The 121896-nt window shown below is 44.4% G+C and overlaps 1 protein-coding gene and 1 long non-coding RNA gene across 4 annotated transcripts; one reads left to right on the forward strand and one right to left on the reverse strand.

The window, feature by feature from the left end:
* Nucleotides 1-49785: 49785 nt before the first annotated feature.
* On the forward strand, nt 49786-91043 carry TMEM33 (transmembrane protein 33). Of its 3 annotated transcripts, none has more exons than XM_073583419.1 (8): nt 49786-49927; nt 70976-71031; nt 79188-79282; nt 81647-81834; nt 83271-83338; nt 84783-84916; nt 87630-87713; nt 90242-91043. In XM_073583419.1, exons 2-8 carry the CDS (start codon nt 70987-70989, stop codon nt 90369-90371), a joined length of 744 nt encoding a protein of 247 aa, XP_073439520.1. In that variant the 5' UTR covers nt 49786-49927; nt 70976-70986; the 3' UTR covers nt 90372-91043. The 3 variants fall into 3 exon arrangements, with proteins under 3 accessions (XP_073439520.1, XP_073439521.1, XP_073439519.1); XM_073583420.1 differs by having other exon boundaries at nt 49885-49908; XM_073583418.1 differs by lacking the exon at nt 49786-49927 and adding an exon at nt 50001-50063.
* Nucleotides 91044-109098: 18055 nt separating this feature from the next.
* On the reverse strand, nt 109099-121602 carry LOC141096823 (uncharacterized). Its single transcript, XR_012233779.1, has 2 exons — nt 121465-121602; nt 109099-110439 (listed from the first exon to the last, which is right to left on the reverse strand). It is a non-coding gene; the product is annotated as an uncharacterized lncRNA (long non-coding RNA).
* Between the last annotated feature and the right edge of the window lie 294 nt (nt 121603-121896).

Raw genomic sequence — 121896 nt, forward strand, 5'->3', positions numbered from 1 at the left:
AACACATCAAGTTGAAGAACTGACTGTTCACTTGCTACCTAAGGCTATGTGCACACGTACTTTTGAGAGCTGCGGATTTGTAAAAAAACGCAGGTACATCCGCAGGTCAAAAGTCCTGCGGTTTAGCCCTGCGGTTTCACACCTCATAATGGATAAGGTGTGAAACCGCAGCGGATTCCTCACAAAGAATTGACATGCTGCAGATTGTTTCCCGCAGCAAATCCGAGCGGAAAAATCTGCAGCATGTGCACGGAGTTTTTTGTTTTACCATTGAAAACAATGGTATTGTAAACGCAGCAGAAACTGCTGCGGACCCGCAGGGCCAGAAACACTGCGGATCCGCAGCAGAATCCGCACCGTGTGCACATAGCCTAATATATTTCACTACCCTTGTTCTGGTTTTAACAACATAATAATTGTTACCACTTCATTTTTTAGCGATGGGTGAGCATTATGTCAAGACTGACTTTTTGCCATCTGATCAAAACCAGCATGAAGGATTATCCTAGCTATTACATGGCTCTGCAGATTGTTGGCCAAATTTCTATTTTTTAGCCCTGAAACATTCCCACTGATTTCCTCAATGCCACCAATGGAAACCATAAAGGCACCTATAAGAACTGCCATGAATGTGAGTATCCATGTATGGTCCTATAGAAATCAACCTATTATTGCTGCCACCCTGCATTACTACAGTCCTTAATGGCAAGTCTTCCTACCAATGTAACAATACTGAAAGTGAAGGTGCACCTCTGTATAAGTAATAACCAGATCTGGTTCTGGAGATGTCATTAAATTTTATTTTAAGATGCATTATATTCACTGAAAAGTATGAGAAACTTTTCGCAACTAATGGAGGACATGGGTGGTTTACAAGGGGATCATATGAAATATTTTCCTCTGAAAACAATGAGTTGTAGTCATGAGATGTAGCCAAGGAATGACCTTCATGTCACTGAGTAGAATAGGGATTTGGCGCTGGACACTAACAAAATGTATCCTGTTTTGTAACATTATGTGGACAAAGTGCCAAACCAGTATTAAAGAGGTCAAAGGGAAATGCCTCAGGTTTGCAGTTATTTTCTTCGTCTGACAGCCATCAGTCACTTAAGTACAGCATGGTCATGACTAAGAGTTTTTTAATGTGGTCCCAGAGGAGGAATAAAGCATCTTGTGTGGTAGGACTGTAGTAGCAATGCCTCTATTGTTATGTGTAGACACTGACGTGACACATTCTCGTCCGGGGCTCCAGGATGATAGTCGTGTCCTGTTGTCTTATTTTTATGTGATAGCAAGTCATCTTTTCAAGTCAGTAGTGAGTAGATATTTTCATCCATTTAAAATTGAAATAATAAAAAAAATCCTTTGTAATTACAAGTTTAATTTGTACAATATTTGATTTGCCTAGTTCCAAAGATGCCGTATTACCAAAAGATGGTGATCTGATTAGTGTTCTAATATTTATATGTAAAACTCAAGGTATAATAGAAAGTCCCAAAGTTTTTCACTATTACAATTATACAGGAAGTCAAATAGCCTTTCTCGAAATATTTTTGGAGTGTGGGAAAGCAAAGCACTGACAAACTGCCTCCATGATTGTACTGGATGGGGTCAAACCGAGACGTGTTCTCACCACAGAAACATTATACAGTCATCTGAAGCTTTACCCACTTTTTTAATTGGAAGTTACATCATTTTTGCCTAATCAGGACCAGTAACTGCAGAACAGTCCATAAATGTCTGACAGAAGCATGACTCGAAAGCGGTGCCATGGCTTCTGTCAAAGGCTGCTTGATTTTTTTGGAACTCCCATATAAGAAACTAAGGGGCCACTTCTTTATTCACAGCAGCCACAACATGGCGGTAAGGGAACCCAGAGATGGGACCCAAACCTATCAATCATTCATATTCTGTGGCTGATATTAAATTGTCCCTTGGAGTAAAGAGGTGCACCTCTTCTGAACTTTGAGATATTCCTCTTTTAGCCTCCAAAATGAGCTTGACAAATGACCTTTACGCTTCACCTTGCTGATAAGTTATAACATTTTTCGAAAGTACTGACTGTGTCAGAGTTAGTTGATACTCTCCTCTTTACCAAAGTGATTGGTAAAATGCAGTAATCAATTTACTAAAACATTTCTAGGAAAAATAAAAGAACAGTGGAATAACCCAGACCTTTACAGGGGTTGTCCGGTCAAATAATATTGATGTCCAATCTCTAACAGACGTCCTATATATCGGATCAGTAGAGGTCAAAAACACCAGGCTCCACCACTAATCGGTTGTAAAATAGTAACATAGTTAGCAAAGCTGAAAAAATACATTTGTCCATCCATTTCTGCCTATATTCCATCAGAATAAATCCCCAGATCTACGTCCTTCTAAAGAACCTAATAACTGTAAGACACAATATTGTTACGCTCCAAAAAGACGTCCAGGCCTCTCTTGAACCCATCACCTCCACAGGCAAGGAATTCCAGATTCTCACTGCCCTAACAGTAAAGAATCCTCTTCTATGTTGGTGGAAAAACCTTCTCTCCTCCAGACTCATAGAATGCCCCCTTGTGACCGTCACCTTCCTTGGTATAAACAGATCCTCGGAGAGATATTTGTATTGTCCCCTTATACAGTATTCTAATACATGGTTATTAGATCACCCCTCAGTTGTCTTTTTTCTAGATTAAATGATCCTAGTTTTGCTAATCTCTCTGGGTATTGTAGTTCTCCCATGCCCTTTATTAGTTTTGTTGCCCTCCTTTGTACTCGGTCTAGTTCCATTATATCCTTCCTGAGCATTGGTGCCCAAAACTGTACACAGTACTCCATGTGCGGTCTAACCAGGGATTTGTACAGAGACAGTATAATGCTCTCATTGTGTGTATCCAGACCTCTTTTAATGCACTCCATGATCCTGTTTGTGCTGGCAGCCGCTGTCTGGCACTGGCTGCTCCAGGTAAGTTTATCATTAACTAGGATCCCCAAGTCCTTCTCCATGTCAGATTTATCCAGTGGTTTCCTGTTCAGTGTGTAGTGGTGATATTGATTCCTTCTTCCCATGTGTAACCTTGCAACCGCATCTGCCACCTTTCGGCCCAAGTTTCCAACATATCCAGATCGATCAGTAGCAGAATACTATTTTCTCTTGTAGTGACTGCTTTACATAGTTTTGTATCATATGCAAATATTGATATTTTACTGTGTAAACCTTCTACCAGTTGTTACAGGCTCCAGCCTATTCAGAGAACTAACAGCTGATGTACGATACCCGGCAGTGCGTGTGGGTCGCCCTCCCAGGGCTGTGGGGTACTCGGTATCGGGCCGGTGTCAGGGGAATGTATCACAGCAGCGGTGACCCGGTCCGTGGCCCTGGGCTCCCAAGTAATGGGGGAATGTAGTTAATGGAATGGAATAGTTTGTGACGCCACCTGTGGTGCTCGGCAAGGGAGATGTTAAGCCGACGCTGAAGACAGATCCGCTGGGACTGAAGGTATGGTGCAGCAAAGATGTAATAGCTCCCCACAGGTGAAGCTATAGTCCCAGGGCAGTGTAGATGTGGTTGGCACGGGGATGTAGCAGTGCCGGAAAGGTAGGCAGCAGACAAGACACAGCGGGGTGCAATTTCTGTACCTTTACTTGATAACTGCAGTCCAGGGTCCTGATTACAGATGGTATTGGAGCAGGCTAGCCTGGAAGCACCTCAGGGATTCTCTCTCAGCAGACAGGCTGTGCAGTCTCCTTCCTAGCGCTCGTTTGAATGAAGTACTCCAAGTACTAAGTTACTCTGAAGTTCCTCCTGTCAGATGTTCCCAAGAACCTTACTTGCACGGCAGACAGCTGTAGCCTCTCTCGGGGACTCCTCTCTTGAGTCCTGGCTCTCTATCCAAGCTGCTGTTGTGCCTCAAGTCTTAGACGGGAGTAGGGCATTTACAGCCTCCTACCCCTCTGGTATCTGCTGTAGGACCATTACTATCTGTACAACTGTAGAGACCAGGCTCCAGTTCATGCGTTCTCACTGCGAGGGAGCTCTCCTTTCCTAGCTCAACCTCCAGCTTCTCTCTACACGTCTGCACACTTCACCCTCCGCAGACTAACTGACCACTCCTTCCTCTTGGTCCTCAGAGAGCACTCCTCCCTTTAATCCCGGTTCAGAGTTCCCCCTGCTGGTCTGGAGTGGAACTGTTGCATGTACTGTATGGATTGACTGAGAGAGACCCATCATTGCCTCCAAGCCTGGCATTACCCTCCCCTGGAGGAAGGCAAAGCCACTGTGGCGGCCATACTCCTGGGGGCGCCACAGGTGCATAACATGGAATGGGGCTGTGCAGTTCGATATTCACGTCCGGTCGCCACCCGATTTTGTAACAGCTGATAGAGTGAGTGACAGCTGTTGGACCCCCACCAATTAAAATAGTTTGTCTCATGTTTTTTTCGGGAACACACCACTCCTTCTGCTCCCGGGAGCAGTACATATCTGATGATTGGACGTTTGACAAGCAGCATGGTCGCTCGGAGTGCTAAGTCTGAACTGAGCGCTCTCCTAGCTTTGCCTCTGCAGCATCGGAGAAGTGCGTGGGCACAATAGCTGGCTGAATCCTATGCTTTAGAGCCTGTGAGCAGCATGCTCTCCTCGCCTAGGTAACAGGCCATTCTGAGACTAGAAGGTGGCTGGTAACCTTGGTAATGAGCTGTACACAATAGAATTAAATTCCCTCTGTTCTTGAGATCAAGCGCTTTGCAGTTTTACCGATGAAAATGAGCCAAACCCTTTAAGAAATGACACTCCAAATGGTTTTATTTTAGGTGAATCAAATATTTAGTAAAACAGACAGATCAGGACATTTTTAGGACATTTTTATATAAAGAACAGCAGCAACAATCTGTGAAGGTAATCAATGCCGGAGTTTATTATTTTACACTGCAGAACAGCACATCAAGTAATACTCTGCAATAGTAAAAAAAAAAAATATCACCTTACTCAATCAAAAGTTATTGGAAACTGGAAGCAATTGGTAAATTCTACATGGAAACTCATCAAAGATCTGGAGGTGGACTCTACTGATTGCAAATGTATCTACGTCTATAGTCGCAACTGGTTGGGGAAAATGAAAACATAATATAGTTATGACTAGATGGTGGCCCGATTCTATCGCATCGGGTATTCTAGAGTCTCTGTTATAATAAAAAATAGTGATATACTCACCTCCCGATGGCCCCCGGACCCATTCTCTCCTCTCCATGCTCCCGTCATCTTCCGGTCCCAGTAATGCTTAGCGCGAAACACCGCTGATGATGTTGTGCTCTCGCGAGAGTGACGTCATCTCCGGCCCTTCTCGCTAAGCATTACTGGGACCGGAAGATGCCGGGAGCGTGGTGAAAGGAGGGACAGAGTCCGGGGGTCGTCGGAAGGTGAGTATATAACTATTTTTTATTTTAACAGAGACTCCAGAATACCCGATGCGATAGAATCGGGCCACCATCTACTGTACTATACTCCTGTTACACCCAGAGCTGCTGTCACTGTACTGCTGTTATCTAATATATTGTACTCCAGTTAATCCCAGAGCTGCAGTCACTGTTCTGCTTTTACCTAATGTATTGTAGTCCAGTTACACCGAGAACTGCAGTCACCGTTCTGCTCTTACCTAATGTATTATACTCCTGTTACAGCCAGAGCTGCAGTCACTGTTCAGATCTTACCAAATGTGTTGTACTCAAGTTACACCCAGAGCTGCAGTCACTGTTCTTCTGTTACCTAATGTATTGTACTCCAGTTACACCCAGAGCTTCTGTTATCTAATGTATTGTACTTCAGTTAATCCCAGAGCTGCAGTCACTGTTCTGCTTTTACCTAATGTACTATAGTCCAGTTACACCCAGAGCTGCAGTCACTGTTCTGCTGTTACCTAATGTATTGTGCTCCAGTTACACCCAGATCTGCAGTCACTGTTCTGCTGTTACCTAATGTACTCCTGTTACACCCAGAGCTGCAGTCACTGTTCTGCTGTTACCTAATGTACTCCTGTTACACCCAGAGCTTCAGTCACTGTTCTGCTGTTACCTAATGTAGTGTACTCCAGTTACACCCAGATCTGCTGTCACTGTTCTGCTGTTATCTAATGTATTGTACTCCAGTTACTCCCAGAGCTGCAGTCACTGTTCTGCTGTTACCTAATGTAGTGTACTCCAGTTACACCCAGAGCTGTAGTCACCATTCTGCTTTTACCTAATGTAGTGTACTCCAGTTACACCCATATCTGCAGTCACTGTTCTGCTGTTATCTAATGTATTGTAGTCCAGATACTCCCAGAGCTGCAGTCACTGTTCTGCTTTTACCTAATATATTGTAGTCCAGTTACACCCAGATCTGCAGTCACTTTTCTGCTCTTACCTAATGTATTGTACTCCAGTTACAGCCAGAGCTGCAGTCACTGTTTAGATCTTACCTAATGTATTGTACTCAAGTTACACCCAGAGCTGCTATCACTGTTCTGCTGTTATCTAATGTATTGTACTCCAGTTAATCCCAGATCTACAGTCACTGATCTGCTTTTACCTAATGTATTGTAGTCCAGTTACACTCAGAGCTGCAGTCACTGTTCTGCTGTTAACTAATGTATTGTACTCCAGTTACACCCAGATCTACAGTCACTGTTCTGCTGTTAACTAATGTACTCCTGTTACACCCAGAGCTGCAGTCACTGTTCTGCTGTTACCTAATGTAGTGTACTCCAGTTACACCCAGATCTGCAGTCACTGTTCTGCTGTTATCTAATGTATTGTACTCCAGTTACTCCCAGAGCTGCAGTCACTGTTCTGCTGTTACCTAATGTACTCCTGTTACACCCAGAGCTGCAGTCACTGTTCTACTGTTACCTAATGTAGTGTACTCCAGTTACACCCAGAGCTGCATTCACTTTTCTGCTGTCACCTAATGTATTGTACTCAAGTTACACCCAGAGCTGCAGTCACTGTTCAGATCTTACCAAATGTATTGTACTCAAGTTACACCCAGAGCTGCTATCACTGTTCTGCTGTTATCTAATGTATTGTACTCCAGTTAATCCCAGATCTGCAGTCACTTTTCTGCTTTTACCTAATGTATTGTATTCCAGTTACACCCAGAGTTGCAGTCACTGTTCTGCTGTTACCTAATGTATTGTACTCCAGTTACACCCAGATCTACAGTCACTGTTCTGCTGTTACCTAATGTACTCCAGTTACACCCAGATCTGCAGTCACTGTTCTGCTGTTATCTAATGTATTGTACTCCAGTTATTCCCAGAGCTGCAGTCACTTTTCTGCTGTTACCTAATGTACTCCTGTTACACCCAGAACTGCAGTCACTGTTCTACTGTTACCTAATGTAGTGTACTCCAGTTACACCCAGGTCTGCAGTCACTGTTCTGCTGTTATCTAATGTATTGTAGTCCAGTTACACCCAGAGCTGCAGTCACCGTTCTACTCTTACCTAATGTATTATACTCCTGTTACAGCCAGAGCTGCAGTCACTGTTCAGATCTTACCAAATGTATTGTACTCAAGTTACACCCAGAGCTGCTATCACTGTTCTGCTGTTATCTAATGTATTGTACTCCAGTTAATCCCAGATCTGCAGTCACTTTTCTGCTTTTACCTAATGTATTGTATTCCAGTTACACCCAGAGCTGCAGTCACTGTTCTGCTGTTACCTAATGTATTGTACTCCAGTTACACCCAGATCTGCAGTCACTGTTCTGCTGTTATCTAATGTATTGTACTCCAGTTATTCCCAGAGCTGCAGTCACTGTTCTGCTGTTACCTAATGTACTCCTGTTACACCCAGAACTGCAGTCACTATTCTACTGTTACCTAATGTATTGTAGTCCAGTTACACCCAGAGCTGCAGTCACCGTTCTACTCTTACCTAATGTATTATACTCCTGTTACAGCCAGAGCTGCAGTCACTGTTCAGATCTTACCTAATGTATTGTACTCCAGTTACACCCAGAGCTGCAGTCACTGTTCTACTGTTACCTAATTACCTAATGTATTGTACTCCAGAATATGTACAGGACTGTGCCTGTGTAATGAGCAACGCAGCAATGATGCCTTTAACGGCTGTAATGTGCCTGTACAATAAGCAATGCGGCCGTGTTGCCACGATGACTAAGCAACTGTCGCTGATTGGTCGCGGCCAATCAGCGAGGTGGGATTTCCATTACAGACAGACAGACAGAATTAGACAATTATATAGTAGATGGCTTGTGTCAGTACTATAGAAGTACTGTATGAGGACGGCACAAAGATCTAGTAGGGCAGTCTTATTACATGTCTTAGTCACTGTATTGTATGGGTCCATGATTTCTGTCCCAAAAAATGAAAACGAAAAAACAGCAAATGACAACTGTGACTCTAGGTAATAATGAGCAGCAATCCCTTAATATATGACATATTAATGTCATGGGTTGAGACCAGAAGCAGGTGCTGACTACTAGAGCATAAGGTGGCTGACAATGAGCCGGTCAAAGGTTAGAGCCAAGAAAAAAGCAAACATAAATTCAAAGAATAGAGGAGTGCAGTACCAAGGAAGGAGAATGTAAGCAGGTCAGGAGGCAGCATGAAAGGGCCTTGGATTAGTTAGTTATACATTACCATCAACGGGTTCTCCCGAACTGAGATCAGATGACAATTGCATTACAAGCTGTAAAACGCAGCGTTTGTGCGATTTCGCACGGCCGTTATATAATAGCGGACCCATATTACGCTTGTAATACTCACACCTGCCCTGATGCTACTGAATCTATGATGATGTAGAAAAGATAAAGGACCAGTAATGGCCTTGTGTGAGTTGTCATCCAGCTTTCACACAAAGATCTATAGGTGATGGCTCAATAAAACATGTAGTAATATGATGGACAAGGGCGGCTTAAAGGGGTTCTCCAGCCACATAATAATTTGCTATAATGTGTGTGAGATGCAAACTTGGTTACATTTGCTAATATACTCTAATTACGGCAGCAACTTTAGTGTAAATACAGCACTGGTCCACTACGCCTGCCCCCTTTTCCATCTCTGCATCAACCATAGCAGAAAAGTGGCTGGGTTAGTTAATGAACTGAGTCAGACAGGCAGCCCCCTTTATAGGGAATCAGACAGCAAGTTTTTTCTACCTCATACCGAACATTTGGCAGTGGTGATTAGAAAGAACCCCAGTGTGCACGGTCTATGGGTAGACCGCGCTCATTATAAGGTCTCTCTTTATGCTGACGACCTCCTGCTGTACGTATCCCAGTCACACATTACTCTCCCGTCGTTGATGGCCAAGTTTCAAAAATATGGCGCAGTCAGCAATTTAAAAATTAATTTTCATAAAACTGAAGCCCTTAACATTTCCATGAGACAGGCAGAACTTGTGAGGACCATGGGGAATTTCCCCTTTCATTGGAGGTCGGGAGCTATCCAATATCTGGGTGTTCAAATTCCCACCGACATGACTGATCTTTATAAACTAAACTATTTGCCCCTCCTAGAGTCGACTCTAAAACGTTTGAGAGAATACGGACGAAAGAATATCTCATGGTTTGGCAGATTGAATTCATTTAAGATGGACGTTCTTCCCAGGTTTTTATACTTGTTCCAGGCGGTCCCGATTGTACCACCGAAGGCATTCTTCCAGACCATTAGGTCTGCATTGACCCGTTTTATCTGGCAGACCTCTAAGCCCCGTCTGAAATATACCATTCTGACTACCCCGAAGTCCAGAGGTGGAGCGGCCCTCCCTGACCTAGAACTCTACCATCAGGCCTCCATGCTTGTACATCTATTCGACTGGCAATTCGGCCACCGTTCCAAGCAATGGGTGCAGCTGAAACAGACATGAGAGCAGAACCGAGCTTACTACAGAGATAAGGGAGCAGAAAGGAGCTTACTACAGGGATAAGGGAGCAGAACTGAGCTTACTGCAAAGATAAGGGAGCAGAACCAAGCTTACTACAGAGACAAGGGAGCATAACGGAGCTTTCTACAGAGATAAGGGAGCAGAACCAAGCTTACTACAGAGATAATGGAGCAGAACTGAGTTTACTCCAGAGATATGGGAGCAGAACCGATCTTACTACAGAGATAAGGGAGCAGAACGGAGCTTACTACAGATCTATGGGAGCAGAACCGAGCTTACTACAGAAATAAGGGAGCAGAACAGAGCTTACTACAGAGATAAGGGAGCAGAGCCGAGCTTACTACAGAGATAAGGGAGCAGAGCCGAGGCTTACTACAGAGATAAGGGAGCAGAACTGAGCTTACTACATAGATATGGGAGCAGAATCGAGTTTACTACAGAGATAATGGAGAGAACCGAGCTTACTATGTCTACTACATAGATACGGGAACAGAACCAAGCTTACGGCATGCATATGGTACAAGAATCTAGATTACTACATCATTACAGTACCAGAACCAAGCTTACTGCTTAGATATGGTACCATAACTGAGCTTACTTATAAACATACATATACAGTATCTCTAGAAACACTGACAAGTAAAAACACAGTACAGCAGGGACATTGCTAGGGTTCTAAAAGTTTAGGGGTCCAAGCCTCAAAGTGCATGTCTCCCTATGTAACCCCCTATAGCCATTTAAAAGAGCATCTATAGATATATAATTACAGTATACCACTGTTGCTAACCAAAAACATACAACGCAGCCCCCAATACACAATATGGTGGCCCCCAAAGTCCTTTATTATACATTGAGGACTTCATAGCTCCCCATATAGTAAAATGGCTACTATATTCAATGTGTTGTCCCCCACTGCCCCCTGTATATAGTATCATTGTCCCCACTGCCCCTATATATGGCCACAATTTTCACCACATATATAGTATGATTCTCCAAATATATATAGTAGGATGGCCCCAGTTCATCCATATATATAGTAGGATGGTCCCAGTTCTCCCCATATAAGTAACAACTGACTGAAACAATGAGAACTAGTCTGAATAGGTGCCTGCCAAAAAACGACATATATCAAAATACGAAAAATGGTTGCAAAATGGCTTTTGAAATTTAGGAAAAATACACATGAGATGCTTAGTACAAAATTTGGCCAAATAATGTGAGCCCATCCACAGTCATCAAGGTAATCTCATGAATCGGATGGATCCCTGATCTAACTGCCCAGTGTGAACACTTACTTACAGCTAATCTCTGAATGTATGGGTGATTATAAACACCTCTCTTTGTAAAGCCTACATTTATTGGTTGGTTGGAACCTGATGTGATCAGATGTAATTAAAATCACCGCATGGTCTCGCGTCTCAATACCCGGCACTGTCGCCGGCACTAGGTACGAGAGTGTATGGCTGCATGTATGTCTATGCAGCTGAGCGCTCCGGTCCTGAGTGCCAGCGGCAGTGCCGGGTATTGAGACGCAAGGCTAGTGAGAGTTTCTCGCAAGCGTGACCCGGCCTAAGGCTGGAGTCACACTAACCTGCGCAAAAAACGGTCAGTATTTTACATGCGTAATACGGATGACAGACCCCTAAATAGTGCTCCGTATGTCATCCGTAATCAAGGTGTGGTCGCGTATTTTGCGCATGTCAGCATCCGTATGTAATCCGTATGGCATCCGTATGGTGAGATTTTCTCGCAGGCTTGCAAAATGGACATATAACGGAGCCCTATGACAGTTTTAATAAAGAAATGAAAAAATAGATATAGACACATAGAATGCATATATATATATGTATTCTATGTGTCTATATCTATTCTTTCGTTTCTTTATTAAACCTGTCAGTGTGAGTTTACTGTATAGCGCACTGAATTGCCGGCTTTGCTAAAAGACACCGAGTGCGTATTTCTCGCAAGTCACATGTGTGGTCCGTGTGTAATCCGTATTTTTAGCGCACCCATAGACTTGCATTGGCGTATTACGGCCGTAGTACGCTGACAATCGCAGCATGCTGCGAGTGGCATGGAGCGTAGGATACGGATGAGAAATATACGGCTGGTGCGAGGGACCCCATAGAGAAACATTGGTCCGTGTCTAATGCTTGCTTTTAGCGCCTCTCACTCTCCCGTATTCCTCGCCAGTGTGACCCCGGCCTAACAGAAAAACTCACTGAAACAACAAGAACTAGTCTGAATAGGTGCACTCCGCCCTTCACCATGCAGTGATTTAAATTACATCTGATCACATTAGGTTCCGACCAACCCATAAATGTAGGCTTTACCAAGGGAGGTGTTTATATTCACCCATACATTCAGAGATTAGCCATAGGTCAGGACCCATCCGATTCATGAGATTACCTTGAAGATGCTGGATGGGCCCACATTTTTTAGCCAAATTTTATGGTAAGCGTCTCATGTGTATTTCTCCCTATATATAAACAGTATATATATATATAACGTGATGGCCCCAAATCTCCCCATATATATAGTATAATGGCCTCAGTTCCCCCACTTATAGTATGATGGCCTTATTTCTCCCATATATATAGTATAATGGCACCAGTTCCTGCCCGGGCATAGTAACTAACTACGGTTAGTTATAACAAATTATAATGATTATATATATATATATATATATATATATATATATAAATATATATATAAAGCTGAGTGTAGAGCCCCGCCCAATCCGCATAGCCACAGCAAGAGCTACTGGACTACTACCCCTAATATCATATCGTTCCGTCAGCCAGAGCCACCGGACTACTACCACTAATATCCCACATCATCCCGTCAGCCAGAGCCACTGGACTACTACTCCTAATATCCCACATCATCCCATCAGTCAGAGCCACCGGACAACTACCACTAATATCCCACATCATCCCATCAGCCTGGGGTCAGAACCAGAGCGCTGAGTGGAATGGTCCTAACTTTCATACCAGGGATCCCTTTAAGAGAGGCCTGGCATCAGAACCAGAGTGCTGAGTGGATTTGCCCTGACTTCCATACCAATGATCCCTTTAATAGAAGCCTGAGGTGAGAATCAGAGCGCTGAGGGATTTACCCTAACTTCCATACTGGAGATCCCTTTAAGAGAGGCCTGGGGTCAGTACCAAAGTGCAGAGTGGATTTGCCCTCACTTCCGTACCGAGGATCCCTTTAAGAGTCGACTTGGGTCAGAACCAGAGCGCTGAGTGGATTTGCCCTAACTTCCATACCGGGGATCCCTTTAAGAGAGCCTGGGGTCAGTACCAGAGCATTTGAAGGCAATTGCCCCGACTTCCATACCGGGGATCCCTTTAAGAGAGGCCTGGTGTCAGAGTTAAAACGCTGGGTGGATTTGCCCTGACTTCCATACCGGAGATCCCTTTAAGAAAGGCCTGGGGTCAGTACCAAAGTGCAGAGTGGATTTGCCCTAAATTCCATACCAATGATCCCTTTAAGAGACCCTGGGGTAAGTACCAAAGCGCTGGATGGTTTGCTCTGACTTCCATATCAATGATCCCTTTTAAGAGGGAAGATGTGCCTACGGGATGCAGGATGTGTGATGGGGATATAGGCACGGGAGGGGGGATTCATTTCTGTCATGTGCTCTCTGCTCCTTTCAGGGGGGCAGAAAATGGCTGGGAGCTTATGTTCCCAGGGATGCTATATTTCTCCCACCATGTCAGTGTCTGCTGAAGTGTTGTCAAGTGGGAAAACTATTGGTCATAGCAACCAATCACAGCTCACCTACTTTTAACCAGCTCTGGTGAAATGAGAGATGCTTAGTGATTGTTTGCAAGGAAAACTGTTGCTCATAGCAACCAATCACAGCTCAGCTTCTTTTGATCAGCTCTGGTGAAATGAAAGATGCTTTGTGATTGGTTGGTGATACACACACACATTCATTTTTATATATAGAGATGATGCCCCCAGTTCTCCCCATATATAGTATAATGGCCCCAATTCTCTTACATATTTATAGTATGATGGCCCTAGGTCTCCCATATATAAAGCATGATGGCCCCAGTTCCTCCATATATACACATTATAGTAGGATTGACCTAGTTCTCCCCATATATATGGCATGATGGTCCCAGTTCCCCAATATATATATAAGTATGATGGCCCTAGCCCCCCTATATACACTATGATGGCCCCAGCCCCCATATACAGTATGATGGCTCCAGTTCCTCCATATACAGTATGATGTCCCCAGCCCCCACATATGCAGTATGATGGCCCCAGTTCCGCCCAAATATAAAGTATGATGGCCCCAGCCCCCATATATACAGTATGATGGCCCCAGTTCCCCCCATATATACAATATGATGGTCCCAGTTCCCCCAATATATAAAGTATGAAGACCACCGCCCCCTATATACAGTATAATGGCCCCAGTCCCCCATATATGAAGCATGTTGGCCCCAGCCCCCATATATTCAGTATGATGGCCCCAGTTCCCCCCATATATAAAGTATGATGGCCCCAGTCCCTATATATACAGTATGATGGCCCCAGTTCCCCTCCATATATATAGTAGGTTGGCCCCAGCCCCCATATATACAGTATGATGGCCCCAATTTCCCCCATATATAAAGTATGATGGCCACAGCCCCCATACATACAATATGATGGTCCCAGTTCCCCCAATATATAAAGTATGATGACCACCGCCCCCTATATACAGTATAATGGCCCCAGTCCCCCATATATGAAGCAGGATGGCCCCAGCCCCCATATATACAGTATGATGGCCCCAGTTCCCCCCATATATAAAGTATGATGGCCCCAGTCCCTATATATACAGTATGATGGCCCCAGTTCCCCTCCATATATATAGTAGGTTGGCCCCAGCCCCCATATATACAGTATGATGGCCCCAATTTCCCCCATATATAAAGTATGATGGCCCCAGTTTCCCTTCATATATATAGTAGGATGGCCCCACAGCCTGTTCATATAAAAAATAATGAAGTTTATACTCACCTCATCCTGATTCCCGGCCTGTAGAGCGGTGAGACAATGACATCATCGCGCCCCCTGCATGAGCACACTGAGGTCTCACAAGCCGCGGTCTCCAACTTATGAGACAGACTGATGCGCGTTGCCGTACTACTGCCGGCCGCATCACAGCACAGCAGACATGGCCGTGTGCAGTTTGCTGTGCGCATCCATCAGTCGGCCGGCCCTTCACAGCTGCTGGGGTAGCGGCCCGGGGGGCATTTGCCTCCCTGCCGCCTGGGCCAGCCAGTTCGGGTTCTTTCACTGGTCCACCCATCCCTAGTCCTGAATTTCCTATGTGTGCCAAGTCCTCGCTTTCCATGTGCCTGCTTGCCTGCTACTCTAACGCCCGGGGTCCGTGTGCCCACCTGGACCTGAGGCTTAGTGGATTCAACTTATTAAGTGAGCCTAACAACTAAATTTAATGAGTGTACTTTGGCTACACAGTGAACCAAAATATTTATGTGGCTGAGCTGCGATAAGAGACACAGATAATGAAAACTGTTGAACCTTAAGCAGCCAAGTTTTTCTGACCTTAAAGAGTTTGTCCACTACTTTAGCATTGATGACCTATCTATAGGAGAGGTCATCAATGTGTGATTGGTCGGGGTCCGACATCCGGCACCTCAGCTATTCAGCTGTTATCAGGTACTCTATTGATTTGAATAGGAGGCGGATGTGTCGTACCCTGTGGCAGCCACTGCCAGAAGATGGAGTAGCTCCACAAGTATTTGCAGCCGCCAACACAGATAAGAGCTGATTGTCAGGGATGCCGGGTGTCGGACTCCAACCGATCCTACATTGATGACCTGTCCTAGGGATAGGTTAGCAATACTAAAGTAATGGCAATCTTTTTAATTTATTTAAATGGTCAATGTCATTTCAGTAAACTATGCATAGATAGTGAAAAAACAGTCCAGCTCACCGCTTAAAGACATCCCAGGAGTTGGAGCACCGAACCGCCATGTCTTGGCGTGAAAATTCCAATAGAAAGATAGTCCAGCTCAACGACAAATTGAGATAAAATTCTTTATTCACTCAGATTCCAATAGAGGATAAAATATCAGCAAGTATGAAGCAGAGGGTTGCGTTATCTATGCGTTTTGGGTGACGCAGCACCCTTAGTCATGATGACCTCCCCTCCCACCAACTCACTGCGGTATTATCACACAAGCGAGAAATACATGGCTGAGTCTCGCATGTTAATACCCGGCACTGCCGCCGGCACTCAGGAGCAGAGGATGCGGCAGCATGTATCGCTATGCAGCCACACGCTCCAATCCGAGTGCCGGCAGCAGTGTGGGGTATTAACATGCGAGACTCAGCCATGTATTTCTCGCATGTGTGATCCCGGCCTTAGATTACAATTGGCTCTTGATGTCTATGTGGGAAGGAAAAGGAAAAGCAAAATGACAGACACATTGGACAGGGCTGCTGCTTTCTGCCAATTGTTTTACCTCACTCAAATGCTGGATTCACAGCTACACTGCTCAGTGCTGCAGTATATTGTTCTCCATGCAGCTGCTACTTTTGGGGTTGTGAAACCTGGATATAGGAAACCAGAAAGCCCACGTCTGTGTACTGTATATGGGAAATATAATTTCAGCTGGTCTCCATGCACGGGTTCAAGAACAAATAATATTAAAGATAGAGCCTTCAGAGGGGAAAACTGGTTAAAATACAAGGAGGCTCAACCAGATATCCGTGAATCACGTACGTATTCTATCCATGATTTTCACAGATATAACGTGTACCCATTGGGGCTCACTCACTCAGCAAGTAGCCAGCATACAAGTGCTATCCAATGTTTCATCAGATAGCACTTGCTCCAATGCTATATTATGGAGTTTTATTTTATCATGCAGAGTTGGTATTAGAAAAAAGTCGTCCGATATACGCCGACTCACAGAATAATAATATATAGTGGCCAGAAATAGTGTTATGTACACGCGCAACAGTTAAAAAAAAAAACGTCACTGGAAACGACAGGTACATTTTTTGAGTACAATTTCTGCACCATTTCTTCAGCTTTTGGCAGGAAATACGCAGCTGAAACAAACGCGCGATTTTTCCCTGCATTTTTGACTGATTTCAGTGACGTCAGTGATGAAAAACACAGAGAATTGATATGCTGCAGATTATTTTCTGCACCAAGTACTCAACATGTTCACGACCCTTCAGGTTCTCATTCACTTTATAGGCATCAGGATTGCTTCAGGTTTATCTAGAAAATTTTGAAGGAAAAAATGCACCAAAGCACACCAAATCTGCAAAGGCCTTAAAGGGAATCTGTCAGCAAGTTTTTGCTATGTAATCTGAAGACAACATGAGGTAGGGATTGAAACACAGATTTCAGGATCTTATCATTGCTTAGACAAAGGAGTGGGAACATACTAGTCCCACACGCATCTGGATCGCCCGCCAGGGCAGTGGAGATACTCGGTACCGGGCCGCTTCTTAAAGGGGAAGTGTCACAGCAGCAGTGACCCAGTCCGTGGCCCTGGGCATCCAATAAAAGTGATAGTGAAAAAGGGATAATAAAGTTTGTTATAAAGTGTTCGTGGCGCCACCTGTGGTATTCGGTCAGGGGACCGACGATGCTATGCAGGTCCTCTGGGATGGTGACAAGGCATCAGAGATGGTTGAACTCTCCCATGAAGAGCTGTATCCCAGGGCAGTTTGGATGTAGATGTTAAGGGTGAGGATGGTGAATGTGGTGCAGGGCAGGTGATGCAGTAATGATTCAGAAGACTTCACAATTTTAAAGTATTATCATAGGGGCAATTTAAGTAACCAATTCACAGCAAAAACCCTTACAGTTGTCATAAAATCCAAAAAACATTATTACAAAATATATTTATTTTAAAATTCACCCTTAGATATTATTACTATTGCATCCCACCACCACCAACAGATTGATAACCATAGGGAGGTGCCTATCCCTACACTGACCTACTTGACCCTGCCTAGCATGCGAAGGTTAGCACCCTATGACCTGCGCAGTGATATGACATTCATATTCCATAACAAGTTAGCACAGAAACTGAAGCAGATAATACTCCAGGCCAGTTTTACAACTCAACACATTTACCCTTTTCCAAGGATCATCAGGAGTAGGATGTAACCATAGAGCACTTAGCTTGTATGAAGCAAGGAAGATGGAGAATGATAGCCAGGGACAATCCCCCCTCTCTCTGGTATGATGCTGGCTCTCTCCCTAATGTCAGATTTAGGGAGGTTAGAAGACAGCAGGAGCAGAAGAAGTTCACTTTTTGACAGGTTGAGTTTCAGATAGAGAGAGGACATGATGTTGGAGACTGCGGACAGTCACTGGCGTTCTGTAGTACAGCGGGGGGGAAGGTCGGGGAATGACATGTATAGTTGTGTGTCATCAGCATAGATGGTACTGAAAGCCAAATCTGTGGATGGTCTGTCCAATTGGGGCCGTGTAGAGAGAGAAGAGAAGGGGGCCAAGGACTGAGCCCTGAGGTACCCCAACAGCGAGCGGAAGAGGAGATGATGTGGAGCCAGAGAACAAAACACTGAAGGAGTGGTCAGAAAGATAGGAAGAGAACTAGGAGAGAGCAGTGTCCTTAATGCCTAGTGACTGTAGGAGATGGTGGTCAACAGTGTCGAAAGCTGCAGAAAGGTCGAGAAGAATGAGAAGAGAGTAGTCATCGTTACATTTTGCTGTCAGAAGGTCATTGATAACTTTGAGTGCAGTTTCAGTCGAATGTAGGGGGTGGAAGCCGGACTGTGAAGGGTCTAGGAGGGAGTGAGTGGAGAGGTAACGGGTAAGGCGGGAGTAGACTAGGTGCTCCAAAAGTTTAGAGATGAAGGGAAGATTGGAGACTGTTTGAAGGAGGATGGGTAAATACCCGAGGAGAGGGAGAGATTAAAGATTGTAGTTAGGTGAGAACCTTGCCCGACCGGGGGTTAACACATATGTACGGGCACAATGGATGTTCCAGTGGTCCTTTGTGAAGGCCCAACCCACCAGGTCTCAGGCATATGACATGCTGCAGCTAGTAAAAAAAATGACTTCAGGCTAAGACCTTAACCCCTTCCCAGATGGTAGAGCTGGTGATGGTCGATCAGCTGGTGAGAACTCTGCCAGCCGCTATCCTGTGTTGGGTGGACCAAGGGAATCCAGGCACCCTAGACCAGGTGGTAAGTCTGATAGAGTGGTATTTGGCCCCTTAGTACCTCATACGGGACTCTGCTCCAGTGCAGTTAGTATGCCGGGCCCTGCCAGACCAGGAACCTGAGAAAGAGCCATGACCCTCTGCTGGGGCAAATCAGGACTGAGCCCATACTGAGGGGGTACCCTGGAGGGAGAGTGACAAGAGACTCGGTCCCGCAGTCCAGTCATGCCGCAGCTATTAGGTGTTGGCGGTGCCAAGGGCCAGGGCTTGTCGCTGTCAACTGCCCCCTGACAACCGAACCCGTAGACTGCGGGTTTGCTCGCCATATGTTGATGTACACCTAGACCGTTTTCACCGCAGGGCCGTTTATCCCAGCAGGTGAACCACGTCTGTGCGCATCAATGGACAATAGGCCGAGGCCCTCCTGGACTCAGGGAAAATAGCGACACTTGTGCATGGGGCATTAATCTTGGGCTTAGAAGCCACTTGGAAAAAAGTGGGTGTTGTATGTATGCATGGTGAACTCCACGAGTATCCAACAGTGGAGGTTACATTTTTTAGTTCATGTGGAGAGATTAAATGTATGATGGGAGTAGTGAAGAACCTTTCTTACGTGGCTGTCCTGGGAAGAGATTTGTCCCTCTTCTGCTGTCTGTGGAAAAATAATATTAACCCTCCTTGGGCAAATATTTTTCTTGGTGCAGAGCTCAAAGATCCTGACACAGAGACTCCTGCAGTAGGGGTCACCCCCATAGGGAATAAGTGTGAACCCGATCGGTTTCCCCTAGAAGTGATGGCAGGAGAGTTCGAGGAGACCCCGACAATTCAAACTTTTGGGATAGCCCAGCTACAGGCTCCCACACTGACCTGGGCATGGGAAAGAGTAATCGTGGTAAAAGGGGTGGCTCAGTAACCAGGTACAGAGACAATGTTCCCACGCATGGCGGTCAACCAGAATTTACTCTATAGGGTTGATAAAATCAGGGACGAGGATGTAGAACAGCTGGTAGTCCCCCAATCCCACTGTCAGGCGGTGCTTGAAATGGCTCACAACCACATGCTAGAGGGGCTCTTGGGGGCTTAAAAAAAACACAGGAATGCATATTACAGCGGGTTTTTTTGCCCTGGGGTCCTCGCCGAGGTGCAGAGGTTCGTTCTGTGAGACGTGTTCTGAGTGCCACCAACTGACCTAACCCATCGCAAACTACCAGAGTCAGTTAGTACCTCTACCCATTATAGAGGTACTTTTTGAGTGGAAAGTAAGTAATAAAAATGCCTTAAAACATTCTCTCTCTCATTATTCTGGCATTTGGCGAATATTAATAATTATGGAAATCCTAATTGACCAAAAACGGGAAAGGTTCATTCTGATTTCTTGTCTGATATTGAGAAAAACATGCAGATGTGTCTTTTATATAGTGTATGTAAACCTCAAGTTTCAACTGTACAGCCCATAAATTGCCACGATGCTGTGCCATATGTTTTGCTATATGTTTTTTAATTATTTACGATTGAATCGGTCATGAATATGATGTGGGGAATTCCCCTTTAATTTGAATAGTGGCAATATATTCCGCAGTGCTTGTTCATAATAAAGATGGTTGGATCCTGGACATACTTCAGCTTGCAATAATCATTACATTTTCACTGAACTTAGTACCATTGTGATATTCAAGCTCCTCCAGAAATTGAAACTTTGGTTTATCATTTAGCCTGTGAAGACTTTTAATGAATACAATACTCAGTGATGTGTTTTACTGAAAGAGTAGATTGGCGAAATGTGAACTGACAGTGCAATAAATGATGGCTACACTTACAGATGTCTATGGAGTATCTGCACCACACTTAAAAAGGTTTCCATTGCCCTGATAAATACAACATTAGATTGAAGAAGACAACTAAATAATGAGAAAATACATTACTGCGGCGGGTAATAAGATCTATCTACAGCCATTTAACGGCTATTGACAAGGCACCAAGTGGGCCTGAGTAACAGGAAGACCAAATCGCAATTACAATACTTGATTGTGAGACATCCAGTAAAGACATCTCCTGTACCAGAATGATATTGGAATCGCAGAGAAATGTAATCATTTCTCGGGAGAGTTATTTTCTGAAATCTATGTCTCAGCAGCTCTCTGTGTACACGGCTTTGCTTCACACACCATAATCTTATAGTATTGATATACGTTCGCAGCAAAATCTGGAGTAACTGAATCAATTCGGGAAAGATGCAGGCAGTCTGTTTCTACTAGTTTAGGTAATAACTGTGCTAGAAGGATGTTTCCAGAGAAATTGGATGGAAAGGTTTTCTAATAAGCAAAGCAAACCTCTCTGAGCCATACATTTAGGGACCACTTTCGTAAAGGGAAAAAAGTTTATGTAAAGGGAAAAAAAAAGAATATAAAATGAAAAAAAACTCAGTTGTTCAAAATGACAGAAGTGATGAGTGAACGTTATCGGATAAGGTGCTATCTGAGCATGCTCAGGTGCTAACTGAGTGATTTCGGAGTGCTCGAATACTAAGTTTGAGTCCCCTCGCCTGCATGTGTTGTGAATGTCGATCAACCACGAGACATGCCGCCGTGGGAACTTGAACATATTTTGTGAGCACGCCGAAGTCACTTGGTTAGCACCCGAGCATGTTCGGATAACACCTTATGAGAAGAAATTGGTGGTGTGATGGTTGAGGGTAAGCCTATTGCTTACCAGAGATATTAGCGCCTATTAGGCAGTGACAACCGTTATGCGACCATAGTTCGCTCGGTGCCCCTGCTATATTGCAACGTTATACAAGCACCAAGCGAACTACAGTCACGTGATGTCTGTCACAGCCTGATGGGTGCCAACTGGATCCGGAGTGTGGAATATTTATGCAACGCACATACTGCCTCTGAAAAACATTGTCCTAGATTCATCTTGTCATTTTTTACACCAGTTTTGATTACGTTTGTGCTTAAGATGCGTTAAAGTCACCAAGAGTCTTGCACATCCTAATGAATTTAGTGCAGCTTTCAGCTCCTGTGTGCCACCGCCAGTTAATGTTACTCCAGAGAGGGCCTGGTTTATATCTCTCATTATTTACCCCACTTTTGTGGCATAAATTATGATTACTTTTCAGGTGCGCTTGGCCATTCTCTGTCCCAAGTTGCACCCATTTTTCAAAAAGTTGGCGGTGCTGGCCAGGACTGGCATAAAGATGACAAAAGTCACAAAATTTGGCAACATTTAAAGCAGTTTTACACTAGAAAACTGGCGAAACTGCTTGATAAATCAGGACTGTTAACTTAATAAATGTAATTTGACATGATCACCTTGACCATGCAGAAATATTCCACCGACCTATTCCACTTTCTGGATCCAGTTGGTGCCTATTACCAGGTCATATCTCTGTCAAGATGGACTGTCCTATTGTACATTAATTTAATACTAAAGCTGTGTGGCCCTATTTTTCTTTTTTTTGTAGTACATATTGGGGTGGGGCCCCTTCCAGGGCTCATCACCCTTATCCACCCATCCTTCCCACCCAAAGGTTTTAATTGCGAGCTATGCCTGGTCTACTTTTCACTTCCCATTCAGAGGACGCTGGATTGGCACATGGAGAGGTAGGACATTAGTGATAGGGTCCAGCCATATTTAGGTTCACCTTGACATGGTTGGAGGTTTTTGTGCATCTCTGAATTTGTAGTGTGGATGTGTAGAATTGTGTCTACAAGTTATATGTCATACTGTCCGGCAAGAGAGTGGAGAAGACCACACATAATTCATTGCAGGAGGACATGATGAGCTTTTCTCACTAATCATCATTTTTCAAGACAACGGCCTTTATTTGTCTGATAACATAGCGCTGTACCCCGCGGTTATACATAAACAATGCGGGAAATAAATGGCACTTCTCTACATAGAAGGGTCCTATTGTAAAAATTGTCTTCATCAATCATTTGTTAATGATTTACAAACATGATTATGGCCTCAGGTTCAACTGGCTGATGCATTCACGTACGGATGCTGGATGGTTTACTATTGATGGATACTATGGACGTATCTGAGTGCACGGAATATTCTATCATTTAACCAATACAAAATCCAATACAGTTACAATTTCTTGCTTTAAAAGAAGAAAAAACTAAAGAGGTTTTCTAGAACTGGGGGGGGGGTACTTGGAACAGACAAGAAAAGGCTATTTGTCATGTAGTTACAGTCGTGCAACAGGTCCTTGTAGAAGATATGGCATGACATAAAATATCAGATGTGAGGACATACTGTAGATATACATCACTGCGATTCACAGCAACCAGATGACTTGCACAGATGTGTTTCTTTGGACAAGAGTATTCATTTTTATTCTTATAACTTCTTTTGTTATTCCTTAAAGGGAATCTGTCACCCCCTGGGACGTTTTTACCTATTAGTATACAGGTAATAGAATGGTTAAAAGAGTCCTGCCTGTATGCCCATATCTGCGGTCTTGATGTGCAGAAATCATCTTTTATTATGTTACGTTCATGAATTCTTCCAGGCTTTGGGGTGTGCAGTGTCTGGAAGAAAACTCAGCCTCCGGTCTTCATTTGAATACCCCCATCCTTCCATCCGCATCACAGTACCCTGTGACGTGTAATGGTGACCCCGGCTGCGCTCTGCAATCACGCGATTATACTTATCTTTTCCACCCTGCTATGGGAATTGGCATCATTGAGCTTCTGCGCAGGCGAGTCACTGCGACTCACCGGTGCCTACGCAGAAGAACAATTACCCACATTTTTTGGAAAGGTACACACAAAGGAAATAAACGTGTATAACAATACATGTGTAATTCAATAATTTTTTGGGAGAAGTCCTTCCTTTTCTGGAACAATTTCAAGGATGCCAACACTTTCAGCCATGATTGTATATGACCATTCTTCTGGAATTTTCAGAACATATTTCACCTTTTGTAATGCAGTGAAAGAAATCCACAGTAAATCCACAGCTCAATCTGCTACAAAATGCACATATAACATGAAATGTATTCACTCTGCCTATTTTTCAGTGATTTCATCTATACCGTATTTTTAACCTCTTGAATTACTGCATTGAGTGGGATTTTTTTTAAAACTCTATTAGAAAACACAAGTCAAAAAAATTATAACCAGCAACCCACTCATATAATCCCACTCATGGGACACAAGGACGATTTAGCATCAGGACCGACATTACCTTCACTACTGATGTAACCAGAGCACAGCTTAATTAAGGCTCCAAAGGATTTCAAGACTCTGGAGACCACGGAGCTGAAATCATAGCGCAGAACTCCAGTGACCATGAAATCACCAGCTACTATAGTATACAAGTGCCGAATAATATCCGAAAACCTGGCAATTCCACAAAACAACGAGGATATTTTGCAGTTTGTGTTCTTGGCAGGTACATGGAGGGTTATCATTGCTTTTTGGCTGCCTCATTAAGTAGAACAGTCAGCTCTTTTATATCAAGGGAACCAAAATATCCAGAGATGATCTCCTATCAGCACCGGATACTCGCCAACATCTCTCCAGTGACCGATTCTCTTTAACCCCTTAACAATCATATTCTTGTATTTTTACTGCAGTGTAGTTACCGTGTATATTCAGGTCATATCTTATTAAGGATCTATGCACACTACGCTGAATATTTCCTTCAATAGAAGGCTATGACAAATGACAGTATACTTTTTGGAGTGTCCCATTGTACTGAAAAGCACAATCTTCGGCGCTTTTCTGTAGAGTAGAAGAAAAGGTATAACAGTCCATTAGAAATTATCACAGCACTCTTTTACCCTCCGAAAAGTGTAGCCCATTGGATACTTTAGAGGAGTATGTCTGGTGTAGGGCTCATGCCCAGTATGCACAGGTTCTAAGACACAAACTGTTGAGGGCAGGGGTGGGCAATTAATTTTCACAAGGGGCCACGAGAGACCATGACTGTTCTGGAGGGCCAACTCAACAGGCCAAACTTAATTCTGCTCATTATTATTGTAAAATAATTTGTATCATTTAATATTGAGCAGAATTAAGCATCTTGACTCGCTGCTACTGCTAATACAAGTTACAGTAGGACTTATTGTAACCTGCAGTCTTATGCCTGCTTCACACTTCCGTTTTTTGTCGTCAGTCAAAATCCGCCAATTTTAGAAAAAAAAATGGATCCGCCAAAAAAGGTGTGGATCCGTTTTTTCCCCCCATAGACTTACATTAGTGGCGGATCTTGACTGACGGCCGTCCGTCCCACTCGTTTTTTGACGGATCCGCCAAGATTTCAGCAGCTCCCGGGCGGATGAGACGGACAATGCAACGTTTTTTTGCCTTGACGGTCCGCTATTTTTAAGTGCGCATGACGGTCCGCTATTTTTAAGTGTGCATGCCCGGAAGCTTTACTCCGGGAGACACGAAAAATTCATTATCTCTCTCTCTCCTTTTTACCCAGGCTGCGGTTTCTTTAAAATGCAGACTTCGGCGGATCCGTCAAAACAAACAACGGTCCAGTGGCACCCATTGGTGTCTCAACGGACACGGATCCGTTCTCCGCCTTTTTCACGGATTGCAACTGACAGCAAAAACGTAAGTGTGAAACAGGCCTTACATGTAGCAGTGCATCAAATACAGTGGGGAAAAAGTATTTAGTCAGCCACCAATTGTGCAAGTTCTCCCACTTAAAAAGATGAGAGGCCTGTAATAGACAACATAGGTAGACCACAACTATGAGAGACAAAATGAGAAAACAAATCCAGAAAATCACCTTGTCTGATTTGGCAAGATTTATTTTGCAAATTATGGTGGAAAATAAGTATTTGGTCACCTAAAAACATGCTAGATTTTTGGCTCTCACAGACCTGTAACTTCTTTAAGAGGCTCCTCTGTCCTACACTCATTACCTGTAGTAATGGCACCTGTTTTAACTTATCAGAATAAAAGACACCTGTCCACAACCTCACACTCCAAACTCCACTATGATGAAGACCAAAGAGCTGTTGAAGGACACCAGAAACAAAATTGTAGCCCTGCACCAGGCTGGGAAGACTGAAGCTGCAACAGGCAAGCAGCTTGATGTGATAAAATCAACTGTGGGAGCACTAATAAGAAAATGGAAGACATACAAAACCACTGATAATCTCCCTCGATCTGGGGTTCCACACAAGATTTCACCCTGTGGAGTCAAAATGATCACAAGAACGGTGAGTAAACATCTCAGAACCACATGGGGGAACTAGTGAATGACCTGCATAGAGCTGGGACCACCGTAACAAAGGCTCCCATCAGTAACACACTACACCGTCAGGGACAGAGATCCTGCAGTGCCAGACGTGTCCCCCTGCTTAAGCCAGTACATGTCTGGGCCCGTCTGAAGTTTGCTAGAGAGCATTTGGATTATCCAGAAGAGTATTCAGAGAATGTCATATGGTCTGATGAAGCCAAAGTAGAACTGTTTGGTAGAAAAAAATCTCGTCATGTTTGGAGGAGACAGAATGCTGAGTTGCATCCAAAATATTCAGAATTGACAGTCCTCAGTGGTTGATACCTTTTAATGGCTAACTGAAAAGCTGGTAACAAATTGCACGCTTTCGAGACTACTCAGGTCTCTTGGCATTGACTAATGCAAAATCTGAAGAATCACATATTTATGCATAACACAGCACAGAAATAATGCAATAGATAAGACAAGTGACGTGAAGTAGAACTATCATTACGAGTGATAGACAAGTTTGGCCATATGTATTGGAACAGTTCTTAGATGGAGTGTGAATGTTTTATTGTCCTCTGATTGGGGTCTGGTTCTGTGTTGTGATACCCCCACAAGGTCTTAAGAGCAAATTCCTGAACTGATGTAAAAAGACACATTCATTCCTGCACTTGTTGTGGTGGCAAGCACAGCAGTCAGACGTTTTTTGTACTGTAATTGATGATGAGGTTTGCGCTCATCAGGAGTAATTTTGGTCTACTCCTGTTTGTCATGATCCACACCAGGTTTTTTCTGTCTCTCCTTTTCCCAGTCTGGTCATTCAGGGGGTTAACTTTTCTCTGCCTCGTTCTGGTGTCAGTTCCGCTATATCTCTGCACTGCTTCCTGCAGGCAGTGTCAGTTATATTTCCTGCCTAGGGCTTGTGTAGCTGACTCTGGAGAACCCCTGGTTTGTCCTGCTGCGCTTAGCTGACTTTGCTTTTATCTGTGTTTTCCATCCCTGCCTGTCTCGTCTCTGTGTGTCCTTGTGTGTTTGGATTGCCCGGTACCCGACCCTGCTTTGCCTCTGACCTGCTCCTGCCTTTTGCTTCTGGAATTTCTGCGTCTGACCTTTTTGGCGTTCCCTTGACTCCGTGTTTGGTTTTTCCCTTGGTACTGCGCTACTGTCTGGTTTCGACCCGGCTTGTTTGATTATTCTGCTGCCACCTGGTGGTAGCATCGCTGCAGTGCTGTTAGTCTCCTCTGTGCAGTATTTCAGCCTTCCCTCCACAATGTTGCCATCTTGTGTTCAATATCGGTTGAGGGTGCTCCAGGAGTTCCACGATTCTGCTCTCAGTGGGCACCCTGGAATCTCAGCCACCTGGAGAACTATTGCTAAACTGTTTTGGTGGTCCTCCATGTCTTCAGACATCGCCGTGTTTGTGTCTGCTTGTGATACGTGTGCCCGTGCTAAAAGCTCCCAAAACCGTCCGGCTAGGGAATTGGTGCCATTGCCAATTCTGGATAGACCTTGGACTCATTTGTCCATGGATTTTATCACTGAGCTCCCACCTTCCAATAGCAAAACTGTGGTCTTGGTAGTGGTTGACATATTTAGCAAACAGGCGCATTATGTTTATAGAACATGTTGTGCGGTTGCATGGCGTGCCTCTGAAGTTGGTGTCTGATAGAGGGGTGCAGTTTGTGTCCAAATTTTGGAGGACATTTTGTAAATGATTGGGTATTAGCTTGACCTTCTCCTCGGCCTAACATCCGGAAACCAACAGTCAGACGGAGAGGACCAATCAGTCAATGGAACAGATTTTGCGGTGTCTTGCCACATCTCAGCAGGATGATTGGTGTTCCTCGTTGCCCGTAGCTGAGTTTGCATTTAATAATCGAGTTAATCAGTCCACTGGCACGTCTCCATTTTTTTGTAACTATGGTTTTCACCCCCATTTTGGTGAATTTTCCAGGCTAGATTTGGGGTGTCCAGGGGCTGATTCGGCGGTTCAACGGCTGGGGGATGTGTGGAGGGAGGTCAAGAATAACATTGGGGTGGCTGAGGGCAAACAAACATTTTGCTGATAAGCGACAATCTGTAGGACCTATATTTCTGGTAGGAGAGAAAGTGTGGTTGTCTACCAAGAACATACGTCTGAAACTTTCTTCTGTTAAGCTGGGTGGCTAAGCCACTCCATGACCTTAATGTGCTTCTTTTTGAGCCATTCCTTTGTCTTGGCTGCATGTTTTGGGTCATTGTCTTGCTGGAAGACCCAGCCATAATCCATTTGTAATGTCCTGGCGGAGGGAAGGCGGTTGTCTCTCAGGATTTTACGATGCATGGCTCCATCCATTCTCTCATTGATGCGGTGAAGTAGTCCTGTTCCCTTAGCAGAGAAACCCCCCCAAAACATGTTTCCACCTCCATGCTTGACAGTGGGTATGGTGTTCTTTGGGCCATAGGCAGCATTTCTCTTCCTCTAAACACGGTGAGCTGAGTTAATGCCAAAAAGCTCAATTTTTGTCTCATCTGACCACAGCACCTTCTCATAATCACTCACAGAATAATTCAGGTGTTCATTGGCAAACTTCAGATAGGCCTACACATGTGCCTTCTTGAGCAGGGGAATCTTGTGGACATTGCAGGATTTTAAACTTTTACGGCGTGTGTTACCAATGGTTTTCTTGGTGACTGTGGTCCCAACTGCCTTAAGATCATTAACAAGTTCGCCCCGTGTAGTTTTAGCCTGATCGCTCACCTTTCTTATTATCAAGGATACCCCACAAGGTGAGACTTTGCATTGTGCCCCAGATGTCGATTGACAGTCATTTTGTATTTCTTCCATTTTCTTACTATTGCACCAACAGTTGTCTCCTTCTCACCCAGCGCCTTACTTATGGTTTTGTAGCCCATTCCATCTTTATGCAGGTCTATGATCTTGTCCCTGACATCCTTAGAAAGCTCTTTGGTTTTGCACATGTTGTAAAGGTTAGAGTCTGACTGATTAACTGAGTCTGTGGACATGAGTCTTTTATACAGGTGACTATGTAAGACAGCTGTCTTTAATGCAGGTAAGGAGTTGATTAGGAGCGTCTAACTGGTCTGTAGAAGCCAAAACTCTTAATGATTGATAGGGGATCAAATCCTTATTTCTCACTGCAAAATGCAAATAAATTTATATAATTTATACAATGTGGTTTTCTGGATTTTATTTTTGATATTCTATCTCTCAATGTTAAAATTAACCTACCCTTAAAATTATAGACTGTTCATGTATTTGTCAGTGCGCAAACTTACAAAATCAGCAAGGGATCAAATACTTATTTCTTCAGTCACCTTCCGAGACAGCAACATCGGAGGAGGATGTCTCCCCGCCCTAATAGGGGACAGAAACACAAAGAGGTTAAATACCCCTCACCTATAACCACCAGTCTTTTTCCTGTCCCCTATGGGGCATGAAGAGGTCTCTGATGGTGCTGCTGTGGCCGGCGATCGTGGCACCCCACATTACCTTCTCAAACGCCGGGCAGCCGAGGTCGGGGGCTCCGCTCTCCTACTCTGGTGGCTGCTCTAGTCTCTGCGCACCTGCGGAACCGTCCCACCTTTCCTGTGCCCCCCCTGGGGGGTAAAGTGGGGCGGTGATGTGCGGCCGGGGTTCTCCCGTAGCTCCCCGGCATCCTCCTCCCCCGTACTGCTGACCCGGGGAGTTCACATGTCCCGGAAGTGACGCGAATGGACTTCCTGTTCAACTCCCGTGAGTTCCACGCTGGAACGCGCGCATGCCGGCTGGCGCCTGCATACCCGGGATCAGCCGCCACTCTATGGGGCGTACCTTTGGCGTTTCCCCTCACTGGGCCAGGTGGGGGGGGAGCACAGAATTACACTGGAACCTCGATTTCTTTAAATCCTGGTAGAGGGAGCCGCCAGGTAAGACACTGTCTGACGCTGACTGTGGACATACCGACATGAACGGCGACAAACCCTCCTTCATTGCGTCTGTAGAGCCCAGCTTTCCCCTTCCTACTGTAAGTAGCAGGTGTCGGCCCTTGCTCTCCAGGTTATACCTACAGTGGTTTAGTATACCTTCTCTCTCTCTTACTAGGGAGAAAAGGTTTCTGACCCTAAGAAGCCCTGCCGCAAATTTAAGATGTGCGCTTCCAGGCTCCCCTCCACATACAGGAAAAGCTCTGCCAGCCCTGCATGGATGAGGTGTTACGTTCTGAGGTACCCTCGCTACTGGATATCATCAGGACCCTCATAAAACAAGAGGTTCAGTCCTCTATGGCTACCTTCTCTCAGACCCCAGTGCCACAACCACCTCCTTCTACAAAGAGGAAAATGGCTCCAGTAGAATCTGACTCAGACTCGGGCGAAATCTGTTCCTCGGGTTCGGAGGACATTTGGGAGAATGAGGATTCCACTTCCGCCTCCAAATCAGGAAACAAAAAATATTATTTTGCATCCAAGGACATGGGAAAACTGATCAGCATGGTGAAAAGAACAATGGGGGTTGAGGAAGAGGAAGTAAAATACTTTGCGCAGGACGAGATGTTTGGGGGGCTGAATCCCAAATATCAAAAGGGGATTCCTATACACGAAAATGTACAGAATCTTATTCTTCATGAGTGGGGCCTCCCTGAAAAAGGTCTTAACGTTCCTTCAGAGCTAAAAAAAAACCCCCATTCCCCCTGGACGGTGATAGTGCCTTATGGGAAGTCCCGAAAGTAGATGTACAAGTGTCCAGGGTAGCCAAAAAAAACAGCTCTTCCCTTTGAGGACTCATCCCAGCTCAAAGATCCTATGGATCGAAAAACTGAGAGCTTGTTAAGAAAGTCCTGGGACACCTCCACCAATCTGCTTAAAACGAATATACCAAATCCCGTCCGTCCCATAGGTAGTAATAATTACCCCAAGACAGAAAAAGCACTATGCACAAACAATAAAAACATGAATTTATTGATAAATGTTAAAAAGCAAACAAACATGGAAAACCTCTGTTATAAGACACGTGCATAGCTATATAAATCCAAAAGATCGATAATATTGGACAATGGAGAGATCATAAATGCTAAACAATAGATGAAAAATGCTATGGAAAAAATATATATATGGAAAAAAAATATATATTTTTTGCCATGAGGTAAGCCAAATGAATATACACCTATAGCTCAAATAGCAATCATGGTAATTACTGATTTAGAAAAGGCTCCTCATGGACACCATACCAAAAATAGCACAACTCACTCTCCATTCAAATGTCCGACACCGCTAGGTAGCGATTCTTGCAACACAATTAATTATAAGTGCCCCAACTAAATTAATAGCACTACTATATAAAAATCCGTGTTTGCAGATAATGCTGCACCCGCGATCAGCAACAATTATAGCACAACTTGCTTACATGGATGTGAGTAGCTGCGTGTCCCACTCCCTGATGCGCGTTTCGTCCTCTTCCTCAGGGCGCGTGTAACAAAGACAGGGAAAAAGCGGGTCTTTTAAACAGTGCAGCACCAATAGGTATGAAGCTACACAGCCCAAGTCAATCATGAATGATTCTCCATATTGTGGCGCACAACGTCCTAAAGCCGCTGCCTATACAAAATACTCTTCAACCCCGGTCTGTGAAACGCAAGCATGCAGGTGGCCATAGTCATAGACACGTGCATGCCAACACTCACCGTCTTGCCGGAGAATTCAGAGTCATGCAGCAGACAAAAGGACGGGCGCGCTCCTTGGAAAATCAATCAATGCTGACCAAAGACGTTCCCGTGCATTAAACCGTATAAAGTGAACTGTGCTCAATCATATAAAAATATGTCTACCAAAAGTGATAAACACTAATAATATTACATTATCCGTTAATACTAGATCCATTAAATTACAAACATTGTGCAAATATATATTTACTTCAGAAATAATTCATAAGAATATAATGCAAAAAAATTGCTCCATGTTTCATTGAAAAAATTTTTTTAAAATATACTTTACAAAAATACAAATTTAATACCCAATAATGTAATGTATAACCAAAAAACATTCAACTACAATAATAAGACATTGAAAAAGACACCAATCAATATACCCAATAATTTCAAAATCTTGCACAAGAACGTATGCAATAAAGCACAGTTTTTCTTCTTATTGATGGAAGTCTTCATTATATCGTTGAAGCGGAAGAAAAATTAGTTTTCAGAACATCCCCGAATGAGAAGAACAATACACGAGAATAAACTTCCAACTGAATAAAATAAAACATAAAATAATTAAAAACCCAAACCCAAATTCAGAAAGAGGTTATGGAGAAATGTTTGAAGGATTTAGAAAAGGATCTAGAGAAATGTGAACAAAACATCAGAGATGGAAAAAGGAAAAAATTTTTGAGGGATTTGTCGGATTGTGAATCTAAAAAGATTTTTTCGGTGGCAAAATGCTGGGAAAAATAAAACTTCTTCCACCCGTAGTGAATCTTTAAATTCTCTCTTCATCTGTGGGTGCACATGGATCTGAAAGTGACAGATAATCTACATATAGATCTGGACCAGTGACAAGATATGCGCAACATAAAAAAAATCGCAATCTTTCAAAAATCAGAGGAGAGAAATTTTGAATCCGATAAATCCAAGGTAATTAACCTTTCAGCACATATACTTACAGTTTCTCAAATCGAGGTGTTAGAAAAGGGTCTAACTTTTTCACCATCGCGTTCCCTAGATCCGTTTCTAACTATCAAGGATATACATGTTTGCTCGAAAAATCCTCCTGAAAAAATTCCATTATAAAACTTCTGAGGGTCTTGATACTAAAGAGCAGGAAGCTCTTAATATATTGGAGTCCCTGTCAGAGGAAAATACCAATAGTGTTGAGGTAAGCAATTTTCCAAAAAAATTGTTTAATAAGGCCTCTTTCACACTTCCGTTTTTTACAATCAGTCACAATCCGCCAGGTTTTGAAAAAAAACGGATCCTCAATTTTTTTTGAGGATCCGTTTTTTTCCCATTGACTTGCATTAATGGCGGATTGTGACGGATTGCTGTCCGTTGCATCCGTATTTTGTGAGGATCCACCAAAAGTTGCTGTCCGTCATCATCCTCAAAGATTTCAGAACGGAGCTTGTAACGTTTTTTTTCTCTGGCGGATCCTCCAGACACTGATTTAACCCGAAATTCTTTCTGGGTACCGGACAAAAATAAAAAAACTCTCTCTCTCTCTCTCTCTCTTCCCGGCCGTCTGAAAACGGATCCTGTGCCATCCGTTCACATCAGTTTAGAACGGATCCGCTTGTCCACCTTTTTGGCGGATTATAACTGATGCAAAAAACTGAAGTGTGAAAGAGGCCTTAGTCAAAAAAGTTCCCTGCATTAAGTGTGTGTCCTGCAGTGGATTTTTTTACTAAAATAGTTTCCAATGACATTGAAAAACTGGCCTTGACTAAGCATAAAAAAATTTAATCTTACCTTTGACCAACAGAAGGCTTTGCAAGAGATGCAAGGTTGGAAAGATGTGGTCTTTAAGGCCGCGGATAAAGGGGGCAATCTAGTGATATGGCCTAATGAACTTTATGAACAACAGGCACTAAAATTGTTAAATGATCATAATTGCTATCGTAGATTGCCCTCTAATCTATTACCATCTTATCAGGAGGAATTAATTTCTATTCTTGAAGAAGCAGTTACTACAGGCATTATTCCTAAACTAGTGTTAGAGACTGTACAAAAACTGAATCCAAGGCTTCCTACGTTTTATCTGATCCCAAAGATTCACAAAGACCCTCTTAATCCCCCAGGAAGACCTATTGTGGCAGGGAATGATGGTCTGTGTGAGATTTGTGATTTTTTGGATCATTATCTTAGACCTTTTGTCGCTAGTTTGCCATCCTATATTAGGGATACCACGTCTGCCCTGCAAAGACTTGACAACATGTATCTTACAGATGACATGGTGATGGTCACGGCAGACGTGGAATCCCTTTATACATCCATTAGACATAAAGATGGTTTGGAGTCGGTTTCCTGGTATCTTAGAACTAGTAATTTGGATGTACATTTGGTCGATCTCCTTTTGGTTTTATTAGAATTTATCCTGACCCATAACTGTTTTATTTTTAATAAAAAGTTTTTTTTTACAAAAACAGGGGACTGCGATGGGTGCTTCCTGCGCACCTTCTTATGCAAATTTATTTTTGGGTGCGTGGGAAAGGGAGATCTTTATCAGCAATCAGATCCCCGGCATGGAGAACACACACCATTGGATGAGATATATTGATGATGTGTGGTTCCTATGGGAGGGATCGAGATTTGAATTGGATTGTCTGATGGCCAAATTAAACCATAATGATAAGAATATTAAGTTAACCTACAATGTAGGTAGAGAACTTGATTTTTTGGACATAAAGATTAAAACGTCTGAGAATTGTAGTCTCATGACTGAAGTTTACAGAAAGCCGACTGCGACAAACAGTCTTTTGCATGCTACATCATCTCATCCTTTATCCACGCTCAGGGGAATACCGACGGGGTAATTTTTAAGAATAAGGAGAATTTGCTCTGATGACAATTCCTTTGAACAACAGTCTCGTATTTTAAAAAAAAGGTTTAAAGAGAGAGGATATAGTAAAAAAATGATTACACAGGGCTACCACCGTGCTAGACACACTGTCATGTCGGACACTGTTCACACTAGGGTGTCCGGCAGACAGCGGTAATACCCTGTTGGGTATTCTGTTCCAGTCGGGATAGGGTTAACCAGGTTGTCATGCTGGCTGAGGGCTGGGCCACGCCCTTGGTCTTTAAATAGTTCGTCCTGACTATGGGCGTCACCGACTATAGCTTTAGCCTAGTGCTAGCAATACCGGTTAGCAGTGGTGGTGTTGGAGCATCTGATATCTGGTGCAGTATATCCCTCAGTGGTTCTTTCTCCAATCTGTTATATATATATTTGGTTGCCCTTGCACATTATTGTATTCCCTTGTGTATTAACTGTGTGGTGTTTCTTTTACCCCTGTCCATACGTATTTGTGGGGTCTGGTGTCTGGTCCCCTCACTGGGTGGAGGGAGGTGGGTTCAGCTTAGGGCTGGACAGGAGACAGGGACAGGGTGGAGGCTCAGGCAGGCACACCTTCAGTGTAAACCCTGGGTAGAGGGACAGACAGGGTTCCCCTAGTCTGAGGGACATCACAGGGGTCCCGGGGTTTTTGCCTAAAGTAACCTAGGCATACCATGACATTATAGTCGGCCCAAATAATAAAGTGAGAGAAAAAAAAAAAAAGTATAGATAGGGAATATAGGGGTTACTTACTATGGATCCTATACTTTCCCTAACCAAGCAGCTGGAGGCTCTATCCATACAGGTCACTGAACTCAGGGGGGCGGTCCAGCAACAAGGCCTGTCAGCTCCTGCAGTACCTGCTGAGGCTGCAGCCAGGGCAGCTGAGCCCAAGTTTCCCCTTCCTGAACGATTTGCTGGTGATCGTGGTAAGTTCACGGTGTTTCGTGAGTCATGCAAATTGTATTTCCGTATGCGTCCACATTCCTCAGGTAATGAGGCTCAACGCGTGGGCTTGGTGATTTCTTTGCTGAGTGGTGACCCACAGGCCTGGGCCTTTTCACTCCCTTCAGACTCACCGGCATTTGAATCTGTAGATTTTTTTTTTCTCTGCTCTGGGTTTGATCTATGACGGTCCGGATAGATTAAACTTAGCAGAGTCTAAGATACGCTCACTGCTACAGGGTGATCGACCAGCTGAGGATTACTGCACGGAATTCCGGCGCTGGGCGGTGGACACGCAGTGGAATGACCCTGCGCTTAGAAGTCAATTTTTGCATGGGGTTTCTGGAAGGGTTAAACAGACTCTCCTAATGTACAAGACTCCCGCCTCTCTGGAGACTGCGATGGCACTTGTAGTACGCATAGACCGACGTCTCCGTCAGGGGGCGCTGGTTTCGTTGCCTCCGGGAGGTGGGGGAGTGGTCGGTGAGGTTGCCGCGGGTGAATCCGTGGAACCCATGCAGATCGCTGGTATAGCACAGTCACCGAGTAACAAGCCTAAACGTCCTTGGCACAGAAGGCAGGGGCTCTGTTTTTTTTGTGGCAAAGGAGGACATTTTATTAACGCTGGCCCCCTGGTACCTAAGAAGGGCGCACCGGCGGAAAACTGATAGGCTCAGAGGGTTTGGAGGAGTCTAGTCTGAGCCTTTGTGTATCCTCCATCATGGTTTCCCAGTGTATGCTCCCTGCTAGGGTAGCACTTGGGGGGCAAATGCTCTCTATTACAGTGTTTGTTGATAGTGGCTCAGCTGCCAATCTCATTGATGAGAAGTTCGCGCATACAGCGGGATTTCCGGTGGAGAAATTGCCGAACCCCATCCGGGTGGTTACCATCAATGCTTCCCCGTTGTCTCAAGGGGAGATCACAGAGTGTGTGTTGGATATACAACTCCACATTGGAGTATTACACTCAGAGCGGGTAACTTGTAAGGTGCTTAGTAACTTACCGGCTCAGATGGTTCTGGGCTTTCCATGGTTGTCAATGCATAATCCTGTTATTGATTGGAAGACCCAGGACATAATTCAGTGGAGCAGGGAGAGTCAGGAGAAGTGCCTGGCTACATGTATTTCCGCTTTGACCCCCAGTATCCCGGAGCCGTTGCTGGACTATGCGGATGTATTTTCTGAGAAGGGTTGTTCAGAACTACCACCGCATCGCCCCTATGACTGTGCTATTAGGTTGAAACCAGGGGCCAAGTTACCTAAAGCTAGAATGTTTAATATCTCAGGTCCCGAGAGGCTAGCTCTCAAGGAATACATTGCGGATAGCCTGAGCAAGGGTCATATTAGACCTTCCTCTTCTCCTCTGGCTGCTGGCTTCTTCTTTGTTAAAAAGGATGGCGGTTTACGCCCGTGTCTGGATTTCAGAGAACTCAACCAGATTACGGTCCGTGATCCTTACCCTATGCCACTTATACCCGATTTATTCAACCAAGTGGTTGGTGCCAGGTGGTTCTCCAAACTGGACCTCAGGGGGGCGTACAATCTTATAAGAGTCCGTCAGGGGGATGAGTGGAAGACGGCGTTCAATACCCCTGAGGGTCACTTTGAGAGTTTGGTAATGCCGTTTGGGTTGACTATGGCACCGGCGGTCTTTCAACACTTCATTAATGATGTCTTCTCTCAGCTGTTGGGGAGGTTCGTTATAATTTATCTTGACGACATCCTCATTTTCTCTCGCGACCATGATACACATATAGAGCATGTTAGACAGGTTCTGCAGTTGCTCAGAGAGAACAGGCTCTATGTCAAGCTTGAAAAATGTGTGTTTTTCATACAGGAGCTACCGTTCTTGGGTTATATAATCTCCGCCTCAGGTTTTAAGATGGACACCGCAAAGGTGCAGGCGGTACTACATTGGGATCGGCCTGATAATCTTAAGGCGCTTCAGCGATTTCTTGGCTTCTCCAATTACTATAGGAAATTTATTAAGAACTTCTCTATGATTGCCAAACCACTGACTGACATGACTAAGAAGGGTACCGACTTTTCTGACTGGTCTGAGCCTGCGGTACAGGCGTTTGAATTCCTCAAGAATAGTTTTGCCTCAGCTCCCATTCTGGTGCAGCCCGATGTCTCCTTACCGTTTGTCGTGGAGGTGGATGCGTCGGAGGTTGGAGTGGGGGCTGTACTGTCTCAGGGCCCTTCTTGGGCCAAGTTGCATCCGTGTGCCTTCTTCTCCAAGAAGCTGTCGCCTGCGGAGCGTAATTATGATATTGGCAACAGGGAACTATTGGCCATCAAATTGGCATTTGAGGAGTGGCGACACTTCTTGGAGGGGGCTGTTCATCAGATTACTGTGATAACCGACCATAAGAATTTGCTTTATTTAGAATCTGCTAAGCGCCTGTCCTCCAGACAGGCTCGCTGGGCATTATTCTTCACCCGGTTCAACTTCATTGTTACCTATCGACCTGGGTCGAAGAATGTTAAGGCAGACGCTTTATCCAGGTGTTTTCCTGGTGGAGAGTTATGTGAAGAGCCGGTGCCTATTCTCCAAAAGGGTGTGGTGGTATCTGCCATCACGACAGAGATTGAGGCAGAGATTGCGGAGGCTCAGGAGGTGGTACCGCCGGGGTTGCCTGCTAATAAATCTTTTGTGCCGCTACATCTACGCTCTAGAGTGTTGGGCGAACATCACGACATGGTACTGGCAGGTCATCCAGGGGTTAAGAGCACTCTGGAACTGGTATCGCGTCGTTTTTGGTGGCCTAAAATCCGGCAGGATGTGGCCTCATATGTGGCTGCCTGTACCACGTGCGCACGGGCCAAGACTCCTCGTTCCCGTCCTGCTGGTAGCTTGCAGCCTCTCGGGGTGCCCAGTAAGCCATGGACTGAGATTTCCATGGATTTTATTACTGACTTGCCCGCCTCGGCAGGGAACTCGGTCATTTTGGTAATTGTTGATAGGTTCTCCAAAATGTCACATTTCGTTGCTTTACCGTCTTTGCCCAATGCTAAGACTCTTGCTCAGATATTTATTCGCGAGGTGGTCAGACTTCATGGTGTCCCGTCTGACATTGTGTCTGATCGAGGTACGCAGTTTGTGGCAAAGTTTTGGAGAGCTTTTTGTTCTCGCCTTGGAATCAAATTATCTCATTCATCGGCTTTCCACCCTCAGTCGAATGGACAGACTGAGCGGATGAACCAAAACCTGGAGCAATACTTGCGCTGCTTTATTTCCAACAATCAGGAAGAGTGGTCAGCGTTTCTTCCTCTGGCAGAATTCGCAATAAACAGCCATTGCCAGGAATCGTCTGGGGAATCTCCTTTTTTTTGTGTATGGTCAACATCCTCAATTTTGCACCTTGCGTCAGGGGTGCTCAGTCGGCGTCTCTGAGGAGGACCAGTTGGGAGCTCAATTGTCGTCTGTTTGGAGGAGAGTCAAGCAGCGCTTGTTGAAGGTGGGTTCCAGGTACAAACGGGTGGCTGACTGCAGACGTGTGCCAGGTCCGGACCTGTGTGTGGGTGATTGGGTGTGGTTATCTACTAGGAACATTAAGCTCAAGATACCGTCAAGTTGGGTCCCAGGTTCATTGGCCCATTTAGAATCTCCACAGTGATCAACCCCGTGGCATTTCGTTTGGAGTTGCCGGCTGTGTATAAGATTCATAATGTATTTCACAAAGCATTGCTAAAGAAGGTCGTGGGTTTGGTGGATGGTTCCCCCGGGCCACCACCTCCCGTCTTGGTGGATGGCGCGTTGGAATTTGAGGTGTCCAAAGTGGTGGACTCTAGGGTTGTGCGTCGCACTCTACAGTACCTGGTCCACTGGCGTGGCTATGGTCCTGAGGAGAGGACATGGGTGCCGGCCTCTGACATTCATGCTGATCGACTGGTTACTATGTTCCATCGTCGCCATCCGGACAAGCCAGGTCCTCGATATGGTGAGGTTCCGGAGGTCCCTCGTAGAAGGCGGGGTACTGTCATGTCGGACACTGTTCACACCAGGGTGTCCGGCAGACAGCGGTAATACCCTGTTGGGTATTCTGTTCCAGTCGGGATAGGGTTAACCAGGTTGTCATGCTGGCTGAGGGCTGGGCCACGCCCTTGGTCTTTAAATAGTTCGTCCTGACTATGGGCGTCGCCGACTATAGCTTTAGCCTAGTGCTAGCAATACCGGTTAGCAGTGGTGGTGTTGGAGCGTCTGATATCTGGTGCAGTATATCCCTCAGTGGTTCTTTCTCCAATCTGTTATATATATATTTGGTTGCCCTTGCACATTATTGTATTCCCTTGTGTATTAACTGTGTGGTGTTTCTTTTACCCCTGTCCATACGTATTTGTGGGGTCTGGTGTCTGGTCCCCTCACTGGGTGGAGGGAGGTGGGTTCAGCTTAGGGCTGGACAGGAGACAGGGACAGGGTGGAGGCTCAGGCAGGCACACCTTCAGTGTAAACCCTGGGTAGAGGGACAGACAGGGTTCCCCTAGTCTGAGGGACATCACAGGGGTCCCGGGGTTTTTGCCTAAAGTAACCTAGGCATACCATGACACACACTCGTAGAAATGAATTGCTGTATAAAAATTTGGTTAAGAAGGATGCTGATAATCAAGTTTGCCTTATATCAACATATAGTAGCCAGTGGGTAGAGTTTAAAAAGATAGTACAGAATCACTGGCTGATTTTGATGTCGGACCCCATTTTGAAAAAATGTTTGCCGGAATCGCCCCTTATAACTGCACGTAGATCTAAAAATCTAAAGGACCTATTGGTCCATAGCCATTATGAATCATCATCAGTTATCAAGAATACCTGGCTTGATATGAAGGGATTTTACCCGTGCGGTCATTGTAAGGGGTGTGACAACATGGTTAAAACTAAGGAATTTTCCAATGTATCTGGAACTCGCAAATTTACAATCAGACATTTTATCACCTGCTCCACTAAAGGAGTGGTGTATAGTGCTGAGTGTCCGTGTGGGAAACTATACATTGGTTTAACAACTCGGGAATTACGGGTTCGCATCAGAGAGCATGTCAGAGATATTGACAAGGGTCGTACTGTGACTGATGTGGCACTTTTGAAAACTGTACCGAGACATTTTTATCAATATCACAACAGTGATTCTAGTCTGTTTGTGGCTAGAGGCATTGATGTGTTGCAACTTGGTCCTAGAGGTGGAGATTTGGCTAAAAATGTAGCTAAATTGGAATGCAAGTGGATATATAGGTTAGGCTCTTTAGTTCCTGATGGCCTAAATGAGAGTTTTGGATTCGGTGCGTTCTTATAAAAATCTTGTCTTGTATTGCTACATGATTGTTTTATGGGATTGGGTTTTGTTTGGGTTTTTAATTATTTTATGCTTTATTTTATTCAGTTGGAAGTTTATTCTCGTGTATTGTTTTTCTCATTCGGGGATGTTCTGAAAACTAATTTTTCTTCCGCTTCAACGATATAATGAAGACTTCCATCAATAAGAAGAAAAACTGTGCTTTATTGCATACGTTCTTGTGCAATATTATTATTGGGTATATTGATTGGTTTCATAATATGTCTTTTTCAATGTCTTATTATTGTAGTTGAATGTTTTTTGGTTATACATTACATTATTGGGTATTAAATTTGTATTTTTGTAAAGTATATTTAAAAAAAAATCGATCTTTTGGATTTATATAGCTATGCACGTGTCTTATAACAGAGGTTTTCCATGTTTGTTTGTTTTTTAACATTTATCAATAAATTCATGTTTTTATTGTTTGTGCATAGTGCTTTTTCTGTCTTGGGGTAATTATTACTACCTATGGGACGGACGGGATTTGGTATTGTTAAAAGGCACTTGATTATTATTGGTTGGATTTCATGTTGATCTAATTAAAACGAATATAGCCTCAACGTGAGTCGCCAGATCTCTATTCCTATGGCTGCGCACACTGGAGGATGACCTTACACAGGGCACAGGGCATTTCCAGAGAGGAAATACTTGACTCCCTTCCCCTCCTTCAGAAGGCAACGGGGTTCCTAGCCGACGCCTCTGCTGAGTCCGGCCAGGGAGCAGCAAGATCCGCCATCCTTTCCAACTCATCTACGAGAGCACTATGGCTGAAATCATGGGGGGCCGACTTTACCTCCAAGTCCAAGCTATGCGCTATTCCCTTCCAGGGCCACTATGTGTTCATCCGGTCCTGGATGATATCCTAGACAAAGCTACGGATAAAAAGAAATTTCTTCCCGAGCAAAAAAATCCTAAGAAACGTTTTTTTTACCCCCTGTGACCAACCCTCTCAGAGAGGGTTTAGAGGAAAAGGGAAAACAGGGAGATGGAGTTATCCCAAGGGAGGCAAGGGCAAGAACATTCTTGACCCACACCAACAACAAACCCCAGACAAACAATGACGGCGCTCCGGTCGGGGGCCGACTCTCGCTCTTCCTCACCCAGTGGCAATCCATCTCCACAAACCAATAGGTCCTCTGTACCATACGAGATGGACTGAGGATAGAATTCGAGAGTCCTCCCCCGCAATGCCTGAGGGTCACCTCCCTAAAATCCCCACATCTCCAAAACTCCCTGCTAAAAGACCTACAAGACCTGCTTCTTTAAAAGGTGATCTCCCAAGTACCAAAACAGGAGATAGGAAGAGGCCATTATTCTCGTCTGTTTCTAGTAACAAAACCATCGCGGAAACACAGGGTCATCATAAATCTGAAACCCTTAAACGAAGCAGTCCGATACAGATGATTCAAAATGGAATCAATCAGGTCAGCAATTCGGCTCATCGGACGGAATTGGGTAATGGGTACAGTGGATCTGAGGGATGCATATTATGTTCCAATTCATCCGAAGCACAGGAAATTCCTCAGATTTGCAGTTTTCCACAGTCATCGGGTCAGCCATTTTCAATTCAATGTCCTACCCTTCGACATTTCATCAGCACCACGGGTGTTTACCAAAATCATGGCAGAAGCAGTGATCTTCATCTGACGCCAGGGAGTGTGCATTATCCCATATCTGGACGACTTTCTTATCATTGCACCATCTATCCCTCGTCTGAACATGGACGTGGCAAAGACCCTGGAAATACTAAAGTCTCTGGGTTGGATCCCGAACCTAGAAAAATCGGATATTCATCCTTCCACAAGGAAGAAGTTTCTGGGGGTTCTTTTGGATTCGGAGAAGAGGACATCCTTCCTACCCAGGGATCATCAGGTCGACCTTGTCCACAGGAACACCAGATTCAGGGACCAGAGGTCACCAACCTTAAGAGAGTCAAAGCCCGTCCTGGGACCCCTAACTGCATGTATCCAGGCGGTCTCCTGGGCTCAAGCCCATACACGAGTCCTACAAACTCATATGCTTCTATACTCCAGAAGACATCAAAATCCACAGACCAAGAGGATCCCACTTCCCGGTCATGTGAAATCGGCCCTGTGTTGGTGGCTGGACTACCGAAATCTTCAGAAGGGAGTCAGCTGGGATCAGCTTCCCCTGAAGATACTCCGTTCAGATGCCAGTCGGAGGGGTTGGGGTGTAGTAGTAGAGGGATCCTACTTCCAGGGACGGTGACCCCCAAACATCAGCACCAGCTCCTCGAATCTAAGAGAGTTAAAAAGCAGTAGAGGAAGCATTAAAAGCCGCATCAGCCCTGATCCAAAATCACCATGTGCGTGTCTATTTGGACAACATGACCACAGTGGCCTACCTCCGACACGGGGGGGGCACGAAATACCCCAGTCTAAAAATAATAGCAGCAAGGATTTTTTTCTTGGGCAGAAAAACATCTATTATCTATCTCGGCAGTACATCTGAAGGGATCAGACAATATCCAGGCAGACTTCCTCAGCAGGAAAGACATCCATCCAGGGGAGTGGTGCCTGGACCAAGCAGTCTTCTCGTCCCTGACCTCAAGAAGGGGGACTCCCGATGTAGACCTATTTGCCAATGGACAAAATGTAAAAGTGAAGAGATTCTTTTCTCTCTGTCAGGCAGACAGCGCACAGGGAGTAGATGCCTTCTCCCAACCATAGGACTTCGGCCTGGCATAAGCATTCCCTCCCACACCAATGCTGGCAAAAACATTACAAAAGATCCGAGTAGACAGAGTCCCCACAATCTTAATCGCTCCCCTGTGGCCAGGGAGGAGCTGGTACAGTGCCCTACTAGACATGGCTCAGGAAGGACCCTGGCTTCTACCTCAGAAGATCGACCACCTTCACCAAGGTCCCCTACTATACCCGGACCTACACAAATTGAACCTGGCAGCCTGGTTACTGAGACCGAAATCTTGAGAGTCAAAGGGCCCTCGGATAAAGTAATCCACACCCTCCAGAAAAGTAGAAAGCCAATAACCAATGCCATCTACGCCAAGGTCTGGAAAAGATTTTCATCTTGGTGTTCCCCAAACACCCCTGATCCCTTTTATCCCAATATAGCGCAAATTTTAGACTTTCTGCAAAAGGGTCTAGAAATGGGGCTTATACCTAGTACACTGAAGGTACAAGCATCAGCTCTTAGTGCTTTCTTTGATCTAGACTTAGCCAGCCACCGCTGGATTAAACGCTTCATGACTTCTGCAGCTAGGATTCATCCTAAACTCTTAAGAGTCTAACCCGAGATCCATTCGAACCTCTAGCATCCATGACCTTAAAGAATCTGACCCTCAAAACCATCTTTTTAGTTGCGATCACTACAGCCAGGTGCATAGGAGAGTTGCAGGCCCTGTCATTACAAGAACCCTATCACTTCTGACAGTATTATCCTGGTTAGATCCCTCCTTTATGCCTAAAGTAGTCTCAAACTTTCACAGAGATCAGGATATCATACTACCCTCATTCTGCCCAAATCCTTCCAACCCTAAGGTAGAAATCTTTCACACCCTCGACGTCCGCAGGGTGGTTCTCTTTTACCTCGAACAGACTGAAGCCTGGCGGATCGACCAAAATCTATTCATCCAGTTCACGGGATGAAATAATGGAAAAAAGGAGGCAAAGAATACTATTGCTAACTGGATCAAGCAAGCTATCTGCCTGGCGTAATCATTACAGAATCTGGCTCCACCTGTCTCACTGAAAGCACAATCTACCCGCGCAGTATTTACATCATGGGCAGAGAGAGGGAACGCATCTTTGGTGCAGATATGCAGAGTCGCCACCTGGTCATCTATCCACACATTTACCAGATATTAGAGGCTAAATTTCAATAGAGATTTATCATTTGGCAGACGAGTTCTGCAGGCCGTGGTCCCTGCCTAAATAAATTAGCTGTTGTTATTAGACCGATGTTGCTGTCGTGGAAGGTGACTGGAGAAAATAAAATTAATCTTACCGGTAATTCGGTTTCTAGGAACCTTCCACGACAGCACTAATTTCCTTCGCTATCTGATGCTCTTATTGGATGATTCCTGCACTTTCGTGGCAACTATACATAGTAACATAGTAAGGTTGAAGGAAGACTTTAAGTCCATCTAGTTCAACCCATAGCCTATCCTAACTTGCCCTAACATGTTGATCCAGAGGAAGGCAAAAAAAAAAAAACCCATGTGGCAAACAGTAAGCTTCACACTGGGGAAAAAAATTCCTGCCCGACTCCACATACGGCAATCACACTAGCTCCCTGGATCAACGCAATATTAAGGAAACTAGTGTATATACCCTGCAATATTATACTTTTCAATAAAGGCATCCAGTCCCTTCTTAAATTTTATTAGGGAATCACTCATTACAACATCATATGGCAGAGTTCCATAGTCTCACTGCTCTTACAGTAAAGAATCTGCGTGTGATTATGCTTAAACCTTCTTTCCTCCAGACGTAGAGGGTGCACCCTTGTCCCCGTCACAGGTTTAAGAGTAAAAAGATCATTAGAAAGGTCTTTGTATTGTCCCCGCATATATTTATACATTGTAATAAGATCACCCCTAAGCCTTCGATTTTCCAAACTAAATAAAACCAAGTGTAATAACCTGTCTTGGTGTTGCAGACCCCCCTAGTTCCCTAATAACCTTGGTCGCTCTTCTCTGCACCCACTCCAGTTCAGCTATGTGTTTCTTATACACCGGAGACCAGAACTGTACACAGTATTCTAAGTGTGGTCGCACTAGTGACTTATATAGAGGTAAAATTATGTTCTCCTCATGAGCATCTATACCTCTTTTAATGCACCCCATTATTTTACTTGCCTTTGCAGCAGCTGCCTGACACTGGCCACTAAATGTGTTTGTCGTCCACCCATAAACCCAGGTCTTTTTCAGAGAGTTTTGCCCAGTGTTTTACAATTAAGCACATAATTATACATCTTGTTCATTCTACCCAAGTGCATGACCTTACATTTATCCCCATTAAAGCTCATTTGCCATTTATCAGCCCAAGCTTCTAGTTTACATAAATCCTCCTGTAATATAAAATTGTACTCCTCTGTATTGATTAACCTGCAGAGTTTAGTGTCATCTGCAAATATTGAAATTCTACTCTCTATGCCCCCTACAAGGTCATTAATAAATATGTTAAAAAGAAGCGGGCCCAAAACTGACCCCTGTGGTACCCCACTGCTAACCGTGACCCAGTCCGAGTGTGCTCCATTAATAACCACCCTTTGTTTCCTATCCCTAAGCCAGCTCTTAACCCACCTACACATATTTTCCCCTATCCCCATTGTTCTCATTTTATGTATCAACCTTTTGTGTGGCACCGTATCAAAAGCTTTTGAAAAGTCCATGTACACCACGTCCACTGCATTCCCTTGGTCCAGTCCGGAACTTACCTCTTCATAAAAGCTTATCAGATTAGTCTGACAGGAATGGTCCCTTGTAAACCCATGTTGATATTGGGACATGAGGTTATTCTTCTCCAGATACTCCAGTATAGTATCTCTTAGAAAACCCTCCAGGATTTTACCCACAGTTGAGGTTAAACTTACTGGCCTATAATTTCCAAGTTCAGTTTTTGTCCCCTTTTTGAATATTGGCACCACATTTGCTATACGCAAGTCCAGTGGTACAGACCCTGTTATTATGGAATCTTTAAAAATTAAAAATAATAATACATGCTAGTGTGTCCAGAAAAAACACTGGTGGTTGTTATAGGAAAGAGAGGGGTATTTAACCTCTTTGTGTTCTTGTCCCCTATTAGGGCGGGGAGACATTCTCCTCCGATGTTGCTGTCATGGAACGTTCCTAGAAACCGAATTACCAGTAAGACTAATTCTATTTTCCCCCACTGTACATAAAAAATACATGTATGAAATAGAAAGTGAAAGTTTTCGTAAGAAGGTATCTCCATTTTATCTCCTCCATCCCTAACACGATACCGACACAATACTTCATTGAATAAAACAACATATACAAAAATTATAATAGCAGATCCATAGGACGACAAAGTGTCCATATTCCTGCTGAGATGATAGAAGAATCTCACTGTGTACGTGAATCTTTATCAGATCCCCATGCAGTATGATGACCTCACAGAACTCTCCACAAAGAATGATGCCCATACATAGTATAAGGTCTCCAGAAACCTCTCGCGTAGTATGTCCCAACACAGCCCCCCATGCAGTATGATGACCCACCACAGCTATCCACAAAGTATGATGTCCCAACACAGCCCAAAACATAGTATGTCTCCACATTGATCCCCATAAAGTATGTTCCAAAACAGCACCCCATGCAGTATGATGTCCTCATAGTATTATGCTCTCACCCACAAAATATGTCCCAACAAAACCAAAAACATAGTATGATGGCCCAGCTCAGTCCCTCCACATAGTATGATGTCCCCCCTCCATGCAGTATTATGTCCCCACACAGACCCCACTAGTACACTTTTAAAAAATAGAGCTACCTATCTGGTGCAATGTAGTGACATCATCACGTCTCCTACACTCTCAAATGCACAGGCCCAAAGGTGGAAAAGGGAGCTGATGGCTGTTACATCATTGCGTTCACCGGTATCTGCAGGAAGCGGCCACTTGGTGTGGGATGCCATATTTTGTAGCCCTGGCTGTGGGGCCAAACGGGACCAGCCAAAGGGCTGCATGTGTCCTGCAGACTGTACTACATGCAACTTAGAGTATGTGCGTACTAGGGTGACCTGATCTCATATGGGGGGGAAAAAATGTCAGAATTTTGTTTGTCTGGACCCCACAAAACGATTCCCCTTTCCAGATATTGAGAGAGCCAAAATTTGAGCTCGATCGAACGACGTTAACCCGTGCCGCTCGTCGCTCAAAGTTTGAAAAAATCCAAATTGAGGTATTTTAAGATTTAGGTATTTTGCATAGTCTGTTAGACTATAAGAATGTGACAACAACATTGCAGAAATAGCCCTGACCAAATTTTCGAACCATTTGTGGTATTTGAATGCAGAGTTGGTGGGATTATCGTTTTTTGATCCCACCATTACAATGAAAAGTTGTTAAAGGCTAATAAATTGCTCAGTAGCACAGATGAACCATCAGAGCACGCTAACCTACATGAGTTGATAATTTTACATAGTTATCTAATCTATTCTAGAGCTTTTGTTAAAGTAGTTTTTGAAACGTCAGAATATAATGCTCGGCATTTGCTTACAACTTGCAGGACATATTGCTTTTGTTCTTCATCTTTTGTCAGAAGGTCGTTAAAGTCGGTTACTTCCTACCTCTTTTAATTTTTCTCTCCTAACTTTTGGATTTACAACCCTAGCGTGCTCTGATGGTTCATCTGTGCTACTGAGCAATTTATTAGCCATTAACATCTTTTCATTGTCTGTAATGGTGGGATCAAAAAACGATAATCCCACCAACTCTGCATTCAAATACCACAAATGGTTCGAAAATTTGGTCAGGGCTATTTCTGCAATGTTTATAGTCCAACAGACTATGCAAAATACCTAAATCTTAAAATACCTCAATTTGGATTTTTTCAAACTTTGAGCGACGAGCGGCACGGGTTAACGTTGTTTGATCGAGCTCAAATTTTGGCTATCTCAATATCTGGAAAGGGGAATCGTTTTGTGGGGTCCAGACGGACAAAATTCCGACATCGATTTTTTGCGGTCACCCTAGTGCGCATGTTAAAGGGAATCAGGTATTTTCCAGGGTACATCGGGGGCTTATCTACAGCATTACAGACTGCCGGCAGCTCATAGTAAAAAAAAAAAAAAAAAAAGGTGACAGATTCCCTTTAAGTATTTGGTGCAGAAATTTCTGCATCTCTTGGCAGTAAAAACACACATTTTTACTGTTTTCAGTGCAGATTTCCCCCACTCATTTCTGCATGTGACAAATAACGCGTCCACGAGACCTCAGGAATCTCTGTTCGCCGGCACTAGGAAACCCTTCAGGTTTTGTGACAACTATGTGCAGAAAAACAGCAATAACTCTGCGCCACATCTACACCATGTGCACAGGCCAGCAGTGTGTGGGCTCATTCCAATCTTATGCCCATTTTTTTTTTTTTCCATATTTAAAAGCGGCCCGCGATGCGATTTTGAAGCCGTCAGTGTCTCTTGTACTTTAATTTACACAACTTGTGCAGAAAATCCTCCTCGTGAGACCGCGGCGGCCTCCGGGCAATGAGGCCTAATTGGTTTCCTTCCGCGCCATCTGTGATGAGTAGTGTACGGCCACCGAAGACCGCGCTGTACAGGACGCTACGCCATCCTGCTCCTCGGTCACCTGACCTCTGAGGCTTGGGATTGGCTGCTAGTGTGGTTGACTGGAAGGATATGACTGGTCAGGTCACATGACCACAGCAGCCAATCCCAGGGCTCAGCGGTCATGTGACCGGCCACTGGCTCCATAGGGATTACACATTATTCCATCGTACTGAATCTATCCTCCCCACCTTGTTGTCACTTCTCCCTCACAAAACAGCAAACATTCCACAATCCCAGTATAGCGCGCCCTCCGGCCCCTAGTGAGGGCTCTGCAGCGCTTCCCTCCATGTCATCGGCTCAGCACCACACAACCCATCCCGCGACCGAGACGTCATGCGACGGCCTCCAGTCCGCAGAACATTCCAGAAATGTCATTCTCCTCGCCTCTGTCATTGGCTCCTCGCTCTGTCAGTCATGATGACGTCGTTAGATTCGCGACAGGCCCCGCCCCTTCGCTGGGCTGGAGCCACGCCTCTAGCTTTGCCTGCTCTGCAGTCATTGGCGGAGAAGCTGAGTGACGTCATTGGGTTGCAGTCGTTACCGGAGGAAGAGCGTGTCCGGTACGGGGACTTGTATGCGGTGAGGACGGGGATGGTGGGCACAGGGGTGTGCGGGGATGGAGGGTGACGTGGGGGCGGTGCGGCTAATATGCGGCATCAGGTAGAATGAATGGAGCCGGGGCTGACGCTGCGGTGTGGAGACCTGGGAGCAGCAGGTGACAGCCATTGTGTCAGTGCTCCGTGCACTCCGGGCTTGTGCTCAGCCCAGTGGGTGTGAGCGCTCATCTCGTGCACACGCTGCTTTTTTTTTTTCTTGCGTTTTTACTTTTCACATCTGCAGCTTGTCGTTTGTTTCAGCATTTTTTTACCTTTTTAATATTGATACATAAAAAGCACAAGGGAGAGCGCCCCAGACCCGCTGGCGTTGTCCTCTGCGCTGTTAGTGCGGAACCGTCCGCTGTAAGTGCTCAGCGTGCCGTTAGCGTCTGTTCACACGCGGCTGCTTTGCTTTTTCTGAATTTTTTTTTCTTCAGAAAAAAAAACCACTGCAGCAAACTCTTAAGATCACAGTCACACAGCGCTTTTTTTTTTTTACTCATTCATTTGAAAGCTGAAATAGCACATCACAAATGTGGATAATAGATACTGATTTTCCTACAGAACCCCCCCACTGTAAACCTTCCCAAAGAGTCTGTGGTCACACGCTGCGTTGTGCAGTTTTTTCCCCCTATGAATATTGCAGCGCTGGCAGGATAATGCTGCTGACGGTCTGTGATGGCTCTGACTGTGTGATTGTATGCCGGCCTGTACCTCTTATTGATGCCATTTGTAGGTACATGTGGGGTCTCTTGTTTTCTGCATTTTCTGGAAAACATCTAAGAGATCTACCGACACCCTGTAAGTAGTAATAATCTTTATTTTTATATAGCGGTGACATATTCTGCAGCGCTTTACAGTTTTGCACACATTATCATCACTGTCCCCGATGGGGCTCACAATCTAAATTCCTTATCAGTATGTCTTTGGAGGGTGGGAGGAAACCGGAGAACTCTGAGGAAACCCACGCAAACACGGGGAGAACATACACACTCTTTGCAGATCTTGTCCTTGGTGAGATTTGAACCCAGGACCTCAGTGCTAACCACTGAGCCACCGTGCTGTCCGTGGGGCGCAATCCTGTCAGTAAATGTCCTGTGTATGTAGCTGGGAGATCAAATGTAACTTTAATGTGTATTGGGATAAAAATAAGCCTACGGCTGCGTTCACATGATCAGGATCTAGCAGCGCTGTGGATGCTCACTGCTTCCATAGCGCTGCCTTCTATTGTGCACAGGTAGATCCGCGTGTGATCACTGAACCGTGCAGATTTACCGCATCCAATACATTCTATTGATGTAATTTCTGTGCGGAGACTCGGGTCTGCACAGCAGAGATTGACATGCTGCAGTCTGTCAGTGTCCGCGAGTGATCCGCAGGCGCACATACACACATAGTGGACATGGGATTTCATCCACTATGCTGTAACATCTGGCCGCTGCGGGTTGGATGCTGCATAAATATCAAACCCACAGCATTTCCTGATGGTGGGTACATACCCTAAGGCTATGTGCACACGTAGCGGAATTCCCGCAGAAGTTACTGCGAGAATTCCGGAATTCCATTCCACGGGAAAATCGCATTTTAAATTCCCGCGATTTTCCCGCGGAAAAACTAGCGATTTGCAAGTGTAATTAGTTTGCAGAATGCTAGCGTTTTCCAAGCGATCTGTGGCATCGCTTGGAGAACTGATTGACAGGTTGGTCACACTTGTCAAACATAGTGTTTGACTAGTGTGACCAACTTTTTACTATTGAGGCCGCCTATGCAGCATCAATAGTAAAAGATATAATGTTAAAAATAATTAAAAAAATAAAGAATGGTGTTATATTCACCTTCTGGCGTCCCGCGCAGCCTTCCCGGGCCTCAGCGATGCTTCCGTTCCCAGTAATGCCTTGCGAGACCTTTCATGACTTCGCTGTCTCACGATAATGTAGTGGTCTCGCAAGGAATAGGGACCGCTACATTATTGCGAGACCACGACGTCATCAAAGGTCTCGCAAGGCATTACTGGGAACGGAAGCATCGCTGAGGCCCGGGAAGGCTGTGCAGGACACCGGAAGGTGAATATAATCCCATTTTTTATTTTTTATTCTATTTTTTACAGGGATATGGTACCCAGAGCCCGGAGGACAGTCTCCTCTCCTCCGGACCCTGGGTACCATCCGCAAATGTTCTGCTTACTTTTCGCATAGTGGGCACAGCCACATGCGGGAAGTAAGCGGAACAATGCAATCCTATGGGTGCGGGATCGCCGCGATTTCGCAAATTAATGAGCATACTGCTTATTTTTCCGCAATGCGATTCCGCCGCATGAAAATCCGCAGCATTGGCACAGCATTGCAGAATCCCATAGGAATGCATGGGATGCTGTTTTTTTGCGACAAAATCGCGCGTTAAAAAACGCCGCAAAAAAAAATAAGCCGACGTGTGAACACAGCCTAAGGGCCCATTCATACATCAGTGTCTGTATGCCCAAACCAGGAGCATCTACAAAACACAGGGCTGATGTCAATCTTTTACTTACCATATTTTTTTTCTGTATGTTCTACTCCAGGTTTTGGCACACACTGATGCAAAATACTGACGTGTGTGTGAATAAGGCTTTGTGCCCACGATGAGTTTTTAGTGAGGTTTTGGCATTTGCTTATTTTCGGTGCATCAAAAATGCAGCATCTTACAGTTTCGTCAAAGTGGATGGGAGTTATAGAAATCTCCTGCCCACTGGAAATTTGTATTAGGCCGGGGTCACACTAACCGACGCAAAATACGGTCGGTATTTTACATGCGTAATACGGATGAATGGCCCCTAAACAGTGCTCCGTATGTCATCCGTAATCAAGGTGTGGTCGCGTATTTTTTGCATGTAAGCATCCGTATGGCATCCGTATGGCGAGATTTTCTCGCAGGCTTGCAAAATGGACATATAATGGAGCCCTATGACAGGGTTTCTAACAGAAACAAAAGAATAGATATAGACACATAGAATACATATATATATATATATGTGTCTATATCTATTCTTTCGTTTCTTTATTAAACCTGTCAGTGTGAGTTTACTGTATAGCGCACTGAATTGCCGGCTTTGCTAAAAGACACCGGGTGCGTATTGCTCGCAAGTCACATGTGTGGTCCGTGTGTAATCCGTATTTTTTGCGCACCCATAGACTTGCATTGGCGTACTACGGGCGTAGTACGCTGACAATCGCAGCATGCTGCGATTGGCACAGACCGTAGAATACGGATGAGAAATATACGGCTGGTGCGAGGGACCCCATAGAGAATCATTAGTCCGTGTCTAATGCGTGCTTTTAGCGCCTCTCACTCGGCCGTATTCCTCGCCAGTGTGACCCCGGCCTTACTCGCTTAAACTGACCTGCGATGCGTGTTTCAAATCCACAGCATGTTACTTTATGTGCAGATTTTCCCATAGACTTGTATTAGGTGCAGAAAATCCACTTTTAAAATGTGTGTCTTTATTGCGTTTCCACAGAGAAACTTCGGACTTGACTATCAATAAATTTTTGTCAAAACCAACCAACTACCAGGAAGTATCAAAAGCTAAGCAGCTTTATTTAAACCATGACATAACCTTCTGGGAACACTGGTGTAGTTACCGCTAGCCATTTCTGTATGTCCTAATAGCCTTTGGACCCCTTCATGACGTGCACCATACATGTACAGCACAAGTCAGAGGCAGGTGTGTGGAGTGGGCTCATGAGCCCACTCCATACTCAGCAGGTGATGGTTGTGTCTCGCAGCCAGGACCTTCCTCTACCAGTGGCCGATGATTGTTAACCTGTTAAATTCCAATGTCAATCTCTGACACCAGCATTTAAAGGGATTCTGACAGCACAGAATGTGCAAACTAATTACAGGCGCTCGGTGCTCCATGGCGGGACCAAGCATTTAAATGCACTTTCCATTTACAGAGGAAAAATGAGCAGGTGGGACAGTGTATTTAAACGATTGGCCCCACCATGACGCATCGAGCGGTAGGACTTAGTTCGAACTATCATTCTGTTCTGACAGCCCTTTCAGCACGTGCCGCCATACGGCGTGTCATTCCATGCATCCATCATTGTGCCTGTAACGTGATCACGGTTAGCTAGTGTGTTGCTATGACAGCTGGGGGTTTATTGAAGACTTCCGTGCTTGTCATTATGGAGCTACTTTGAAACTCAGCCTGTGGGAATAAAAAGAAAAGACTTTCCCGCTTGTCTATCCCAGAATGCAGGGAGTCCCTCTTGGAGGAGAAGATACGGCAACCTCCTAAGGATCAGAGAAGATAAAGGCCAAGAAAATAAAGGTTTCATGTTTGGGGGTCACTCCTCAGGGAAGGAAGTCTTCCCAGTGACGCCATTCCCTGGTAAGAGTCAGGCTTTCCCTTCTTCTTCCCTGCTTGGGAGAAAATTTCATCCAGTTCCTAGATACTGTGGATAGTGACAGCAGGCCTGAGATTGCAATTCTGGACTATACCCCCGCAAATCTTCATTGTGACATCTCTCTGATGGTCATGCGAGGAATAGGTAGCTTTGGAAGCAGAGGTGTTAGACTTAGTTCAGAAGCAAGTCCAGTAGAAAAACAAGTAAAGGTATTATCACTTCTTTTCTTGATAATGAAGCTGGATGGTGCCTTCCGAACTATAGTAAATTTGAAAGGTCTGAACAAACTCCTGGTATGTCGACCTTTCAAGATAGAATCAATAAAACTTCTATTTCCAGGTTCCTAAATGAGTGTGCTGGACCTAAAAGATGCATATTACCATGTTCAGATCCATGCGGAAGGTCAAAAATTCCTGATAGCAGCCCTATCTATTAACAAGAATCGGGCATTTCCAATTCAGGGCCTTTCTCCTCGGTCTGTCCATGGCTCCGAGAGTATTCACAAAGGTCATAGTGGAAATGTCAACGTTTCTTCGAGAACAGGATACTATAATAAATCCATACTTCAACAATTTTCTGGTGGTGGGCAGGTCAGTAGAACACTGTAACTGTCAGCTTGCCAGGGTCAGAACCATCTTAGAAGAGTTTCGTTGGCTGCTAAACCTGAGAAAGTCAAAACTAGCTCCATTGGGAGTTCAGTCTTTCTTAGGTCTTATTTTAGATTCAGTAAATCAGACCAGTTCTATGGGCCCAATTACAGCAAGAGGTGCTGGTAGCCGAGAGAAGGCTCAGAGGGTGTTTGGAAGGAAAAAGAAGTCTTTCTTGGGCAATGACTAATGCTCTATGTTATGGTGGCTTAGAGTAGAGAATCTGTTGGTGCAAGTCCCATGGATGTATGAAATCAAGGATGTTATAACTACAGATGCCAGCACAAGTCGATGGGGAGCGCATATGAGAGACTAGTTCAGGGTATCTGATCAGAAAATGAAAGGTGTTTATCGAACATGAAAGGACAACTGGCAGTAAAATCTGCAATAGGAAAATTTCTTGCATCTCTTAAGGTATGTTCCCACGGTCAGTAAACGCTGCGGGTTGGACACTGCATACATCCGCAGTGTCCAACCCGTAGCAGCCAGATGTTACAACATAGTGGATGGGATTTCAAGCAATCCCATGCCCACTCTGCGTACTCCGACACCCACCACATGCCTGCGGAGAAGGACATGCGTCACGTCTTTCAAGACTGCACCATGTCAATTTAACTTGTGGAGATGCAAGTCTCCGCAAAATAAACATCACCAGGGCAATGTATAGGGCGCGGTGGTTCTCACGGTTCAATGAACACATGCGGAATCACCTGCGTTCAAAAGCCGGCAGCGGTTTGGGCGTAAGGGACATGTGCTGTGTTCAAAGCGCTGACGGTTACTGACCATGGGAACATACCCTTAAAGATCATTATGTTCGCATCCTGTCAGGCAATTGAACAACGGAAGCTTACATCAACCATCAAGGGGGCGCGAAATCAAGTCCTCTGGTGGCAGCTGAATACATTTTTCAGATAGGAGAGCAGCACCTCTTCTTTCTAACATCAGTACACATAAAAGGAAAGGAAAACTACAGAGCAGACTTCCTAAGTCTGAATCAACTTGGGCAAGGAGAATGGGCTCTGAATCAGATGATAATCAGATTGTAGATCTGTGGGGTCTTTCAAGCATAGACTTGTTCGCAAGCAAAACAGAAAGGTGGAAAAATTCTGCTCACTAAATCCAAGCAGAAATCCCCAAACAGCAGGTGCTTTTTAGAATTACTGGAACTTCGACCTAGCCTACAACTTTCCTCCGGTAATGATGACTCCAGGAGTGCTGAGGAAGGTTAGGGAGAATCGGGTGAGCATAATTCTGATACTCCATTCTGGCCCAAAAGACCCTGGTTTTCATGGATGAAGAGGATGTCAATCTCCGAACCATGGATCCTGCCAGAAATCCCAGATCTGGTCATCCAAGGTCCTGTCTAGCAAACAGGTCTTCATTTGATGGCCTACAATTTGAAGGGTCACTATTGACCCAAAGAGGTTTTTCTTTTTCTCTGAAATTGCTATCTACCTTACTTAAAAGCAGAAAGCCAGTAACGACCAGAATATATGGTAGAACTTGGGCAAAGTTCCTGTTTAGTTCGGGAGAAAGCCTAGGTAGAGAAGTACCAATTAATTCTATCTTTAGAATTTCTCCAGAAATGAATGGAGCTTGGGCTATCCCTGCTAATCTTATTAACATTCAGTGCATGCCTTCTCCTCTCACTTTCCAATGTGCTCTCTGGAATGCACGGTCTGTGTGTAACAAACTGACTTACATTCACGATCTTTTTCTCTCTAATTCCCTTAACCTTCTGGCTATTACAGAAACCTGGATCCAGCATTCAGACACCACCGCTGCTGCCGCTCTCTCGTTTGGTGGGCTGAAATTTTCACATACCCCCAGACCTGAGAACAGACAGGGTGGAGGTGTTGGTTTGCTCCTTTCATCACAATGTGCTTTCCAGGTCATCCCCCCGGTTCCATCACTTACATTTCCTTCCTTTGAAGTCCACGCCGTCAGACTCTTTAAGCCCTTCTCCTTACGAGTGGCGGTCGTTTATCGCCCTCCAGGCTCCTCCCGCCAGTTTCTAGACCACTTCACCACCTGGCTTACTCACTTTCTGTCCTGTGACATCCCCACCCTCATCATGGGAGACTTTAACATCCCCATCAATGATCCGCTCTCCCAGTCTGCCTCTCATCTTCTTTCTCTAACTTCTTCATTCGGCCTCTCACAGTTTACTAATTCTCCTACACATGAGGACGGGAATACTCTGGACCTGGTTTTCTCCCGTCCCGGCTCGCTGCACGACTTTACTAATTCACCTCTCCCGCTCTCGGACCACAACCTTCTTTCCTTCTCTGTCAAGAATTGTCTCCTCACCCGGGACACCCCCACTTACCACACTTATCGGAATACACGTACCATTAATACCCAACAGCTTAGGGACAATCTCCACACATCTTTAGCCCCCATCTCCACCCTCTCCTGTCCAGACATAGCATTGTCACACTTCAATAATACACTGAAGAATGCCCTAGATGAAGCAGCACCTTCTATACGCAGAAAGACCCGACACAGACAAAAGCAGCCCTGGCACACAACGCAAACACGCTCTCTTCAGCGCTGCTCGAGGTGTGCAGAGCGGCAGTGGAGAAAATCTCTCTTAGCAGAAGACTTCATCCACTATAAGTTCATGCTCAAAACCTATAACTCTGCCCTTCATCTGGCCAAACAATCCTACTTCACCACCCTCATCACCTCACTATCCAACAACCCAAGACGACTTTTTGAAACCTTAAACTCCCTCCTGAAACCTAAAGTACAGGCCCCCATCACCAACCTCAGCGGTGAGGATCTGGCCACTTATTTCCTAGAAAAAATCAACCACATCCATCAGGATATCTCAGCCCTATCTCCTCAGTGCCTGGATCCCCTTCCCTGCCGCACCTCAAGCTCACTAGACATCTTTGAGCCTGTTTCAGAAGAAGAAGTTTCCAAGCTCCTCGCTTCTGCTCGGCCTACAACCTGCAACAGTGACCCTATTCCTTCACAGCTCCTGCAGTCTCTCTCACCAGTGGTCACCACTCACCTGACTAAAATATTTAACCTCTCTCTTTCTTCAGGTATATTTCCCTCCTCATTTAAACATGCCATCATAACCCCTTTACATAAAAAGCCATCCCTGGACCAGAACTGCACTGCTAACTACAGACCTGTCTCTAACCTTCCCTTCATCTCTAAACTCCTGGAACGCCTGGTCCACTCCCGTCTAATCCGCTATCTCTCGGATAACTCTCTTCTCGACCCCTTACAATCTGGTTTCCGCTCTTTACACTCTACTGAAACTGCCCTCACTAAAGTCTCTAATGATTTAATAACAGCTAAATCGAAAGGTCATTGCTCCCTGCTGATTCTCCTGGATCTCTCTGCCGCATTTGACACTGTGGATCACCAGCTCCTCCTCACTATGCTCCGCTCTATAGGCCTCAAGGACACAGCCCTCTCCTGGTTCTCCTCCTACCTCTCTGACCGCTCCTTCACTGTATCTTTTTCCGGCTCCTCTTCCTCTTCTCGTCCCCTTACTATCGGGGTCCCGCAGGGCTCAGTCCTAGGCCCCCTCCTCTTCTCTTTATACACTGCCCCTATTGGACAAACAATCAGCAGATTTGGGTTCCAGTATCATCTCTATGCTGATGACACCCAATTATACACTTCTTCCCCTGACATCACCCCTACCCTAATTCAAAATACCAAGGATTGTCTGTCTGCTGTCTCTAGCATCATGTCCTCCCTCTATCTGAAACTAAATCTCTCTAAAACTGAACTTCTTGTGTTTCTCCCCTCTACTAACCTCACTCTACCTAACATCGAAATAACCCTGGAGGGTTCAACCATAACTCCCAAGCAGCATGCCCGCTGTCTTGGGGTCATATTCGACACTGAACTTTCCTTTACTCCGTACATCCGATCACTCAGTCGCTCTTGTCACCTGCATCTTAAAAACATCTCCAGAATCCGACCTTTTCTCACCTTTGAAACTGCTAAGACTCTTACTGTCGCTCTTATTCATTCTCGCCTGGACTACTGCAACTCTCTTCTGATCGGTCTCCCTCTTACCAAACTTTCTCCTCTCCAATCCATCTTGAATGCGGCAGCCAGGGTCATATTTCTGTCCAGCCGCTTCACCGATGCCTCCATCTTGTTCCAGTCATTACACTGGCTACCTATTCGCTACAGGGTCCAGTATAAACTCATCTCTCTCACCCACAAAGCTCTCCACTGTTCTGCACCGCCTTATATCTCCTCTCTCATCTCTGTCTATCGCCCTACACGTGCCCTCCGTTCTACAAATGACCTAAGACTAACATCCCCCGTAATCCGAACCTCGCACCTCCGTCTCCAAGACTTCTCTCGTGCTGCTCCAGCTCTCTGGAATGCACTTCCCCAGACGATCAGACTGATACCTAGCCCTGACCTATTCAAGCGCGCTTTGAAAACCCATCTCTTCAAAGAAGCCTACCACATCAACTACTCAGCAAGCTAACTTTGCCCTGTTCCCTCCTTCCAAATATTATTCTGAATCTGCACCCCACCTATTCATCTGTCTCCACACCCTTCATGCACATGATAACTGCACTTGATACTTGTCTATTGCACTTAAACACACGGGCTGATGACCGGATCATGCAGCTTTATATGAAAATCCCTATTATAATTGCCAGACCTGAATTAACAAGCATTTCTCACCTACTGTGTCCCCCCATTTCCTTGTAGATTGTAAGCTTGCGAGCAGGGACCTCACTCCTAATGTCATTGTTTGAATTGTCTTAACTTGTATTGAATTTATTGTCTGTACATGTCCCCGCTTAATTGTAAAGTGCTGCGGAATATGTTGGCGCTATATAAATAAAAATTATTATTATTATTATTATTATCCACCAGGACTCTTAAAGTGCAGATTTCAGCTCTAGGTTCATTGTATAATGGTAACTTGGCAGCCAATATATGGATAACCAGGTTTATGAAAGCTTGTGATAAGTCCAAACCCAATCTTCTGAAAATGCCTCCCTGATTTGAACTTCATTCTAGAGGCATTAATTAACCCCCACTTTGAACCAGTGGAAGGGTTGTCCATCAAAAATTTCACCTCTTTAAAGGCTGTAATTCTAGTAGTGTTGACTTCAGCCCGTAGAGTTAGTCATATAGGGGTCTTGTCAGTTAACGATCCGTTTACACAAATTTTTAACCCCTTTTCCCTCCCAAGGGTGGTTTGCACGTTAATGACCAGGCCAATTTTTACAATTCTGACCACTGTCCCTTTATGAGGTAATAAATCTGGAACGCTTCCATGGATACCAGTGATTCTGAAATTGTTTTCTCATGACACATTGTATTTCATGGTAGTGGTAATATTTGATATGAGTTGCATTTATTTGTGAAAAAAAACGGAAATTTGGCAAAAATTTTGAAAACTTAACAATTTTCCAACGTTGAATTTTCATGCCCTTAAAAATCACAGAGATATGCAATACAAAATACTTAATAAATAACATTTCCCACGTGTTTACATCAGCACAATTTCGGAACCAATTTTTTTTGTTAGGAAGTCATAAGGGTTAAAAGTTGACCAGCGATTTCTCATTTTTACAACACCGCATTTTTTTTTTTTTTTTAGGGACCACATCACATTTGAAGTCACTTTGAGGAGTCTATATGATAGAAAATACCCAAAAGTGACACCATTCTAAAAACTGCACCCCCTCAAGGTGCTCAAAACCATATACAAGGTGCTTCACAGGAATTTTTGGAATGTTTTAAAAAAAAAAAAAAAGTGAACATTGACCTTTTTTTTCACACAAAATTTACTTCAGTTCCAATTTTTTTTTTTTTTCCCAAGGGTAACAGGATAAATTTGACCTCAAAGGTTGTTGTGCAATTTGTCCTGCGTACACTGATACCCCATATTTGGGGGTAAATCACTGTTTGGGCGCATGGAGAGCTCGGAAGCGCCGTTTGACTTTTTTTTCCAAGGCAAAATTGGCTGGAATTGAGATCGGACACCATGTCACGTTTCGAGAGCCGCTGCTGTGCCTAAACAGTGGAAACCCCCCCATAAGTGACCCCATTTTGGAAACTACATCGCCCAAGGAACTTATCTAGATGTGTGGTGAGAACTTTGAACCCCCAAGTGCTTCACAGAAGTTTATAATGTTAAGCAGGGAAAATAATAAAATCACATTTTCCTCACAAAAAATGTTTTTAGCCCCAGATTTTGCATTTTCGTAATGGTAATAAGAGAAATTGTGCCATACAATTTGTTGTGCAATTTCTCCTGAGTATACAGATACCCCATATGTGGGGGAATACTACTTTTGAGGCACAGTGCAAATCTCAGAAGGGAAAAGGAGCCATATTGGAGTTCAGATTTTGCTGGAATGGTTTGAGGGTCCATGTCACATTGGCAGAGCCCCTGAGGTGCGAGAACAACAGAAACCCCCTATATGTGAACTCATTTTACAAACTACACTCCCTAATGAATTCATCTAGTGGTGCAGTGATCATATTAACACCACATGAGCCTCACAGAACTTTATACCACTGAGCGGTGAAGAAAGAATAAATTACATTTTTACCACTAAAATGTTGTTTTAGCACCAAGTACTTAATTTATCTAAGGGCTAACAGGATTCTTTTTTACAACAACCATTTTTTCAGGCACAGGTCAAAGCTCAGAAGGGAAGGAGTACCAGATTTTACGGTTATGGTTTGCAGGTGGCTTGACCCACTGGGAGAGACCTTGAGGTGTCAGAACAGCAGACCAACCCCCCCCCCCCCATAAGTGGCCCCTTTTTACAAACTACACCTCTCAATGAATTCATCTAGCGGTGCAGTGATCATATTGACACCACAGTTGTGTCACAGAATTTTATACCATTGGGCAGTGAAGACAAAATAACTAAATTTTTACCACCAAAATTTTGTATTAGCCCTAGATTTTACATTTTCACACAAGAAATTGGTAAAAATGGCACCAAAATTTGTCGCACAATTTCTCCTGAACGTGACAATACCCCATATTTGGCTGTACAGTATTAATTAGCAATACGGATAGACTTGGGAGGAATGGAGCGCTATTTGCCTCCTGGAGTGCAGATTTTCCTCAGTTTGCGGACTCCATATACAGAGCCCCTAATTGTTAGAAGAGCAGAATCCCCCTCAAGTAACCACATTTGAGAAACTATATTCCTTGGGAAATTTATCTACAGGTGTAGTGATGATTTTCACTCCATGGGTATTTTCCAGAAACAAGCAGCAATGAATGTTGCCAAGTGAAAACTGTAAACTGCCGTTGTAGTGACCAGTACGCTGTAGTGACCAGTATGTTGCAGTCACCAGTACGTTATACCCAGCTCATGCTTCTGGAGGCATGCACCTGTAAATTAGGCAGGCTCTCATTGCTTCACAAATGCCAAACGTGGATGCAATATGTGGTTTAGGTAAACTGTGAGGCTCAGAAGGGAGGGGGCATTTGGAAGCGGAGAATTTACTAAATTTCTTTTGGCAGGTGAGGAGCCATTTCTCTTTTTCCAGAGCTTTTGTGCTAACAGTAATGTGGAAGTTCCCTATATTTCTGTGAACAGATGGCTTTTTTGTGGATTGAAGTGAAGCTTTTATTGGGAACATTTTACATAATGTTTGGGATCACATTTATCTGGCGCTCTGCGCTGACCACTTACTTGGGGGTTTCCATCTAAGTCTCTGAGTGACGTGATTCAGATGAAACCTTCCTAGTGAACCATTCACTATAATGAGGCAGCAGTTACTCTAGACTCCGTCTGGCCTCTTTATAGCAGTGTCCTTTTCAGAAGTGCACAAAACTGTGGTCGACGGCACTTTTATGCAATCCTAAAAAGACGGATACCGCCGAATCACGGGTGAGTTGGCGTCCACAGTTCCTGAATCTGCCTCATTATAGGGACTTTTCTGCCAGAGGTTCTGTCTGAAACACGTATTTCAGAGATTTACATGGAAACCCTGGTGCAGGCGCTCAGCACAGAATAAATGTGCACCGAGCCTTACTGCGATCTTTGGGAGGCAGAATGAAAAAATCAACAGCATGTGAAAAATTGGCTTTATTTATTTTTACACCGTTCCTCGCGCGGTATAAGTAATTAGGTGACTTTATTCTTCGGGTCGGTGCAATTACAGCGATACCAGATTTAGTCCTCTTTCACATGTCCGTTACGTGCGTACAGTTTTCACACGTACACGTGTAGATCCATTCGAGTGAATGGCTCTGTGCACATGTCAGTGTGTTTCCACGCACTGTGTGTCCGTGGGCAAAACACTCTGACATGTTCGTTTTTGTTTGTCCGCATGGGCCGTAAAACGTCCTGCACACGTGTACACGGATAACACTGATGGATGTCATCCGTGTGATACGTATCAGCGTCGGGGAAGAAGCATTACAGTAAGCCTTGTTCCCCGGCGCCGGGTGCTGAACTCGGCTCTCATTCTCCTCTGCTCTGCTGGCGATTGGCTCGAGCAGGGGAGAATGATGAGTTATATTTAAGTGATAAAAGAGATAACAGATGGCGGCTGATGGTACTATTGCTCCCATCAGCCTACCTATGCTGCTGCTAATAACTGACAGCTGAAGCTGCTGATGGGGGTATTCATAAGCCGCCGCCTGCGCTATAAATAAATGAATGAAAAAAACGGCCTGAGTTCCCCTGTATTTTCTATAACCAGCCAGGCAAAACTCACAGCTAGGGGCTGCAACCTTCAGCTGTCAGCTTATGTATGGTTATCAAGAATAGAGGGGTCACCACACTTTTTTTTTTATTATTATTATTTAACCCCTTAAGCCCCAAGGGTGGTTTGCACGTTAATGACCAGGACAATTTTTACAATTCTGACCACTGTCCCTTTATGAGGTAATAACTCTGGAACGCTTCCATGGATCCCGGTGATTCTGACGTTTTCTTGTGACATATTGTACTTCATGTTAGTGGTAAAACTTCATTCAAATAACTTGCGTTTATTTGTGAAAAAAACGGAAATTTGGCGAAAATTTTGAAAATTTCACAATTTTCCAACTTTGAATTTTTATGCCCTTAAATCACAGAGATACGGCACACAAAAAATTTGATAAGTAACATTTCCCACATGTTTACTTTACATCAGCACAATTTTGAAACCAAAATTTTTTTTTGTTAGGAAGTTATAAGGGTTAAAAATTGACCAGCGATTTCTCATTTTTGCAACACCATTTTATTTTTACGGACCACATCACATTTGATGCCACTTTGAGGGGTCTATATGATAGAAAATACCCAAAAGTGACACCATTCTAAAAACTGCATCACTCAAGGTGCTCAAAACCACATTCAAGACGTTTATTAACCCTTTAGGTGCGTCACAGGAATTTTTTGAATATTTAAAAAAAAATGAACATTTAACTTTTTTTCACTAAAAAAATATTTCAGGTTCAATTTTTTTTATTTTACCAAGGGTAACAGGAGAAATTGGACTGCAAAAGTCATTGTGCAATTTGTCCTGAGTACGCTGATACCTGATATGTGGGGGGGAACCACTGTTTCGGCGCATGGCAGACCTCAGCAGGGAAGGGAGCGCCGTTTGACTTTTTCAATGCAAAATTGGCTGGAATTCAGATCGGACGCCATGTCGCGTTTGGAGAGCCACTGATGTACCTAAACAGTGGAAACCCCCCAAGTGACCCCATTTTGGAAACTAGACCCCCCAAGGAACTTATCTAGATGTGTGGTGAGCACTTACAGCGGTACAATTAAAAAATCATATTTTTTCCACAAAAATGATCTTTTCACACCCAACTTTTATTTTTCCAAGGGTAACAGGTCCCTAAAAGTTATTGTGCAATTTGTCCTGAGTACGCTGATACCCCATATGTGGGTGTAAATGACTATTTGGGCGCATGGCAGAGCTCGGAAGGGAAGCAGCGCCATTTGACGTTTTTGGCTGGAATTGAGATTGGACACCATGTTGCGATTGGAAAACCCCTGATGTACCAAAACAGTGGAAACCCCCGCACAAATGACACCATTTTGGAAACTAGACCCCCCAAGGAACTTATCTAGATGTGTGGTGAGCACTTTGAACCCCCCAGTGCTTCACAGAAGTTTATAACGCCCGGGCGTGAAAATAAAAAAATCGTATTTTTTCCACAAACATGATCTTTTAGTCACCAATTTTTTCATTTTCCCAAGGGTACAAGGAGAAATTGGACCCCAAAAGTTGTTGTCCAATTTGTCCTGAGTACGCTGACACCCCATATGTGGGAGAAAACTACTGTATGGACACATGTCGGGGCTCGGAAGGGAAGTAGTGACGTTTTGGAATGCAGACTTTGATGGATTGGTCTGCGGGTGTCATGTGCGTTTGGAGAGCCCCTGATGTACCTAAACTATTGAAACTCCCCACAAGTGACCCCATTTTGGAAACGAGACCCCCCACGGAACTTATCTAGATGTGTGGTGAGCACTTTGAACCCCCAAGTGCTTCACAGAAGTTTATAACGCCTGGGCGTGAAAATAAAAAAATCATTTTTTTCCACAAAAATGATATTTTTGCCCCCAATTTTTTATTTTTCTAAGGGTAACAGGAGAAATTGGACCCCAAAAGTTGTTTTGCAATTTGTCCTGAGTATGCTGATACCCTATATGTGGGGGTAAAACACTGTTTGGGCGCAAGGCAGAGCTTGGAAGGGAAGGAGCACCATTTGACTTTTTCAACGCAGAATTGGCTGGAATTGAGATCAGACGCCATGTTGCATTTGGAGAGCACCTGATGTGCCCAAACAGTGGAAACCCCCCAATTATAACTCCAACTCTAACACCAACACACCCCTAACCCTAATATGAGCCCTAACCCTAATGGGAAAATGGAAATAAATACTTTTTTTTAATTTTATTATTTTTCCCTAACTAAGGGGGTGATAACGGGGGGTTTTATTTACTATTTATGGCGGTTTTTATGTTTGGCGGCTGTCGCACGCTAAAAGACGCTTTTTATTGTAAAAATAGTTTTTGCATCACCACATATTGAGAGCTATAATTTTTCCGTATTTTGACCCACCGAGTCATGTGAGGTCTTATTCTTTGCGGGACGAGTTGACGTTTTTATTGATACCATTTTCGGGCACATGACATTTTTTGATCGCTTTTTATTCCGATTTTTGGGACGCAGAATGAACAAAAACCAGCGTTTCATGAATTTCTTTTGGGTGGGTGCGTTTACATCGTTCCACTTGCGGTAAAATTGATAAAGTGGTTTTATTCTTCGGGTCGGTACGGTTACAGCGATACTTCATTTAAGTCTTTTTTTATGTTTTGTCGGTTTTTTGCAATGAAAACAATTTTATATAAAAAATAATTATTTTTGCAACGCTTTATTCTGCGAGCTATAACTTTATTTTTTTGCGGATGATGCTGTATGGCGGCTCGTTTTTTGCAGGACAAGATGACGTTTTCAGCGGTACCATGGATATTTATATGCGTCTTTTTGATCGCGCGTTATTGTACTTTTTGTTCGGTGGTATGATAATAAATCATTATTTTTTGCTTTGTTTTTTATTTTTTAAGGGGTTCGCTAAAGGGGTCAATTAATGGGATAGTTTTATAGGGCGGGTCGCTACGGACGCGGCGATACCAAATATGTGTACTTTTATTTTTGTTTTTTTTTTATTTTCAAAAAATGAATTTATTGGGGAATATTTTTTTTTTTTTTTTTAATTTATTTAGCAATTTTTTTTATTTATTTTTTTTTTTATACACTTTTTTTTTTTTTTACTTTATTACATAGTCCCAGGTGGGACGTCACTGTCCTGTGACAGATTGCTGATCTGTCACATCACAGATCACTGTGACAGATCAGCAATCTGTCACAGGCAGTTCTGCAGACTTCCTCATGCCTGCGCTTTGCAGGCAGTGAGGAAGTCAGCTCCCTACAGGCCCCCGTCGCCATCTTGGATCCGGGAGCCTGTAGGGAAGGAGTCCCCCGCAGCAGCGCTGCACATTGCGCTGCCGTGGGGGGCTCAGTGAAGCACGGAGGGAGCCCCCTCCCTGCCGATGCTTCCCTTTAACCCCCGGTACATCGCGATCGTGTTTGATCGCGGTGTACAAGGGGTTAACGTGTCGGGGGTGGTCCGTGACCGCCCCTGACACATTGTGCCGGGTGTCAGCTGTGATAATCAGCTGACATCCGTCCGCGATCAGCGGCGCTCACCACGTGGGCGCCGCTAATCACATTAGACGTACTATCCCATCCTTGGGAATTAAGTCCCAGGGCACATGGACGGGATAGTACGTCTAATGGCAGAAAGGGGTTAAATAAATTAACGGCGTGGGGTCCACCCTATTTTTGACAACCAGCCTTGTTAGAGCTCACAGCTGGAGGCTGGTATTCTCGGTCTGGTAAGGGGCCATGGATATTGACCCTCCCCTCCCCCCCCAGCCTAAAAATAGCAGCCCGCAGCTGCACAGAAAAGGCGCATCTTTTAGATGCGCCAACTCTAGTGCTTCGCCTGGCTCTTCCCACTTGCCCTATAGAGGTGGGGTTGATGTCACCTTTGTATTGTCAGGTGACATCAAGCCCATGGCTTAGTAATGGAGAGGCGTCTATGAGACATCTATCCATTACTAATCCTATAGTTATATGGTAAATACAGACACAACCAGAATAAAGTCTTTTATAAGGCTAGGTTCATACTGCGTTAGAACAGTCTGTTCAACGCATGTGTTAACGGACTGCGCTAATGCTACTCCTTATTTGTGATCACATGCTAGCAGTGACGGACCCTTGAACGCTGCAGACAGCGTCCGAGGGTCTGTCACAGAATGACGGCACATCGCTAACGAATACCGATTATGACATGCGCTAGTGATGCGCTACATTATGGCAGTCAATGGGTGTGTTAACGCATCCGTTACTTAGCGTTAATGCCGCTATGTAACGGATCCGTTAAACGCAGCGCTATAACGCAGTATGAACCCAGCCTTAGAAATCAAACAAAACAGTAGTTCTTATCTGTTTTCTAATGTGCTGTGTTTCATACTTCTGGTTTTTCCAGTGTGTTGTAATGTACAGAACCCACTTTGGCTTTTGTGTGGTCACTCCTTCCTATAATGTGATGAAATCACCGACATGGAGTGCAGAGGCCAGGAAGATATTACATGTTTCTGAAGCAGATATACAGCTCTGGCAAAAAGAGACCACTGCACAGTTTTATAAAAATCAGCTTCTCTCCATGTCTGACAGCCAATCCATTCCATGTCAGTTGAAATCCAACCAGAGTACACCTCATTCAACTTAATGTGCTTCTGATTAGGTCATCACCTGAACCAAATCTTATTTAATGAAGTAGAGTATAAAAAAAAAATCCCTGCTGTGGTGTTCACAATCCTCTTGCAATAGGACAAGCTGGATGGCAAAACAAGTGACAGTAATATCCCAAAAGTAAAAGGAATGAAAAAATAACTTTTAACCTTGCCAAAGGAGTTGAAAAGAAAAGTCTTGAGTGAGGAAAAGAAGGGCTCAATTCTGACTTTACTAGCAGAGGGATATAGTGAGCGTCATGTTCCCTCAATCCTTACAATTTTTAAGACTGTCCATTACAACAAGGTCAAGCAGCAGACATTGAGGACAACAAAGCTACAGTCTGGCAGAGGGTGAAAACAGCTCTCCACTGACCAGGATGACCATCATCATATTTGAATGTAACTCCGCAACCGCGGGATGACATCAAGTGACTTACAAAAGAAATGGCAGCTGAGGTGACGTGCATGGCAAGAACAGTTTGCAACAGACCCCTAGAGGCAGGGCTCAAGTCATGTAAAGCTAGAAAAAAGCCTTTCATCAATGAGAAGCAAAGGAGAGCCATGCTGAAGTTTGCCAAAGACCATAGAGGACTGGAGTAAAGTAATCTTCTCTGATGGTCGTCTAATGGTTAGACAGAGACCTGGAGAGGCGTACATGCCACAGTGTTTTGCACCTTCTGTGAAATTTGGTAGAGGTGATGATATGGGGATGCTTCAACAAGGCTGGAATTGGGCAGGTTAATCTTTTCGAAGGATTTATGAATCAAGCCACATACAAGGTTGTCCTGAAAAACGGTTGATTCCTTCTGCTCAGGTAATGTTCTCCATCTCTGAGGACTGTTTTTTCCAGCAGGAAAATGTGCCATGCCGCACAGCTAGGTCAATCAATGTGTGGATGAAGGACCACCACGCCAAATCCCTGTCATGGGCAGCCCTTTCTCCAGACCTGAACCCCATTGAAAACCTCTGGAATGTAATCAAGAGGAAGATGGATAGTCACAAGCCATCAAACAAAGAAGTACTGCTTACATTTTTGTACCAGGAGTGGCATACGGTCACCCAAAAGCAGTGTGAAAGACTGGAAGAAAGCATGCCAAGACACATGAAAGCTGTGATTACAAATCATGGTTATTCCACAAAATATAGATTTGCGAACTTTTCCTGAGTTAAAACATTAGTATTGTTGTTTCTAAATGATTATGAACTTGTTTTCTTAGCATTATTTGAGGTCTGAAAGCGCTGCATTTTTTTTGTTCTTTTGACCATTTCTTATTTTCTAAAAAATAAATAAATACAAAATTTATTGCTTGAAAATTCAGTGACATGATGTCAGTAGTCTATAGAATAAAAGAGCAATTTGCATTTTACTCAAACATATACCTATAAAGAGAAAAATCAGACAAACTGAAAATTTTGCAGTGGTCTCTTAATTTTTGCCAGAGCTCTATATATTACTGTATACTTTATATTTTCCTCATTTATCAACTCAAAGCTTTCATAATAACATGGTCATATGATATGAACAGTGTGTTTTATATTTTTTACTGTTATAAGAGGTAAATCCCATATTTGTAAAGGTAAAAAATGCCTAATATTTGTATAATTGTCCTAGTGATGTAACCGGTGAATGATTTGTTTCGAGTGTTTACTTTTTGGGGTCATTGAACACATTTCCTGAGCTGATTAGATATGAGTGTACTAGGGATTTGGTTAGATAAATCCGTGCCATTCAAGATCCTCACATGGAAATGCGAGCCGCGTTGTGGCGTTTCACTGGTTAATGCAAACCTATTCAAAATGATTGAGATTGGAGTAATAAATTGGTTTGCTGCCACTGTGTCAAAATTGGCCATAGGAGAGGGATGGAAGGAAATGTTCCATACCGGGCCTAAAGTTGTCTCTTGGGACTGGAAGCGATGACGTCCTCTCCTCGGTCACCTGATCTTGTGGGTGACCCTCCTTTATTATTTTGTGTAGACTTATCAGAAGTTGTCATAAGTGGGATCCAGACCCTGAGACGCCCAAACCAATCTTCATAGGATGTGGAATGTAAATTAATCTAATCTTATGGTCATAGCTGGAAGATCTGGTCTCCAGACCCTACTATTGACCGCTTCTGACACGTCATAAATGCTGGAAATTATAGTTAAGGTGATAAAGTGGCACACAATACCCTATCTGTAAATGTCACATTTACAATAATGCCCTGCTACCTATTATATAAAAAGGTGATGTGCAGGGTAAGGAGACTTTTATAGGCAAATGCAATGCTCCTCTGGTAAATTTTTGCATGGCCTGTAAGTCTCCTTACCCTTGCATGTCAGGGATGTCACTCTGCACAAGGAGAAGCATTGCCCCTTAGACGCCAATCAGAGGCCTCCCATACAGCCAAATCAGATCTCATGCTTCGCGCTGAGGGGAAACACCATGTCTGTAAATTTAGATACTGGTTTGTCCTTCGTCATAAGTCATGTGGCAAAGGTCGATACTGACATTTAGGATTGGTACTTTCAATAGATAGCGCTAGAGTTCATGTCAGTTTCCTCTCTGAAGAGGCATTGAAAAGTGTAAAGGCAAAATGTAACATCTATCCTATCGGATGCTGCCTGATAAGGAGATCTTAATACAATGTTATTGATGACACCATTCAGACTGTGATAACGTTGAGTGGCCCAAACAGCAGTAATAAAGCTTTCTTCCCTGTTTCTTTCAGAATTAACAGACATGGCGGACTCCGTCCCTAACAACCCCCCTCAGGGAGGAGCTGTGGTAAGTAGACTTTTCAAGTGTTTTGTGGTGTTCATAGTCCTAATAGGTTGTCATGAGATCCGGTTTATATTACATCTGGCACGGCTTCCATTATGAACTGATGGTTTGTCTATCTTAAAAACAAGCCACTTTGCAATTTACGTCTTATTTAAAAATCACCTGTGTTCTAAGGAGAAGGGATAATACATTTTCTAGCTTACAACTCGTTATGTATGTCTCTGAGGCAAAGAGCGTAGCACTTGCATGTTTTATAGAAAAGAGCTTGCAAGCTCTGCGAAGATGGGCTGAATGGTCAATCAGGAGCCCCCTACCTGGTAAGCTAGAAGCAGAGCAGCGGTGTACTCCTGAAGATCAGAAAACCCTTCTTAACTTGCTTGTACATCATAAATAGCTGTTGGCCAAATCCGACAGCACCTCTTTTTTTTTTTTTTTTTTCCCCTGACTCCCCCATACCCATGAACACTTGGCCCTTATGTTGTGTATTAGGAAATGGAAGCAAGACTGTCCAGCACCTCTGCAGCAGATTATAAACCTGGAGAATAAAAGGATCGGATGATTGGATCCACACTGTCTGATCCATCCCTCCCCAAACAGTTGCGTTGGCAGGCTTCTAAATACATCAGATAGTCGTCTGATTAGCAAATTTGGCCAACGTGAAGGAAATCTGACCTCAGGATTTACCCCTAGAAGGTATTAAGAGCACTTTATGTGCTTTTTAATACCAGTTTAATGATGCCTGTGTTACACCCAAACACTGAATGTATATGTTTAATTGTCTCTGTTTTGCCAGTACGCAGCAGACTCGTCCAGTGACTGTTGTCATTCAATCTGGGAGCATGCTCACAGCAGCGTGACTGAAATCCCAGCGTATTTAAAGAGAGGAGAGAGGAAAAGAATGACATCGTCTCTCACCTGCTCTCAGTGGGCTTGCTGGGATTTGAGCCGCGCTGCTCCCAGATCGGATGACAGCAGTTTCTGACGTTTCTGTAGCCTTCGGGCAGAGATGATTGAACATCATTTTTAAATGCGCTCATTTAGCATTTAGGGATCATACTGCCATAAGTAAGAAGGGTATTAGGTGGCCGATTATGTGCTCCTAATACCTTTGAGGGGTAAATCCTGATGTCAGGATCTCTTTAAATCTAATGTGAGCATTTGGCGTGAACAGCATCCAGTGACTGATCCAGATTTCCATGTGTCTAGTTTTTATTCGTCTGGAGGGTGGGGTACGGAAAGTGAGTACAGTGGGCCGGATCAGCTTTTCGACCTTTGGTTTCCATCACCTCAGTAAATGAAATCTCATTAAATATTAACTCTTTCCACTCTAGGATTCTCCCCAAATATTCTAGAGATGATTTATAATTAACGTTGCCCTCATTAGCAGGTGCTGCCTCTTCTGCACATGGCTTGTTCCTCTTCTTTATCTCTGACCTGCCATCGTACTACATAGACGTGTGTGTTCGCTTTCTCCCTGCCATCTCACTCAAGCGATATAGAGAATAAAAAGCAGAGCAGTGACAGCTACAGAGTTCCCATGTTGATACCATATTATTAAGCTGGCATTTTGGCAAGTTGACAGGTTAAATGAACTAAAAGCCATTGTCACAGATAACAGCTGGGGAGATTACGCAGATCCCAACGCTGTCACCAATATGGCTTACCCCCTTTCCAGCTAGCGATGGCTGACTTCCGCATCTTAAGTGTTTTCTTGGCCTCATAGATATTGGCAATCTTTGCGGGCTCCTTTTGGCTCCATCACGAACTGTTGCACCTACACAGGGCAAAGATGAAGAAATTGGTCCTTCAACTCCTCGAAGGTGGTAACAGAGAGTCTCTGGACCCACTACTTGAAGTTGATTCTGAGCCCATCCACCACATTATTGTAGCTGTCGTGAGGTCCATGTTGGAGGGTCTGGAACTTTTTTTGTACAATTTGAGTCAGCTGATATTTCCTTATCAGGGTCTGTTTGATGGCCTCATACTTGCCATCTTATTATCAAGGGAATAATAATATTCCAGGGGTTAAGTATCAAGTCTACTGGCCATCGGACAACTGATGCTCCCTGAAGGCCTTCTCAGACCCCCCACAAAAATGTGTCCATGTCCTTGTCATTACAGAAAAATGCTCGGGACGGGGTTTAAAGGTGTTGACATTACGGTACTCGCTATTCAGTGGGGTAGATTGCTCCTTCTTGAGTCTGCACCCTCCCGCTCACCTTGACACTCAGAAAACTCGTCCTGTTCTGCTGCAGACTCTTGCTCGGCCTGCTGCGCTGCAGCCTATGGTTTATGCCAGGGCTGTGGAGTCGGTAAGCCAAACTTGCGACTCCGACTCCTCAATTTCCCTTACACCGACTCCGACTCCACGACTCCGACTCCCACACATATTGCTTATATTTAAGTGAAAAATTTATTGTAGTACAATGTGAACCTCAGACATTTAATCATTTTTATGATCCAATAATCAAGATATTTAGATAGAACAGAATATATATTGGTGTACTACCCGGTTTTCATTCTTTTTGGTACAGATACGATATGGATAGACAGATATGGATAAATGGATAGATAGAGCAGATTTCTAATCTGCTTTTGCTATTGAAAACATTATCTATGAGCTCAAAAACCTTTCAGGTGATGCAGTTTTTTAAAAAGATGATCAGCTTTTGCAGCTGAAAAACGTATCCTCAAAAAACACAGGAAAAACACTGTGTGTGAATGTAGCCTTAGATCAGGAATATAACAGCCATTTATAGGACATTTCATAACTTTCCCAAACTCCTATGAAAAAATATTCAGCACATCCTGCATTGAACTACTGTACCCAATTTATTATATATTTTAGGAGTCGGAGTCGGTCCATTTTATACCGACTCCAACTCCGACTCCGACTCCACCAAAATGAGCACCGACTCCGACTCCACGACTCCGACTCCACAGCCCTGGTTTCTGCTGGGCCCCTCATTGGACAGTTTTGGAACTGGATCCTCAACTGTGCATCCTGGTGCTCCACTGGTCCCGGGCTCTGGTGCCACATCGTGTTGGTGCCTGGCATCAGCCTCCACCAAGACGCGGATCAACAGCTCTTTGGATTTGTCTGATCCATCAAGACCTCGCACAAACAGATCAGCATAGCTTTCTCGTGCTTATAAGCAGCTACCATCTTAGCAGTTACGCACCAATTAAAAGCTAAAACAAAATAGGGGGAGAAGGTTGTAATTGTTACATATACAGTATTGTCCAAGGTATACAGTGCCTTGCAAAAGTATTCGGCCCCCTGGAACTTTTCAACCTTTTCCCACATATCATTCTTCAAACATAAAGATACCAAATGTAAATTTTTGGTGAAGAATCAACAACAAGTGGGACACAATTGTGAAGTTGAACAAAATTTATTGGTTATTTTAAATTTTTGTGGAAATTCAAAAACTGAAAAGTGGGGCGTGCAATATTATTCGGCCCCTTTACTTTCAGTACAGGAAACTCACTCCAGAAGTTCATTGTGGATCTCTGAATGATCCAATGTTGTCCTAAATGACTAATGATGATAAATATAATCCACCTGTGTGTAATCAAGTCTCCGTATAAATTCACCTGCTCTGTGATAGCCTCAGGGTTCTGTTTGATGCACAGAGAGCATCATGAAGACCAAGGAACACAACAGGCAGGTCCGTGATACTGTTGTGGAGAAGTTTAAAGCCGGATTTGGATACAAACTGATTTCCAAAACTTTAAACATCCCAAGGAGCACTATGCAAGCGATCATATTGAAATGGAAGGAGTATCATACCACTGCAAATCTACCAAGACCCGGCCGTCCCTCTAAACTTTTATCTCAAACAAGGAGAAGACTGATCATCACTCTGGATGAACTGCAGAGATCTACAGCTGAGGTGGGACAGTCTGTCCATAGGACAACAATCAGTCGTACACTGCACAAATCTGTCCTTTATGGAAGAGTGGCAAGAAGAAAGCCATATCTCAAAGATATCCATAAAAAGTGTTTAAAGTTTGCAACAAGCCACCTGAGAGACACACCAAACATGTGGAAGATGCTCTGGTCAGATAAAACCAAAATCAAACTTTTTGACAACAATGCCAAACGGTATGTTGGCGTAAAGGCAACACAGCTCATCACCCTGAACACACCATCCCCACTGTGAAACATGGTGGTGGCAGCATCATGGTTTGGGCCTGCTTTTCTTCAGCAGGGACAGGGAAGATGGTTCAAATTTATGGGAAGATGGATGGAGCCAAATACGGGACCATTCTTGAAGAAAATCTGTTGGAGTCTGCAAAAGACCTGAGACTGGGACGGAGATTTGTCTTCCAACAAGACAATGATCCCAAACATAAAGCAAAATCTACAATGGAATGGTTCACAAGTAAATGTATCCAGGTGTTAGAATGGCCAATTCAAAGTCCAGACCTGAATCCAATCGAGAATCTGTGGAAAGAGCTGAAAACTGTTCACAAACGATCTCCATCAAACCTCACTGAGCTCGAGCTGTTTGCCAAGGAAGAATGGGCAAGAATTTCAGTCTCTCAATGTACAAAACTGATAGAGACATACCTCAAGCGACTTGCAGCTGTAATCGCAGCAAAAGGTGGCGCAACAAAGTATTAAGTTAAAGGGGCCGAATAGTATTGTACGCCCCACTTCTCAGTTTTTGAATTTCCACAAAAATTTAAAACGACCAATAAATTTCGTTCAACTTCACAATTGTCCTACTTGTTGATTCTTCACCAAAAATTTACATTTGGTATCTTTATGTTTGAAGCATGATATGTGGGAAAAGGTTGAAAAGTTCCAGGGGTCGAATACTTTCGCAAGGCACTGTAAATAAACACTGAGTCCGATCCGCAGAACTCTGCACATAATTCTTACAGTGACCTGCAGATTTTTAGTAAAACTTAGTTTGAAGCCCAGACTCCCTGGTGCGGATAGGTAATTGGGGTTTGTTTGATAAAAGGAGGGGAAGTAGGCTTTTCTCCGGGATGAGCTGGTATGATGAAAGAACTTCCCCAGACTTTGTGTAAAAGTAAAGTTATGAATACTGGGTTTAGTATTGATCCGATATTGATGGGACATTTACAACTTCAGGACTAATGGGGGAAGAACATGAATATTATTCATAACCGTGAGACCTGCCAATCAGCCCCAAATAGGTTTTGTCTATCTGGACACTATCTGGACAGGGATGATTGCTGACCCCAGATCACTATTGCTCTGTAATCCCACTGCTGCCACCATTTTGTCAGAGGACAAAATGGAAATACTGGCGTGTGAAAGAGCCCTTAGCAGTATCTGTTCTGCACTGAATTTACAAAAAAAATTAATGTGCACATTTCAAATACATACAGGTGCTTCTAAGAAAATTAGAATATCATCAAAAAGTTAATTTATTTCAGTTCTTCAACTCATATATTATATAGAGTCATTACAAACAGAGTGAACTATTTCAAGTGTTTATTTCTGTTAGGCTGTGATCACACACAGCGTTTTTTTTTAGCGGTATTTTTAGCGGTTTTGCCAATTAAACCACTAAAAATAAGCTTCCCATTAATTTCTATGCATTTTGCACTTTTTGTGCATATTGATGCGTGTTTTACCGCGAAAAAAACGCATGCTCATTAATTTCGTGGATTTTTCCGCGTTTCTGGCTAGTTCTATGTGTTTTGAAAACGCGCGGGAAAAAAAAGCATAAAAACGTGCGGTTTCTGGGAAGGGAGTCAGGTTTTTGAGCAGAAATTTTCTGCTACGTGTGCACTTAGCCTTACTGTTGAGGATTATGGCTTACAGCCAATGAAAACCCAAAAGTCGTTATCTCAGTACATTAGACTAAATAACAAACACCTGCAAAGGCTTCCTAAGCGTTTAAAAAGGTCTCTTAGTCTGTTTCAGTAGGCTCCACAATCATGGGGAAGACTGCTGACTTGACAGAAGTCCAGAAGGCAGTCATTGACACACTCCACAAGGAGGGTAAGCCACAAAAGGTCACTACTAAAGAAGCTGGCTGTTCAGAGTGCTGTATCCAAGCATATTAATGGAAAGTTGAGTGGAAGGGAAAAAAAGTGTGGTAGAAAAGGTGCACAAGCAACTGGGATAACCGCAGCCTTGAAAGGATTAAGAAAAAGCCAATCAAAAATTTGGGGGGAGATTCACGATTGGACTGCTGCTGGAGTCATTGCTTCAAGAGCCACCACACACAGACTTATCCAGGACATGGGCTCCAAGTGTCACATTCCTTGTGTCAAGCCACTCATGACCAAAAGACAACACCAGAAGTGTCTTAGGGTGGTTTCACATCAGCGTTTCAGGCCTCAGCGTCGGCATGCGCACGGCCGCGGCTAAGCCCCGCCCCCTGCCACGCCTCCTCATGTTGCGTTTGGCGCTTGTCGGCGCGCCTTCCAAAGGACTCATATGCCGCCAAACGCATATCTGCGCACGGCCTGCATTCCCAGTGCTAAAGATAGGGGACGCAGGATGCATGCAGCGTCATGCACCCGTAGGCGGAGCTACCGGAGGAGAAAAAGAACTGGACTGTTGCTCAGTAGTCCAAGGTGTTGTTTTCAGATGAAAGTAAATTTTGCATTTCATTTGGCAATCAAGGTCCCAGAGTCTGGAGGAAGAGTGGAGAGACCACAATCCAAGCTGCCTGAGGTCTAGTGTGAAGTTTCCACAATCAGTGATGGTTTGGGGAGCCATGTCATCTGCTGGTGTAGGTCCACTCTTGTTTTATCAAGACCAAAGTCTGCGCAGCTGTCTACCAGGAAATGTTAGAGTATTTCATGCTTCCCTCTGCCGACAAGCTTTTTGGAGATGGAAATTTCATGCTCCAGCAGGACGGCACCTGTCTACACTGCTACAGTATCACTGTGCTTGATTGGCCAGCAAACTCGCCTGACCTTAACCCCATAGAAAATCTGTGGAGTATTGTCAAGAAGAAGATGAGACACCAGATCCAACAATGCAGACGAGCTGAAGGCTGCTATCAAAGCAACCTGGGCTTTCATAACACCTCAGCAGTGCCACAGTCTGATCGCCTCCATGCCACGCCGCATTAATTCAGTAATTGATCCCAAAGAAGCCCGACCAAGTATTGAGTGCATTTACTGAACATACATTTCAGTAGGCCAACATTTCAGATTTTAATATCATTTTTCAAGCTGGTGATATAAAGTATTCTAATTTACTGAGATAATGACTTTTGGGTTTTCATTGGTTGTAAACCATAATCAACATTAGCAGAAATAAACACTTGAAATAGATCACACTGTTTGTAATGACTCTATATAATATGAGTTTCATTTTTTGTATCGAAGAACTGAAATAAACTTTTTGATATTCTAATTTTGTGAGAAGCACCTGTAGGTACTGTGAGCTGTAGTCCTCCTCATCAGCCACCACAAAGTGCAAGGACCTGCGCTATTCAGCTCTATATACATCCGGCCGCCAACAGAGCTGATAACAGCTGATCTGTATGGAGGTGCTGTGTCTTGGACCCACCGATCTGATATTGATGAGCAATCTTTAGAACGCAGTCAGATGGCCATATAAATCAGACCACAATGCTTGGAAAGGCTGCAGTTCTCCCGACCCGAGCATGACCGCTACATAGAAATATATGAAGCTGTCACGTTTTTGGGAGAGCAGCCCATGCATTGCAGTCTGATTTCTGCATGGTTTATACAGCTGTCGTTTTTAGTACGATAATGCTTGTAAATACAAGCAGTTGTACAATGTACTGCTTTTTAACGTTTCCTGCACTTCTACAGATATTAACACTTTTTGATTCCAGATTGTTGCTTTGGAAACCGACCAACACTCCTAGATAGCACAACATGCGCAGTGCTTGGAAGCTTTTTTTTTTTTTTTTTTTTAAATAAAGCTTGTCAACACTGTTTTGAAGTTGGCCAGGATCGCTGAAGTGCGCGGTTACCTCCTAGTCCCGACCAGCTTTCAAGCATTGCTTACAAGCTAGACAACAGCAGTGGTCGGTCTCCTATCCAGTGAGCTGTAAACAACTGAAAAGTGTTTATCATTAAGTAATGTTAACATAATTGAGTATAATTAAATAGCAAAATGGTGACATATCAACTTTTCTGTATATTATGAATATTAAAAAAATATTTTATTTTTATTTTGTTCTTAGCAATTCATGATGGCGAATAAACTTGACACAGCAATGTGGCTGTCGCGGTGGTTCACAGTATACTGTTCGGCATTATTTATTCTTCCTATTTTAGGGTAAGTTATTTGAACTCTGTAAATTCTGCACAAACCACATTAGACCTATGATGATTCTTAGTCTTTAGGAGCAGTGTGTTGTGTTTTCTTTGACAACACTGAGTATTTTGTGATTACATATACAGCCACCGCCAGTTATACTCCTGGTATCAGAATCCATCTGTTTAGGAGCAGGAGAGAAACTACTATAGAATAAGGTCATTCAAGGAAAACGAAATTACTCGACGTTGTCCAGGAAGCCTCGAAGCAGCTTACAAAGTGCTGTTTGCAGCAGCCTATATTCTGCTTATGGCAGGCAAATTAGCTTTCCTCTAGAACAGTCGTTCCCAACCTTTCTGACCTTGAGAGCCACATTCAGCTCAGAGAGAGGGTCGCGAGCCACATTCAGTACTGAGAAAGGTTTGCGAGCCACATTCAGCACTGAGAGTGGGTCGCGAGCCATATCCAGCTACTGCCCCCCTTCAAAGTAGTGTCAACCAAAACCCCAATTACAGGTATAATCATAACCAAAGCTTTTCCACAGAAATCACTCCAAAGCAGTACACTGAGATCCAGGGGGTTCCCACATTACCCCCATTCAGTAGTCTCCCATCAAGCACTCCCAACACATTGTCACATACAGCTTTGAGCACCTCCTCACCTAAAACATCTCTAAACCCCTAAGACCAGTATATGTGCATCCAGATCTGCTCTTCTGTGCAGGGATACTCACAAAATTCACCATTTTGAGATGTGCTCTTCATACCTGTTAGCTAGACCTGGAGCCAATGCACCAAGCAGGCAGACAGTTGTGAGCAACAATTCATGGGACTTCAAGCCACATGTGGCTCCCGAGCTACAGGTTGGGGACCCCTGCTCTAGAAGCATGAAATGCGTCTATGATGCCACATATTGAAGGTCGCTACATTATAGTCAATGTCTGACTCATGCAACATAACTAGAGGCCCTCGTACAAATTAAAGTTGGCTGAAGCTGTTGGTATAAGGGCACCTCTACTCTACCCAAACACATAGTCAGAGGAGAGAAGGATCTTGTTGAATTTCAGCATCTGACCCTTTTGTTCTCTATGAGAGAAACCATCCCCAGGAGAGTCTGGCAGTGGCACTCTAATAGACAAAACACAACTCTTGCCTGAGACGAGCCTTCCTGTGCTTGGAGAGTTGGGGTTGGTGGTTGTTGACCGAACGATCTAATGTGTTTGGGTGGCCTAAAAGAAGCCTTTTTTTTTTTTTTTCTCCTCAGCCTATGTGTATGTAGTGTCAACAAGGATCCATAGGTAAATGTGTGAAGGTGTGCAGAAGGGTCTGGGATGTGAAATGGGGAACGTGATTCGGAGTCTAGCACCTAATGAGCTGGGCACTATGAGGCTAATTAAGAAAAACAGGCGTCGTCTGTGCCAATCTTGAAGAGTCCACTGGTGTAAGGTGCACCAAATTCAGGCCGCGCACCTCTTAATGAAGTTGGTACACTTCTGTTTGTGCTCAGAATCTGACACGTGCTCCTGCTATAAGCTGGTGTTGATTTCTGCTGTAATGCACACCACTCTGCCATAAATTATGGTCAATTTGTTGGGTCATGGTATGTAACATCATCTTACTATGTCCAACCTAACAAGAAAATCAAGATTAAAATCTAAGAGCGCCCTTAAAACGTAACTATCGCCAGTCTTGGGATGCCCTTTTTATTTAGTAAAAGAATGGGCAGATCCGAGATTGGTGATTTTTCTAATTGTCATCTATTAACAAAGGCTCTCAGAAGGGTTCCTAATATCCTCCAAAAGGGGCTGACTTTCTAGCTAAAGTGTAACCGGTGCATGCAAAGCGGGATCTTGCAACCCTCCGTGGCCGCTCTTGCCGTGAGAGAGATTTCACGAAATGTTGCTCTCTGCACTAACTGAGCGGAGCTGCGTACTTTACTAAACAGTGGCTGAAATGTAACCGCTCTAACAACGTTATCGCTCAGTCACCACTTAGTACACAGCAGCGCTCACTTGCCTCAATACCCGGTACTGACGCCGGCACTCTGGACCGGAGTGTGCGGCTGCTTGTCTTTCTATGCAGCTGAACTCTCCGGTCCGAACTGCCGGCGGGTATTGATGCAAGAGACTCGTGGGAGTTTCTCGCATTGTACTCGCAAGTGTGACCCCAGCCTTACTCTGTAAGTTTAAAGTTGACCTGTTAATTTTTTTTCAAAATCGCCTAGTCTTACATAGTTGTGAATGCACTGTTGGATAGGAGTGGTGTATACGACAGAGTACACAATGCTGTGCAAAGATTGTGTGAATATAAATATACTTGCATATATTTAAAGGCTGGTTTACTGTGTTGCCATTCTTGCCTATAATTATGTTTCTCTCATCTACAGTTTACATGAAGCTGCCAGTTTTTATCAACGTGCCTTGCTGGCCAATGCCCTCACCAGTGCGCTGCGGCTACACCAGAGGTTACCACACTTCCAGCTGAGCCGGGCATTCTTGAGCCAGGCTCTGTTAGAGGACAGCTGCCACTACCTTTTGTATTCACTCATCTTTGTCAATTCCTACCCTGTCACCAGTATCCTTTTCCAATTACTTTTTATAATGGTTTTGTGTAAAGCGGTGAAAAAAAGACCTAGTAACATCTGGACAAATGGTGTATAAATATGTCTTGAAATGGGTTTTTTTTCAAAATTTCGTCCACAGACCAGGTGTCGTATGTTAGATTACTGAGGCCACCCACAATATGTTTTACAGGGGTCCCCCAATCCTTCCTCTTCATACAAACTCTCTTGGTGTTACTGAACTAGATGATTGCTGCACTCCTCCATGTAAACTCCTTCTCATCACATGTCGTGTAGGTCACGAGATATTTGGGATCACTGGAACCCTCTGACTAGTTATCAGAGGGATCTTAACAAAGGGTCTCTGAAAGATCAACAGCCCACCAGCGTCCACCGAATATCCTTTGTCAGCAGAAAATAGACACCACACTTGATAAAGATTCCTGAATAATGAAGGACTTTTGGTTTTATTTGTTCTTGTTGGAAAGTTCTTGGAATTGTTATTGGGAGTCCGTCTGCACCCACTAGGTTAATGTTGATGGGACCTCGGATGGATGGTCTAATTTCTTTTTTTCTGTTCTCACAACGGATTCACATGTAGCTTATAGTTGTGTACAGACAGCATACAGACTAAGGCCCCTTCACATGTCAGTGTTTCCAGTACATGTGGTGGCGGTTTTCACACGTACTGGAGACTTTCACATACGCGCACCCATTATAATCTATGGTGCTGCTCACATGTCCGTGTATTCACACGAATCCTGTGTTTGTGTTACCCACACGTCAACATGTTCATTATTTCCAGCAGCAGGGACATCAGTACGTCTCACACACATCACATAAGATGTGATATCCGTGTGACACATACGAGAATAGAAATGACAGTTGTGTAGGTGTTAGATGTGCAAAGATGGAAATATATCCGTTAGAGACAGGGCTGTGGAGTCGGAGGTTTGGCTTAATGACTCCACAGCTCTGGTATGAGGGAGTCGGTGTCATGGAAATTGAGGCGTTGGAGTCGGAGATTTGGCTTACCGACTCCACAGCCCTGGTTAGAGATCTAATTGGTGTCGTGTGTGTAGTTTACTGTACTTGCATTAAGCTAATAAAGAAATGGAGTTCCCCTATTTTTTGATAACCAGCAAAGGTAAAGCAGACAGCTGCAGACTGATATTATCAGGCTGGAAAGATTCCTTGTTATCAGGCTTTTCCTTGCCTAAAAATTCCAGCACACACCCATCCCAGAATTGGTGAATCACATTAGAGGTGCCAATTCTGGTGCTTTGCCCAGCTCTTCCCGATGTTCTGGTGCAATAGCAGAGTAATGGTATTGGGGGTGATGTCAGCTGTGATTTTCAGAAATCACATCTGGCGTCAAGCCCTGGGGTTTGTAATGGACTGGTGTCTATCAGATATATATATGACATATGTTCCTTAATAATTTTCTCAGTGAGCATATTCCCCGTTTTGCTGTTTTCATTGCTTCATGCATCAACATATACTAAGAAGGTCCTGGATGTAAGTAACAATCTTCTGTTGTTGTAGTGTCAGTCATCTCCTACCGCGATGGTCACCACTGTTAGGTCATTGTGTGGTGTATGGCATTGAGAAAAGGCTCATATTTTAACATTGGTTTTAGAGCTGTGGGCAGAGTAAGTAGAGAAGAGACTAAATACATTTTGTGGTGGCATTTGGGTGGGTACATGTCAGCTATACACTGAAAGTATTCCTCCCAAGTATGGTACTCAGGCTGTACAATGGCATGTGTATATTGTGTTTTATGGAGGTTTTATGTAAGAAAAGCTCAGTGTGCTGCCTTTAAAATACAGGTGTAAAAGTATCTGTGCATAGAGTACCACCCTCTTGCTACATCTCCATCCGGTGAAAACGCCCATGGCTTCATACATGTACGTACTACTTCACCTGAAAGCGGTGAGAGCATAACTCTATTTCAATGCCCTTAAAGTTACTAAAGAGTTTCTCTCTTATTTTATTCCCGCTGCTCCTTTAAACATGATTTTTTTTTTTTTTTTTTATTCCGCCATTTGGTTCCTGAGATATAGGCATTTTTATTTAGCTCTATGTTTTTATAGTGTTTACTGAGGGGTCGTGGCTGAATAATTATGCAGAGCAGCCTAAATGCACTTCCCTTGGGAATTCTCTGAGCCACACCCCCTTGGTAAAGACCATAAAAATTGGCACAAATTAAACAGGCCCATATTTTTGGAACCATATGGCATAGGAAAAACAAAATGGGAATACTCAGCAGAGCAGCAGTAATAGCATAAAATGAAATGCTGACCACTTTTAACTTGGTGACAGGTCCTCTTTAAAGGATATATCCGAGACTTGGGAAAAAAAAATGCCTAAGCACTAACAGGAATGTCGTTTCTAGCCGAGGCATCTACCTGACTGTTGTACCTGGCGCCAGTCATTGACCGCTCTTACCAGAGATTCTGCTGCTCCCTATCAACAGAGTAGCGGTTTCTTTTTCCTGTTGACAGGGCGGGGCGACTGGTGTCATGCTGATTGACAGCCGGCTTCCCCCAATTAGGCAGCGGAGAGCCGGCTGTCAATCGGCAAAATACCAGTAGTCCCGCCCTGTAAACGGGAAAAGGAAACCGGTGCTCTGTTAACATGACGTCAGCGGAAGTGTGTGACTGCACTGTGCCGACAGAGAATGGCGTCGGGCACAACAGGCCAGTAGGTAGCAACTGCCTCTCTGTTAGTGCTTAGGCCCATTTTTTTATTTATTTTTTTCCCAGACATCCGCTTTAAATCTGCCCAAGCTCAGACATTCTAGTGACTTCCATGTCCTTATTATACTTCTGCTATGAATGTACGGAGTTGATCATAAAAGATCCTTGTAAGATTTTCATAATTTAAATGTCATGCTAAATGCCTACACTTGAGTACAGTTGTTTTGATTTTTCTTGTGGTTTTTTTTTTTTTCTCAATTCAGGCCAAGGGAGCAAACAGTATGCCATTTATCAGATCACTTCTGGAGAAACTGAATTCAAATCAGCAAAATATTCTCAAGTTCATCGCTTGCAATGAGATCTTTTTAATGCCAGCTACTATCTTCATGCTGCTCAGGTATGAACCTGCAATAGGAATATGGACATGAATTAAGAAATATTAAAGTATGGCTAGTGTTAAATGCCGTATATACAGTCATGGCCAAAAGTATTAGATAATATTCAGTTTCTTCCTGAAAATGATTGCAAACACAAATTCTTTGGTATTATTATCTTCATTTAATTTGTCTTAAATGAAAAAACACAAAATAGAATGAAGCAAAAAGCAAAACATTGATCATTTCACACAAAACTCCAAAAATGGGCCGGACAAAAGTATTGGCACCCTCAGCCTAATACTTGATTGCACAACCTTTAGCCAAAATAACTGCGACCAACCGCTTCCGGTAACCATTAATGAGTTTCTTACAATGCTCTGCTGGAATTTTAGACCATTCTTCTTTGGCAAACTACTCCAGGTCCCTGATATTTGAAGGGTGCCTTCTCCAAACTGCCATTTTTAGATCTCTCCACAAGTGTTCTATGGGATTCAGGTCTGGACTCATTGCTGGCCACCTTAGAAGTCTCCAGTGCTTCCTCTCAAACCATTTTCTAGTGCTTTTTGAAGTGTGTTTTTTGTTATTGTCCTGCTGGAAGACCCATGACCTCTGAGGTAGACCCAGCTTTCTCACACTGGGCTCTAAATTATGCTGCAAAATTTGTTGGTAGTCTTCTGACTTCATAATGCCATGCACACGGTCAAGCAGTCCAGTGCCAGAGGCAGCAAAGCAACCCCAAAACATCAGGGAACCTCCGCCATGTTTGACTGTAGGGACCGTGTACTTTTCTTTGAATGCCTCTTTTTTCTCCTGTAAACTCTATGTTGATGCTTTTGCCCTAAAAGCTCTACTTTTGTCTCATCTGACCAGAGAACATTCTTCCAAAATGTTTTAGGCTTTTTCAGGTAAGTTTTGGCAAACTCCAGCCTGGCTTTTTTATGTCTCGGGGTAAGAAGTGGAGTCTTCCTGGGTCTCCTACCATACAGTCCCTTTTCATTCAGATGCCGACAGATAGTACGGGTTGACACCGTTGTACCCTCGGACTGCAGGGCAGCTTGAACTTGTTTGGATGTTAGTGGAGGTTCTTTATCCAACATCCGCACAATCTTGTGTTGAAATCTCTTGTCAATTTTTCTTTTCCGGCCACATCTAGGGAGGTTAGCCACAGTGCCATGGGCTTTAAACTTCTTGATGACACTGCGCACGGTAGACACAGGAACATTCAGGTCTTTGGAGATGGACTTGTAGCCTTGAGATTGCTCATGCTTCCTCACAATTTGGTTTCTCAAGTCCTCAGACAGTTCTTTGGTCTTCTTTCTTTTCTCCATGCTCAATGTGGTACACACAAGGACACAGGACAGAGGTTGAGTCAACTTTAATCCATGTCAACTGGCTGCAAGTGTGATTTAGTTATTGCCAACACCTGTTAGGTGCCACAGGTAAGTTACAGGTGCTGTTAATTACACAAATTAGAGAAGCATCACATGATTTTTCGAACAGTGCCAATACTTCTGTCCACCCTCTTTTTTAAGTTTGGTGTGGAATTATATCCAATTTGGCTTTAGGACAATTCTTTTTGTGTTTTTTCATTTAAGACAAATTAAATGAAGAGAATAATACCAAAGAATTTGTGTTTGCAATCATTTTCAGGAAGAAACTGAGTATTATCTGACAGAATTGCAGGGGTGTCAATACTTTTGGCCATGACTGTAGAAGAGACGGAGGGCACTGCTGCAAAGTATTACAACTAGGGGTTCTCCATAAGCATGCTAATAATGAATGTGGAAGGAAACACAAGAGCAAAGAAGCATTCACAGAACCTTGAACACCCACAATTCATAAAAGGCAAAAAGTTTTAAATTTTATTGGACAATGACAACACATGCAAAAAAAACACAGCAAAGCTCAATAAAAACATTTAAAAACTATGGATGAAAAGACATCTAGTTTTTCAGTTTTGTTTTTTTTTAATAGGAAATATGCATACAAGGCTAGTGGATAAGGAGCCATGCATACAAGGACGGCGATGGGGGAGCCATGCACTCAAGGACAGGGACCGGGGAGCCATGCACTCAAGGACAGGGACCGGGGAGCCATGCACTCAAGGACAGGGACCGGGGAGCCATGCACTCAAGGACAGGGACCGGGGAGCCATGCACTCAAGGACAGGGACCGGGGAGCCATGCATTCAAGGACAGGGACCGGGGAGTCATGCATTCAAGGACGGACCGGGGAGCCATGCATTCAAGGACAGGGACCGGGGAGCCATGCATTCAAGGACAGGGACCGGGGAGCCATGCATTCAAGGACAGGGACCGGGGAGCCATGCATTCAAGGACAGGGACCGGGGAGCTATGCATTCAAGGACAGGGACCGGGGAGCCATGCATACCAGGACAGGGACCGGGGAGCCATGCATACCCAGATAGGGATGATGGGAGACAATGCATACCCGGCTTATACTGAAGTCAATAAACTTACCCAGTTTTTTATTTCAAAATTATGCCTCGGCTTATACTCCTCGAGTATATATGGTAACTTAAGCAGGTGACTGGCGTTCATATGTTATTCACTAATTACATCAAAGAAAACCTACAAACCACGTAGTGTATGAGTTCTGCATTGTGCACATGTTGTAATTGGAGTCTTGTGAGCTCCGCCTGTCTCCTTAGATTAGATGCTAATTACCGATCCGGTTCTTACACCATGTATGTATTTTCTGCTTCTTCTACAGCGGTCAGGGGAGCTTGTTGCAGCCTTTTATTTATTACAGATTCCTAACCCTGCGTTATTCCTCCAGAAGAAATCCTTACTGCCGGTAAGAGGGGTTGTCTGGGACTGACAAAAAAGGGTCCATGGGCACGGAAAATGTCATAAAATAATTAAAGAAGCATTATTATTCCTCTTGCTTCAGCGCCACCATTTCTCTACTGCCCATAGACTGTGCGGCAGCGATGAGTTTAGTCTAAGCACTTGACTGCTGCAGCCAATCATTGCCATCCAGTTCAGCTCCACAACTGAGGCCAATGACTGGCTGCAGCAATCATGTGTCGATGTACATGATTGGCTGCAGCAATCGAGTGTCGATGTACAGTAATGTCACTGCTGCAACACAATATAGAAAGAATGGCTGGAAGCCACAGGGCTAAAGTGGGATTCCTGACTCATACATTTATGGCATGCCCTCAGGCACAGTGGGACCTGCATCTATCTCGAGAGGCACGGCTGTCAGTGGGGAGATGGTCAGATTTCCTATTAAGCTGAAATTAGCCCCCAAAACTCATATATTATACAGAGTCATTACAAACAGAGTGATCTATTTCAAGTGTTTATTTCTGTTAATCTTGAGGATTATGGCTTACAGCCAATGCTAACCCAAAAGTCATTATCTCAGTAAATTAGAATACTATATAACACCAGCTTGAAAAATGATTAAAATCCAAAATGTTGGCCTACTGAAATGTATGTTCAGTAAATGCACTCAAATCTTGGTCGGGGCTCCTTTTGCATCAATTACTGCATCAATGCGGCATGGCATGGAGGCGATCAGCCTGTCTCACTGCTTAGGTGTTATGGAAGCCCAGGTTGCTTTGATAGCAGCCTTCAGCTCATCGGCATTGTGGGATCTGGTGTCTCTCATCTTCCTCTTAACAATACTCCATAGATTCTCTATGGGGTTAAGGTCAGGCGAGTTTGCTGGCCAATCAAGAACAGTGATACTGTTGTTTTTAAACCAGGTATTGGTACTTTTAGCAATGTGGACAGGTGCCAAGCCCTGCTGGAGCATGAAATTTCCATCTCCAAAAAGCTTGTCGGCAGAGAGAAGCATGAAGTGCTCTAAAATTTCCTGGTAGATGGCGGCGATGACTTTGGTCTTGATAAAACACAGTGGACCTACACCAGCAGATGACATGGCTCCCCAAACCATCACAGATTGTGGAGACTTCACACTAGACCTCAAGCAGCTTGGATTATGGCCTCTCCACTCTTCCTCCAGATTCTGGGACCTTGATTTCCAAATGAAATGCAAAATTTACTTTCATCTGAAAACAACACCTTGGACCACTGAGCAACAGTCCAGTTCTTTTTCTCCTCAGCCCAGGTAAGGTGCTTCTGGCGTTGTCTATTGGTCATGAATGGCCTGACACAAGGAATGCGACACTTGTAGCCCATGTCCTGGATACGTCTGTGTGTGGTGGCTCTTGAAGCAATGACTCCAGCAGCAGTCCACTCCTTGTGAATCTTCCCCCCAATTTTTGAATGGCCTTTTCTTAACAATCTTTTCAAGGCTGCGGTTATCCCGTTGCTTGTGCACCCTTTTCTACCACACTTTTTTCTTTCCCCTCAACTTTCTATTAATATGCTTGGACACAGCACTCTGTGAACAGCCAGCTTCTTTAGCAGTGACCTTTTGTGGCTTACCCTCCTTGTGGAGTGTGTCAATGACTGCCTTCTGGACATCTGTCAAGTCAGCAGTCTTGCCCATGATTGTGGAGCCTACTGAAACAGACTAAGGGACCTTTTTAATGCTTAAGAAGACATTGCAGATGTTTTTTGTTAATTATTCTAATTTACTGAGATAATGACTTTTGGATTTTCATTGGCTGTAAGCCGTAATCATTAACAGAAATAAACACTTGAAATAGATCACTCTGTTTGTAGTGACTCTATATAATGAGTTTCACTTTTTGTATTGAAGAACTGAAATAAATTAACTATTTGATATTCTAATTTTGTGAGAAGCACCTCTATTTTCCACAGACCCTTGGGCATGCCTTAGTTTATCATTAAATGGAATTTGTCGGCAAGGTATTTAATCTGAGAGCAGCATATAAGGTAGGGGGAGATGCCTTGATTGTAGTGTCATTTACTGGACTGTTATTTCAATGAAATCAGTGTTTTATCAGCAGTAGATTACCACTAGAGGACTAGTTGTCTTGTGCCATATAGTCCTCATGCTTTGTGTAACGCTGCCCCCACCACTGATTGGTAGCTTTCTGCCTCTGCACAGTGTAAATGGAATGCTGTCAATCTGGTGTGGGCGGGGCTATACAGGGCGGAGCTCAGCATTTAGAGAACTTGTTGATCTGCAGCAGAGAAACCAGCGATTTTATTAAAATGACAGCAAACAGCCCAGTAAGTGCCCCTACATTGTGCTGCTCTCAGATAGCATAAAGGGAATCTGTCACCAGGTTTTTTCTTATGGGAGATTCTGGGTCAGAGCCGCTTCTGCTGTCTAGTTTGGGACACCTGCAATCCAGATTTCCTTTGCTTTGCACAATAGCCTACAAATTTCAGTGAAGGGCAATCTGCTAATACAAAGTATGTTTAATCCCTGTTTTCCAGGACTTTGTTCACAGAGCTGAGGATTATCTTGGAGCACCTTATAATGAAACCAGCATGTCCAGACTTTGTCAGAAGATTGTGTCTCAGCAGCATTGCCTTTATAAGCCGACTAGCACCAACCGTTGCATAACTTATTCTTAATTAAATTATACAATATGTATGTAAATGAGCATTTGCAGCTGGTATTTCTGCTCTCCAAACGAAATCTAGATGGTTTACAGTTATGATGGCGCCCACACAGATCCATGCTGAATCCTCGTCTGCCTTTTTATACATCACTTGTTACAACTTCTTAGAGTGATCCCTGTGACTTCTTCCCCTTAGGTGAATGTAAGCCTGACTGCTACACCCTTTGACATTGACCCTAGTTTGTACCTTCTTGTATCAGTACCGTCAGGAATCTCCTTTCCAGTGATCGCCTTAGAGAGTTGCAGCATGGGGTTTTTAATACGTAAGCTGCAAAAAATACACAAAGTTTGTCTGAGCACAAAATGTATTTGTAAAAGAAAATACCGTCCTCTCTAAATGTTTTAGATTCAGCTTTCCAGGAACAGAGTACAAATTAAAGAAATATTAGTTTCTGGTTCTCAGATGTTTCTTTCAGATTATATTATCTCCTTTGTATAAAGAGTACTGTTGAAATGTACATATGATAAACTAATTTACGCCATCATTTTAGGACATTTTTTGAAGTATATAGGTCCTGGAAATGTCCAACTCTGTGTTTTAGTTCTTTCATTTTTTTCCCAAATGTACATTGAAAAAATGCAATAAAATTCATACCTGCACCAATACAAGCAAATTATAACGTGTGGTATTTCAAATATCATTTACTTCCAGTGGAAAAAATATTTGTTTAGATACCATGACATCTTGATTTTTAGATTTAATTTAATATTTTCTTTCTTTTATACTAACCATCCTCATAATGTCTCTGCATCACATAAAAACAAAGGTACAGTGGGGGAAAAACTATTGGATACACTGCCGATTTTGCAAGTTTTCCCACTTGCAAAGAATGGAAAGGTCTGTAATTTTTATTGTAGGTTTGTATAATGTTTGCATAATTAGCATGAAGTATTTGATTCAATAGAAAAACAGAACTTAATATTTGGTACAGAAACCTTTGTTTGCAATTAGAAGTCAGACGTTTCCTGTAGTTCTTGACTAAGTTTGCACACACTGCAGCAGGGATTTTTGCCTACTCCTCCGTACATATCTTCTCCAGATCTTTCAGGTGTCAGGGCTGTCGCTGGGCAACATTGTTTCAGCTCCCTACAAAGATTTTCTATTTGGTTCAGGTCTGGAGACTGGCTAGGTCACTCTAGGATCTTGAAATCCTTCTTAAGGAGCCATTCCTTATTTGCCCTGGCTGTGTTTTCGGTCATTGTCATGCTGGAAGACCCAACCACAACCCACCTTCAATGCTCTTACTGAGCGATGGAGGTTGTTAGCCAAAATCTTGTGATACATGACCCCATTCATCCTCCCTTCTACACGCTGCAGTCGTCCTTTCCACTTTGTAGAAAAGCAACCCCAAAGTATGATGATTCACCCACCATGCTTCACGGTTGGGATGGTGTTTTTGTGTAGTAATCATCCTTTTTCTTCCTTCAAACACATTGAGTGGAGTTGTTACCAAAAAGTTCTATTTTGGTCTCATATTACCTTCTACCATGCCTCCTCTGGATCATTCAGATGGTCATTTGGAACTTAAAACAGGCCTGGACATCAGATCTGGCGTAAGATCTTGCATGGAGCCCCAGAACGAGGAAGATTGACAGACGTTTTGTGTTACCATTTTTCTAATGATTGTGCCAACAGTTGTTGCCGCCTTACCAAGCGCCTTGCATAATGTCCTGTAGCCCATCGCAGCCTTGTATAGGTCTACAATTTTGTCCCTGTTGTCCTTAGACAGCTCTTTGTTCTTGGCCCTGGTGGAGAGGTTGGAGTGTGATTTGTGTGTGGATATCTTTGGCACTGGATGTGCAGCATCTAAAATCTGATTATCTCCATCACCACCAGGCATAATCTGAAACCTTCTAGCGTGGTAGTTTGCAATGCTTAGGATGAGGGCGAGTGCCTTCCTTTTCTTTAGTTTAAGGGTGTGCTGACTACATTATTTTTAGGATAGACCCAAGAAAGCGATTACAAAAACTAAGAACAAGGATTGTTCCTTGGGCAGGGAATCGTTACCCAAAATGTTATAGAAAGCTTTGCCGATTATGTATAGACAAAACTGTGGTGGGAGAGTACCCTTCTTTATTTCAAGAAATTAGAACGTTAAGAACACGGTTAAGAGAGAAATTCGTCATACCCGAGGCCCTTCCACTTCCTCCGGTTTGCATCTCGTACCTTCAGATGTTCGCTCTGAGGAAGAAATAGGAGTCCAGAGAAACACACTGCTCAAAAAATAAAGGAAACACTAAAATACCACATCCTAGATATCTCTGAATGAAATATTCCATTTGCAAATTTTCATTCATTGCCTAGTGGAATATGTTCATTACAATAAAACATAATTATCAATGTAAATCAAAATGAATAGCCCATGGAGGTCTGGATTTGGAATGATACTCAAAATCAAAGTGGAAAATCAAATTACAGGCTGATCCAACTTCAGTGGAAATGCCTCATCACAAGGAAAAGATGCTCAGTATTGTGTGTGGCCTCCACATGCCTGTATGACCTCCCTACTTTACAACGCCTGGGCATACTCCTGATGAGGCGGTGGATGGTCTCCTGAGGGATCTCCTCCCAGACCTGGACTAAAGCATCCGCCAAATCCTGGACAGTCTGGTGCAACGTGACGTTGGTGGATGGAGCGAGACATGATGTCCCAGATGTGCTCAATCGAATTCAGGTCTGGGGAACAGGCGGGCCAGTCCATAGCTTCAATGCCTTCATCTTGCAGGAACTGCTGACACTCCAGCCACATGAGGTCTGGCATTGTCCTGCATTAGGAGGAACCCAGGGCCAACCGCACCAGCATATGGTCTTACAAGAGGTCTGAGGATCTCATCTCGGTACCTAAAGGCAGTCAGGCTACCTCTGGCGAGCACAAGGAAGGCTGTGCGGCCCTCCAAAGAAATGCCACCCCACACCATAACTGACCCACTGCCAAGCCGGTCATGCTGAAGGATGTTGCAGGCAGCAGATTGTATTCCACGGCGTTTCCAGACTCTGTCACGTTTGTCACATGTGCTCAGTGTGAACCTGCTTTCATCTGTGAAGCGCACAGGGCGCCAGTGGCGAATTTGCCAATACTGGTGTTCTGTGGCAAATGCCAAGCGTCCTGCACGGTGTTGGGCTGTGAGCACAACCCCAATCTGGACGTCTGGCCCTCAGACCATCCTCATGGAGTCTGTTTCTAACCGTTTGTGCAGACACATGTACTTTTGTGACCTGCCGGAGATCATTTTGCAGGGCTCTGGCAGTGCTCCTGTTCCTCCCTGCACAAAGGCGGAGGTAGCGGTCCTGCTCCTACGGCCCCCTCCACAACTCCTGGTAGCGCCTCCAGCCTCTGGACACTACGCTAACAGACACAGCAAACCTTGACACAGCTTGCATTGATGTGCCATCTTGGATGAGCTGCACTACCTGAGCCACTTGTGGGTTGTAGAATCCGTCTCATGCTACCACAAGTGTGAAAGCACAACCAACATTCAAAAGTGACCAAAACATCAGCCAGAAAGCATTTGTACTGAGATGTGTTCTGTGGTCCCCACCTGCAGAACCACTTCTTTTATTGAGGGTGTCTTGATAATTGCCAATAATTTCCATCTGTTGTCTATTCCATTTGCACAACAGCATGTGAAATTGATTATTAATCAGTGATGCTTCCTAAGTGGAAAGTTTCATTTCAGAGAAGTTTGATTTCCTTGAGTTATAGTCTGTTGTTTAAGTGTTCCCTTTATTTTTTGAGCAGTGTAGTTGATTCAAATTGCTCAGATTTAAACTCTTGACTGTGAATATGGTCAACCATACTTTCCGGTGGAAGACATGAGGAACTTGCTAAAGATTATCAGGTCTACTATGGGAGTAGAAACTCCTAATGAATGTATGTTGGTACAGGATTCCATGTTTAGTAACCTGGAAGAATGTAAAGATTGTGTTTCAGGTCCACAGAAATTTGCTTTCCCTTATCAAAAAGGAGTGGAAGAAAATGGTTAAGAAGGTTTCAGGTCCTAATACTCTCAAAAGGAAATGCGCGTTTGTGAAATATGGGGAAAAATTCCTCAAAATTTGTCAGAATTGCTAGTTTCCAAAAATCTGGTCCTTCCTTTTGAGGATTTAGAATCTTTGAAAGATCTTTTAGATAGGAAGACTGACACATTCCTTAGGTGAGCATAGGAGGCTGCAGCCTAAAGGTACTGTCACACTTAGCGATGTACCAGTGATCCCGACCAGCGATATGACGCGGTCAGGATCGCTGGTACATCGCTAAGTGGTCGCTAGTGAGCTGCCACACAGACAGATCTCACCAGCGACATCGCTGGGGACGGGGGTCGCTACTTACCTGTCACACTAGGCGATCCTGCGTCCTCCCGCCTGGCTCGTCGCTCGTCTCTCCACAGGAAGCTGACAACGAGAAACAGTCCAGGACGTTCTTGCGCGATCAGCGATAACCAGCGGGGGAGCGGGTCGTAGGTAAGTATCAGACACAGCGATATCGCTAGCAATATCGCTATAACGTCACAAGTTATAGCGATATTGCTAGCGATATCGCTTAGTGTGACAGTACCTTAAGTCAAATATGGTGGCCACCTGTACAGCTACAGTAGGTCTCCTGGTTAAATGACTTCAAGAGCTATATTCTCAGATAAGAAATATCCCAGAGCAGCTTTTAGGATCTTCACCCACTATTCAAAAAGCCGTTATGTCCTGGTGGATGCATCAGTGGATAGTGTTCGATTTGCTGCCTGGGCCTGTGCCTGTGCTCTCTAGCTTCTAGCTTGAAAATTGTTCAGCAGATTTCCAATCCAAAATTTAATTGTGCGCTATTCTTTTGTAGGGTGACTATTTATTCGGGACTGTCTTATACAAGATCTTGGAGAAGACAACAGATAAGAAAAATAGTTCACGCCCCCCCCCCCCCCTTTCATAGATATAGAAGGCCCTTTTGGAGTTCAGCATCTAAAGGAAGAGGTTAGAGAGAGGACAGTGGAAGTGGTGGATGGCTACTGGAGAAGAGAGGACAAAATAGGGGATTTTGCTTTGCGGGCCAAATATACTCACTCTGCTGGCAAGAGTATTACGTATGTGTTCTAGAGACATGTCAAAATGATGGTAAACGTGTGTGCAAGTTAGGTTACCCTCCCAACCTAGCAAGCCAATGGCCCCCTTAAATGCCAGCTGTGACCTGCAGCCAGTGTCCATAACTTAGTAGACTGCTATCTCAACACTCACCTCTGATCTCTAGGGAGGAACATGAGCCCTGTGAGACTGTCACGTTAACTTCTGCCCAAGTCACTTCAAAGCAAGAGTTCATTGCCACTTTACATACCAACTCCCATTTACAGGAGCTTACCGGCCCTTGCTAAAAATAAAAAGGTATTCTGGAATCTAGGCAGGCTGTACCAGGAGACTAAAGAAAAAAATGAATGCAATAATTTGAACATTTCTTATAACCATATTTGATTCACAATAGAGCATAGATCAAAAGTTGGAAGTTAGACAGTTTTCTATTTCATTAAAAAAAAAATAAGTTAAAATTGGCAGTAGTAAATCTCAGGGCTGGAAAATGGTCAACTTTCAGCTAAGTCACGTGACTGTATTTATGTCTGTGCATGTATGTAAGAGAGTCTCTTAGAAGCAAAGTCAGAGGCTCACTAATGTGTGAACAACTGCATGTAAAAATTGTGGAACAATTCCAGAAAATTGTTGAACATAAAATTGCAAAAACTTTGAATATCTCATTATCTACAATGCTTAATGAATCAACAGTACATCATTCAGAGATTCTGGAGAAATCCATGTGCGCAAACAACAATGCAACAGGTCAGTATTGGACTTTCATGATTTACGCACTCCAAAGTGAAACTGCAATAAAAACAGGCATGGATCACTCTTACCGATCACTGGAAGGGCTCAGGAATACATCCAGAAAGCATTGTCTGTGAAGAAGCCATATATCAACACAATCCAAAAATGGTGTCTTCTTTGGGCCAAAGCTCATTTAAAATTGACTGAGCCAAAAGGAAAAATTGTTCTGTGGACAGATTGATCAAAATGGGAAATTCTTTATGGACACCACGTATGCTGTGTCCTGCTAACTCAAGAGGAGTGGGACCATCTAGCTTATCAGAACACGGTTCCTCCATCTCTGATGGTATTGGGTTGTGTTAGGGGACGCAACTTTTCAGTCTCCAATCATCAGGGAAATTATGCAATTGAGGAGTGATAGACAAGGCCGTGGCTGTTTTCCCTACTAGTACAATTGGAGAACTCATAGTGAGTGTATGGTACACCTCTGATTTTAATGTATGGAATATATATGTGACGCTTAGGGAATGGCGGGCGTCCGAGAGTGGACCCTTTGGGTCACGGTACTGAAGCTCCCGAGAGCGAGCGGACCAGGTGGAGCCGACCCCTACACAGGGATCATTAGGGGCAGACTCGAGGGAGTCAGACACCGCGACAGCTGGAACCAAGAGGGACGGCTCAAAGGACTAGGGAAACGCTACGGACAGGACTAGGCGTACAGGACGGAGCAGGAGGTACTGGATGGGACCGAGGTTACTGGAAGGAGCAGAGGGGACCGGATGGAGCAGGAGGTACTGGACAGAGCACAGGGTACTGGATACAGGACAGGAAATACTGGACGGAGCACAAAGTACTGGATACAGAGCAGGAGGTACTGGACTGAGCACAGAGTACTGGATACAGGGCAGGAGGTACTGGACGGAGCACAAGGTACTGGATACATGGCAGGAGGTACTGGATGGAGCACAGGGTACCGGGTACTGGATACAGGGCAGGAGGTACTGGTTATAGGGCAAACCCCTATAAACGCGGCCAAGATAAACGCACAAAATGCACACGGTAATCGGGCGCCTCCAACAAGCCGCCTGATATACCCTGTGCCAGCAGGTGATTGGACATCTCTCCTGAGATCGGCCAAAAATTTTCTCAAAATAAATGGAGCGTTAGCATTTTCCTGAGGCTCCCAAGACCTCTCCTCAGGACCAAACCCCTTCCAATCAATAAGGAAGAAGGTTCTTCTCCTAACTCTCTTCATGGCAAGAGTATCTCTTCAAAGGTGTTATCGGCCCCTATTGGCTGAGCAGGTGAAGGAAGCGGTGCAGGGCGATATCGATTAAGAACGACAGATTTAAGGAGCGAGACATGAAAGGCGTTAGGGACCCGGAGTGAAGTCGGCAACCTCAATTTATAAGCCACGTTGTTAATGCGTCCAAGAACCTCAAAGAGACCGATGTACCGGGGAACCCAGCTTGTAAGAAGGAATTTTCAGGCGGATATGCTTGGTCGAAATCCAGACTTTGTCACCAGGATGGTATGGTGGGAGATCCCTCCGCCTCTTGTCTGCATGTCTCTTCATCCGGACACTGGACTTCACGAGAGCCTCTTTGGTCTCCCTCCAGACTTGAGAAAACTCCAAGGAGAGGGCATCTGCGGTGGGTACACCAGAGGATGTGGACATGGGAAGGGGAACACCAGGGTTCTGGCCTGAGACCACAAAGAACAGTGACTTGGTGGTAGATTCATTAGGATGATTGTTATGGGCGAACTCTGCCCAAGGAAGCAGGGAGACCCAGTTGTCTTGGTGGGCGTTAGAAAAGTGACGCAGGTAGGATGTAAAAACTTGATTAATCCGTTCCACTTGCCCGTTGGTCTGAGGATGATAGGTGGAGGAGAAATTCAGAGATATGCCCATGAGGTTACAGATTGCTCTCCAGAAGCGGGAGGTAAACTGGACTCCTCGATCAGACACAATCCGCTGAGGGAGCACATGCAGTCTGAAAATTTGATGGATGAAGATGTCGGCCAACTAAGGGGCCGAAGGTAAGCCGGGCAACAGGACAAAATGCGCCATCTTGGAGAAGCGATCTACTACCAGGATAGGAGTGCACCCAGAGGAGCGAGGCAAGTCAGTGACGAAATCCATGGCGATTTGTCGCCAAGGAGCTTCAGGAAGAGGCAGAGGGTGAAGAAGGCTAGAAGGTAGAAGCCTTGGTACCTTGTTCCGAGCACAGGTCGTGCAGTAGGCTACAAAATCCGTCACATCTTGGTGAAGGGAAGGCCACCAGTAATAACGGGAGAGGAGGATGAGGGTCTTCTTGGTCCCGACGTGTCCTGCAATTTTGGAGGAGTACCCCCAGCATAGCACTTCTATTCTTTTAATTTGTGGGACGAAGGTTTTGTCAGGCGGGATAGGGGAAAGACTCACGGGTGCCACTGTGATGAATTTGGCAGGATCAATGATATGCGAAGGTGTTTGCAAAGACCTGGAAAGTGCATCCACTTTGGCATTTCTATTACCGGGCCGAAAGTGAAGTTTGTAGTTAAAGCTAGAAAAGTACAAAGACCACCTGGCTTTCCTGAAGTTGAGTCTTTGAGCTGACTGAAGATAAGCTAGGTTCTTGTGGTCAGTGAAGATTATAAAGGGATGGACCGCCCCTTCCAGAAAATACTGCCACTCCTCCAGAGCCATCTTTATGGCCAGCAATTCCCGATCTCCAATTGAATAGTTGCATTCTGCGGGAGAAAATGAGTTAGAAAATAACCCACAGGAAACCAAGCACCTCGAAGATATCCACTGGGAAAGAATCACCCTGGCTCCGGTGGAGGAGGCATCTACCTCTAGGACGAAGGGCCTGCTGGCTACTGGCTGGTGTAAGATCGGGGCTGTTGCAAAGGACCGTTTCAGGGCAAGAAAGGTGTCTTTGGCCTCTGAGGGCCAAACGTTTGGTTTTGTCCCTTTCCGGGTAAGAGTGGCGATTGGCTTGGCCACCGAGGAAAAGTGAGGGACGAACTGCCTGTAGTAATTTGCGAAGCCCAGAAACCATTGGATGGCTTTTACTCCGACTTGACGCGGCCATTTGAGCACGGCGAACAACTTCTCGGGATCAATCTTCAACCCAGAGTCCGTGATATTATATCCTAAGAAGGACAACAAGGTTTGCTCAAACAGGCATTTCTCTATCTTGGCATAGTGTCGATTTTCCCGTAGGCGTTGCAGGACCAGACGAACACTCCTCCTATGGGAGGATAAGTCGAACGAAAAGATGAGGATGTCATCTAAATATACCACGACACACGAGTACAGAAGTTCCCGGAAGATTTAATTAACAAACTCCTGGAACACCACCGGGGGCATTGCAGAGTCCAAAGGGCATGACCAAATATTCATAATGGCTATCCCGTGTGTTGAAGGCAGTCTTCTACTCGTCCCCAGCAGAAATTTGGATCAAGTTATAAGCACCCCGCAGATCTAATTTGGTAAAGAGTCGGGCCCCCCTTAGGCAGTCAAAAAGTTCAGGGATTAGCGGAAGGGGATACCTATTCTTGACTGTGATATTGTTCAGGCCTCGGTAGTCGATACATGGCCGAAGGGATCCATCTTTCTTCCGGACAAAGAAAAAACCTGCGCCCGCAGGAGAAGACGATTTCCGAATGAAACCCTTGGCCAGGTTCTCCCAAATGTACTCGGACATGGCCGAGGTCTCTGCTGGAGACAGTGGATAAGTTCTCCCCCTGGGAGGGGTAGCTCCCAGGATCAACTCGATTGGGCAGTTGTAGCTCCGATGCGGCAGCAGGGTCTCCGCCTCCTTCTTATAGAAGACATCTGCAAACGAGTGATAAGCCGTGGGGAGCCAAGGAAGATCGGCAGGAACTTGTAGCAGACTGGGACAGGCAACAGACAGCAGACAGCGTTCATGGCAGGAGTGGCCCGAGCAAAGGATTTCCCCTGAGTGCCAGTCAAGAACTGGCTCATGCGACCTGAGCCAGGGTAGGCCAAGGAGCAAGGCGTGAGACAAGTTGGGCAAGAATTAAAAGGCTATTCTTTCCAGATGAAGTGCTCCAACTTGTAACTCCACTTCGGCGGTAACCATGGTGATGGGCTCAGGTAGCAGTTTGCCATCTACAGAAGCAATCGCGCGCGGGTTTTCTAGGGTAACAACCGGAATCCGAAACTTGTCCACTTCTTCGAATCGAATGAAGTTACCAGCTGCACGCGAGTCCTCATACGCCTCCACAGATCTATGCTCCCGACCTAGAATAATTAGAGCTGAAATGGTAAGGGGCAGAGAGGAATGAGTCACCTAGGGAGGCCTCTCTTACCTGGCCTAGGTGGAGGAGTTTCCCGGTCTCTCCGGGCAGAAATTGAGTGGCTCCGTCGCAATAGAGACACAAACCGTGTGCCATTCTCTCCCTCTGTCGTTGTTCCGACAACTTTATCCGGTCCACCTGCATGGGCTCAGGAGCGGAAATACTAGGAAGCGTGGAAGAACGGGGAGTGGGGGCTTAGTATGACCTAAAGCGTCTCCTCTCTCTAACCGACTCAGTTCTTGGAACCGTAAATCTATACGGGTGGCAAGGGATATGAGATCCTCTAAGGTGGTGGGAGTGTTCCGGCCGGTAAGCTCATCTTTTATTTTACCCGAGAGCCCTCTCCAAAAGGCCCCAACCAATGCCTCATTATTCCACGCCAGCCCTGAGGATAGTGTCCGGAAGCGGATGGTGTACTGTCCCACTGTGAGAGTTCCCTGTCGGAGATTAAAAAGGGCCTCGGCAGTGGAAGTCAACCATCCAGGCTCATCAAATACCCTGCGGAAAGTGTCCAGGAAATTCTGTATGCTTGATACAACTGGATCATCCCTCTCCCACAGGGGATTTACCCAAGCTAAGGCCTCCCCCTCAAGATGGGACACGATAAGCGCCACTTTGGCTCGATCTGAGGGGTATTGCTGGGGCAGGAGCTCAAAGTGCAGACGGCACTGATTCAGAAACCCCCGACACAATTTGGGATCTCCCCTATACCTAGGAGGCTTTCCCAAACGTGGCGGCGGGTGAGATACTGGGTCACGAGGCGGAGCAGAGGCAGCAGCAGAGGACTGAAGAGAGAGTAGTCGATCATCGACGGATGCCATGTAACTCAGGATGTGGGACTGGGTATCACGTTGCTGCACGAGCTCCTGCTGGAGCCCGGCCAGCAGAGGAGCGTTCCCTGGGTCAGTGGTCTGTAGGGCGGAAAACCGGGTGTCCATGGATTTCATAAAGGACAATATCCGTGTCTGGTTTTCCCTCAAAAAGAGCAATTCTTTTTGTGTAGCAGCTGAGGTACCAGCGGGATCCATGGCCTGATTACACTGTGACGCTTAGTGAAAGGCGGGTGTCCGAGAGTGGACCCACTGGGTCGCGGTACTGAAGCTCCCGAGAGCGAGTGGACCAGGTGGAGACGACCCCTATACAGGGATCGTTAGGGGCAGACTCGAGGGAGTCAGACACCGCGACAGCTGGAACCAAGAGGGACGGCTCAAAGGACTAGGGAAACGCTACGGACAGGACTAGGCGTACGGGACGGAGCGGGAGGTACTGGATGGGTACTGGATGGGACCGAGGTTACTGGAAGGAGCAGAGGGGACCGGACAGAGCAGGAGGTACTGGACGGAGCACAGGGTACTGGACGGGGCAGGAGGTACTGGACGGAGCACAGGGTACTGGATACAGAACAGGAGGTACTGGACGGAGCACAGGGTACTGGATACAGGGCAGGAGGTACTGGACGGAGCACAGGGTACTGGATACAGGGCTGGAGGTACTGGTTACAGGGTAAACACCTTTAAACGTGGCCAAGATTAATGCACGAAATGCACACGGTAATCAGGCGCCTCCAACTTCTAGAAGGATACAACTTATTTGCAAGAAACAGACTTGATAAACGAGGAGGGGGTGTCGCATTGTATGTTAGAAATGCGTATATCTGCACAGAGATTGAAGCTTCAGAGACTGGGAGTTCTGTGGAAACTGTTTGGGTAAGAATACAAGGACAGAACAATGGAAAGGACACCATTGTAGGCATTTACTACAGGCCGCCTGTGCAAGCTGAAGATATGGATGAACTCTTTATGCATCAAATGGCCAAGTTCTCCAAAAAATATGACATAGTTGTCATGGGAGATTTCAACTATCCAGACATTTGTTGGGAATCTCTCTCAGGCAAAACTAACAGGTCAAGGAAATTCTTATCCTCTCTTGCTGACAACTTTATCTTCCAAAAGGTAAAGGAGAAAACAAGGGGAACTGCTACCTTGGATCTAATCCTTATAAACAGGGAGGAAATGGTTGAGGAGGTAAAAGTGGCTGGGACCCTAGGAGGTAGCGACCATGCTATTTTAGAATTTTGGATAACTAGAGGCGGAAGACCTGTGAAGACTCAGACGTCAAGGTTAGATTTCAGAAAGGCAGATTTTAAGGGATTCAGAAAGAGAATTGGAGGGATCCAATGGCTGGATATCCTTAAAGACAAAAATGTCCAGGAAGGATGGGAAATCTTGAAAAATGAAATTCTCAAAGCACAGTTGTTAACAATTCCGAAAAGAGGGAAGAATAGGAAGCATTTAAGGAAACCAGGATGGATGAACACAGAACTTAAGCACATGCTAAAAAGGAAGCAAAAAATGTTTATAAAATGGAAAGAAGGAGGCATATCTAAAGAAGAATATAATGCTGTCTGCAGAACCTGCAAGGCACAAATCAGATTAGCTAAAGCTGAAAATGAATTGAGGCTTGCAAGAGATGTCAAAAGCAATAATAAAGGATTTTGGGGATATGTCAAAAGTAAAAGAAAAGTCAAAGATGCTATAGGATTTTTACAGGATGAAAATGATGAAATGGTAAGACAGGATGTTGAGAAGGCTGAACTTTTAAATTCCTATTTTGCATCTGTTTTCTCTCAGAAAGGAAATGTAACATCAACTGTTATTCACTGTCCTATTAAGGGAATAGAAGAATCCAGGATATCTATAAACAGAAAGATAGTGAGGAAACACTTAGCTAACCTAAATGTATTCAAGTCTCCAGGTCCAGATGAATTACACCCCAGAGTACTGAAGGAGATAGCAGAAGAAATTTTTGAACCCCTCTCCATAATCTTTGAAAATTCTTGGAGAACAGGAGAAGTGCCAGAAGACTGGAGAAGAGCAAATGTTGTTCCTATCTTCAAAAAGGGGAAGAAGGTGGACCCAGGCAACTATAGGCCGGTGAGTCTGACTTCTATACCAGGAAAGATCTTTGAACAAATTATTAAACAACATGTATGTCAATACCTGGATAAGAATGAAGTGATTAAACAGAGTCAGCATGGGTTTGTAACTAATAAGTCATGTCAGACTAATTTAATTTCCTTCTATGATGGTATTACTGATTGGGTGGATCAAGGAAATGCTGTAGATATAGTATATCTTGACTTCAGCAAAGCATTTGACAAAGTCTCTCATACAATCCTTATTGAAAAAATGACTAAGTATGGAATGGACAAGGCAACTGTTAGGTGGATTCATAACTGGCTTAGTGATCGGACCCAAAGAGTGGTCGTAAATGGCTGCACATCCAGCTGGAAGAATGTCTCAAGTGGGGTACCACAGGGCTCTGTCCTGGGCCCTGTATTGTTCAACATCTTTATCAATGATTTAGATGAAGGAATTGAGGGTAAACTGATTAAATTTGCTGATGACACAAAGCTAGGAGGGATAGCTAATACTAGAGAAGAGAGAGAGAGGATTCAAAAAGATTTAAATAAACTGGAGAAGTGGGCAGCAACTAACAGAATGGTTTTTAACAGGGAGAAATGCAAAGTACTACATCTGGGCAATAAAAATGAAAAAAGCATATATAGAATGGGAGGAATAGGGCTAAGTGACAGCACATGTGAAAAAGACGGGTATACTAATAGATCACAGACTGAATATGAGTCAACAGTGTGATGCAGCAGCAAAAAAGGCAAATGCAATTCTAGGATGTATTAACAGAAGCATACAGTCTAGATCACGTGAAGTAATTATTTCCCTCTACTCCTCTTTGGTCAGACCTCATCTGGAATATTGTGTCCAATTTTGGGCATCACATTTTAAAAAAGACATCAACAAACTGGAGCAAGTTCAGAAAAGAGCGACCAGAATGGTGACCGGTCTGCAAACCCTGTCTTATGAGGAAAGGTTGCAGGATTTGGGAATGTTTAGTTTGCAAAAGAGAAGACTGAGAGGAGACTTAATAGCTGTCTACAAATATCTAAAGGGCTGTCACATTGTAGAAGGATCAACTTTATTCTCATTTGCACAAGGAAAGACTAGAAGCAATGGGATGAAGCTGAATGGGAGGAGACACAGATTAGATATTAGAAAAAACTTTTTGACAGAGTGATCAATGAGTGGAACAGGCTGCCACGAGAAGTGGTGAGTTCTCCTTCAATGGAAGTCTTCAAACAGAGGCTGGACAGACATCTAACTGGGATGATTTAGCGAATCCTGCTTTGAGCAGGGGGTTGGACCAGATGGCCCAGGAGGTCCCTTCCAACTCTACGATTCTATGATTCTAAATATAACAACAGTGATGAAGTCTCAGATGAACTTTGTGGTTGGCTCATAAGGCCTACATCAGAGGTATCTTTATTAAAATAGCTTCTTTTGAAAAAAAAAAGGTAAACTTTTAAAAGATCTACTAGGACAGATCAACCTTTTGGGAAATTTATATAAGGCTTTCCCATCGATTACTACATATCAGAAAATTTTAAACTGTAGACTCCATTCACACCTCTTGTCTTCTTATAAGAATAACTTGAGGAAGACTAATTCCCAATTTTATGCTATGGGTGACAGAGCAGGGAAAATTCTAGCAAGGAGAGTTAAAAAAACAAGAATGAATTAAAAATAAAAAACAGATTATCTAGAAGGCCCTCATGTTACAAAAATTCATAATCTGATAGATATTGCTGAAGAATTTGCTAAGTATTATTTTAAATTATATAACTAAAAAGATGACTCTCATGTGACGCAACCAAACTCCACTTCCATTCAGAATTACCTTGATAAATTAAATCTCCCGAAAATCTCTGAAGATCAACTCAGTTCTCTTAATTGTCCCTTTTGATTTACAGGAAAATCAAAAGATCATTAAGACTTCTAAATTTAACTCCGCTCCAGGGCCAGATGGTCTACCAAATGAGTATTATCGGCTCTCTCTAATAACTTGTCTCCCTATTTGCTTAGGACCATTAATCTATGGCAAAGTTCAGACACTATAGCTCCTTCTGGGTTGGAAGCCACAATCACCACTACTCTGAAACCAGGGAGGTCACTTACTAACCCAGCCAATTTTAGGCCCATTTTTTTACTGAATTGTGATATCAAGATCTTTTCTAAACTTTTTGCTTCCAGAATGCCTAAAATTCTGCCCTCTTTGGTTGCCTTCGACCCGGTAGGCTTTGTGGCAGGGCGGCAGGCTAAGGACAGCACAAGGAGATTGATTTGATTAAAGTTGCGGAACTGTCTGGGGGTCATAGTGTTCTCCTGTCTTTAGATGCTGAGAAGGCCTTTGACAGGGTACACTGGGGCTTTCTGGACAAGATTTTGTCCAGATTTGGTTTTGTATGTCCATTTAACCCCTTTCTACCATATGACGTACTATGCCGTCCATGAGACCTGGGACTTAATTCCCATGGACGGGATCAGTAGCTTACCAGGGGGGCAGAGGGGGCAGTCGCCCCGGGCCCCGAGCCGTGTGTGTGAGGTGAGCAGAGCTGTTTGTGTACTGAGCGGAGCCAAGAGTGTACGGGGTGTACAGAGCAGAGCCGTGAGTGTACGGGGTGTACAGAGCAGAGCCGTGTGTGTGCGGCGAGTATGGAGTGAAGCCGTGTGTGCAAGGTGTACGGATTTGAGCCGTATGTGTACGAGGTGTATGGTGCGGAGCAGAGCCATGTGTGTACAAGGTGTACAGAGCGGAGCCAGGTGTGTACAAGGTGTACGGAGCGGAGCCGCATGTGTACAGCCGTGTGTGTATAGTGGGTGTGGAGCAGAGCCATGTGTGTATAGGGCGTATCAGGTGCAGTAATAGGGACACATACAGCAGCAGCGGCTAAGTATTGGGGTATCAGCTGCAGTAATAGGGACACATACGGCAGCAGAGGCTCAGTATTGGGGTATCTAGTGCAGTAATAGGAACACACGGCAGCAGCGGCTCAGCATTGGGGTATCAGGTGCAGTAATAGGGACACATACGGCAGCAGCGTCTCAGTATTGGGGTATCAGGTGCAGTAATAAGGACACATACGGCAGCAGAGGCTCAGTATTGGGATATCAGGTATAGTAATAGGGACACATACGGCAGCAGCGGCTAAGTATTTGGGTATCAAGTGCAGTAATAGGGACACATACGGCAGCAGCGGCTAAGTATTGGGGTATCAAGTGCAGTAATAGGAACACATATGGCAGCAGCGGCTCAGTATTGGGGTATCAAGTGCAGTAATAGGAACACATATGGCAGCAGCGGCTCAGCATTGGGGTTTCAGGTGCAGTAATAAGGACACATACGGCAGCAGAGGCTCAGTATTGGGGTATCAGGTGCAGTAATAGGAACACATACGGCAGCAGCGGCTCAGTATTGGGGTATCAGGTGCAGTAATAAGGACACATACGGCAGCAGAGGCTCAGTATTGAGGTATCAGGTGCAGTAATAGGGGCACATACGGCAGCAGAGCCTCAGTATTGGGGTATCAGGTGCAGTAATAGGGACACATACAGCAGCAGCAGTGGCTCAGCACTGGGGTATCAGGTGCAGTAATAGGGACACATACGGCAGCAGCGGCTCAGCATTGGGGTATCAGGTGCTGTAATAGGGACACATACGGCAGCAGCGGCTCAGCATTGGGGTATCAGCAGGATGATGGGTTTGTGCAGGTTGGGGATACATGGTGATGGGGCTGGAATATGAGAAGTGAAACGTGTCGTTGTTGTATTCTCTGTAGCCGAGTCCTGGCTGGAGGAGTTGTCTTGTCGGTCTGGGCCAGATGGAAAAGACGTGAAAAGTGACCGATTCCATCAGAAATAACGTCAGCGGTAAGACACCAACTATACCTGTGCAGTAATCACATATGTTTTGTAGGACTGGTATTTACCACTGACCATATTGCGGTAATATCCATGTTGGTCTTTATATAGTGATTATTTTCAGTAACAGTGCAGTCATCTCCTACATCCACTATTAGGGTGTGTCACCGAGTTGTTATCAAAGTTACCTAGTTAGGGGCCCACTCAGAAGTTTCGCCCCCCCTGAACTGAAACCCTAGCTACACCTCTGGACGGGATAGTACGTCATAGTGGATCAGCGGCGCTCATGGGGGGAGCGCCGCTGATCGTGGCTGGGTGTCAGCTGATTTTCACAAAAAATTCCCTAATAAATTCTTTTTTTTTGTAAATAAAAAAAACAATAAAAATACACATATTTAGTAGCGCCGTGTCCGTAAAGACCCGCCCTATAAAACTATCCCACTAGTTAACCCCTATAGTGAACCTCTTAAAAAAAAAGCAAAAAACAATGCTTTATCATCATACCGCCGATCAAAAAGTGCATTAACACGCAATCAAAAAAACGAATATAAATAAATATGGTACCGCTGAAAACGTCATCTTGTCCTGCAAAAAACGAGATGCCATACAGCGTCATCAGCGAAAAAATTAAAAAGTTATAGCTCACAGAATAAAGCAATGCAAAAATAATTATTTCTTTTTCCGGGAGAAAATGTTGCACGCATGCGCAGTGCGCCCACCGAGGTCTGCCAGCCGGTACCTGGCAACAGTAGGAAATTTTTGCTATTGGTTCATTTTGATCACTGTTATAGACCCTATTACAGTGATCAAAATAAAAAAATGGTAAATAAAACCCCCTTTTATTACCCCCTTAGTTAGGTAAAAAATAATAAAATAAAAAAAATAATTTATTTCCATTAGGGTTAGAGTTGGGCTAAAGTGAGTTAAGCTAAAGTTAGGGTTAGGTTTGGGGCTAGGGTTGGGCTAAAGTTAGGGTTGGGCTAGGGTTAAGGTTGTGGTTGGGATTACATTTAGGATTAGGGTTAGGGGTGTGTTAGGGTTAGGGTTGTGGTTAGGGTTGTGGTTAGGGTTGGGATTAGGGTTAGGGGTGTGTTGGGGTTTGGGTTGGAGTTAGACTTGGGGGGTTTCATTGTTTAGAGACATCAGGGGGTCTCCAAACGTGACATGGCGCCACCATTAATTCCAGCCAATTTTGCCTTCAAAAGTCAAATGGTTCTCCCTCTATTCTGAGACCTGCCATGTGCCCAAACAGTTTTTCCCAACATATGGGGTATCGGCGTACTCAAGAGAAATTACACAACAAATTTTGTGGTCCATTTTTTCCTGATACCCTTGTGAAAATAAAAAAGTTTGGTTCCAAAGTAAATTTTTTGTGAAAAAAAGTAAAATGTTATTTTTTTTCCTTCTACATTGCTTTAGATCTTGTGAAGCACCTGAAGGATTAATAAAATTCTAGAAAGTGGTTTTGCGCACCTTGAGGGGTGCAGTTTTTAGAATGGTGTCACTTTGGGGTATTTTCTGTCATATTGATCCCCCCAAACTCACTTCAAGTGTGAGGTGGTCCCTACAAAATATGATTTTGTAAATTTTGTTTGAAAAATGAGAAATCGGTGGTCAACTTTTAACCCTTATAACGTCCTAACAAAAAAAATTATGTTTCCAAAATTGTGTTGATGTAAAGTTGACATGTGGGAAATGTTATGTATTAACTGTTTTGTGTGACACCACTCTGATTAAGGGCACAAAAATTAAAAGTTTGAAAATTGCAAAGTTTTCATAAATAATCACAAGTCATAACGAAGAAATTTTACCACTGACATGAAGTACAATATGTCACGAAATAACGTTCCAGAGTTATAACTTCATAAAGTCACAGTGGTCAGAATTGTAAAAATTGGCTTGGTCATTAAGTACCAAATTGGCTCTGCAACTAAGGGGTTAAATGTATTATGTAGTAAAAAAGAAATACACATTTTCACTATGAATATTATCTCTCCTTGAACTCACACTTCTGGTCAAAAATCTGTAAAACTTGGGAGTTGTGGGCCTCATGCGCATTCGTTATCCCTATTACAAATGGCTGCTAAAGTTCATTCATTCTCATGGTTGTATTGTCAGTCCTAATATCGCTATATTGATTATGCTAAGTTTTCACCCTCCTCTCCTCCTTTATTTCCTATCTTGTCAGCTTGGTCCTGTATCCATTCAGTGTGGATATTGTTTCTGTCATATACTGTATATAATTGTGGCCTGTCTGATTTCTGATAACCTGTGACTTTTCGTACGTTTTCAGGTCAACTTTGTTCTCATGGCGTGACACATGGCAAACACTGGATGTTCGGACCCCCCATTCAAGTGAATAGGGTCCAGATTCCGGTGCAGTTACTGTTCTGGTACCCAAATGTGAACTTTTTAAACTGTTCTTCCGAACCCGCTGGACCCGAACATTCAGGGGTCCGCCCATCTCTAGTCCTTAACAACAAAAAAACATCATTTGAATCATGTGATGTGCCAAATCTAGAAGGGTCATCAGGAACCTATTGAGCGACCCACCGTCCCAGTCAGGGTCTTCCCAGGGATAAGTTCTCCAGGGCACAGCATTTCAAGGCAAATCATTCTGTACCGTTGTCCTTGATCACCACAAGTTTTCACAGGCCCTCCCAACTGCCACATCTACTAAAGGAACAGCTACATTAGGCCTCTGGGCCTTGGATCTGGGGTTCTTCTGGCTCTTGGGGCAGGTAATGCTGATGTGACCAGTCTGTTTGCAGGAAAAGCACAGTCGCGAGTCAGATGCAGGCTGGGTGTTTGAAGATGGAGCAAAACCCTCTGAATACCGGCTGACAGGGACATTTCATGTTGGCTTCTCCCATTCTGGCTGGCAACAGCTGACTTCGGCACTTCAGATGTATGGTTGACCTCATAGGTATCAGCAGGCAGTGTGGCCTTGGCGGTCTCCTTTGGCTCCTGATCCATCAAGAATTCTGACACCTCCTGTTCTGTCCTCACTGAATGAGACAGACATCATTGCAGCTTATACAGGCAGCTAAACCGTTATACCGGGGCCCAATAAGGAGACTGTAGGTTGAATCTGTGCTTGATTAAACGTGATGGTATATTGGCGCGGTGAAACTACAAACAAAAACATATATGCATACAATCAATACTGGGTTCATCAGGGATTCATATATACATAATACATCATCTGCACTACTATTTAATCGGGGGGAACTAACTAAGCAGGCTAATATGAGACAGGAATTGGATACAGGAAACATAAATACATACCAGCGATGCTGTCACAAGGGGAGAAGAGAAATGAGATGCTTCCTGAATGCAGGCAGAAGGAAAATGGTGGACTGGAGGGAAAATGGGGGCTGAACTAACCATAATCCTTAGCAAAGGGCTACCAGGGTGCATTGCAACCTTACCAGAATGCACTGCAAACAGAGGGAAATAGCAGAGTGAAAGTAAAACACACAATAACACTGCGGTTATGACTCCGGTCACTAGATGGAGCCAGAAAAGACTGTAAACATTAACAAGCAGATAATCAGGGATTATGAATTAATTAATTAAATGTCGGAGACAGAACACCTCCACAGAGCAAAGATGAAGAAATTGATCCTTCCAAACAGGTCCTTTAATTCCTCAAAGCCAAGGTATGCGATAATCCCTGGACCCACTGCTCAAAGTTAGTATTGGGCCTGTCCCCGACATCACTTTTAGCTGTTGTGAGGTGCATGTTGGAGGGGCCGCAACTTTTTGCGTTACACCTATGTAGTAAGCTGATATTTCCTTATCAGCCCCTGCGTGATGGCCTCTCATAAGCTTTATCTTCCTCTCAAGGGTGAGTGACAAGCACCTCCAGATCTTTGCCTCATAGCCCTGGGGTTAAGTATCGAGTTCACTGGTCATCAGGCAACTGGTACTGTCTGCAGGCCTTTTCAAACCCCCCCCAAAATTTGTCCAGATCCATGTCACTGTCTATGAAAGGAAAATGCTCGGGACAAGGTTAAAAGGTGTTAACATTACTGGACTAACTGTTAAATGGGGTAATTATCTCCAGCTGGTGGTCTCTGTTAGCCTCTCCCTCTCACACCACTCACTCGGCCTGGGCCTGTCACTCTGCTTTCTCAGCCTGTTGCTCAGCAAACTCGCATTCTGCATAGCTCCCAAGCATCCCGGATATGGCAGGACAGTCCCGTTTTTGACTGCCTGTCCCGCTGACCCGAGCGGGACTCTTTTTTTTCCTTCACAGCACTGAACCGCCACGCCCCCCATGCACCGACCCCATTCTCACCCTCCCAGAGACCCACCGCAGCGCTCCCGACAGCCTGCGATGACTTGCTAGGCTGTTGCTTGTATCCACACAGGACCTGTGATGAGGTCACAGGAGGGGAGGAGTCAGGAGTCACATGATCAGGGGCTCGGTGTGTGTAGGACTCTGCTGTGCTGGTTGTGATGCTGGTGAGGGGGAAGTTTATGTGTGGGGTCAGGAGTGGTTTACAGGGTGGATGTAGCAGACCCATGTGTGTATGGGGTAAGCAGAGCGGAGCCGTGTGTGTACGGGGAGTACTGTGCGGAGCCACGTGTATATGGAGCACAGCCATGTGTGTGTACGAGGTATACGGAGCGGAGCCAAGTGTGTACAAGGTGTATGGAGTGGAGATGTGTGTGTACGGAGCGGAGCCGAGCCACATGTGTATGAAGTATACAGAGCAGAGATATGTACAGAGCGGAGCCATGTGTGTAAGAGGTGCGCGGAGCGGAGCCGTGTGTGTACAAGGTGTATGGAACGGAGCCCTGTGTGTACAAAGTGTATGGAGCTGAGCCGTGTGTTTACAGAGTGGAGCAGAGCCACGTGTGTACGAGGTGTATGGAGCAAAGCCGCATGTGTACAAGGTTATGGAGTGGAGCCATGTGTGTACAAGGTGTACAGAGCATGGCCGCATGTATACGAGGTTCACGGAGTGGAGCCATGTGTGTACTGAGTGGAGCCGTGTGTGTGCGAGGTGTATGGAGTGGAGTCGTGTGCGTATGAGTAGAGTTGAGCGATACCGTCCGATACTTCAAAGTATCGTATCGGATGGTATCGGCCGATCTTTAAAAAAAGTATCGGTATCGCCGATTCCGATACCGGAAGTCCCATTCAAGTCTATGGGACTTCCGGTATCGGAATAAGAAAAACCCTTTCCTGCCCTTGTACAGCCTCTCTGGGGTCTGTACGGGCCTTTCGGGGGGCTGTGCCGGCCTGCCAGGGGGTCTGTGCAGGCTCCGGTGGTCTGTGCCGGCCTGCCGGTGGTCTGTGCAGGCTCCGGGGGGCTGTGCCGGCCTGCCGGGGGGCTGTGCCGGCCTGCCGGGGGGCTGTGCAGGCTCCGGGGGGCTGTGCCGGCCTGCCGGGGGGCTGTGCCGGCCTGCCGGTGGTCTGTGCAGGCTCCGGGGGTCTGTGCAGGCATCGTCCGATGGGACTACAAGTCCCATCGGGCGATGCCTGCTACCATGACAGTGATTGACACATTAGCCAATGATGGGACAGTAGTAGTCCCATCATCCGGCTAATGTGTTAAATGTAAAAAAAAAAAAAAATTACATGCTACATACATACTGCATGCTACATGCATGCTACATACATACTACATACATACTACATATATACTACATGCATGCTACATACATACTACATGCTACATACATACTACATATATACTACATGCATGCTACATACATACTACATGCTACATACATACTACATATATACTACATGCATGCTACATACTACATGCTACATACATACTACATATATACTACATGCATGCTACATACATACTACATGCATGCTACATACATACTACATGCATGCTACATACATACTACATGCTACATACATACCACATATATACTACATACATACAATACATTCATACAATACATACATAGACATACAGTACATATAACATAGAGTAACATACTTACCAATACTTGTCACATTGTTCCCCGAAGCCATTGTCTTTTCCGGGATAAATATTAACATAACAAACCACAAAAATACTCACCCACGATCCGAAGCAGTCCACGAGTGTGTCCCACGATGATCTTGGGTAGAGAACTGCAGCATCAGATGATGCTGCCGTTCTCTACGGGCTGCAGGAATCCAATGACGGAAGGTAGGTATCCTTCCGCACTGTATTCCTCCGCCACTTAAAAAAAAAAAGTCCCTAGTCTCACTTTATGCCATTGCTGTGTGGGAAATTCCCACACAGCAATGGCATAAAGTGAGACTAGGGACTTTTTTTTTTTAAGTGGCGGAGGAATACAGTGCGGAAGGATACCTACCTTCCGTCATTGGATTCCTGCAGCCCGTAGAGAACGGCAGCATCATCTGATGCTGCAGTTCTCTACCCAAGATCGTCGTGGGACACACTCGTGGACTGCTTCGGATCGTGGGTGAGTATTTTTGTGGTTTGTTATGTTAATATTTATCCCGGAAAAGACAATGGCTTCGGGGAACAATGTGACAAGTATTGGTAAGTATGTTACTCTATGTTATATGTACTGTATGTCTATGTATGTATTGTATGAATGTATTGTATGTATGTAGTATATATGTGGTATGTATGTAGCATGTAGTATGTATGTAGCATGCATGTAGCATGCATGTAGTATGTATGTAGCATGCATGTAGTATGTATGTAGCATGCATGTAGTATGTATGTAGCATGCATGTAGTATGTATGTAGCATGCATGTAGTATGTATGTAGCATGCATGTAGTATGTATGTAGTATGTATGTAGCATGTATGTAGTATGTATGTAGTATATATGTAGTATGTATGTAGCATGTAGTATGTATGTAGCATGCATGTAGTATATATGTAGTATGTATGTAGCATGCATGTAGTATGTATGTAGTATGTATGTAGCATGCAGTATGTATGTAGCATGTATGTAGTATGTATGTAGTATATATGTAGTATGTATGTAGCATGCATGTAGTATGTATGTAGTATGTATGTAGCATGCAGTATGTATGTAGCATGTATGTAGTATGTATGTAGTATATATGTAGTATGTATGTAGCATGCATGTAGTATGTATGTAGTATGTATGTAGCATGCAGTATGTATGTAGTATGTATGTAGTATATATGTAGTATGTATGTAGCATGCATGTAGTATGTATGTAGCATGCATGTAGTATGTATGTAGCATGCATGTAGTATGTATGTAGTATTTTTTTTTTTTTAACATTTAACACATTAGCCGGATGATGGGACTACTACTGTCCCATCATTGGCTAATGTGTCAATCACTGTCATGGTAGCAGGCATCGCCCGATGGGACTTGTAGTCCCATCGGACGATGCTTGCACAGACCCCCGGACATCAGCACAGCCCCCCGGCAGGCCGGCACAGCCCCCCGGCAGGCCGGTACAGACCCCCACAGGGTGCACAGACCACCGGCAGGCCGGCACAGCCCCCCGGCAGGCCGGTACAGACCCCGGGCAGTCCACACAGCCCCCCGGCAGGCCGGCACAGCCCCCCGGCAGGCCGGCAGAGACCCCCGGAAGGCCCGAAATGACGGCGCATCATGATGCGCACACACCGCGCATCATGATGACGTCAGGCCGTCAATCAACTGAACTTCCGATTCCGATGCCGAATTCCGATATTGAAAAAATATCGGAAGTCGGTATCGGAATTCCGATACAGCAAGTATCGGCCGATACCCGATACTTGCGGTATCGGAATGCTCAACACTACGTATGAGACATACAAAGCGGAACCGTGTGTGTGTATGAGGTGTGCGGAGCCATGCGTGTACAAGGTGTATGGTGGGGAGCATTCATACCTCCCAACCGTCCCGGATCCAGCTGGACAGTCCAGATTTTGAGAGAGAGTTTTGAGAGCTTACTTTTCCTGCGGACACAGGAGTACATGGCAGAGCCCCGAGGAGCACTTTAAAATTCACACTTGACGCTCCACCGGAAGTGACGTGCTAGAAGCTGACCGGAAATTAGGTAATTTCGGGAGGAGATTGTGACGGAACCATGGAGACACTTCAGGGAATGCTTCAGATCCATCACCGTGTCCTCCTCTGACAGCACGGACAGCGGGATCGCCTTGGAATCGGGGATGACGGCAATGTGAGGGGATCATGATATGTCAAAAACATTTCTAGAATTCGACCTTTTCTTACTTTTGACTCCGCAAAAACTCTTACTGTTTCTCTTATTCATTCTCGTCTCGACTTTTGTAACTCTCTTCTAATCGGTCTCCCTCTTACCAAACTCTCCCCTCTCCAATCTGTCTTGAATGCTGCAGCCAGGATCATATTCCTCACCAATCGTTACACCGATGCCTCTACCTTGTGCCAGTCCTTACACTGGCTACCCATCCACTCCAGAATTCAGTATAAACTTATTACCCTCACCCACAAAGCCCTCCATGGCTCAGCACCACCCTACATCTCCTCCCTTGCTTCAGTATACCACCCTACTCGTGCCCTCCATTCTGCTGATGACCTGAGGTTAGCATCCTCAATAATCAGAACCTCCCACTCCCGTCTCCAAGACTTTATACATGCTGCGCCAATTCTTTGGAATGCACTTCCCAGGTCAATACGATTAGTCCCCATTCCCCACAATTTTAAGCGTGCCCTGAAAACGCATTTATTCAGACTGGCCTACCGCCTCAACACATTAACCTAATCTTTCCCTGGGTGGCACAGTCAAAAGTTTTACCATAACCAGGTTCCCTGCATCATGTTCCCACATGCTTTATGCATCCATTAGCCCTCTGTGTCTGTACTGTTACACACTTAACATTATGGCTGGTCCAAACAATCAGGGCAATTGTTACCACCCACCTTTCTTGTCTACCTCTTTCCTCATAGACTTTAAGCTTGCCAGCAGGGCCCTCATTCCTCTTGGTATTTGTTATAATCTATGTGATTATTGTTATGCTGTAATGTCTATCGTCTGTACAAGTCCCCTCTGAAATGTAAAGTGCTGCGGAATATGTCGGCGCCATAGAAATAAAATGTATTATTATTATTATTATTATTATGTCCTGCATCGGGAGGCTCAGGTGGGCATTACAATGGGAGCCAGGCTGCTATAGTATCTTTATAGAATCTTTCTTTCTTTCTCTCTTTGTTTCTTTCTGTGTCTCTGTTCTTTCTTTCTCTTGCTCTCTAATCTTTCTTTTTTCTCTCTCGGTTCTTTCTTTCCTGTCTTTCTTTCTCTCTTCTTTCTTTCTTCTCTTCCTTTTTCCCTCTCTGTTCTTTCTTTCACTCTGTTCTTTCTTTCTTTCCCCTCTTTCTTTCTCTTTCTAATCTTTCTCTCTCTGTTCCTTCTTTCTCTCTCTTCTTTCTTTCCCATCTTTCTTTCTCTCTGTTCTTTCTTCCCCTCTGTTGTTTTTTCTTTCTTTCTCTCTGTTCCTGCTTTCCCCTCTTTCTTTCTCTCTGTTCTTTATATCTTTCCCCTCTTTCTTTTTCTCTCCCTCTCTGTTCTTTCTTCCCCTCTTTGTTTTTTTCTCTCTCTCTCTCTCTCTGTTCTTTTTTTCTGCCCACTCTTTCTTTCTATATCTGTTCTTTCTTTCCCCTCTTTCTTTCTCTCTCTGTTCTTTCTTTCTTTTGCTCTGTTCTTTCTTTCTCTCTCTAATCTTTCTTTCTCTGTTCTTTCTTTCCCCTCTTTCTGTCTCTCTGTTCTCTTTCTTTCCCCTCTTTCTTTCTCTCTCTGTTCTTTCTGTCTCTGTTCTTTCTTTCCCATCTTTCTTTCTCTCTGTTCTTTTATCTCTTTCTTTCTTTCCCCTTTTTCTTTCTCTCTGTTCTCTTTCTTTCCCCTCTTTCTTTCTTTCTCTCTGTTCTTTCTTTCTCTCTCTATCTCTCTGTTCTTTCTCTTTTTCTTTCTCTTTCTTTCTTGCTTTCTTTCTCTCTGTTCTTTCTTTCCCCTCTTTCTTTCTCTTTCTTTCTTTTTCTCTGTTCTTTCTATCCACTCTTTCTCTCTCCCTCTCTGTTCTTTCTTTCCCCTCTTTCTTTTATTCTCTCCTTGTTCTTTCTTTCTGTTTCTTTTTCTCTGTTCTCTCTTTCCCTGCTTTCTTTCTCTCTCTCTGTTCTTTCTTTCCCCTCTTTCGCTCTCTGTTCTTTCTTTCTCCTTTATTTCTCTCTTTCGTTCTGTTCTTTCTTTTTTTCCGCTCTTTCTTTCTCTGGGAGTGGTTGGGGCATGGACATGGGTGTGACTGGTTGTGAAATGGGTATGGTCGGGGCGTGGCCTAAAATTTGCCATGGCGCGCTGAGCGCGCCACAACATCTGTCCCTCTTTCCCTTCTTCAAAAGTTGGGAGGTATGATTCTGCTTTGCATTTTTGTAGCACAAGCTGCATTCACATTTCAGGGTCACATCCTCCCAGTTGCTGCAGAATGAGTGGCAAGCAAGAGTCCATTCCACTCTGGGAGCTATAGCTGCTGCTGGCCCTTCTGTGTCGGACAGTTTTGGAACCGGATCCACAACTGGGCATCCTTGAGCTCCATTCGTTCTGGGCTCTGGTGCCACATCATGTTAGTGCCTGGTATCATCTTCAACCAAGACACAGATCAACATCTCTTTGGTTTTGTCTGACCCATCGAGACCACGCTTTTCACTCAAACGGATATGTTTCTCTTGCTTCTTATAAGCATCTGCCATCTTAGCAGTCACTCGCCAAATAAAAGACAGAACAGAAAACAAGAGAGGGGAAGGCATGTAATTTCTACACATACAATACTGTCCCAGGTATAAACAATGAGTCTAAAGGGCCTGTCACACTAAGCGATATCGCTAGCAATATCGCTATAACGTCACTGGTTTTTGTGACGTTATAGCGATATTGCTAGCGATATCGCTGTGTCTGATACTACCTCCGATCGCTCCCCCGCTGGTTATCGCTGATCGCGCAAGAACGTCCTGGACCGTTTCTCGTCGTCAGCTTCCTGCTGGGCTTCCTGCTGTGGAGATGAGCGACGCGTGGACGCGGGCAGGAGGATGTCAGGATCGCCTCGTCTGACAGATAAGTAACGACCGCCGACCGCTGCTATGTCGCTGGTGAGATCTGCCTGTGTGGCAGTCACTAGCGACCACTTAGCGATGCACCAGCGATCCTGACCACGTCATATCGCTGGTCGGGATCGCTGGTGCATCGCTAAGTGTGACAGTACCTTAACTCCTAAAACTGCACAGAATCGTCAAAAGGACCGTGCAAGTTTTTAGTGACAGGAATGATTTTGCAAGCCAGATCACTTATGCTCTTACACCCAACCTTTGCCACCAATTTGTCAGGGGATGCAACTCCGCAGCCTATTCCTCCTGTGGCTGGCCGGTGCCTGCACACTGCTCACAGATCCCCGGACACTGTGTTTAGGGCCTGCGCGTGCACATTCCCGGTGTCTTAAAGGGACAGCATGCACACCATCCTACAGTGTCCCCAGCCAATGACTGGTGAGTATTTATTGTTTAAGGCACCTCCAGCCTGTGGGACGTGCCTGTGCAACATTGTAAATTTGTTCCTAACACTCTTGTTAGTTCTCAGGTCCCAGTGCTCTTATTCCCGTTTACCTGCCTATCAGCTGTGCCCGCCTGCCTGTCTATCAACCAATCCAGTCTGCATCTGCTAGTTGCAGTCTTCATATCAGCTGATCCGTCTGCACCCCTGGTATTTGTGTTATTACAATGCCTGCCTGTATCCACTGGACAATCCTTCAGGCTGCCCCAGCTACCTGTTCCTAGGGGGTAAGCTGCCATTTACCCAAGGTCAGTTCTGGAGTAGCACCTGGACCACCTCCCTTGTCTCTCCTCGAATCTCTATATTGTATGCGTACTGGAGATTAGATTAGGTGAGGCTCCTAGTCACGCCCCTCCAGGCCTTTCTTGGGCTCCGGCACAGTGGTTCCACCACCCAGCCCATTACACAATGTTTATGAAAAATATACAAAGATGTTACAAAAAGGGAACAAAACAATATGGTATATACAATCACATAGATTAAAAGGGATAACAAAAGAAAGTACTAAACCTGTGTCACTGAAATAGCTCAAAGCTTTGTGGAGAAAGCACTAATTAGAGCAATGGACATGAGCACAGTGTGATGGCTTCCACTCAGTGTAATGCCACCATTTAGTATGATATCTGATATCTTACACAGCATACTCAGCCAGATCCAACCCAAGCACATCGCCGTAGCCAGACATCATAAGCTTCAATGTACCCTCTTAATGTCTCCCAATGTCACGATGCATGACTGTCCACTGTCCCTGGTACTAGAACAGATTGTAAGGGGAAATTGAGCTATGTCGTGTTGACCCAGGGAGAAGTAAACTCACATATCAAAGTCCTTTTTATAAGCAAGGAGTGTCACAGAATATTCTGTATATGAGAGTTATGTCTTAGAGGGGTCTCTGAATACCCTATCAATCCCCACAGACCTCTATACAGTATGATGACCCCTTAGTATGATGCTCCCACAGCCTCTACTCAATATGATGATCCCTCAGTATAATGGCTACTACTCAATATGATGCCCCACACACTCACCCTCTCTGTATAATTGCCCCTACAGTCTATCACTGGAAATGATGGACCCCACAGTCTCCCACTCAGTAGGATGGCCCCCCACAATCCTATATTCTGTATAGTGGCTTCCACAGTTCCCCAATTAGTATAATAGCCCCCACAGTCCCTCACTTAGTATTATGGCCTTCACAGTCCCCCACTCAGTATGATGGCTCCACGGCCCCCCACTCACTAAGATGGCCCTCCTAGTCCCTCACTCACTACGATGATAACCTCAACATCCCACTCTCATACTCATTATATTGCCTCCCACAGCCCACACCTACTAAGTAAGTATCATACCTCCCACAAACAACCCCTCACTCTGTATAATGGACCCCCCAGCCTCTTACTCAGCATGATGGCGCCCGCAATCTCCCACTATATATTATGTTTTCTCCCCTCTCAGTATGATGGCCTCCACAATCCGTCACTCATTATGATGCCCCCCACAAACAACCCCTGACTCACTCAGTATGATGGCCCCCACAGCGTTCACTCAGTATGATGGCCCCCACAGCGTTCACTCAGTATGATTGCCTCACAGCCCCCCACTCAGTATGATTGCCTCAAAGCCCCTCAATACGATGGCCCCAACAGTCCCTCACTCACTATGATGGCCCCCACAATCCCCCTCTCAATGTGATACCCACAACATTCCACCCTCCCACTCAGCATGATGCCCACACCTAGTCAGAATGATGCCCCACACAAACAACCCCTCATTCAGTAGGATTTTCTTCACTGCCTTTCACTCAGTGTGATGGCCCCCACAGTCATTCACTCAGTGTGATGGCCCCCACAGTTCTTCATTAAATATGATGGTCCCTCTCCACTCAGTATGATGGCCTCCAAAGCCACTCACTCATATTTGATGGTCCCAACTCAGTACGATGGCCTCCACAGTTCCCCACTAAATATGATGATCCCTCCCCACTCAGTATGATGACCCACACAGCAACTCACTCATTTATGATGGCCCCACTCAGCATGATGCCCCCCACAGCACACACCTACTCAGTATGATGCCTCCACAAACATCCCCTCACTCACTGTGATGGACCCCACGGCACTTCACTCAGTATGATGGCCTCCACAATTCCCCACTAAATATGATGGTCCATCCCCAATCAGTATGATGGCCCCCACATCCACCCACTCATTATGATAGTCCCCCTCACTCATTATGATGACACCACAGCTAACCCCAAGTACTGAGATTTAAAAATAAATAAAACACTACTTACTGTACCTACCCATGTTCACCCTGTGTGCTTCTCAGGTCTGTGCAGTGTGAGGGCCGAGTCTCCACACTGCTGTTGTGATATAGTCACATCATCACACTTGCAGTCTATGACTCAGATGTAGGCTGAATTTTGGATCAGGGAATTGTTGGCTCCCTGATCCACCATTCTATTCAACAGTATTCGCATCCTCAGGATGCAAATACTAATGAAATCGTAATGGCGGGTGGGGTGAGAACACCAGGTTGCCTGACTCATGGGCTCCATAGTGGCCATGGGTTCTGCCTCTATGGTTAGTATGCCCCATGTCGCTACCTGCTGCTACCTACCTCTGTGTGCTGCTTTAAACTCACTATTTCCTCTGCATCTTCCCTCCTGGTTCGGCAGCTTCCGATGTGTCAAGCATAGTTGCTATTTCATGTGCTTTTCAGCCTGCTCTGTAAATGCTCCAGGTCTGTGTGTTCACCCTGAACTGTGGTTTCAGTTGCAGATAGATATAAAGAATTTTTCTGGACTGGTTTCTACTTGCTGTGAGCGAACGGAAGATTCTCAGCCCTGACTCATACTTCTGCAGTTTCACCGCTGGCTTTGCAACAACTACCAGAGTCTAATTATTACCAGTGATGTTTTTCTTGAGCAACATCTACACAATTACCTACTCTCGGCTTTTAAGATGGAGATCCTAAAGCCTGTTGGGGCTTTGTGACCCAATACCGTACACTTTGAGCTTTGTCTCCACCATTTTTTTCTGACTTTTTCAA

Source organism: Dendrobates tinctorius, unplaced genomic scaffold, assembly GCF_039654945.1.
Source record: "Dendrobates tinctorius isolate UK_male_01 unplaced genomic scaffold, ASM3965494v1 ptg000079l, whole genome shotgun sequence".
NCBI classification, from domain to species: domain Eukaryota; kingdom Metazoa; phylum Chordata; class Amphibia; order Anura; family Dendrobatidae; genus Dendrobates; species Dendrobates tinctorius.

Bases quoted from the DNA above. Each gene is read 5' to 3' on its own strand.
- TMEM33 (XM_073583418.1), top strand. From the start codon at position 50,018: ATGGAGCCGGGGCTGACGCTGCGGTGTGGAGACCTGGGAGCAGCAG. The intron at 71,032-79,187 runs GTAAGTAGACTT...TTTTGTTCTTAG, and splicing joins CCCCTCAGGGAGGAGCTGTG to CAATTCATGATGGCGAATAA. The intron at 87,714-90,241 runs GTAAGAGGGGTT...CCTGTTTTCCAG, and splicing joins AGAAGAAATCCTTACTGCCG to GACTTTGTTCACAGAGCTGA.